The following is a 144,179-nucleotide window of genomic DNA, read 5'->3' as shown; positions in this document are numbered from 1 at the left end:
CTTTCCATTTGTAATCCCACCAGAAAGACATCTGGTGCTCTCCTAATGTTATAACCCAAGATTTTCGAGATCTCCTGTTGAATCATTATCCAAAATTGTTTCACAACATCCCTGGGTAGTTTACGCTTTCTGGCAAGCTCTGAATTGACTCTGTATGCATCATCACATAAACGCTCCATCTCCTCCGGATCTTCTTCCAAAAATTCAACTGTAATTGTGACCATATGAGTCTTCACATCCTCTTGTTCATTCTCAGGCACTCCCCTTAGCCGAATCATATTCTCCATCAACTTACAGTCTTGTAGTATTGCTTTTTCTTGCATTTACTTAATGGTGGCATCTTGATCTCTAATTTTCACTTCTGTGTCAGCAGTCTTTTTAGTTATTGCTTAGGTCATCAATTTCCGTCTTAAATTCTTTCTTTACCTCTTCAGCACTGGAGTTTATTTCCTTAGTTAATTTCTTCTCACATCCAGTTATTAAATCACTCATTGCCTTCAATATTCTTCCTTCCATAGCGTACAATTGATCATAAACTTGTTTAGACATTTTACCCTCTCTCACTAAGGCAGCTCTTAACCTTGTAATTCTTGATTCCAACTTTTACTCAGACATTACTGATTGTCCATTACAAATAATGGGTTTTTAATTGGTATCTTCACTCCCCAATCTGATAGTTGCATTTAACAGAACAGAGCATGCCCTTTTCAACAAGCCTAAAAACGCCGTCCTCGGAGCTTCCTAGCTCAAGATATTAATTTTTAAAGTTCCAAGCCTCTCTTTTTAAAAAGTTTTCCTTTTACCCTCTAGGACTTATTTTCCAATTTCAAGGACATAGTCCATGTTATTTAGCCCTTAGGGGATTGTTTATATGAATTTTGAATCCTTTTATAGTCCACTTTCAAGTTATTTAGTGAAAATATTTTGGCCTTTCTGTAATTAGCCTCCAATGTTTCTCTATGGTTACTGACTCTTGCAAATATCCAGATACTTGGATGCTCCTCTTCACTCCACACTTACTTCCTGACTCTCTAGCATTGAAGTCTCATAATGATTACAGAAAATGTCATTTCCTGTTTTGAGGAGAGAGACTGCAGCTTTGTTATGACTGGGGTTTTTTTCCGAAACCACAGGAATTCATAACAGCAAGTATTTTTCTGCACTTTTCTGCTTTCTTTTGAGTCCAAAAAAAACACTTCTACCCCCTTCCACTTCTCCTTGATTTTCCACTTTGAAAAATAGTTCTGGGTCCCAGATCTTCCCTTTTAACAAGCTTAAATTGAACCCGGAGTAGCAGATAAGGATCGTTACCTTATTTAACGACGTCTATTCTCTCATTATCCCGTCCACTTTATCTCAGATGTTGTTATAGTCCATAGGAAGTTGAAGCCTTAGTGAGTTTATGTCAATTTAATGACTCCAAGGATTCTTTGTAGGCCATAGAATGCAATTCTTCATTGGGAGAATCTTCAAAGCCGAAAAAAAACCCCTCCTGGGATCTTTCGTCAGCCAAAGTGAATCCCCCTCAAAATAAACATGCATGCCGTAGACAATTTCCTTTACTGGAAAAAGTAGACAGTAGGCTTTAAAAAGCCTTTTCTGTCCAAAAACAAAGATCCTGGTCTGCTCCACACAGGGAAACAGGACAGCTCACCAAGCTTCAACCCCGGAAGCCAAGAATTGTCTAGGGAATTGCTAAATCTAAACCAGACAAGATAGATAAAGCAGCATGGCAAGTAGCAATGGATGCTATGGAAGCAAGATTGGCAAATATAATTAGAGAAACAAAAACAGAGCTAAAAAGAGACATTGAGACAAGTGCAGAAGATGTGAAAAAAGATTTGAAAAAATATATTGAAGATCTTAGAAAAGATTCACAAGCAGCTTTGCAAAAAGTGCAAAAAGTAGAAGAAAAGGTAAAAGACCTAGATATAAGAATGGACCATGCAGATTCCACTATGCAAAAATTGCAGGAGAAAGCATATGGTGACGAGAGGAAACCGCTTTGGATCGTACCAACAGAAGTAATAAAATTGTATTCAGATATTAAAGAAGAGAAGTGACTAACATATAAACAACTTTTAAAGATCCAAGGAAAAAAGGTGGAATTAAAAACAGCTGAAGAAATACAATATAAATATAATTGGTTTCAACTGCAACAAATAAAGAGCTTGCTCAAACAGGATATTAAGAACTATGGAATTAGACAAGAACGAACAGAACTGGAGAGAATGCTATCTGGAGAAAGTGAAAAGCTGATTTCAAAGATATAAACTATTATTAAAATGGTCTACGGAAGATGAAGTAGTTAAATCACAAATGATAAAATGGACGATAAATATAAATAAAGAAATACAGATGGAGTCGTGGGAACACCTATGGAAGAACTCTGAAAATTTCTACATGTTATAACATTAAAGATAATTGCTTCAAGATGTTATACAGATGGTACATGACACCTAAGAAACTGGCAAAAATGAACAATCAATTGTTGGATAGATGCTGGAAATGTAAATGCCATGAAGAATCTTTTTACCATATGTGGTGGACTTGTGAAAAGGCGAAGCAATTCTGGCAAATGATTCAGCAGGAGATCTCAAAAGTTTTGGGATATAATATTAAGAAAGCACCAGATATTTTCCTGCTGGGATTACAAATGGAAAAATTTCAAAAGTAAGATAGAACAATAATTTGGTATATGCTTTCAGCTGTACGGACATTATATGCGCAAATGTGGAAACAAGACAAAATACCAGAAGTATGGGAATGGACTCTAAAAGTTATGCATTGGAGTGAAATGGACAAACTTACAAGAATCTTAAAAGAACAAGATTTAGAGAAATTTAAAAATGACTGGGGAAAGTTTCAAAAATACATTGAAAAACAATGGAATGTTAAAGGACATTTGGTGATCTTTGACAATGGTTAATCTTTAAAGAAACGATGTATGGATTACAGTTTAAAAGACATGATTATTGGATTATAACCTTTTTTCTTTTTTGCAGTGACTAAGAAGAAATACCATGAAGACGGATTATAACTTTTGAGTTTTTCAGAGAAAGATTTTCTAATAGACAAAGTTTATTACCTTATAACAAATTAGATTAAATAATAATACGGGGACATTTGATAAGGGGGCATGCACTGCTGGGGGTCACAAAAGGGTGGTGGTGGAGAAAATGTTATATATGTGTACTAACATTTAATGACAAATGAAGATATGTTATTACAATATATTACAATAAATTGCTTCAAAAAAAATTGCTGTCCTTAACCATATGTTTGGCAGAATATCTCTACTTTACAGACTTTGCAGAATTATAGCAGGTCTCACAGGTCACTGATGTCATTTGTCAGAGAGTTCCACCAAGTCAGAGCCAGGACCAAAAAAGCCCTGGCTCTGGTTCAGGACAGTTGGATGCTCTTTGGGCCAGGGACTCTCAGTAGATGTTGATCTCCAGAGAAACATATCAAAAGAGGTGTCCCTAGCAGCCTATGGGGGAGGCTGAGCCACCAACACAGATAAAACTGGCTGGTGGCAAGAGGTGGTCCAGTGGGAAGGGAAGGGAGTACTGTGCCTGCCTCTTCCTGTATGCTCCTAGCTTCTCCCCACCACCACATGCACCTCTTCCTGTTCCTGAGCCTGCTTCGGCAGGGAGGGCGGGATATAAATAAAATATATTATTATTAAATATATTATTCACCTGCTTCCATCAGCAGCCAGAGGAGCTGGGAGTAAATGAACAGGCACAGCCAGGAGTGAACAGGAACAGAGGTGGTGGGGCAGCAGGCACATTCCAGAATGCCAACTGGGGCTAACCACTGCTGGTGGGGTGGAAGGACATGTGGCAGGAGTAGGGTACAGCTGCAAACAGCTCCTATCAGGCTGAAGGACCAGATTCCAGATACATTGCTTTATTTCTTTGGCTTTCTGGAAGCCTAGATGTAACAATGCTGGGTGAAAGCGGGGGGGGGGGGAGAGAAGCCATACTCTTGTAGTTTTTCTTCAATAGTTCAGCCAGTTTGAACAGTAGTTATCCACAAGAATAAACGGACAGTAGTTATCCACAAGAATAATGCCTCTGAATAAATCGATGGTGCGGTCTCATTTGGAGTACTGTGTGCAGTTCTGGTCGCCGCACCTCAAAAAGGATATTATAGCATTGGAGAAAGTTCAGAAAAGGGCAACTAAAATGATTAAAGGGCTGGAACACCTTCCCTATGAAGAAAGGTTGAAACGCTTAGGGCTCTTTAGCTTGGAGAAACGTCGACTGAGGGGTGACATGATAGAAGTTTACAAGATAATGCATGGGATGGAGAAAGTAGAGAAAGAAGTACTTTTCTCCCTTTCTCACAATACAAGAACTCGTGGGCATTCGATGAAATTGCTGAGCAGACAGGTTAAAACGGATAAAAGGAAGTACTTTTTCACCCAAAGGGTGATTAACATGTGGAATTCACTGCCACAGGAGGTGGTGGCGTCCACAAGCATAGCCACCTTCAAGAAGGGGTTAGATAAAAATATGGAGCAGAGGTCCATCAGTGGCTATTAGCCACAGTGTGTGTGTGTGTGTGTGTGTGTGTGTGTGTGTATATATATATATATATATATATATATATATTTGGCCGCTGTGTGACACAGAATGTTGGACTGGATGGGCCATTGGCCTGATCTAACATGGCTTCTCTTATGTTCTTATGTTCTTAACGGAGTCACTTGCTGAGGGCTGCAGTTTAATTTTTACCAATAGATGGTAATTTGTACCCATGTGTGCCTTAAGTGGAACCATTCCGGTTTCCAGACTGAGGAAAACATATGGAATATATCAAGGGACTCCAAATACTTATTGCAGGAAACTTGGACTATGTTGCTTCCAGTGTATGAAGATGTTTATATACAGGGCTGATCTTAGGGCACATGGTGCCCCAGGCAGACTCACTGCCCACCACCCCATGCCCCTGGGGGCCCTTGGCACGCATGTACACACACCCCAGGCCAGAGAGCGCTGGAGGAGGCTTCGCTTCCCTCTCCTTTCCAGAACCAGAAGGGAGGAGAAGTGAAGCCTCCTCCAGCACTCTCTTAAGAGAGAATGCTCAGACGCCCACGTCAAACAATTAGGGCCAAGCTTAGTGACACTCCTCTGAGTACAGTTGTGGGGGAGGGTGCCACCATTTGTGGCACTGCAGAAGAGGAGGGAGGTCGCGGCGGGTGGCCCAGACTGGAGAGAGCAGACAAACTGTGGTGGCGACAGCGCTGGTGGTGGTGGCAGGGGGAGGGGAATAGGCATTTGTCTTGGATACCAGGAGGAAGGGAGAACCCAATTCGATGCCCCCATTCTGGCATCCTAATTTGCCTAGTGGGCAAGCCGGCACTGTTTATATAGGTAAAGTTGGGAGCTGTGCATTAACTGGAGAATCACCTTTACCTGAAAAACATTAACTGCTGCAGGGGTATAAGAAGCTGGTTTTGTAAAAAAGGATCTCAAGACAGATGAGTAATTTTATGGCAATTCTCAGTAATATGCACTGTTTGAGCTCTTCACAACCCAGTAGACAAGAAGACTACACCTTAAGTATTTAAAAGTTCTTACCTGTTTGATATCATGTCTCTCAATTTACCATATGTATCTTTCATGTCTTTTGGTGTCTTCCCCCAATGTAAAAGACTCTTTCATTAGTAAAATAGCCCCCATAAGTGAAAATATGAACATTTAACTTACACTGCAGGCATCATATCACTTGTCAGCCATCCCTGATACCAAACTGGATGATTCTTACATCTAGGAAGACAATCAGACAAAACCTTGGTTCATTCCTCAATGAGCAACCATGTGAAAGGGAGGCTTTTGCCATCAGCCAGGCAAATATAGGGGCTGTTCAGATGCACAGTATAATCAGTTGTCTCTGCTGTTTCACACCAGCTTAAAAGTGGCTGATCAGACAGCAACATCTGTCTCCCAGTATTAACTTGTAGTAGCCCCACCCACCCCAATCCTTCTCAGAACCAGAGTATTTTGTTACCTGCTCCTGCACGGTGTTTTTTGAGTTCTCTGGTTTCACCTTGTAGTTTTGCCGTCTGAATAGTTCTTGAGCAACTTCTGGATGTCTGAAGGTTGTCCCAGAGCAAAAGGAACCTCAGACATCCAGTTTACGGTCGCCAATTTTTTTTTACTACTTAGCAATATGCGCATAACTTCATAACCACATAATGTTTTAACCTATGTGTATGTGCGTATATGCGCATAATGCATGCATGTGCATGATGCGCATAAAAGTGGAGGGAAAAAAGAACTGCATGGTGCTGTTGTGTGGACACAGAAGACAGTTTCACCGCGGAGTGATTCGAATTGCAGTATGGCAGTCTGATCGATAATATCTGGAACAAAGATATTCGGAACAAAATTGGGTCAATTTAACACGGACCCAACACACTGTGTGAATAGGCCCATAGTAAGTTTTGCTTCAGAGCTATGAGGTACCAAAAGATACTAAGTATCTGGGGAAGACTCAGGAAACCCTGAACAATATAAAGGAACTATCCCTGCCATTAGAACCACTACTTCACAGGTATCCCCCTTAGATGATGTCAAAGTTTCATAAGAGACTGTGGAGAACCCCCTCCCCCCACACACTGAGTTTTAAAAATGAGTGGGTTTTTTCCCCTCTTTGGAAGTGGCAGGGAGCCAGTTCAATGGCCAGCTAGATTACATGTATACGTATTCTAATAGCCCTGATAGGAAAACAAAGGAATTTGGTGCTAGGAAGTCTCCAGGTGATTCCTGGAGATTTCCCAGAATGCCTTCCAGGAGGACTCCCAGAATACATCTGTGACCTGGATGGACTTGGTCAAGGCAGTGATGTAAAGTGCGGGGAGACAAGAGGCTAAGAGAACTTCCTTGCAAGAGGAAGCTGTGCTCAGAACCAGTTTAGTGTAGTGGTCAAGTGCATGGACTCTTATCTGGGAGAACCAGGTTTGATTCCCCACTCCTCCACTTGCACAGCTGTTGGAATGGCCTTGGGTCAGCCATAGCTCTTGTAGGAGTTGTCCTTGAAAGGGCAGCTGCTGTAAGAGCTTTCTCAGCCCCACCTACCTCAAAGGCTGTCTGTTGTGGGGGGGGGGGGAAGGTAAAGCAGATTGTGACCATTCTGAGATTCAGAGTATAGGGCAGGATATAAATCCAGTATCTTCTTCTACACTTTTCTTTGAGATGTTGAGCTGGACAGACCACTTGCCTGAGGATGGAAGAAGGCAGCCATGTGGTTTCCCAGGTAATGGGACACCGATAGGAACCTTGTAACTTTTAAATATTATTAGTGTCTGCCCTATTTTAACATGTTACGGTATATTTAGAAAAGGGAAAGGAGATTGTGTTTATGACCAATTTTCATTTGAAATCTGTTTGCGAATCTAGTGCTGGGTTTAAGGATGCTTGTAAATATGTTCTTTTAAATATACAGGCTTTTTTGTAGCAGGAACTCCTTTGCATATTAGGCCACACACCCCTGATGTAGCCAATCCTCCTGGAGCTTACAGTAGGTTCTATACTAATAGCCCTGTAAGCTCTTGGAGGATTGGCTACATCAGGGGTGTGTGGCCTAATATTCAAAGGAGTTCCTGCTACAAAAAAACATCCTGAATATATCTATATCATCTATATATATATATATTACTTTGGAGGTTGGTTCCTAGTCTTTGTACCATTTAGATCCTTCACTATCTTGCACATACTAGTGTAAGAGGGGCTCCTCATTGGGAGGAAAGCGGTCAATGTGCCATTGCTATTTCTTCAGGAGAGTCCCAATGTTGTAATTAGTCCCCATGGTAACTACATTGTGGGTAATGGATAACATAGAGGTGAGGCTTCCGGCTGGGTAAAGGAGCTAAGAGCCCTGTCCTTCATGGCAGGAACACACACACACACCCCGCAAAAAAAAAAATGGCCTGATTGTGGCAGCGAGTTATCCTAGTGGAAGGAAGAAGTACCCCCCTTCAGGAGTTGACAATGCCAAAGAGGGATGGGCAGATCAGGATCTGCAAGTCAAAGTAGAGACTTTTAAGTAATCCAGTAATTTTGACTGAATACTGCTACTTATCATTTGGACTTTATGCAAGTCCAAATGAAAAACAGTAGATTTCATCAGCATGATGAGATGCTCAGTTTCAGGAATGTTTGTAACAGTAAAAATCCATAAGGAGATGACAATGAAAAATGAAAACTTCAATCGTTATAAGGAGAAAGAGCTCGACCGTGGAAGAGATATGAGTTAACACCCTAGGATAAAGACAGAAGAAAAATAGCAGAAGCAATAAGTTTGAAAAACAAACACAATATGTAGACAAGAAGCATCCAATGGTGGCTTTTTGATTCCTCTATGACAAGGATACCCTGTATTGACTTTCATGAAAAAGCTATCAGTGAGTTATAGATGGATACAGCAGGTCCTGTTAATCTAAGAACTTGCTTAGAGGAAAACATAACCCCCAATTATATAGGATGCAGTAGACATCAACTTTCTTCCCCCCTTCTTTCCTTCAGCTAGACTGATCTCATCAAATCTGCAAGCTATGTAAGGTTGGCTCCATATTTGGATGAGACACCACCAAGGAAATCTAGGGTTGCTTCACAGGGGAAGGCAATGGCAATCTACTTCAGTTCATTTTTCGTTGTGACAGACTGCAAGGCTTTTAGCTAAGCAGCAAGGAATCAAGAGAGCTGCCAGGTCACATGACTAAGCTGTGATGTCAAACTGCTTCAAATTCTGAGGATTTTTTTTTAAAAAAGCAGTGAGAGAGTGAGTTGAGAGGTTCATTCAGAGCGTTCAGACCTAGAGAGAGCAGATCTGGGAAGAAGCAACCAGTTTGAGGGGAAACTGTTGCTAGAGACTGAATTCTGCTGATTACCTCTAGAGAGAGAGGGTAGTTAAATAAAAGGAGCCTCAAACAGGAAAGCTCCTTGGTATTGATTGAGAAAAGACTAGGAGTCTGGAAAGACTTGCCAAAGGGCCTGGGTAGAGACAAGGACAGTTTCAAAGGTCAGGTGAAATTGATGAGCAGGAGAAGTGGAATAACTTTGTGTGTTCTCATAGCCACCAACAAAGTAACTGCATAAGCTATACCAGTATAACATCTGCCTAGAGTAAATAAAAGTGAAGCATCTTGAACTAAAACAAAAGATTGTCCTGTGTAAATATCCCAACCTCACCTGTGTTTGTGTGAATAAAGATCTGTTTGCTATTCAAAAGCTATGGTGCCTGAAGTTTTGAAGAGAATTTCTGAACCAAAGACATCAAACCCCCTGAAATAGTGTCAGTCCAAAAAGGGTATAAGCCAACCTGAAAGAGTGCACATTGCCAACAGGCTTTAAAATAAAGTTTTGTTTTATTTTGGCAGTGAGCTACCACAAATATATTTTGTTTTGTTTATTTCAGCAGCAGTTCAGCTGAAGGAAAGGGGGGGGGGAGTGGATGTCACTGTAAAAAGATAGTCAGAAAAACAAAGATTGACCAAGTCTAGTCATGAAATTGTTAATGTCATTCTTGTCTTGAAACTATTAGTAGTAGGAATAAGTTTCAGCTAGATCACAGAAAATATTAGCTGATAGAGCGCTAGGTTGAGTGGGTGGGAGGAGCAGGATACATTGATGTGCATACTGTTGATGATCTGAGACTCTGTGAAGACCATCAGCAAGAGATGTCTGGTCAGGGGATTCCAGTGCTCCTGGGGAGGAGAAAGTAAAGTAGTGGAAGCAGGCAAAGTTGGATTGGAAGGAGACTGAGACACAGGAAGGCTTGCTCCCCTTCCAGCCTGCGTCCCATCCCAAGGATAGCAGGCATGGAGGCCAAGTGGAAATACTCGCCTCCATCCCTGGTATTGTGCAATGCAAGGTCCATAAATAATAAAACCTAAGTCCTGCAGGATTTCTTAATTAGGCAGGACATGGACCTGGCTTGCGTGATGGAGACCTGGGTGCAGGATGGGGAGACGGTAGTTCTCTCCCATGTAGCCTCGCCTGGGTTCTTCGTTCTTCACTAGGCACGGACTAGCAGGTGGGGGGGGGGTGGCCTTTTTCATATGAGAGGATTGCTCCTTCAGGGCGCTTCTGCCTCCAAAGATCATGGGCATAGAGTGTGCTGGCCTGATGTGGGATGTTGGGGAGAGTTTGGCAATCTGGCTGATTTACCGTCTGCCTAACGCACCAGCCAGTGCCTTACCGTTCCTGATGGAGGCTGTAGCAGGTTGGGCATTGGAGCATCCTTGGCTTATAGTCCTGGGTGACTTCAATGTCCATGCTGAGGACGTGGCTTCCACTCAGGCAACAGACCTAGTGTCTTCCATGGCAGCACTGGGACTCTCCCAATTTATAACAACATTCATGCATTGGGCTGGACACATGTTGGACCTGATCTTTGCGGCGGGAGTTGTAGTGGATCAGATTTCTGCTGAGGCAGTGCCATGGTCTGACCACTATGCCCTGAAGGCCTGTGTGGATACTCCACCCCATCCTGTTTAGGCAGTAAGCAAGTTTTGGCTTGCCCACGAAGCCAGATGGACCCTTTGCAGTTTCAAATGGCTTTACGGGATCCCTGGCCCTCTGGTGACTTGTTGGATGAGCTTGTGGAGATCTGGAATAGCCAGCTCTCTACAGCCATTGCTCCCCAATGTCCTCTTCATCCTCATTCATGATTCTCTCCGTGGTATACCCGGGAGCTGCGATCGATAAAACGGTGATTAAGACGACTAGAGAGACAATGGCAATGCATTCGTGACGAAGCTACGAGAACATCTTATAGATCATTTATGCGCACCTATGAGATGGCAGTCTGGGCCACAAAGAAGACTTACTTTGCATCTGCGACCTTGCACCCAGCACAATTATTTAGTATAATTTGCTCACTAACAACCTCACCACAAGGTAAACCAAACGTTAGATCATTGGAAATCGGCTGTGAGGCTTTTGCGAGTTTTTTCGCACATAAGGTCTCGTTGCTCCAACACAATCTTCCCACAATAGTTGATACAGTGAAAGAACTTGAGACACCAAGCATGTCTTCTGGTCCATTTCTAGATTATTTCATTCCATTCAGCCTGGAGGAGTTGATAGGATCCTTTTTGCTGTACACCCTACGACTTGTGGGTTGAATCCATGCCCATCCTGGCTTATAAAAGCTAGCCAGGCATTGCTACGTGAGCCACTACAGGCTATTGTCAACAGATCTCTCATTGAAGGGATCTTTCCCACACCTCTTAAAGAGGCTGTGGTCTGTTCTCTCTTGTAAAAAACTATCTACAGACTCCACCGTATTGGCAAATTATCAGCCGGTGTCAAACCTTTCCTTCTTGGGTAACATTATAGAGCAAGCGGTGGTAACTCAGCTACAGAGATTCCTGGATGACACTTCCGCACTGGATCCATTCCAGTCTGGCTTTTGACCAGGTCACGAGATGGAGATGGTTCTGGTCGCCCTCATAGATGACCTCATATGAACATATGAAGCTGCCTTATACTGAATCAGACCCTGGGTCCATCAAAGTCAGTATTGTCTTCTCAGACTGGCAGCGGCTCTCCAGGGTCTCAAGCTGAGGTTTTTCACACCTATTTGCCTGGACCCTTTTTTGAAGATGCCGGGGATTGAACCTGGGACCTTCTGCTTCCCAAGAAGATGCTCTATCACTGAGCCACCATCCCTCCCCTCATGAGACATCTGGATTGGGGTGGCTCAGCGGTGCTGTTATTATTAGATCTGTCAGTAGCATTTGATACAGTTGACCATCAGCTACTGACTAGCTACCTTGCCAATGTGGGGATTCAGGGGTCCACCTTACAGTGGTTGACCTCCTTTCTCCAAGGTCGGGGACAAAGGGTGGTGATAGGGGAGGAATCATCCCAAATGATAGGGGAGGAATCACTTATATGCGGCCTGCCACAGGGTGTGGTTCTGTCTCCAATGTTATTTAACATCTATATGTGCCCCCTTGCCCATATTTTCAGGAGGTATGGGTTGGGATGTCACCAATATGCAGATGACACCCAGTGGGTGGCCAGTCTGACTGTACCCCAGAAAATCTAGACCTAGCTCTTCAAGCTGTAGCATCTTGGCTCAGTTGGTTGAAGATGAATCTGACGAAGATGGAGGTTCTCTATCAGAGTTGGGGTGGGGGGGGGGAGATCCCTCTGCCTGCTCTTGACGGGGTGCCACTAATACTGGCCCCTAAGGTCAAGAGCTTGGGTGTGCTCCTGGAGTCCTCTCTTACAATGGAGGCCCAGGTAGCAGCCACTACCAGATCTGCCTTTTCTCATCTTTGGTGGGTGCGGCAGTTGGCCCCTTTCCTGGAACATGACAACTTAGCAATGGTGATCCACGCTATGGTCACCTCGAGAATAGATCACTGTAATGCTCTCTACATGGGGCTACTCTTGATCCTGACTTGGAAACTACAGCTAGTGCAGAATGCTATGGCATGGCTGTTAATGGGGCTCCCTCGATGGGAGCATATACAGCCAGTGCTGAAAGAGCTGCACTGGCTACCTATTGTGTTCTGACTCCATTTCAAGGTGTTGGTATTGACCTTTTAAAGCCCTTTATGGTCAGGGACCTGTCTATCTACGGGACCACCTTTCTCTACATGTTCCCCAAAGAGCACTGTGTTCAGGGACACGAAATCTACTATCCATCCCTGAACCAAAGGAGGCTAGGCTATGCTCTACATGAGCTAGGACATTCTCTGTGGCAGCATCAGAAATGTGGAATGCTCTCCCAGAGGTCATAAGGGCCCTGCGGGATCTCTCTACTTTCCGCAGGGCCTACAAAACTGAATTGTTCCAACAGGTTTTTAATATCTAACCAGGAAAGGACTGTCACCCCACATAATTATAGAGCTACAATACTATGTGATCAACATCAGAAAAGAAGAAGTCGTTTATATTGAAGTGGTACAGCATCACATAATGGTTTTGAATTGTAACTGTATTTTATTGGTTTTTAAATTGTAAATATAAATGTTGTTCACCGGCCTGAGTCTGCTTGCAGAGAGGACAGGATAGAAATTTAAGGTAAATAAATAAATAAGTCCTACAGAATCACCGTAAGTTGGCTAGATTGTGACTGCACTTTCAGCCACTAGAATTCTGCTTCATTTGGTTCCATGTCAGGAACCTTGGCTCCTGATTAGGACAGTTTCATTTCTGGAGCAGGCTGTTCTCAGGGTTCTGGGTCCAGTTAGAAATACATGAAAATTAGGCAGAGGGTGTTTTGGGTCATCCCCATCCATGAGCTCTATACTTCTGTCCCCACAACTGTCACCCCAGAAATGCTGTGTTTATAGGCAGGCAGGAAGGAAAAATTAATATCTCTGTTTCTCCATTCTTGCTTCAAATGCTATTTTTATAACCCCAAAGTGTTTGACTTCCTAGGGAGTACATTTGCTAGCACCTCATACACTGCTGAGAAAGGAGGACAAGGAAAAGGATGGAAGAGATGTGGGAAAGTTCATTTCCAATAGAAATACCACCCTTTGGGGTACTGTGATTATTCTAAAAGAATATGCTTTTATACATCAACACTAATTATGCCCAAAGTAGATTTATTATTGTGTTTTACCTAAGGGTACTCCCCAAAGAGCTGTTGTTTATGCAATATAAAAGGCTTCTTAATAGTCTTGGAGCTATCATAATTGGAGTCACTGTGGGAGTCCTTGAAAATAACTGTCTACAACTAAACATTGCTTCTTAAATGCATGGTAAATATGGTAACATCCCCCCCCCCAAGATTATGATAATTTGGGCACTGTCCTTGTTATAGTTTCCAGTTCCCTTTGTGGTAATTTATGTACCAAACACATGGCGCTCCCAAAATATTTTATTCGAATTTCAATTATATTACTTTCAGGTAGAAAGCAATTTGACTAATATATTGACATGAAATTAGATGCATTTTATCTTTAATGTACTATGTAGCTTCTGGTCAAAGAGTACAAATATCAGATCAGATAAACCAAATTGTTGTTCCCAAGAAATGCCATTCAAGACTCTGAAGTGTGGCTTTTGTATGTTCCTCAACTATTCAAGTCCACAGGCATAAACACGTAACAGAAATGAGAGTAGATTCTGCTGACATCAACCAGAATATTGTGTGGACCTTTGCTTTGTTGGCAGGTGGAATGTAGATGGTGTCTAAGAGAATAACCTATCACAGTCATAAGCAGTGTACCCTCTAAACTAGCTCACAGCGGGTTTTTTGCTTCTGGCTCACACATTTCTGTATTAACACAGGAAAAATGGCCCCAGAGCAAACAAATTTATGCAGTAACTCACAAGTTCAATGACAGTAGCTCATGAAGTAGAATTTTTGCTCACAAGATTCCACAGCTTAGAGATAGTATTGCTCATTAGTACATTTGCACTGGCTCCTGCTTCTTGGTCTTTTCCTCACAGACTTTCCAAAAGAGATCTCATCTAGTTGTACCCACTTTTGCTGATGTCCTGCCCTTGCCAGCTTTTTGCTTTGTCAAAATGGCCTCCATCCAGATACCATTGTGTTTTCTACACCACCAAGTACAAGGATTTTCTTCAGTCCATTCTCTAAACTTCTCATATGCCAGTACACTTCTGCCCCAGCCAGACTGTATGTTCTGTTCACCATCTCAAGGGTGCCAACATCATTCCAGATAAGCTGGCTGAACATCTTCACAGTAAACTGCAAAGCCAGATGATAAGAAGTCTGTACTGTCTGTGTTTTGCATCCTCCTCTTTATCCTTACTCTACCCACCCCCACCCCCAATTTTACTGCATAGGGTGAATGCAGCCACAAATTTCACCTTTAAGATCTTCTTTCTTACCTTTTGAGATTGATGGACACAGGGATCATTTTGTAAAAAAAAGAGGTTCCAGAGCTCATTAGCACAACTTATTTGCATATGCCACACACCCCTGACATCACCAGAAGGTGTACTAAATTATATCATTTCAGCATCTACCTTAAAATGCTTCTTGAATTATAATTGTCATAATAAAACCTTACTCCCATCATACCTTTAAAATTACTTTCTCCTGTGTGGCCACAGAGGCATGATGATTCCCATCTGTCTTCTTTGTATGGCCGAGGACCTGTCTACCTTAGGGACCGCCTCTCTCCATATATTCCCCAGAGAGCACTGAGATCTAGCTCCCAAAATCTTTTAAAAATCCCTGGACCTAGGAAGGCCAAATTGAAAACAACCCGAGAGCAGGCCTTCTCAGTAACGGCTCCTCACTGGTGGAGGTTCGAGCCCTGCGGGACTATAATCAGTTCCACAGGGCCTGCAAAACCATCCTCTTTCAAATGGCCTTCAAGACTGAATCCTGAAATAACATCCAGCCATCTGATATATATCTGATATGTTTTGCATTATAGCATCTTAATTGTAATGGTTTTAATTAATTTAATGTATTTTATTGTATAATGTATTGCTGTAATCATGGCACTTTCCATGTCTGTGAGCCGCCCTGAGCCTGCCTTGGCGGAGAGGGCGGGATATAAATAAAAATTATTATTTTTCCATTTATTTATTTATTTATTTATTTTCCATTTATATCCTGCCCCTCCCCCACGAGCATGGGAAAAAATATTAGAAAGTTTGTCAAATCTTAAGAGTTCAGCAAAATTGAACAATGGAGCCCAGAAGTAAGTATTTGGAGGGTGGGGGGAGAGAAAGAAAGAAAGAAAGAAAGAAAGAAAGAAAGAAAGAAAGAAAGAAAGAAAGAAAGAAAGAAAGAAAGAAAGAAAGAAAGAAAGAAAGAAAGAAAGAAAGAAAGAGCACAACAAAATTTAGAAGTTCCAGAGCTCTGCTCCTGTGAGATCCTTCCCAAAATGAGGCCTGGATGGTCACTAGCAAGATGATCAGTGTCTGATACAGTGGCTAAATCCACAGATATTTCCATATCCTTTAACTGCTAGTTACCCTCATCATTTTGGTGATGGACAAAATTACTGATCCTGATACTTGAGGGACAACTTAGAAATTCTTGGTACACCATGTTTCTTTGAGGCTCTTCTAAATAATGTGTAGTAAAGCACATGCAATGGCATTTTTTCTGCGTTTCCTTCTCTCCTCACTTCATCACATGACAGAATGGTGGCAGTGGGAGTGGGAAAATGCATGGGTTGAAGGTGTCATCTCATACATTGTGTTATATCACCTGTTACCAAAAATAATAGAATAAGAAACTCAGAATGCTGGCAATTCCATATTTGTTATAACCAGGGCTGGCTTTCTTTCTTTCTTTCTTTCTTTCTTTCTTTCTTTCTTTCTTTCTTTCTTTCTTTCTTTCTTTCTTTCTTTCTTTCTTTCTTTCTTTCTTTCTTTCTTTCTTTCTTTCAACAGGAACTCCTTTGCATTTTAGGCCACACACCCTTCATGTAGCTTCATCTTCCAAGAGCTTACAGTAGGCCCCGTATTAAGAGCTTTGTAAGCTCTTGGAGGATTGGCTACATCAGGGGTGTGTGGCATAATATGCAAAGGAGTTTCTGCTACAATAAAAAATGTCCTGGTTATAACATGCAGCTTTTCTATAAGAAAAAGCAAGTGTGTTTAGAATTTGGGGAAGAAGCATCAATGCTTCAAGACCTATCACATAATAGGAACATTTTTAAAAATAATTTCATGTTCCCGTTACTAGTCTTGATAGGGCACAAGGTTTCAGACTTGAACTTGTCACAGGTGCAGAAGTAAATATGCTTGTTCTGGGATGCAAGCCAGTGTAAATTTCATGTTAGGTGGAAAGTAAAGAAAACATTTGGTTAGGTTCTTGTTTGTTTATTCATTTGATTAAATGGCGAGAGTCCTGAGTTTCTTGGGTAGTTGCTATCATTGGAATAAATTCCAGAAGAGTTGAATTGAAGCTGTCTGTGATGCATTTTGGACAGTTGGAATTAGTCTTTTGTAGTTAACAAGTGAAGATTGAGTCTGATGACGTGTATATGCACACAAAAGATTACACCCATAATTAATTTTTTTTTTTGTTTTAAAGGTGGCACTAGACTCAAACTTTGCTCTACTGGTTCTGACAAACATGACTACCCACCTGAACCTAATTGCAGTTACAATTCTGCAAACAGGATCTGAGGTCATTGGTATGAATGGTAATCCAAGATGTGTTAAGGTCTATATAAAGCAACATTCATCTTGAAGTTGAGAGTTCAGGAGTCAAGCCCTATCTATTACATGTTCTATCACCAATAGCATTGGCCAAAATAAGGAATTTCAGCAATATCAGCTAAGTGGTATGGACCAATTATTTATCTGCTCTCTATTCATCCACCTACTATCACTTGAATTCCTACTTCTGTATATTCCTTTCCTTGTCTAGTTCTACTTCATATGGATTCCTCACTTGACACAACTTCTTTTCTTGACAGTAACTACTACCTCTTAAAACTGGTTTGACTTTCCATTTACCCTGTTATTTTGAAAATTTAGTTACCAGTAAGATTGCCAGGAAAAAACATTAACAACCTCAGATATACAGATGACCACTCTAATGGCAGAAAGGACCTAAAGAACCTCTTGTTGAGGGTGAAAGAGGAGAGCACAAAAGTAGACTTGAAACTCAACATAAAAAAACCCTAAGATCATGGCATCCGGCCCCATCACACCTTGGCAAATAGAAGGGGAAGATATGGAAGTAGTGACAGACTTCACATTTCTGGGGTCCAAGATCACTGCAGATGGTGACTGTAGCCATGAAATTAAAAGACGTTTGCTCCTTGGGAGGACAGCTATGGCAAACTTGGGCAGTATAATAAAAAGTAGAGACATCAGCCTTCCAACAAAAGTCCGTGTAACCAAAGCGATGGTATTCCCAGTAGTAAAGTATGACTGAGAGCTGGACCATAAGGAAGGCCGAGCGCAGAAGAATAGATGCTTTTGAGCTGTGGTGCTGGAGAAGTATCTTGAGAGTCCCTTGGACTGCAAGACAATCAAATCAGTCAGTCCTAAGGGAAATCAACCCAGACTGTTCACTGGGAAGTCAGATGCTGAAGATGAAGCTCAAATACTTTGGCCACCAAATGAGAAGGGAGCACTCAGTGGAGAATATCCTGATGCTGGGAAAGACAGAAGACAAAAGAAGAAGGGGACGGCAAAAGATGAGATGGCTGGACAGCGTTACTGATGTAACAAACATGAATTTGAGCAGACTTTGGAGGATGGTGGAAGACAGGAGGGCCTGGCGTGACCTTGTCCATGGGGCCACAAAGAGTCAGACTTAACTGTGCGACTGAGCAACAAGTTACACTGTTGAAATGCAATCCTGAGCATAATATCTTTCTATAGCCATAGAAGTCAATGACTTGAAAAGGTGTAGTCAGGGCTTTATATGCAGAAAAGGCCCAGCAGGAACTCATTTGCACATTAGGCCACACCCCCTGACACCACCATTGTTTCACACAGGGCTCTTTTTGCAGAAAAAGCCCAGTAGAAAGTCATTTGCATATTAGGTCACATCCCCTTAACACCAAACCAGCCAGAACTGTGTTCCTGTGCATTCCTGCTAAAAAAAAGCCCTGTGTGTAGTTATTTAGAGTTGTACTGTAATGCATCTAACAGTGATCTAAGCCAAAACTAAAGCCAAAAAGAAGGGAAATGTCCTCAAAGGCTGTGATCAAACATGCTAAATAATCCACTTTTAATCCATTTTTAAAACACTTTTCAACTGAATTTTATTTTATCAACTGGCAAAATCCAGTTTGAAAGTACACTGGAAGTGAATTAAAACTACATTATTTAGCATGTATGATTACAGCCAAAGACAAAACAACAGAGGCAAAGCCAAGATCTCATAGATATAAAACATGTGATAATGATCAACCATTTCTGGAATATATGGTTCAATTTAAATAATAGAAGACAGAACAATGATGAGATCCTGGGTATATATTCCTTTCAATATTCTCACAGTATCTTCAGATTACAGAAAGAATGTATATAGGCAATACAAAAACATTCCTAAATTGCAAGACTTTGTATTCTCGTGATAATTCAAGAATGTAGAGAGAGTTATAGCAAAAAGTCAAAGTAATGTTAGATGGGCAAGGGCTATATCTTCATAACAACATAAAATATCAATATAACAATATTTTAAAATATATATTATTTATTATAATAATAACTGTATATGAAGGCATTCAGTTCCTTTACCTTTACAATAATATTTAAGATGTAAAAATGTCAACACAGGTTGCTTCTTCCCACTATGAATTCACTCTGTCATACAAAAAGACGACAATAAAACTATTGTGTGTCTATCTTACCCCTTAAATAATTTGTGCAGTCCAAAATTTTATTGAAGTCTAAAACCCAGCTTTGTACTATAGAACTCTAAACAAAGAAGACTGCAGTTTTATACCCCACCCTTCTCTCTGAATGAGAGACTCAGAGTGGCTTACAATCTCCTATATCTTCTCCCCCACAACAGACACCCTGTGAGGTGGGTGGGGCTGAGAGGGCTCTCACAATGACTACTCTTTCAAGGACATCTTCTGTGATAGCTATGGCTAACTCAAGACCGTTCCAGCAGCTGCAAGTGGAGGAGTGGAGAATCAAATGCGGTTCTCCCAGATTACAGTTCGCGCACTTAACCACTACACCAAACTGGCTCTCAAATTGTCATATACTACATAAACAACTACATCATGTAATAATCTAAGATACTCAAGTTATTAAAAAAAAGGTAAAGGTAGTCCCCTGTGCAAGCACAGATATTTTCGACTTTGGGGTGATTATTTATTTATTTATTTATTTATTTATATTAAGATTTATACCCCGCCCTTCTCACCTAGGTGTCTCAGGGCGGCTTACAACACAATAATTAAAACAATTTCAGTTTAAACAATTAAAATACCATTAAACCATAATTTAGTAAAAAACAAAATAGAGTAAAAACCGGCGGCCTATAGATACATTTTTTCATCCAGGATATTTTACATTGTCAGTTAATATCATAGGCCTGCCGGAAGAGGACTGTCTTACAGGCCCTGCGGAATTGCCCTAGATCCCGCAGGGCCCGCACCTCTTCTGGCAGCTGGTTCCACCAATAAGGTGCCGTTATTGAGTAGGCCCGATCCCTGGTGGATTTTAGGCGGGCCTCCTTTGGCCCGGGGACTACCAACAGGTTTTGTGAACCTGAACGTAGTACTCTCTGGGGAACGTGTGGGAAGAGACGGTCCCTAAGGTAGGCAGGTCCTAGGCCATATAGGGCTTTAAAGGTCATAACCAACACCTTGTACCGGACTCGGAATATTACTGGCAGCCAGTGCAGACCCTGGAGCCCCGGTCGAATGTGCTCCCATCTTGGGAGCCCTAATAACAGCCGGGCAGCAGCGTTCTGCACCAACTGCAGTTTCCGGGTTCAGCACAGGGGTAGCCCCATGTAGAGGGCATTACAGTAGTCCAGCCTCGAGGTGACCGTAGCATGAATCACTGTTGCCAGGTCGTCACGTTCCAGGAAGGGGGCCAACTGCCTCGCCCGCCTAAGATGAAAAAAAGCGGACTTGGCAGTGGCTGCTATCTGAGCCTCCATCGTCAATGAAGGCTCCAACAGCACCCCCAGGCTCTTAACCCTGCCCGACGCTGTTAATGGAGCGCCGTCAAAAACTGGCAGGGGGAGTTCCCTTCCCGGGCCGCAGCGACCTAAGCAAAGGACCTCTGTCTTCGCCGGGTTCAGCTTCAGCCCACTCAGCCTAAGCCACCTAGCCACTGCCTGTAACGCCCGGTCCAGATTTTCTGGGGCGCAGGTGGGCCGGCCGTCCATAAGCAGATAGAGCTGGGTGTCATCAGCATACTGATGGCAACCCAGCCCATACCCTCGGGCCATCTGGGCAAGGGGGCGCATATAGATGTTAAATAACATCGGGGAAAGCACCGCCCCTTGAGGCACCCCGCACTCAAGCGTGTGTCTCCGGGACAGTTCCTCCCCAATCGCCACCCTTTGTCCCCGACCGTCAAGGAAAGAGGAAAGCCATTGCAAGGCCAACCCCTGAATCCCTGCGTCGGCAAGGCGGCACGCCAGGAGCCGATGGTCGACCATATCGAACGCTGCCGATAGGTCCTTTTACGTGATGTTGCTTTTACGTTTTCATGGCAGACTTTTTACAGGGTGGTTTGCCATTGCCTTCCCCAGTCATCTACACTTTCCCCCCAGCAAGCTGGGTACTCATTTTACCGACCTCGGAAGGATGGAAGGCTGAGTCAACCTCGAGCCAGCTACCTGAAAACCCAGCTTCCACCAGGGATCGAACTCAGAGGGCTCCAACTGCAGTACTGCAGCTTTACCACTCTGAACCACAGGGCTCTTCAAGTTATAAAGCGCACCTCAAATCTGAGTTGAGGAAAGGTATGATTATAATACTTTTTCTGTCTCAACAAGAAATGTGGAACATAGTGTAAAGAAGAGAAGCTATATGGTAAGGCTACAGATAAGAAATAAGGCATAGCTTGCTTGTCTTGGAGAACAAATTTTAAGAGACTGACCTAAAGAGACATGTTATAATTGTATTCAGAGTAAATGATGACATTGTTATTTTGTCAGTTAATCTGAATAAATTATGAAAGATTCAGCTTGTCGTTGATATCCCAAGGCAATATTGTTTTAAAGGTGCAAATCCAAAAATCATCCTTTCTCAACAGAGTCCATTCTATAGGTATAGGACTGCATGAAGAAGATTGTATCATTTGTAAAGCTAAGAACATATAAGATCTGATGTGCTGTGGGCACACAAATGTCAGTTAAAGGAGCCTCCAAAGTAGATGTACTCATTTTATTTTTGTATTGAGAAATTTTGACTCTCAAAACTCTTAAATTTTCAAGGAGACATTGTAATAACTACCATTAGTGAACAAGTTTGATCAATATGTGCTTTGAGCCAAAGGACTAATAAATTCTTTAATATTTAACCATTATGGTGAACCAAGAACACTGATAAGAATATTTGGGATGACCCACAGCACCTCTAGATACAATATTCCACATTTAGGGTATCAGAATGGACTCATATGTCAATGAGATTAGATGTTCTGTGAAAGCCAGTGAATATATTATTTTGACTAGGGATTAGGGATGTGCATTCGGTTCGGCCAAACCATATTTACAGCCGAATCACCACTGATTCGGCTGTATACGGAATAGGCTGCAGCCGATCCCCATAGGCGCCCATTATACGGCAGCCGAATACGGCTCGCCGTATACTTACGAATAGCTGTCAATTCAAAAGGCGGGAAGTAGCTTCTGCAGCCTCAAAGGAGCTGCTTGCCTACGTTCCCACCTTTAGTTGCCTTTTCCATAGCCTCCCTGGGATCAGGGATCAGGGAGGGGGGAAGGGGAAGAGGAGCCCCAGCAGCCAATCTAAAGCATGCATTTGCAAAATACAGTGCAAATGCATGCTTTGCAGGGCTTTTTAAGGAGTCTTCCTGGCTGGACTGACTCCTCCATTCCTGCTGTGTTGGGTGGTGTGAGAGACTGTGCTGTGCTGCTGCTGGCTGGCCCTTGGCTTCAGCTGCTGCCTGCTGCTCTCAGTCTCAATCAGCCTTACCAACTTCCCTGGACTAGAGAAGACAAGGTAAGACAGTATGGGGTTCTTGTTTTTATTTATTGTTGGTAAAAGGACTTTTTAAGACTCAGAGTTCAGGAGTATACGGGGATTCCGAATTCTCCCCCCCCCCCCGTATACTTCCGAATCCGTGTCAATCCGAATTTTTTTTTTTTTTGCACGTCCCTACTAGGGATGGGCACAAACCAGGAAAATGCAGTTTGGTCTGTGATTTGTGGTGTGTGCAGTTCACAAACCTTAGACCATCAAAATCTTTTTGATACTTATAATATAGTGGGTTCAACGCAATAAAGAGGTGAGGCGGTAGTGATCATAGCTCTTTTTGTTAAACCCAGCATACTATAGGGCTGCATTCTAAGACTGAAAACTGAGCCAATAGGCCCAACTATATATACACACAAGGTTCCTGCACTAGCATGCTATTGGACCATTCAAATCAGCAGGGGGCTCATGATTGGAGCAGGACAGCAGGAATTTGGATCCTACTGTCCATTGTTCCCAAGTCCCCAAGCTCAGTCCTACAGCCTCCAATGAGCCAGGCAAGAACACCATACATCATATCCATTTCAGATCACATATGCAACAATACTAGATGAGTCAGTTTAATGCATGAAGTCCATGATGCGGTGGAACAGCCCCACTCAGTGAGCTAGAGATACCAAACTTGCAGGGGATTTCCAGATGACTGTCTTATACATGCCCTCCAAGTTTGGTGATTATTGGATTTACAGAGTCCAATTTACAGCCCCAAAGAAGGTGCCCTCAGGAAAGCACTTTCTAGGGAAATGACAGGTGCAGGTTCAAGAGTGTATAGAACAGCTCCTGTGCAAGCTAGAGAGACCGAACTCACAGGGGATTTACAGCACACTCTCATCTATCAGACCTCCATGTTTGGAGAGGATTATATTAATGATGTCCAAGTTATGGCCCACAATGAAGGTAACTCAATTTTCCATTTTTTCCTCTAGACAAAAAAATAGTAAAAAGAGTAAGGGCAATAGAAGCCCCACATAACAGAATCAAAGACCATGAGAATCTCTGCAGTAGAAACTGAAGGGGAGCACTTTTGCAAGCACAGCAGAACCAGTGCAATGTGCTCAGCAGCAGTGGCACTGTGGCAGTCAACAGGATTAAGGTCAACCTAAGAAAGTGGTTTCTGGGAAACATCAGGCACAGGTTCAAAAGTGTATAGAATGGATCCCCTGCAAGCTACACACAGCAAATATACAGGAAATCTAACCCTGCCACCCAATCTACTACAATATCTCCAAATTGGAGCTGGATTACATTTCTGTGGTCCTGGTTGCAGACCCCTTAAAAAGGGTCTCCCCAGTGCTCTCTCTGGAAAAGGCAGCTGCGGTTCCAGCCAAGAGTCTATAGAATAGCTCAGGAACAAGCCAGACTCACACGGAAATGTCACCTAGGCAGTGACATGTCACTGTCATGTCACCTAGGCACTGAAATGTCACTCCCCCCCCCCGCCCCAGTCAGACACTTGAAGCAAGGCAACCATTCCCCCTAAATTTGCAGCTCCCCCAAGTCTCCAAAGGCAGGTTCTGAAAGACAGACATCCTCATAGTTTCAACAGGGACTCCTCAAAGTTACCTTATGACAGCCTGGTGGGCACCTCAGCCCCACCAGACAAGCAAGGGAAGCATATCACACACACACACAGCCCTCATACAAATACAATGCCATAGACTCCATTCTCCTAGGGAACCACTGTTGCCAATTTCCAGGTGAGGGCTGGAGATCACTCAGAAGTACAACTGCTCTCCAGATGACAGACATCAGCTCTCCTGGAGGTGGAGGGGAGTGGAAAGACAGCAATGGTGGGGGACACTCACTTGGGTGGGTGAGAAGAAAGTAAGGGTGGGGGGCCCTCAACCAGAGCATCTTTCTAGATATATATATTTCTGATCCCAAAGAGCAGAATGGGAACTCTGTTATTGGCAGCCAGCAGTGCCTGTTAAGTTTTGGAGGCTTCTATTGATGTGAGCTTCTGTGTTCATGCACACTTCCTCAGATATAGATATATATAGGCAGAGGTTAATATTCTCATGCTTTGAATAAAACTTTTTGGTCTTAAAGATGCCACTGGATTCAAACTTCGTTCTACAAATCTAGCTTGTTTGTTTGGAGGTTGCTTGATTATTTAGTTGAGTTGTTGATTGGTTTGTTCATGACTGCCTCAAAGTGTGTGGAGGAGGAAAAATCAACCGCTCCTAAAATAAGTATATTTAAATCCCACGTAACTATTCTCCATATTTCAAATATAAACTTTGATAAACTCAGTTTGCAATAGCTGGATTTTATGGGACTTGCCATTTGGCATGCATATAATAAACTGCCATGCAGTTTGGAGCATGAATACTGAGACAATTACTATTGTTTGACAGAGAAGGCAAATGGCAGCAAATGTGATGAAGAAGTCAAGGTATTTCGTTAAGCTAGATGTGTCTGCTTTTTATAGTATTGTAATATAAATAGAAAAGAGAAAGAAACTCTTTCAGAATCATCCCATAAAGCTTGTTTCTTTTGAATATTGCTTCTTCTGAATTCTCTTGTTATGGTAAATCAAAACAATAAACAAATAAATAAAATGAATACCCTCTAATTTTCTCACCCCCATCCAAATATCCATTTATTTATTTATGGATTTATATCCATCCCTCCTCACAAGTGGGCTCAGAGCGAGTAACAACAAGGATTAATAAGCACTACAAACAGTTAACATATAAATCTAAAAACCAATTAAACAATTTAAAACTGGTAATCAGCCCTTACCTGTCCGTGCTGCTTACAGCTGAGGGCAGGGGCCACACTTTGCCTCCCCGGAAGGAAGGGAGATTTATGTGGCCTTCCCAGCCATCCAGAGATAGCTGGTGGGCGAGGCGTTAGGCTATAAAAGGCCCAGCCCTGCCCTGAAGCACGCAGTTGTTTTTGACTCTCGGCCTAAAGGGAGGGCTTGTTTCTGTTCCCTTTGTATAGGCCGAGAGCAGTGTTGAGGGAGGCCGCGGTTTTGGTGGTGAGGTAGTGCGGCAGTGTGGCTCTTTCCCTTGGCCCCTGCAGTGATGCTCTGTGGTGGCCGGGATAGGGGTGAGGAGTCCACAGGTAGCAGCAGGTACCGCTTTTAGTCCTCACCCCCCCCATTGCAGAGCAACGTAGCGGTATTCAGGGGGCCGGGAAGGAGTCTGGCGGCAGCGCCATAGTGGCCGCTTTCAGGCTTCACTCTCCTGTGGCCCTGCCCCTGTAGTGGCAGCGGTAGGGAGTGCAGGGAGGCAGCTGGAGGCAGCAACAGGAGTAGCAGCGACGGGAGTGGCAGTGACCAACTTGGCAGCATAGCAGTTGCTTGCAGGCTTCACCCCCCCAACACCTTTGGGCAGCTGATAGCACCCCTTACAGGGTTAGAATGGTCCCCCCTCCGGAATTGTGTTTAGTGCTGGGCCCTCGGGGGTAGTTTTGCCACACGGCTAGGGGTGGCATTGCCTCATTCTCCAGTGTTATGGGGCCCAAAGAAGGGAATGGTCCTTCCAAAGGGAAACACCCCTTAAGAAGTCACTGAAGAATAGACATCCAGGTAGCCCCACCCTGGGGGAGGTGGATCAGGCCAGCACCAGACTGGCAATTTTAGAGCAGTTAAAACTACTCAAACAAGAAAAGGGCATTGAAGCTGGGCCCTCCAGTCAGCTGTTGGGCCATAAAACCAAAAATGTCATTTGAGGAGGAGGTTCTGGCTTGACTTTCTGCTTTGCAGGACTTTCAGGACTTGGATGCAGGTGGCAAAGAGCCGGAGCCAGATTCGGATGATCTGGATGATGCTGAACAGGAGGGTGGCACCAGTCTGCAAGCTTCCGGGAGCAGGTTGGGCAGGCCAAGTGATGCCAACCTGGTAACGGTTGCAGTGACTCCAGGAGTTGTGGAAAGTAAGCTTTGCCCACCCCAGGTGCACATGACATGGCTATGGGGGCACTGGATGCACCCAGCGGCTCAGAACACAGCAGCCACGGGGTTTTCTCTAGCCATGTATGGGCAGATTATGCCAGGAGCCCAGTTTAGCCAACCAACTACCTCTGGGACGCAAGTGCCAGAAGTGCAGAGCCTGGGCTATGCATCGGGCCCCATGCAGCTGCCAGCAACCATGGTGACTCAAACATGGGTGCACTACACCACAGGTGTCTATGGGATCCCTGCCTTGGGGTCAGCAGTCCCATATGCAAGTGCCCTCTGGGTGGCCTTTACACCCGTGGGGTACAAGGGGAGGTGCCCTGAGCACCTATGGAACAGTACCATTTCAGTGCAGCCCCTTTCGGGATACGGCTATGCCGTTAAGGAATGATCTTACTGTGGCCACAAGGGAGAAGATCCTGAGAGGCGAATATGTAGATGTCTTTAGCCTTCTTTACATGGAGTTAGAAAAGAAGGATAAAGAAGAGATGGACGACAAAGAGAAAGTGAAGTGTAGGAAGGTTGAAAGGACCTGGGCCAATTGGCTACCAGGCGTCTTGATCTACACGGGTGTTATAGCGCATGCACAGTCTTTACAGGTGGCACCACTTTTTCAATATTGTGACATAGTATATAAAGTGTATGCGGACTTCGCTGGGGCTGCCTGGCTCCAGTACGATGAAGAATTGAGAATGAGGGCAGCACTTAATCCTGCTATCCCATGGGATCAAATCAACCAGCAGCTCTGGTTGCAGTTGATATCCCTAGCCAAACCCAATGTGGATGATAGATCCAATAGCGGCCACTTAATGAACAAACTGGCAAACATTGTGGGACCCCGCCCGGCCGCGGGGCAGTCGGTTCAACCCCGACTGCTTTGCTGGGAATACACATCCCAGGGGGGTTGCGCTTGGAAGGCTTGCAAGTACAAGACCGAGTGTCTGTTGTGTGTGTCTGCGGGGTTTGCACACCTTTTCAGCTTGCAACAGGTCCAAGCGGAGAGGGGGCAGCAAGCACCCCGGGACCGGAGGTACAGCCCGAAGTACACCCCTGCTAAAGAAACCAACCACATCAACCTCAGGATACTTGAGGAGCTCTTAAAGGATTACCCAATGCAGTCGATAGGGCCTATCTTCTCCGAGGTTTTACTCTGGGTTTTCAGATCTTGTTTCAGGGCCCTTGGGGCCCTGCGACGGCATCCAATTTACATTCAGTCTGGGGTATGGAGGATATTGTTAGGGAGAAGATACTGAAAGAGTATTTGGAGGGCAGGGTACCTGGCCCTTTCACAACATCCCCCCCAGTACCTAACTTGAGGATATCCCTACTGGGAGTGGTGCCCAAGAAGGCGGCAGACAAATTCCACCTCATAAATCAGCTTTCATACCCTTGGGGTGGTTCAGGGAATGATTCCATTCCTGACCACCTTTATACAGTGCGTTATACATCATTTGATCAAGCAGTCAAGGTGGTGCGTCGCAGTGGGGTGGGTGGAGAGATGGCTAAATGTGACATTAAGTTGGCATTTCGTCTTCTCCCTGTCCACCCAAAGGACTTTGAGCTGTTGGGCTTTGCATTTAAATGCAAATTCTACAACGATAGGGCCTTGCCCATGGGGTGTTCCGTTTCATGTGCAGCCTTCGAGCACTTTAGTACCTTTCTGGAATGGGCCCTTAGGGCCCGGGCTGGTGCCGCTGACATGGTGCATTACCTGGATGATTTTTTGTTCATGGGCCCCACGGGGTCCAGGCAGTGTGCCCACCATCTGGAATCCTTTGTTGCGTTAGCCAAGGAACTTGGTGTTCCTTTGGCTCATGAGAACACTGAGGGCTCTTCTTCGGTGCTGACATTCCTGGGTATCGAGATGAATACCACAAGGCAAGCTTCACAGCTGCCTGCAGAGAAAGTAGAGGGCCTTAAGCAAAGATTGGATGTGTTTAAGGTTAAAAGGAAACTTTCACTTTGGGAGTTGCAACAGTTGGTGGGTCACCTCAACTTTGCTTGCAAAGTGGTGGGCCCGGGTACATCCTTTCTGTGGCGCCTATGTGATGCCATTGGGGCCCTGTGGCTGTCACGTCACAGGATTAACGTTACCTGGGGTATCTGTTTGGACCTGGAAGTGTGGAAGCAATTTTTGCAGTCTTTTAACGGCATTTCCTTCTGGAGGGAGGACTTGAGGATTGAGGCCGAACTCCAGGTCACTACAGATGCCGCTGGATCCCTGGGCTTTGGTGTATACTTCAGAGGGCATTGGTGTGCTTAGGAATGGCCCCGTGAGTGGCCTGCCAGCGGCCTCTGCCATAATTTCACATTTTTAGAGTTTTTACCTACAGTTGTTGCAGTCCAGCTGTGGGGGGGAAGAGCTCGCCAACCACGTGGTCCATTTTTGGTGTGATAACCTGGCAGTTGTCCATGTTATTAATACCCTCTCATCACCCTAGTAATGACCCTGGTAAGGGAGTTTACACTGCAATGCTTACATCTCAATGTTTTGTTTTTGGATAAGCACGTTCTGGAAGAAAGTACTGGCGTGGCGGACGCTCTGTCTCGCCGACAGATGGAGAGGTTCTGCCAGCTCACCCTGGAAGCCAACCTTCAGCTGGCCCTGATGCTCCTGGACATGTGGCAGCTTGGAAAACTGAGGCTCACAGGGCAATGCAATTAGCCTTGTCCCCAAACACCCAGAGGGTGTATCGATTGTGCAGCCACCCAGTTTCGTTCCTTTAGGCAGAAGTTAGGGTTGCCCTACTGTTGACCCATTCCAGTTACCCATCTGATGCAGTTCAGCATTCATCTGAAAGGTAAGGGTTTGGTGGTTAAGTCTATTTGTTCCCAGCTGACAGCTTTAGCTTTCACCAGCAAGATCCAGGGATTCACCGATGCCACGAGTGACTTCCGGCTGAGGAAGATGTTGGAGGACTGGGCATGTGAGTGAGGTCCCTGTGCCGACACAAGGCAGCCCATTTCACCTTCAGTACTCAAGGGGCTGCGTCAGGTCTGGTCGGTGGTATGCTTATCTAGTTATGAGGTCACCTTATTTCATGCAGCTGCACTGACGGCATTTTGGGGGGCCTACAGAGTAAGCGAGCTAGTTGTGCAGTCTCGCAGGGACGAATTGGACAGGGCTTTGCAGGCCGCCGACATTCGTCGGGGAACAGGTTGCTGTGTCTATATGGTGTTTTAGGAATGATCAGCACCAGAGGGGCACGGTGCTTACCTTAGGCCCTTGTTCTGAACAGAATCTGTGCCTGGTCCTGGCCCTGCGACAGTACATCATGGCATGTGGAGATGGCTCTGGAGCCTTATTTCACCATTGTGATGGTGCCCCTGTGATGAAGTACCAATTTTGGGCCATCACCTCCAGGGCCTTAGAAAAGCTCGGATTGGGTGGGGTTAAGTTTGTCACACACTCCTTCCAGATTGGCGCTGCCTCTACCACTGCAGCCATGGGCTACCTGGGCCCTGCAATTCAGCGGGTGGGTCACTGGCAGTCAGCAGCGTACTGCTCGTATGTGCACTGCTGTATGGTATATAATGAATGTTATGGTTTTATTAATTCGTTCCTGTTGAGTTAATGTTATTGTTTCCCTGTTTTCAGGTGCTGTTGCTCGTCAGGAGAGATGGAGGATTCTCTTCTGCGGGCACATCATGGTGTTCTGGGCTGCCCATCAAGTCCAGTGGATGCCAATTGGGTCCCAGCTGGGGCTCAGTGAATGGGTGACTGTTGAGTGGCACAGGCGCCGCGGCCTGAGATGGTCTGGGTTCCTGCCACTACTGTTCCAAGGGAGGAAGGGTCCTCTGCCCCACTTGTTGGTAGTCCACCTTGGTGAAAATGATTTGGGCCTAATGAAGGGGAAGGCCCTTTCTCTGCAGGCCATTGAGGACCTTCGGGTCAGGTCGCCGGGAGTGTTAATTTTGTGGTCTGCCATCCTTCCCTGAAGGGTTTGGCAAGCTGCTCTGGATTCTGGATAGAGCAGGCTAGACATAAAGCCAACAGGGCCTTGCAGAAGGCCATGGGCAAAGGTTTGGGTATCTACCTAAGGCACCCGGCAATACGGGTCGAGCAGGCAGACCCATACTGTGCTGACGGGATGCACCTATCGGTGGAAGGCAACAGGGCTTTTTTGGAAAATATCTGGCTGGGGCTTCGGGCAGCTCTAGGCCACCTGGTGGGCCCAAGTGCCTAAGCTGAGACTTGGCATTTGGGTGGCAGGAGGGAGTTTAGGCTATTAGAAATGGTGAGCACCTGTGCTGCATCCCTGTTTGGGGGTAAGTGGCGGGATGAATTGGCAGCTGAGCTGCTGTGAACGCCGGCCACAGGTGCCCTACCCTCACAGGGCAACCTTGGTATAGGGGACACCCGGGTGGGGGGTGGGCAACCCAGGCATGCCGGCCTGTCATGAGCCCTTATCCATCCATGCTGCTCATGGCTGAGGGTGGGGGCCACACTTTGCTTTCCTGGAAGGAAGGGAGGGTTATGTTGCATTCCCAGCCATCCGTGGATTGCTGGTGGGTGGGGTGCTAGTCTATAAAAGACCCGGCCCCACCCCAAAGCATGCAGCTGTTTTTGGCTTTCAGCCCACCCACTCGCCCAGCAGTAGTGCAGGTTTCACCAATCACCCTTTTTTGAGGGGCCAGGTAGGATTTTTTTCACCCTCAGCTGATTGGCCCTGATTGGGGTGTTTTTCGCCTACCTTGCACTACCAGCTGTGAGTGGAGTAAGTTTGGATGTTTGGTAAGTTGGTTACTTGGCAGGAGGGAGTTTAGGCTATTAGAAATGGTGAGCATCCATGCTGCATCCCTGTTTGGGGGTAAGTAGCGGGATGGATCGCAGCTGGGCTGTATGGCTCTGTGCTGTGAATGCCGGCCACAGGGTGCACTACCCTCTCTGGGCTCTTTTGGCACAGGGGACTCCCGGGCAGAGGGCAGACAATCCAGGCATGCTGGCCTGGCATGAGCCACTGTTAGAGGGCTCATAGTGGGGGGTTGGGGCTCGCCCATTTACAGTACAAGGAAGGGTATGAGTACCTTTGGCTTGTCCTGTTAGTTCTATTAGCCTCATGCCAGTTTACAGTATTAATAAAATGGCCCTGTTTAATTTCCAAATCCTGTGTATGCCTCATTATTTCCAACTGGGTGTGTGTGTGTGTGTGTGTGTGTGTGCAAAAGATGGCAAAACTTGGATAACATTAAAGTATAACCCCATAAGCTGGAACAGATAATGATGGAGTTACAATGCAACTGATATAATATCAGAACATCACATGGGAATTTTGTAGCCGGAAGGCCAAATAGTTGAATATCCACTGTCTCAGCTGAAAATTTGGTGGAACAGTTCTATTCTAAAGGCCCTGATGAATTGCAATAAGCTCTGCAGGACCCTGATCTCAGGTGGGAACATGTTCTACCATGTGGGGGCTAGGATCAAAAAAACCTTGGCCCTGGTTGGGACTAAGTGGATGTTCTTTGGGTTAGGGATAACCAGTAGATGTTGGTCATTGGAGTGCAAAGCTTTTCAGGGGGTATTTGGGAAGAGGTGAACCTTTAGATATGCCAGTCCCAGGCTACTAAGGGCTGTGAAGGTTAATGTCATCACCTTGAAGCAGATCCGGTACTTGATAGGTAGTCAGTGCAATTGGTAGAACATCAGCTGAACACATGCCTGCAAGGGCCTTATGGTCAGCAGACATGCCACCACATTTTGTACCAGGAGGGGTTTCCAGGTCAGGTTCAAGGATAAGCCCAAGCAGGGTGAGTTACAGTAATCTAATCTGGAAGTGTGCATTGCATGGGTCACTGTGGCTAAATCCTGGACTGAGAGATAAGGAACCAGTTGCCTGACCTGCTTTAGGTGATAAAAGGCAGACCTGGCAATGGTGGTGACCTGGTCCTCCATAGAACTCAAGGATCACCCTAAGGCTCCTAACCCTCAGCACAGGCACCAATGGCTTGATTCCTAAACCAGTCCTGCCTGATTCTTAAACCAGCCCTAACCTGGCTCCGACACAGGACCTCTGTCTTCAATGGATTAAGTTTCAGTCAGCTCTGTTGCAACCACCTAGCCACTGTCTCCAAAGCCCAGCCCAGATTTTCTGGGGTGGAGTCTGGGCAGCCATCAATCAACAGATAGAGTTGGGTGTCATCAGCATACTGGTGACAACCCAGCCCATACCTCCATACCAACTAGGCAAGGGGGTGCATGTAGTTGCTAAACAACACTGGTAAGAGGATTGTCCCTTGCAGTACTTCACATTCCAATGGGTACTGCTGGGAGCACTCATTGAGTGCTACCCTCTGTCCCCAGTCCTGGAGAAAGGAGAAAAACCATTGTAAAGCAACCCCCCCCCCCAAAAAAAAACAACAACTCCTATTTCAGCAAGGCAGTGTGTCAATGTAATTGACCATATCAAATGTGTCAAGATCGACTGATTCTGACTAAAGACTGGGGGATCTTGGCCTAAGTATCAGGCCTGGTGAAAATCATAATGGATCCACTGCTGCTAATGTTCTACCCTTAGCTACTTCCCTTCCCCCTTTCTTATTTTGATTTGCAACTGGTGTGAAAGAAATAGTCGGTGCCTTCTCAGGGCCTGAGGTGGGAGGAAGCCTTGCATGATAATACAAGGACAACTGGCTAGCTATTGCCTGAGAAAGTATCTGGTAGTTATGTGTGAATGTTTCCTCCTGGAACCCCCCCCCCCCGTAGGAATGTTTTTGAAGTGTAACTTAAAACCCATGTATCAATGTATTGGTTTCATTCTTAGCAAGCTAGAGGCTTGCGCCAGAGTACCGGTTATCAATAAATGTAGTCTTAGTATCAACTTTGACTCATTCTTGAATCCGTCAACTTGACAAAATGCTGCTGTCAGATCTAAAAGCAACAACAGTGCTGCCCTGCCCCAATCTAGATTTCTCCAGAGATCATCTATAAGGGTGACCAGCACTGTCTCCATCCCATAACTAGGGCAGAACTTGGACTGGAATGGGTCCAGAATAGATGCTTCATCCAGGAAGACCTGGACTTGCTTGGCTGCTGCCCTCTCAACTACCTTACTCTGGAATGGCAAATTTGACACTGGGAAGCAGTTGGCTAGGACCACAGGGTCCCATGATGGCTTTTATAGGATCAGAATACCACAGTCTCCTTCAACACCAATGGAAAGATCCCTGACAAGATGGATAGGTTGATAATCTCTTCCAAAGGGGTCTGAGCCTCACCACTGCCAGCCTTGAAAAGTCAAGATGGGCATGGATCAAGGAGGCAAGTGGTAGGCCTCACAGCTGCCAGGATCCCAGAATCATAGAATAATAGAGTTGGAAGGGACCTGCAGGGTCATCTAGTCCAACCCCCATACATCTTTCAGGGAGAGCCAGCTAAAGGGGTTCCAGGGCTGGCCCTAGCCTATCTGATGTCCTAGGCAAGCCTAACTTCTGGAGCGCCCCCCCCCCCCCACACACACACACACTGGTAACCAAATTCACCCCCAAAACCGAGCACCTCCCATGTCAATATCGGAACACAGAATCACAACAGTTGGAAGGGACCTCCACGGTAAAGTAGTCCAACCACCTGCATAATGTAGGAAATTCAAAAATACCTTCCTCTAAGTTTCACAGGATCTTCCTATTTCCCTCCTACACTTCCAAATGTCTCTGCATAAGGGGCCTCCAGGGTAATCAAGTCCAACCCCCAGCACAATTTAGGAACTTCATACTTCCCTCTAAGTTGCACATGATCAGGTTTGCCTATTTCCCTCCTACACTGCTAAATGTCTCTTCAGAAGAGACCTCCAGGGTAATGTTTTCCAACTCCTAGCACAACACAGGAACTTATTATCTCCCTCTAAGTTGCACAGGATCAGGTCTTCCTATCTTCCTCCCACACTGCAGAAAGGTAGCAGGCAAGTGAAAAAGGCAACAGGCTAGCAGGAAAGGTGGCAGGTGAGGGAGAAAGGTGACAGGCAAGTGGGAAAAGCAGGTGAGCTGAAAAGGTGACACAGCAAAAAAGGCAACACAGGTAAGGGAGAAAGGCAACAGGTGATCAGGAAAGATGGTAGGCAAAGGAGAAAGGTCAAGCGGAAAGGTGGCAGGTGAGGGAGAAAGGCAACAGGTGAGGGAGAAAGGTGGCAGGTGAGGGAGAAAGGCAGCAGGTGAGCAGGAAAGGTGGCAGGTGAGTGGGAAACGCAGCAGGTGAGCAGAGAAGCTGACATGAGAGAAGATGGCACCCTAGGCAAATGCCTAATTTACCTAGTGGAAGGGCCAGCCTTGAGTGGTCCAAACAAGGACCAGGAAATGGACAAGGGGGTTCCCTGTTCTTTTACTGTTTTAACTGTGACTGGAAGGTCCTGGCGGAGCCAACATGACATCTGTGAAATAGCTTGCAAATGCTTCACATTAGCCAATTCCTTACTATTATGTTTGCCTTGTGGTAAAGTAGTTAATGATTGAATAGTCCTAAACAGCTGGGCTGGGCGACAGCTTGCAGATGCAATGGAGACAACATAGAAAGCTTTCTTCACAGTCTTCACTGTGATCTCATTGGCCTTCATAAATGTCCTATGAGATTTTCTTGCCGCTTCATTATGAGTATGCTGTCACCTTCTCTCTAACCATCTCAGCTCTTGTTTCATCCTCTGTAGAATGGATTTGACATGTAGTATTTGACATTATATTTTGACATAGAGCTGATATTAACCATATGATGAGCATTTAAATTTTATATTACTTCAAAGGCAATTACATTTTTCACTTGCATAATAGGCACAGGGAAGACATAGTTTGAAAGTCAGTGATTTTTTTTCCTCAGGGGGAGGAATAAGTGAGATATGTTTCCATCAACTCCAGTCTTTGGCAATAATCACACTAAAACATTTGAACCAGCTGAAGTTTTTGTTTATCCTAAAGGAAACCCATTATAGTGTGTGATACTGTAATCTATCCTCGAGGATTGTAAAAGGATATATTCACACTGTCAGGTCAACTGAGAAAGGAATAATGAACCAAATGCACTAAATTGCTTTGCAAATAGCAATGCTGAGACCATAAGCAACCACAAGCTTTTACCTGTTCTGTAAATGCCTGCTCCACTCCATCCACTACAATTAGATCCAGACCTTTGAAACCATCTTTGAAACTATAAATAAACAAGCAAATAATATATGTCTGTGTTCAGCTTCAGTTTCTTCTCCTCTGGTCACTTAATCATGGGCTCAAAGAAACAGACCTGGGATGGATGCATCTGGAGGCTTAGCTAATAAAATATGGAGCTTAGCATCATCTTCATATTGATGGCATCGAGCCCCGTGATCTGGATCTCATTCATTGGCCACACACATATATAGAAGATAATAGGTGATAGAAAGAACCCTAAGATATGTTAGATCAAACCACTACCAACGGATAAGTATGAAGCAGTCTAACTCTACCAACAGGAATAATTGAACCCTGTACAACTGCAAAAAAAGACTGTTCAGCAGTGTGTCTGAAGCCCTCTTGGCTTGGAACCTAGGCCTGAAACAAGACTGAAATGTCAAGGACAAATATATTAGCCAGGAAGTTCTAGGGCTTCCAATCAATTATTTGGGTTTATATGATCTTGTATTCTCTGTCTCTATGATCTTGTATGATCTTGTATTCTCTGTCTCTAGTTGTTTTTCTTACTGGCTTATTATTATGACCTGCACTCTATACTATTTTGCAATTTACCTGTCCATGTTAATTTCTGCACCCATAAACTACCCAATCCAGAACCCACATTTGACCATACTAGGAATTACTTTTCAACCCTGACTTTCCTCAACATGTCAACCCAACTGATATAACTTATATACTTTTTATTCAACACACACACACACACTTTTTTATTGTGTGAACAATAAAAATAGAACATATAATGAGGGTATGACGTTCCAACCTAGGATCAGCATAGGAGTAATACATAAACACCTAGTTTCTTTAAATGAAACTAAGTCCTCAGGGCCAGATGAACTGCACCCAAGAGTTCTAAAAGAGATTGCAGATGTAATTTCTGAGCCTCTGGCTATTACTTTTGAGAATTCTTGGAGAACAGGTGCCGGAAGATTGGAGGTGGGCGAATGTTGTCCCCATCTTCAAGAAGGGGGAAAAGGAGGATCCTGGTAACTACTGACCCATCAGCTTGACATCTATATGTGGAAGGCTTTTAGAACAAATCATCAAACAGTCAGTCCTGGAACATTTAGAAAGAATGGATGTGATTACTAAGAGCCAGCAAGGATTTCTCAAGAACAAGTCATATCAGACTATCCTGATCTCTTTTTTTGAGAAAGTGACTACCATGCTGGATTGGGGGAATGCTGTAGACATCATTTATCTTGATTTCAGTAAGGCTTTTGATAAATTTCCACATACTATCCTTGTTGACAAGTTGGTAAAATGTGGTTTGGATCCTTTTACCATTAGGTGGATCTGTAACTGGTTGACAGATCGCATCCAAAGAGTGCTTGTGAATGGTTCCTCATACTCTTGGAAAGGAGTGACAAATGAAGTGCCTCAAGGATCTGTCCTGGGGCCTGTTTTGTTCAACATCTTTATAAATGATTTGGATAAAGGAATAGAGGGAATGCTTATTAAATTTGCAGATGATACTAAATTGGGAGGGGTTGCAAATACAGTAGAAGACAGAAACAGGATACAGGATGACCTTGACAGGCTGGAAAACTGGGCTAAAACCAATAAAATGAATTTTAACAGGGATAAATGTAAAGTTCTGCATTTGGGTAGGAAAAATCCAAGGCATGCTTGTAGGATGGGGGAGGCTTGTCTTAGCAGTAGTATGTGCGAAAAGGATCTAGGGTTCTTAGTGGATCACACGCTGAACATGAGTCAGCAGTATGACGTGGAAAACTCTTTGCCTTAGAGTCCACAAGAATGTACAGTTAACACCAAAGGAGCTTCCTGGTTGTCTTGGTCTATTTCTGCTATTTAGATGTAGTTTGCATTTGGTTTGCTAAATTTCCCCCCATAGTTAATATTTAATTGAGAGTTCATGTACCCACACTACAGAGTTCCCACACTACTTCATTCTGCTATCAGATTCCAACTCAGCAAAGCCTTTGATGTTGATTTGTATTTTGGTTTTCATTTCACATTAGATAATTCTGCTTGCTCCTTTGTGGTCATTATCAGGGAAATGTTCCAACCAGTCAGCAAGGAAGGTAATCAGAGCTTTAGTTATTCACATCTTAAAATTTTGTTTAGATAATATCTTAAAGCATTTGCTGCTACTTAATGTTCCAATGTATTTTCTTCTTGCCCCCCCAGTCGGAAAGAAGAGGCAGACACAGTTGTTGGGTTTAAAACCGGGCCGCTTTATTAACATTAACAAAATAACTGGCAGGGGGAAGGAAACAGACCAGACAAGCCCTGGGGTCAACACCTGGACCCCGCCTTGTCCAAAGGGCGAGCCACCCTGCCCCCAGCACAAACCCGCCGTGATCGGGTTGTAACTGAGCGGCCAGGCCTCCAGCCCTCACCAACCGGGCTGGAACAATCCCCATGGAAAGATCCACCCAGGTGAGGCTCCCTGTGTTCTGCATCACCGTACTGAGCCGTTTAGCCCATCTACGGTTCCTGCAGACACCGCACCAAAGGTGCTAGGCCATAGGTGCTCCCCTGGAAAACCCTGTGGCCAAACCTAATCCAGCCTGCGACCAAACTAGAACACAACAAAAGCTAACCTAATAGGCAGTACAAGGTAGGCGAAAAACACCCCAGCAAATGCCAATTGTGCGGGAGTGAAAAAATTCCTACCTGGCCCCAAAAGGCGACCGGTATACACCTGTACTGCCAATGGGAAGGGTGGGCGGGCAGAGAGCCGAAATCAAACTGCGTGTTAGGGCGGGAGCCGGGGCTTATATAGCCCCGCCTCCACGCCCGGCCAAACACCCGGATGTCGGGTGATTCTTCTGCCCCTCCCTCCTTCCGGAGGGGCAAAGACGGCCCCCAGCCTATGGCCTGCAAGCAGGCTTGGCTGGGAAGGGGCCGAACCTTGCCCCCCCAGTCGGAAAGAAGAGGCAGACACAGTTGTTGGGTTTAAAACCGGGCCGCTTTATTAACATTAACAAAATAACTGGCAGGGGGAAGGAAACAGACCAGACAAGCCCTGGGGTCAACACCTGGACCCCGCCTTGTCCAAAGGGCGAGCCACCCTGCCCCCAGCACAAACCCGCCGTGATCGGGTTGTAACTGAGCGGCCAGGCCTCCAGCCCTCACCAACCGGGCTGGAACAATCCCCATGGAAAGATCCACCCAGGTGAGGCTCCCTGTGTTCTCCATCACCGTACTGAGCCGTTTAGCCCATCTACGGTTCCTGCAGACACCGCACCAAAGGTGCTAGGCCATAGGTGCTCCCCTGGAAAACCCTGTGGCCAAACCTAATCCAGCCACCGCCAATGCCAAGCCTCTGCTTAGGCATTAGCGCCCCACCGGGAGGCCCAGAGCCAACCGCACCCCCTGCCGGATTTCATCCAAAAAGGCCCGGTTACCCAAATTAGATAAGTGAACGCCATCCGGCCGATACAGGTCAACTTGATCGACCCGTATGGCCGGATGAGGGAGGAATATTCCTAGTCCCTCCTCCATGGCCTTCTGAATGGCCCTATTGGCCTTACGTCTGGCCCGCTCGATTCCCCCCGGGGAAATGGCGTACCTCCACACCCTGCGCGGCAAAATTGCCGACCATACCAATACGACCCCAGGCCACCTGCGACGAATTTCGCGGAGGTCAGCCAACGCCTGCTGGGACAGAGCCTTCCCCTGCAGCAGGCCCAAGTCGTTCCCACCCAGGTGAACGACAAGAATGTGTGGAGGTAATGCCTTCCGCTCCAGGAACAAGAGGGGCATGATGCCAGGCCAGCGCAGCCCCCGACGACCCAGCCATTCGACAGTGGCCCATTCACTGAGACCCAGCTGGGTGCCCACAGGAGACCGCCTGGAGAAATGGGCAGCCCAAAAAACCATGCTGTGCCCGCAGATGAGAACCCGCCGTCTCTCACCCCGAGCCACAGCACCTGAAAAAACAAACAACAGTCAGAAAAGCCAACAGTTAACCAACCCCCCCCACCTACCTGTTAGGCGACCAGGGGGCGTACATAAGACCTATAAGCCGCCGAGCGCCAACGACCGATACGCTGAATGGCCGAGGGCGTGTAGCCCATAGCAGCAGCTGTGGAAGCCGCCCCAATCCGGAAGGAATGCGTCCCAAATTTGACGCCAGTGAGACCCAATCGAACCAGGGCCTTACTTGTGACAGACCAAAACTGATATTTGGTAAGAGGAGAACCGTCATCATGCCTGAGAAAAGGACCCTGGGCCTCGCCCCTGAGTTGAGCGTAACGGCGAACGGCCCTGACCGGGCATAATTCCTGCAAAGCACACATGCCGATCGTGATGACGGTTCCCCTCTGCCTCTGATCAGTCTTGGACCTGCGGATCGTCAGAACCAGCTGACTATTGGTGATTTTTACATCTCCGGATTGGAGCGCCCTACCAGACGTGTCAGCTTTTGACTGCACTACGAGCTCACTTACGCGCAGGGCCCCAAAGAAGGCCAACAACGAGGCAGCGTGGAATAACGCGGACTCGAATGGGGAGGAACAGACCTTGGACCAACCCCCAAACAATCCGCAGAGGACTGACGGGGATATGGGCTGTCTGTCATCTACCTGACGCACCCGCTCTCGGGCCCACCCTTCAAGCATCTTCCTAACCCTAAAATCTCCGGTGGGCTCCGTGAGGCCCCGAGCCTTACTTACAAAGGCCAACGCTGCCAATTGTCCCTTAATGGTTTTTAGCCCCAGGCCTCTTTCCCTTTGATGCACGCAAAATTGCATGATGTGCTCAACTGGGATCGGCCAGGAATCCGGGAGTGCAACAGCCCCCCTAAACTCACCAAATTGGGCAGTCGCTCTGGCATATGCCCTCCTCGTACTAGGTGCTAGCGCCAACTGAATGGCCCTACCGGCTTCTTGTTCCCAAGCCTCCAGAGTTCCGCGGGCATTTCCGCCGGACATGAATCTGCCTCTGGGGCCAACAGCCGGAAACGCTCCATCTGTTGGCGAGACAGAGCATCCGCCACACCATTGCACACCCCCGGTACGTGCCTAGCCAGGAATAATACATTCAACCGGAGGCAACGCAGGGTAAAAAACCTAACCAGGTTCATGACCGCAGCCGATTTTGAAGTCAAGGAGTTGATAACATGTACTACAGCCATGTTATCACACCAAAACAGAACTGAATGGTTGGCAAGCTGCTCTCCCCACAGGCAAACGGCCACCAAGATGGGGAAAAATTCCAGAAACGTGAGGTCTCTACAGAGCCCGCTTTCCAACCATTCAGCAGGCCATTGCTCGGCACACCAATGGCCCCTGAAGTATACCCCAAAACCACTAGCACCGGAAGCATCCGAAGAAATTTGAAGCTCAGCCTCAATCTTAAGATCCTCCCTCCAAAAGGAAACCCCATTGAAGGAGTCAAGGAACTCCTCCCAAACCTCCAAATCCGCTCTCATTCCGGCATTAACACGGACCCTGTGATGAGGGAGGCGCAGCCGGCCCATGGCGTCACAAAAGCGTCGCAAAAAGGCCCTGCCTGGGGCCACCACTTTGCAAGCAAAGTTAAGGTGGCCCACCAACTGCTGTAATTCTAAAAGGGAAACCTTCCGCTGCCCCTTCAAGGCGGCCAACCGATTTCTAAGGTCGGAGACCTTATTCTCCGGTAAACGGGAGGTCTGCTGGAGAGTATCCAGCTCAATACCTAGAAAAGTAAGAACCGTGCTGGGGCCCTCGGTTTTTTCGTGAGCCAGCGGCACACCAAGCTCGAGGGCCAACCCCTGAAAGGAGCGTAACAACCTGTCGCATTGACCCGATCCTGCGGGACCTACAAAAAGGTAATCGTCAAGGTAATGCGCAGTGTCGTTAACCCCCGTCCTAACCCTGAGCGCCCATTCCAAAAAGGAACTGAATCGCTCGAACGCTGCACAGGAGATGGAACATCCCATCGGCAAAGCCCGGTCCATGTAGAATTTCCCTTCAAAGGAAAAACCCAATAACTCAAAATCATCGGGGTGCACCGGCAAGAGGCGAAATGCAGACTTAATGTCGCATTTTGCCAACTCCGCCCCCACCCCGCATCCGCGAACTACTTTGACCGCCTGGTCAAAGGAAGTATAACGGACTGAACAAAGTTCCTCAGGGATAGCATCGTTCACCGAAGCTCCCCTGGGATAAGACAAATGGTGTATAATCCTATACTCACCGGGTGCCTTCTTGGGAACCACCCCCAAAGGGGATACCCGCAATGTGGGCACAGGCGGTACATCAAAGGGTCCAAGGACCCTGCCTTCCTGGCATTCTTTAGCAATTTTTTCCCGAACCACATGTTCGAGTCCAACCACCGATTTAAGGTTGGGAGCTACAAAGGGGGCCCTACGCCCCCTGTACGGGATCCGAAACCCCAGCGTGAAACCGTCCAGTAAATACCTGGCATCGGCCCTACAGGGATATGCGACCAGTAACCTACTGAGAGCCGGAAGGCGGATGGGGCTGGGCCCCTTTTCCAGGTGGCGGCGCTCCGCCACCGCCGCCTCCGGGACGCTTCCCGCCCGCTCCAGGCTTGGATCTACTACAGGCCGACAATGCGTGGGGCCCACTGCACAGGGGACATTCGTGACGGAATTTACAGGGCTTCCTGGGACAAGCCCCCTTGGAAGCGAATTCCCAGCACACCAACCGGGTTTGAACCGGCTGGCCCGCGGAAGCGCGGGCAGCTGGGGAGGCCTGCTGTTGCTGTGATCTCTGCACCAGGTGGCCGCTGTCGGACCTATCCCCAGCATTTGGTTTTGCTGGAGCCATCAGCTGCAACCACAGCTGCTGGTTTATTTGGTCCCACGGCATAGCCGGATTAACGGCAGCCCGCATCCGGAAGGCTTCGTCGTACTGAAGCCAAGCTGCCCCGGCAAAGTCTGTATATGCCTTATAGATTATGTCCACGTATTGAAAGAGGGCGGCCGCCCTAGCCGGCTGCGCTCTTGCAATGACCCCAGCGTAAATCAAAAAACCGGGCAACCAATTTGCCCAAGACCTATCGATCTTCCTACGCTTTAGTTTTTCTTTGTCCCTGTCGTCCAGCTCGTCCTTGCTTTTTCTCTCGAGCTCTCTAAACAGGAGACCAAAAACATCCACGTACTCCCCGCGGAGAATTTTCTCCCGCGTGGCCGACGTCAGATGATCCCCCAACGGCAACGAAGTGTCGCCGTAGGGAAAAGCGTGAAAGGGGATGCTAGCATAGGGATCTGGGGGGTAAAACCACCCGCCCACTTGAGCCGCGGGCCATGGCCCCCGCAACTGCGCCCCCTGCAGGCCACCCCAAGGCAAAAAGCCAGGTGTGGGCAGTGAGGTGGAGGCTGCATGCGGTACCCCAGCGCCCACCTGTTGGCCCATAGAGGCAGGAACTGCGCTTGACGACAAACTGGGGGTATGTGGCCCCCAAGCCCATGGCTGAGCGGATCCCACCTGCTCACTGGCGCCTAGCCACCCGGGTCCCCATCCCAACCCACTCGGCCCCGGCAAATGAGGGGTCGGCTGGGCGAGGCCCCAAGGCCACCCAGGAACAGGCAGAGGAATAGGCTTACCACCATCACCAGGAAAGGCGCCCAGACCTCCAGAAGGCTGCGGTCCACCACTGCCCGATGCCCCTGCACCCGATGGCGCACCTGAAGGGCCTTCGCCAGGGTCCTCCTCTTGATCAGGTTCCAGCGGCGCATCGGGCTCCGACTGCCCCTCCTGTAAAGCAGACAGCCTTGCCAGTAATTCAGTTTCAAAAGTTAGCCGGGCCGACCTTCCAGTGGCACGGCGACGGCCCTCCCAGATGGGTGCACCTCTGGCCACACGCTCCTGTTCCAGAGCTTCCAGTTGACTGATAATGGCGAGACGAACTCGCTCATTCTGATCCTGATCCTCAACTGGGGCACCTTGCTGGCCCCTCCCCCGAGGTGGGCGGGCGGGCTGCTTGCCCTTAGACTTGCCCTGTCCCTTTTTAGGAGCCATCCCTAACAAGTGACAAGCAGTGAAGCAAAGCTGGGGCTAACTGGCCAGTCAGGGGGCCCTTTCCACACCACCCCCCTCCCAGTAGGAGGAGATGAATGCCCCCAGCAAAAGGTAGCCCAACTACCCCTCCCCAGCCCCACACAACACCAAACTTATCAAACGGCCGTGGCAGGAAAGGAAAATCTGGTGTCTTCCAGCAGGCAAAACGGAGACAGTTACACCGCCCCTAGGACCCTCCAACCCACACCGGACAGGAAGGAATGAGAAGCGAAGAAGCCACCCAAGGCACCAGTTCCCGCCCTCCAGGCCAGTTAAAAGGAAACAGAGGGAGGGGGGGGGGTGTATTCCAGCGACGGGAAACCCAGCCCACCCCCTTGGGAAGAAAACCCCAGGAGAAGGCCACCACCAATATGCAGCCAGCAGAACCCGGCTGCTTTTACTGGGGCCGTTCCACGCCGCCCTCTGGCCTCCCCCCAGACCCTCCGATAAACGTGCTGTTCGCCACGCTACTCAGCCGCCGCAAGCGCGTCCCCGTGGCAACGCCTCCCAGCCGCCAAACAGCTGATTCCTAAAGCGCCGCCTGTAAATCGCCGCCGCAAGCGCGCCTCGCCGCGCCTAGAGCCCGCCGACCAGCTGATCCTAGAAGCTCGCCGCGCTTCCAACGACGACCGCCGCAAGCGCTCGTCTCACAAGCTGCCCAGGCCTAGCCCTGCAGCAGCCGACCGACGTGGCTCTCTCACAGAGAGCCGAAATCAAACTGCGTGTTAGGGCGGGAGCCGGGGCTTATATAGCCCCGCCTCCACGCCCGGCCAAACACCCGGATGTCGGGTGATTCTTCTGCCCCTCCCTCCTTCCGGAGGGGCAAAGACGGCCCCCAGCCTATGGCCTGCAAGCAGGCTTGGCTGGGAAGGGGCCGAACCTTATGGTTTCATATGGTAAGCATTTACTTAGTGTTCATATAAATACTGTGTGTTCTTGCTCTCTTGCTGGACTCTTTGGGTACAATGTTAATGGCAGCTATTTGTTTGGACTTGCAAATATTCACACATGCACAGTTTTGTAGACCTCAATGGAAACTGTAGTTTTCCATCTCTTGGCATCATTTAATTAATTTAACCCAGCATCCATGATCCTGTAGGGAAACGGATTTCACCTGATGCATATGTGCAAAAGTGGCCTCAGGACTGAAGAAAATGAAATGCTATTACCACTGTGATTGCAAAGCCATTTGGCATGCTGCTTGGGTTGGACAGCTGCAAAATTAGGATGTATCACTCAGTTCATGTGTGATGGTAGCTGACAAACATGCTGAGCTCATCTGTTAAACAAGTTCTCCTAACCCAAATTATATTGTTATCATTATAAGATTCTACTTCACAAAAGGGGCCTCCTTTATCCCTGAAGCAATCATGGTTTTCCAAGGAAAAGTTGTCACCCAGCAATTGTGAGGTTCCCAGCTATGTATTTATAAAGAAAGGCACCTACTGGAAGTGGTACAATCAAATTCCTTTGGAGTCTCACAATGTATTACAAGTGCCCTTCTCTGATTCGAGACTGGGATAGTCTCCTTGGAGGCCCCACAATTGTCCCGGGATATATGGATGCTGTTTTGTCCAGGATTTTCTTGCAAGGTAAATGAACATGAATCGAACTCAGAGAAAACCCAGGTGGAGGTCCAAGTGCAGAAAGGGCCTCTGTCTTTCAAATATTCCCTATGCAAGTGCCTTTCCTTCCAATTGTCATAGTGAGTTTTAGTTGCAACCTTTCTGTAATCCTCTTTGGTTTCTGTACTCTTAAATAATTCTGTCTTGTACACTTCAACTAGAAACTTCTCTTTACTTTTCTTGGCGTAGTCATTCAGTGCTCATTTTCCCTTTTCATTTGCTTGCTTAATTTTCAGGAGAACTCTTCTACCTAATTTTCTCTGTCTCAGCTGCATGAGCCTGGATGGTTCCCAGCCAGAGGAAAATGGCCAACGAGGAAGCAGCATAGCTATGGAGGCTGCAAGAGAGTGATGACAGTGAAGCAACAGAGGAGCTGGACCTAATGTGAACCCACAAAAACCAGATAAGCAAAAGAAAGGTGACTTGAGGTGGCATAACACCTTAAATGACTGCATTGGCCATGCCTGCCTCCTAGCTCCCAGTGGCTTCTCCAATAAGTCCAATGGAGGCCAGGGTGGGCTTCAGTTTCCTGTGCTTGATGTGGTCCACTCCTTCTGAGCCAGAGACAGTCATTGCCTTCTCAGCCTATCCACTCACCCCCTGTGGGCTGCAAATGGGATCCGTAGTGAGTCTGGGCCCTGGCTTCTCTTTGCTTTTCTTGGTGCAGGAATTCAGTGCTAATTTTCCATCTCCAACTGTTTGCTTAACTTTCAAAAGAACCTAATTTTCTTGGTAAGTAAAGAAAATCAGCATCACTTCTAGGGTGCAGTGAGTGATGCATTGTCGTGTACATTTTACAATCTATTGTTTTTAATTCTGCTTATTACCAACTGATAATGACAGCTGTATATCTTAGAACTGGGGCTTCCCAAGTGTTAATTGCCTTCATTTAATTTTTGTTCACAATATCCTTTAAACTTTTTGGTTGTACTCTTGGTTGTATTTTTCTTAACAAGGGTATGCTTGATGTTGTCAGCTTCCAAAATTTCAAGATATTAGTAGTTTTCTTCAAAGCCCAGTGTCTTGACATTTTTGCTGTCTGGCATCTTGATTTCTTCTTGTTCAACAATCTTTCCTCTGTTCAATGCTAATGCTGCACATTTGTCAAGTTCAAATTCCATTGCTATATTTTTGCTGAATATTCAAACTGTATTTAGTAAAGAATAGATCTCTGAGGATAATCTTCCATACATTTTCAAGTAATCCGTATACAAGAAGTATGAAATCTTTCATCCTAGGCCTGTGTTGTTGGGAATGATTGTGAGTGGTATTAGGGAAACAGAGCAGTGATAATAAGTCTCCTTGGAAAAATCCTCATTTGATATTAACTGTTTTCAGTTTCTTCTCCATTCATTATCAGCCTGTTGTTCCATTTATTGAGGGCATTTTGATCAATGTTATTAAAGTTTTGCTGAGGCCTACCATTTCTAATGTTTTCAGGATCTGTGTATAAGGGAGTGAATAAAATGCCTACTTTTAACCAATTAAAGCAATGTTTAGGTTGTTTTCCCACCTTTTACAATTTTATCAGATATTTTTTTTCCATCATTGGGTGTGATCAGAATGGTAGGTTGCCATGGCCGTATGAGTTTGAGGCAGATTATATTGATTAGACAGCACCCCTAAGCTGACATCATAGTGCTGCAGACTTTTGGTTGGTTGTCCACATAGCTAACACACTGCAACCACAGACCCACGGATGGTTTGGGTGGTTTTTTTTTTACAAATTCCCACTGTGCAGTGCACAGAAGCAGATAGGTGCACACACACTCCTAGATGGTTATATGGGGATGCTGAAGCACATGTAGGAGTGAGGCTGGTGGGTGGGGTAGGATGCACCAGAAATGGAATGGAATGATACCATGTTTCCATGGCACACCAGGGTGATCAGATGACCAGAAACCCACCATGGAAGCACATTTCTGGGGAAGCCACCAGAATTTTCTGGTGGTTATTTCATCCATGTGGAAGTCATTTTAGTGTGAGGTAAGAACATGTGGGGCATGGGAGCCAGATGTGAGTGTGTGATTGCACCCATTTAATTTGGAGGGGAGGAGTGGCCATGTGGGCTCAAACTGCTTGTGTGATTGTGCCCAGTAACTGATCTTTAGAGTCTCAGGATTTGTTTGTTTTTTTAATTCCTTTTTGTTCCTAGGGTAAAATTGAAGTAAGTTATATTTTTGAATTGAATCAAATTGAATTGTTGAGAGGCAGGTTGTTGTTGCTGTTTTTGTTGTTGTTGGGTTCCCAGTGAGAACCTAAAGTGGCTTATGTTATTCTCTTTTTTTTTGTGGTGAATTTAGTCCATTTATATTCCAAGATAGTAATTTGTAATCCATTATGGTGCAAAGTCTTTATTTTCTTCAAAAAAGCTACACATCTCCTGTTCATTCCTTATTGTAATCCTTCTTCAACGTAGCTTGAAGCCCAAACCTTCAGGTATTATCCATCTGTATCTCATTACCTCAGCACGTAGCTTCTCTGTCAATCTCTTATATTTCTTCCTGTCATTTATCACTTGCCTTAGCAGCTCTTTCATTATTTTGACTCTGCTCCCTTCCACTATCAAAGCCTTTTGAAAGTTTTTATTCAGAATTTTCCCTGCCATGTCTTTTGTTCTAACTTTATAACTATGTCTCTTGGTAGGCCTTTATCTTTTGCATATGATGAATTAACTCTGTACATACTGTCAAACATGTTTCTAGACCTTTCAGGGTCTTCCTCTAAAAAGTCAGCAATTATTTTCACCATATATTCCATTGAATCAGTTTCCTCCCCTTCAGGTACTCTTCTCAGATGCACTTGGGTTTCCATTAATCTGCAGTCGTGTACTGTTACCTTCTCTTGTAGCTTTAATAAGGTGGAAGCATGTACATTAACTTTCTCTTCAACATCCTTGACTCTGTTTGTCACTACAACCACCTCATTTTTGAATTCTTGTTTAAGATCTCCAATGTCTTTCTTAAGTTCTTTTTTACAAGCTGTTAACATCTTTTCCACACCCTTCATAATCCTAGCCTCCATAGCATTAAACTGACTGCATTTTATCCAAAGAGTGGGCTCTTGAACGAGTTTGTCTTTCTTCTGACATAAAAAAACCCTTCCAAAATTCTAATGTCTCCAATTCTAAAGTCCAACACCAAATCTAATAGCTTAGAAAATGAGACTAAATTTAAAATGAGACCAATTTCGCCATTCTCCGACCTTCCTGAGCTTAAATATTGATTTTTAACAGTTTTTGACAATTTTCTTTCCTTCAAAATGGTGCTCGTAATTTCTCTATGGTTAAAATTCCTAGCGTAGGCCTTCTTCTTGCTCCTCTCATCTTGTCTGTTAGTCCCGTTTCACTTTTTACTTTTTGGTTCACTAGGCCCCAGTTCACATTCTCCAATTCTCCCGATCTTTGGAGAGCTTGTTATGTTGATTGCAAGTGCAGAGCTATGACACCGATGCAGACGTCAGCCATCACAGGTATTCAGAACAAATCCTTTCTTTCACAGTTTCTATCAAAGTCCTTAATTTAACAGAGTCCAAGTTTTAAGTTTCCTTTTCCTCAGCTCCCATTCTTTGTAATTTGATCTTTCCCACCTTCCAATGTTATTTAGATTAGCTTAAAAAGCCTCAGAGCGAGAGATTGTAATCAAGTACCTCGTTAACGGCTATGCAGTTTCAACTTCGGTCTTCTCAGTTTTCAGATGTTTATCAGTTCCGAAAGAGAATGAGATCCCGACAGGCTTATGCCAATTAAATGGCTCTATAATCCTCTGTAGATGCTGAAAACGTCACTCTTCTTTGACGGACCTCAAAACCTCAAAAAGAACTCCTCCGAGAACTAATTTTAGCCAAGGTTACCCGTCTCAAAGTTGCTGTACGTATCCTGGTCAAATCTCTATCTGAGAAATGTGAGCAGAAAGCCAAAATGAAGGCTTTTTCCTACTCTGAACAGAGAATTAAGTTTCCCCTTATTCAGGGGACAGCAGCACAGCTGGAATCTCAGACCGGAAGCCCGCTTATGTCATTCTCTTTTCAATTCAGTCCTTAGAATAATCATGTGGAATAGGTCAGGGTAACTAATTCATGCAGATATGAATCCTGCTCATATATACGGAATCTTATATGTTCAGGCAAGTTTGAAGATAATTTTATATTATATTAATCCCAGAAATGGATAAGGGCAATACATTGTATATCTCAGGTACATCCAACAGGTAGATCATGATCTACCAGAAGAATGCGGAGGGCTCAGAAGTAGATCACCAGCCCCACTTGGTGTCATGGTTTGCTGGACAGGTGTTTGGTTTTTTTAAATTATTGTTTGGTGTGGTGGTATTTGATGCCAGTATGATGTATTCTTATTTTTACTTTTAGAACTCCATGTGTGGTTTGGCATCATCCAGAGGTCTTCAATCTTCAGTTCCTGTTGATCTTTAATACTTTGGGACAGTGGCAGTTTTGGACCAGATTCAGCCGGTGTTAACTTAGCACCCCAGCCACCCCAGTATAACGAAGATGAGTGTTCCAAAGAAGAGCAAAACCTACCACTTTCATGATGAATGGGAAATGGACTACTTCATGATTTGCTGAATGAAATAAGAAGGTTTTTGAAGGAGAGGAGAGATGACAAAGCAGAGCTGGAAAATGAGGAGTGGTTATGTGATGTGGCATTTCTTGCTGACTTTACAGGCGAACTAAGTGATATGAACATTGAAGTACAAGGTAAAAACAAATGCATTGGTGAGATGATGAGTACAGTTTCATCCTACAAGTGCAAATTTGAGCTTTTGATCATTTTCCTAATATGCAGGATCATCTGGAACAATATCCAAATCTTGTTTTTCAGGATGAGAAGTATGTGACAGAAATGTGCTCTGTTATACAGGAATTCAAAAAAAGATTCTGTGACTTCCAAAGAATTGAAAAAGTTGTGGAGTACTTGTCATACCCATTCAAAGCAGATATGGACATTAAGGAAACTGCAGCTGCTATCGGTAAAAATTACTCATTGAACAAGGCATCTCTTGAAAACGAAATAGTAACCCTTAAAAATGACATTTTTCTCAAGACCCGTGCTGAGCAAGAATCATTTTGGAAGCTAATGCCTAGAGACAAATTTCCCAACTTGAGATGATGCAGTGAAGCTGTACACTCCTGTTTCGGTTCAACTTATTTGTGTAAATCTGCATTTTCCCATCTGAAAATGACAAAGAGTACACAGCATTCCAACATGACAGATGAACATCTCCAGGATTCCCTGAGACTGGCCCTCACGCAATATTCACCCAACTTCAAAAAGCTGGTGGATGAAATGCAGGTTCAGACATCTCACTAATTAGCAAGAGCGAAGATTTAAAGATTGCGCAAGATCAGCCTGGATCAATACTTGACCTATATTTAACACAAATTACTCAATAAAAGTTAAAGAAAGTTATAACAATAAAAATTTAAGAAAAACTGTTCGCAGTTCTTTCTGGATTGTCTCCCTGTTTTGTTTTTGCTTATTTTGCTTACCAGTAAATGACAGAAGGTGCATTGTAAATGGGGGTGGGGGCAGTGGAACCCAACTTTGGTGGGTTAAAATCTAATTCAAAACTAATTTGAAGTTTACGGTAATTTTCATGGTGGTATATCACCAGCACTTTTGTCCAGAAAAAATAGATCACAACCTGTTCGAAGTTGGACATTCCTGGTATATCTGTTTAAATCTATCATCTCATAGGAAACCTTTTAAAATTTTAAAATTCCTTGAATGTTTTACCCTCTCGGTGTATCTTAGTGTTCGATTCATATAACATCTTTTTTTTTTGGGGGGGGGGGATTTTTTCCCTGTGTGAAATTGTGCTGTTCTGATTTTAATTCTACAGTTTCCTCTCAAATCTCCCAGATAGGTTGCTAAGGCAGAAATGCCTGTATTCATCAAATTTTATTTTAAGTTTTATTAATTGACAGCTCTGGATAAGATCCCCAGGGCACAGAGTGTTAAAGCTGCAGTACTGCAGTCCTAAGCTCTGCTCACGACCTGAGTTCGATCCCCAGTGGAAGCTGGGTTTTCAGGTAGCCGGCTCAAGGTTGACTCAGCCTTCCATCCTTCCGAGGTCGGTAAAATGAGTGCCCAGCTTGCCTGGGGGGAAAGCGTAGATGACTGGGGAAGACAATGGCAAACCACCCCGTAAAAAGTCTGCCATGAAAACATTGTGAAAGCAACATCACCCCAGAGTCGGAAACAACTGGTGCTTGCACATGGGACCTTTCCTTTTCTGGATAATGAGATAACATTATTGTTTAATGGAAGCAGAGAAGCGGAATGTTTAGGTGGATAAAACAGAATGTCACCTTAGCTGGATGGTACAGTTAGTCACCTGTTGCTTTTACTAAACACAAACAGAAAATGTTCCTTTTCCATCTCTCTATATGTGCAAAGGCAGCTGCTTTTCAAGGGGTTCCAATCACTAAAAAGATCCATCCAGCAGTTCAAATTATGTACATGCAGCTTCACATTATCTATAATGGAAGAGACAAGGTAGATGGCATTGAGCTCACCTCCCTGTTCTCCCTTACCATCTCACAAAAAGAGGAGTGCTGCTGTTGTTGAAAAACAGAACAAGCTTATGCATAGATAGGCTAGATTCTAGATAAGACTTTTTTGTTCTTTTTTTAAATAGCACCCATTTTCATACTTCCTGAGCATCATGTAGATACATCCAGAGGTACACTTGTAGCTCAGTAAACCTTCTTTTTTTGGTGTGTGTGTGTGTGCATGTGTGCCAGAGTTGCTGGCAGGTTACGGTAAATAACTAGTGGGTTTAGTGGACCACAAGTTGTGCTGGTCTGCACAATATATCCATGACTGAGGTCTGATTATGTTTCTTTGGCCATGGATGATATTTTCTTTCATGAAAAACTGTTTCTTATTCATTATGCTGAAATCCAACATACAACCCTGCTAAAATGCTGAAACCTATCACAAAATTTAATAATTAGTGGGCAACTTATTCCATGTTGTGTGTCTTTTCTTTCATCAACCTTTATTCTGTTTAGGGCAACTTTAATTCTACTGAAGACCATTGAAGTATCCATTAAAATCAACATCCAGTATTTCAACTTAGGTTTTTTCTATTCATAAAATTCCTCATTTTACCTTTAATCAGTAGCAATTCTTCAAAAGAACACGTAATCTTCAGCCCCCAGCAGCTACTGCTTATGGAGTACAGGGCTCCAGTGTCTACGAAGGGTATGTCTCTGTGTCATATTCACACTAGAATCCTTCACTTTTTTTTATTCTGTAAATTACCATAATTGTATGTCTTAGAGTTGTAATATTTTCATGCTAATGTTGTAATTTTCTCTTTCCTGCTTTGGTTAGTTAACTGAATTGGCTTTAAGGTCTTTTGAAGCCTTCCCTTTTAAGTATGCTTGGGATTTTTTCCCCTTTAGGTGCTGAAAGCAGGTGGCAGTTAAAGCACTTTTCATGACAAATCTCTGTACAGTTGTCACACCTGGTAGCTGCTATAAGTGGAAACCTAAAGTTTAAAGGCCACTCAGTGGTAAGAATAAGCGATTAAGACTTTCCAATTTATACATCTAAGGTAAGCTGTTTCTCCACAAAATCCACAATTAATACAAATGTAGCTCTCAATTTTATTGACTTTTTAGCTATAGCTTAAGGGAATTTATTTAGTGGATTTTGTCAAAATCATGTTCTAAGATGAAGCTTCTTGCATGAAACGTGAGGTAAATTAATGATGCTGAATTAATCTTAGTAAGTGAAATGCAGCAATAGTTTCTGATTTCTAAAAGAAGTACTGTGGAAATGTTTTCATTTAGAATCCAACTGCTTAGAGGAATTATGAGACTCAAATTAAACTATGCTAAATCTCTTGGCATCATGCCTTACTTAATAGGATTATACCTTTGATGGCAATTGGATGGCAGAGTTGGTAGTATATTCTGTACTCCAGGTTTAAAATATGAACTTAGGTCAAAAAAACTGTACCAACTTTGGTAGTCCCAACATGATTCTAAATGGATGTTTGTTTATATTGTCAGTACAATTTGGCATGGTGTTATGTAGCTGGCAACATGTGCAGCAAAGGTCTGGATTCAGTTAACAATTTTGGATGGAGACGCATTGGCACAGCTGTTGGGAGAACCTGATATAGCACATGTTAGCAGAAGTCCTCTGGGTTCCAGTGGCCAACAATGTACTTTCTCATTTGTTTTCTCATTATAATGTTTTCCACTGCAAGCTTTGGTAAGGGGGATGGGGCAAATGGGACCACCAATAAGCAGCATCTCAGAGTTTCTATCCTGTACTATACAGAAGAGAAACTTACATTAGTTTACAAGTGCTTGAAGTCAGAAACTGACATGTTAAACGAGAGAACTTTGAAACTTATTTATTCTTCTCACAATAGAATTTATGATGTTTTGTATGCTGTTAAGTGATATGTAATTTTCTGTGAAAAACTGATTCAGAATACAATTGTTTTATTTTGAGATATATTTAGATACACCAGTGTTATTAAAATAATCTTCTGCCATGACAGTGACCTAATTTTTCAAATATTTCTCCCCCCCCCAGTGCTTTTCTGAATCACCATTAAAGGGTGTAATGAGAGATACGTAACAAATTCTTAAGACTGCTTCTCCCCATATAAACTTGTTCACCAAAAAGTAATCACTGTAACAGTTAACTATGACCATTGTTCAGACAGTTAAATATCTTTAGTGCATCTCCTGGATCTTTTCTCTAATGGTCCCAATCCTGTGGAATATATTGCCTAAGGACATACAGAAGGCACTTTTTATATCACATGAATAACAGAAATTGGTCATACTATTACACAAAAGACATTGCAGGGCTGGAAAAGGTACAAAACATGGCAACCAAGATGATAAAGGAGTTTGAGCACCATTGATGAAGGGCTGAAGAGTCTGGAATTTTCAGTCTAGAAAAAAAAAAGATGGCTAAAGTTTATAATATCATGCATGGGGTGAAGAAAGTGGATAGAGGGAACTATAATACTAGAATTTCCTGTAATACTAGAACTCAGAAGCAATAGGCTCAAGACAAAAAAGGAATATATATACATATTTACTCAATGAGTAAATAAATTGTTGGATTCACTGCCAATGGTCACAATGATGGCCATAAGCTTAGATGGCTCTAAAAGGGGGTTAGATTTATGGTGAATAAGTCCATCAGCAGTTACTAGCCATGAGAACCTTCATATACAGAGGTAGCAAACTTATAATACCAATCCTTGAAGGAAACACATAGAGCCTATGGCCTCTGTACTTCGTTTTTTGGAAACTGGTTGGTTGTTATGCTGGATTAGATGAGTTTCTGGTCTGATCCAGCAAAGTTTTTCATATGTTCTTAGACAAGAAGCTCCTGCACCAGGATAAAGCTCCTTGTACTAAAGGAAAGTAGTTGGGTCTGTGGAAGATTGAATTGGGTTGGTAAATTTAGTAGATTAAATCTTTGGGATAAAACTCCTTTCAAAAGTAATTTGAGATATTGTATTTGTTTGTAAACTACCTTGAACCTATTTTTAAAACAAAAAATGAATAAAAAATGACAGATACAATGATAGACAAAAAAAAATCTGAGGAAAATCCATCAAATGGGGTTCAATCCATCTTTAGTCAGAGTTACAATTTTTTCTGTTTGTTTGTTTTCTGTATACTTACTTCTGTGTGCCATCTCAATCTGTTTCACGAACAAATCCTCATTTTGTTATTTCTTGAATACTACAACTTGTTCATACTTTCTGTTTACATCACAATCATCTGGGTGTTCTGAGACAGTTGATTAGATCTGGTCTCTGGGAACCACTGAAAAAATTTGCATTTGTATTTTGAATCACTATTCAGCATTCCCTAACTTTTTTTTTAGTGGGGAAAGCTGTTTAATTACATAAGCATTAGTCACTCTTGCTGACAGGATTTCCCCCACAATTTAAATTTTCTTTCTGCTATCTTGTCCCTTGGCTTAAATTTGGAGTACTTTACTGTCTCCAACAATTCTGGAATTAAGTCTTTCCTCTGGCAAAGACCTCACTGCTTACCACCTGCTCTCTTAACTGGCCACAGCTGCTAACCACCTGCTTTTACAATCATATTGTGTCTCTATGGCAACCAAGCAAAAGCACCTATTGCTTAACAAAGAAGCCTCCACCCCACCATTTCTGGGACTGGTAATGCAATCACTTCCATTCTTCACTTTTGGAACATACAATAGATATGTTAGATATTGTTGGGTTAGTTCTGCAACAAAGGTATCCCTGTATGAATCAATTTTTGCAGAAAACATAACTACATTTCTATAAATGTGTATGTACTCTTTATGTTCTACCTTGGTAGTCCTCATGTTTTAGGTATCTTCAATCCACAACTAGCATGCTAGTAAAACATCCCCAGGAGATGTTAGGGTTGGTCTTTATGTTATCTATAAGTGTGGCTGTCAGTCCAACTTACTTAGGTTTCAAAGCACTGTGAAACATTTAAATGGCAACCATGAGAAAGACATGGATTATTACTTATTCTAGGAATAAGACCTATTGTGAGGGCAATAGAAAGAGGCTGTGGGCAAGTGCCCCTGAATAGGGGTGTGCAAAAAACAAAACAAAAACGGAATTACACGGATTCGGAAATACACAGGGCCAAAAAGATACGGAATACCGTGTATTTCCTATTACCGTACTTGGAATAGCTGCATATACAGTAGATGCGTGACTATTTCCGAATATACGGCCCCATTATATGCTATGGCCATTGAAATCAATGGCAAAATAGGGTATATTGGAAGCCGCCTGGAGGGGAGGGGGTTTGAAGGAGAGCCCCCAAATTTGCAGAAGGCCTTCAAGGGATTCTCCCCTACAAACTCTCCAAGTCTAAAAAAGTTTGGGCCAGGGAGTCCCATTCCAGGGGCACCCAAAGAGGGTGCCCCTATCCCACCATTATACCCTATGGGCCATTGAAATCAATGGCAACATAGGGCACAAATAGAGGCTACTGGGGGGCAGGGGGTTTGAGGGGGAGCCCCAAAAACTGCAGAGAACTTGCAGGGAACTCTCCTCTATAAAACCCCCAAGTCCCAAAAAGATTGGGCCAGGGGGTCCCTGTCTTTGAGCTCACCAAAAGGCCCATTGCCACCAATGATGGTGAAAGCCCAATTAGCCACTTCCTCCACTATAATTGCTGTGGGGAAAGTGGCTCTGGCCAGAGGAGGGTTTGAGAGAGAGGCCCCAAAACTGCAGGGCAGCTTCAGGGGACTCCCCAGCATGAAAACCCCCTGGGTCAAAAAGACTGCACCCATCAGTGGGCACCCCAAAAAGAACACTGCTCCCAATGGTGAGAAAAAACCAATTAGAGCCTCTTCCTCACTGTAATTGTCGTGGGAAAAGTGGCTCTGGGGAGCAGGAGGTTTTGAGTAGAGCCCCCCAAACTGCTGTGCAGCTTCAGGGCCACACAAAATCCACAAGGCCCCCCCAAAAATTGGACCAGGGGGTCCAATTCCTGTGGCACCCAAAGCCAAACCTAACTTCACACCAGAGAATCTCTATAGGACCCAAATGCACTACATCCCTCTATCTACTCTATGAACCCTGCAGGCCTGGAACCAATATAAACCCAGTTGCCAACGTCACTGCCACACAAAACACAATCTGCTCAAGGTCTGCTCTGCAGACCTGGCTGCAGCAAACCCAGATGCCAGCTCTCCAGCCCTGCCCCAAACAACATGAGAAGAGCTGGCCAAGCACAACAAGCCTGCTGGTTCTGGGTCTCTCACCCAGGTGCCAGCTTCCCCCCCCCCCCAAACCAGAACCAGGAAAAGGGACAACAAGAGAAGGCCAAGAAACTCAACTGTTAAAAAAGTGGCCTTTTAAACAATGAAAATTAGGCCAAAAAGCCCCCCCCCAAGAACCCAAAGAGAAAAGGAACAATAGCAGCACAACACAGCAGCAACAAATCAAACACAGAATCCTTTTAAAACAGTAAAAAACTTAACTTTTAACCACACAGGAACTTTACCTACCCCCCCCCAAAAAAAAACCCCTTCACTCTAACCCCAAGAAATCCAAGCCACCCAAATAAAAAAAAAAAGTAAAAGGACACTGTGTCACGGCTGGGGCCAGGTCAGGCAAAGTCCAGGGGCAGCCCAAGGTCTGTAGCCAGTAAGCAGGAGGGTCCAAGGCGCCGAATCCGAATCACTGTACAAGTATCGCAGGTCCGAGGTCCAGAAGCCGAGGTCAGGGAGTCCAGAAGTCACAAGCCAAAGTCAGGGAGTCCAGAAGCCAAAGTCAAGGCGGAGTGGATGCTAGAACGTCAGGGAGATGACTAGTTGCTTCCACAATCTCCTCCCAAAGCCTACAGCTATATAGCCCTCTGCTGGCTGTTGCCCATTTGGGCTAATTGCTGGCTCAGAGAGGCAGCCAGGATCCTGTTACAACTCAAGCATCCTTGCTCTTAGAAGGGCCAGAATCCTCTCAAAACTCAGGGCTCAGGGAGCGTCTTGCTTGTGAGCGTGCCGCCCTCCTCCGATCCCTGAGGTCCTGACGGAGGCGGTCACGCACACGCGCCACCCGAGAGGGCGAGACAGGGGGGCTGGGATCTTCTCCAGCAGGAGGCAGGGGCACTGGTGCAGGTGGCAGGGGCACAGTTTCTTCTGCAGGCTCAACTTCCTCTGCAGGGTCCCCAGCACCCATGACACTATCCCCCCCCTCAGGGCCCCCCTCCGTTGAGGGGCCTGGGAGGTCGGAGTGGTCATTGTGGAACCATTGCACCAAGTCCGGGGCATGAAGATTGCCCACGGGCTCCCAAGACCGGTCTTCTGGGCCGTATCCCTCTCAGTCCACAAGGTACTGGAGGCCTCCACGATGGTACCGGGAGTCCAGGATCTGGCGCACCTCGTATTCCTCTTCATCATCCACCAACACCGGTGGTGGCGGCGGTGGGCAAAAAGGCCGCGCTGGGTCAGGGGGTGCAGCTGGAACAAGGAGGGAGCGATGGAACACGGGGTGAATGCGGAGGTGGGGTGGCAACTGGAGCCTGAAGGCGACGGGGTTTATTTGTTCTATGATGGGGTAGGGTCCAATGAACCGCGCATCCAGCTTGTGAGACCAACCAGGCCGGCGCAGGTAGTAAGTTGAGAGCCACACCTGATTTCCCGGCTGGATTGGGGGGCCTTCCTGCCTCTTCCGGTCCGCAGCCAGTTTATAGGCTTCTTTGGCCCGCTGTAGCTGCTCTCAGAGCAAGTCTTGGCTGGCGCGGAGTTCTTGCAGGTAGGCCTCGACGGCGGGGACATTCGTGGGTGGCAGGATTGCCGGGAAGAACCGAGGGTGATACCCGTAGGTTGCAGCAAACGGGGTCATTTGGGTGGAGGAATGGACCACGTTGTTGTATGCAAACTCCGCTAGAGGCAACAGAGTGGTCCAGTCATCCTGCTGGTAGCAGCGGAGATATTGCTCTAGCGTGGCATTGGTGCGCTCTGTCTGACCATCTGTCTGTGGGTGGTAGGCTGAGGACAGGTGCACTCGAGTCCCCAGGCTGGAATGGAAGGCTTGCCAGAACCGAGAGGAGAACTGGGGCCCCCGGTCTGAGATCAGGTGGGCTGGGAGTCCATGCAGACGAAAGATGTGTTGCAGGTAGAGCTGGGCTGTCTCCTGAGCTGTGGGAAGTTTCGGGCACGGAATGAAGTGGGCCATCTTGGTAAATAGGTCGACGACCACCAAGATGCAAGTCTGACCCTTGGATCGTGGAAGTTCCGTGATGAAGTCCATCGAGATGGTATCCCAGGGTCCTGAGGGTGTGGGCAAGGGCTGTAACAACCCTGAGGGTTTGGCCGGGACGTCTTTGGCCCGTCGGCAGACGTCATAGGAGCTGACATAACGGGCCACATCGGAGCGAACTCGTGGCCACCAGAATTCTCGCGTCAGCAAGTGGGTGGTCTTATGCTGTCCAAAGTGCCGGGCAGGTAACGAGTCGTGGGTTAGGTGTAGCACATCTGCCCGCAAGGGCCCGGGCGGCACATAGAGGCGTTCGCGGTGTAGCAAGAGGCCGCCCCGAGTCGTGAACTCGCCTGCTGAGTCATCTTGGAGCGCCTGGACATAAGAACATAAGAACATAAGAGAAGCCATGTTGGATCAGGCCAACAGCCCATCAAGTCCAACACTCTGTGTCACACAGTGGCAAAAAATTTTATATACACACATACACTGTGGCTAATAGCCACTGATGGACCTGTGCTCCATATTTTTATCTAAACCCTTCTTGAAGGTGGCTATACTTGTGGCCGCCACCACCTCCTGTGGCAGTGAATTCCACATGTTAATCACCCTTTGGGTGAAGAAGTACTTCCTTTTATCCGTTTTAACCTGTCTGCTCAGCAATTTCATCGAATGCCCATGAGTTCTTGTATTGTGAGAAAGGGAGAAAAGTACTTCTTTCTCTACTTTCTCCATCCCATGCATTATCTTATAAACCTCTATCATGTCACCCCGCAGTCGATGTTTCTCCAAGCTAAAGAGTCCCAAGCGTTTCAACCTTTCTTCATAGGGAAAGTGCTCCAGCCCTTTAATCATTCTAGTTACATGGCTCTTTTTTGTAAGCTCTTGGAGGATTGGCTACATCAGGTGTGTGTGGCCTAATATACAAAGGAGCTCCTGCTAGAATTCCACCGCTGCACAAGACCCAATGAAAACATCAGTTTTTGACTATTGCAGAAATTAGATGAGTAAGAGTGAATTTTTGAAACAATTACAACAATAAAGTCAAATGAGATATAGTGTCATGATGATACAAAATAAACAGAATTAGTTTTTTTTACTGATTTGGAGTTATCAAAAAATGTCCAGTTCTACACAGATGGCATTTAGCTATAAAAGAGATTAATATTTTGTAATATCCTACTGAGACTAAAAGAAAGAGATTTTTTTTCCCTCAGACACTTCAAAACATGGTATTGAAAATGTTTCTTTTGTTTGGAGTCAAAATGTATTATTTTCATTTTGCCAAATAGGATACAAACATAACTATCAAGGGATGTGCTGCTCTGACAGGCTTTGAGGTGGAAGATTAGTTTTGAATGAGTAAAACTTCAAGTAATTTGCTAGTTCTTTCAATCAAAAGTGGGACAGATGTTTTATAAATAGCATGCTCCATAGCATAATAAGTTATCTTTAAGGTTTGCAATAAGGTCAAATCAAACCCCATTCCAGTGGCAACTGGCAGGTGGCAACAATTAAAGTATAAATTAATCCCCAAGTTATTGTTTTTTTCAAGACAAAGACAGCTCTGATTTAAATTTAGTTGATGAATGGACTAACTCACAATGGCTGCTTGGTTACAAAAAGAAGCAAGTACAAGTTCTCATCAAAGGCAAAAGCAACATGAATTTTCATCCTTTTATTCTGCTCCTGGTGACTGACAAAATACACTTCAATGACTTGTTAACAGGTATTAGTGTAGAAAAAGCAAAGTACAATATGATGTACAAGATTTATTTATAATATCTACATGCCCAAGTTTTTCTTTAGTTTTATCCAGTGGTGACCTACAGATCCCCATGTGATTTCCTATGTTGTTCAGTTTTTACATGAACCCCTTGGGTGAGATTGTCCTTTGGGTTTAGATATCCTTGATGCATTTTTAAAATCAATGTCAAAAATGGGTGCAGCCAGCATAGTCTCTGTTATAGGGCAGTCTGTTACATGGAGACTCAGAAAGCATGGAGGTAGCAGGAGAGCCTGGGCATGGGACCAGTGGTTATCTAGACCCAAGTGGTTTAAGGCAGGTTATGATAATGGAGAACAGGAGCTAGCTAAGAACAGGCCCGTAGCCAACCCCCCGCCCCAGACCTTTATGGAAAGGAGATTGTAAAATGCTCTGAGACTTCTTTGAGTAGTAAAGAGTAGGCTATAAACCCAATCTCTTCTTCTTAATCATCCAATCACTCTTGAGAAGGGGGATGGAATGTTGGAGGGAAACACAGCAGCAGTTCTTTTCAGTTCTGCATCAGGGAGAGAGCAGTAAAAGCTCAGGAAAAGTGCAGAGTGAAGGGTAGTTCTCCTTAGTGGTATGGTTCTACTTCTGACCAGAGCTGCTTTTGTAGGATAAGTCCAGCAAGAACTCATTTTCATATTAGGCCACACCCCTGACACCAAGCCATCTGGAACTGCATTCCTGTGCATTCCTACTCAAAAAAACCTAACAACAACAAAACCCTGCTTCTGACAGAGAATAGAGTACCCAGTTGTTAGACCTGTCTCTGGCAACAAGGAGACCTTGGGCCATTTAGCCTGACTCTTGGGAAAGGGCAGGCTTGTGTGGGTGGAATCTTGTGTGTGTGTTAGGATCCAACCTAGTGGCTAATTGGTAAAAGCATATTTATGTTTGAAAGTATTAAAGAAAATTAAAATGACTCTAAATTTCTCTTTTGTCTATCTGGAGACCTGTGCTACTGATCTGTTCCTTGAACCCAATATAAATAAATACAGGGCTTTTTTTGAGCAGGAACACACAGGAATGCAGTTCCGGATGGCTTGATGTCATAGGATGTAGCTTAATATGCAAAAAAGCCCTGTGTGAAACAATGGTGATTTCAGCGGGTGTGGCCAAATATGCAAATAATTTCCTACTGGGCTTTTTCTACAAAAAAAGCCCTGAATAAATAAGTCTTATTTGTTGTTAACATATAATCCCTGCCTCAGTGACCTCCATATTCAACTTGTGGACCACAAAACTTACCTCACAGCAATTAACCCAAAGCCTAGACACTCACTACCTTAGAACATATGGTATCTGAGGGGGGGAAGTTGTAGTTTAAAATAACCCTGGTTCCCCCCAAATCATAGAAGGCTGTGTGGGTCCCCTCAGCTGATGGAAATGGCCTGTAACAGAATTTTGATCATGGTTTCCTGCATGAAGAAGAGCTTAAATTAAGATAACAATTCAGCATCAGTACTGAAGAAAAAGAATAATTTAGCTGCTAAAGATGCCTTCTTCCCTCTCTGTCTAGGATGGCTCCTTACCTTGACCTGGATGATTTGTATATGTTGATCCACAAGAACTTCAAGGCTAAACTCTTGTAAACACATTGTACCTGAGACTGTCCTTGAAGACAATATGGGAACTTCATCTGGTTTAAAATGTGATGTCTTTGGGTAAAAGAGCATGGGGGGAAGTGGGGGTCTGCCATGGGGAATTGGTGGAAATTTCTGCAAAAAGAATATGCTGTTTCCTCAGAGGAATTATCTGGCTGGATGCATGCCAGGGGTTATCCCATTCTCTTCTGTGTTAGAAAGTGTTCTCATGTGCACTACAAAGCTGCATGGGAAGCTGGCATTTGCATATTAGGCCACACCCTTCTTGTGTAGCCAATCCTCCAAGAGGGGGCTCTTAGTGAAGGCCTACTGTAAGCTCCAGGAGGATTGGCTACATCAGGGGTGTGTGTCCTAATATGCAAAGGAGTTCTTGCTAAAAAGAAAAAAGCCCTGATGAGAAACATTTCATAACTTTGAAGAGATGATGATACACTTAACTATGGAAACCCTGGGGAACTTTAGACTCAGAGTTTACAAAAAATCTGCACATTAAAACTCCTACAAGGGCAAGCCAATTTAAGTATTTTTATTGGTTTCAATGGTGGAGTTAAACACATGCTTGACTCTTTTTCACTGAAATCAATGAAACTGAAAAATGATTAATTTTAGCTGGTTTGTTTAGATTGTGTGGGTTTCACACTGAGTACTATTAACAGGCATGAACATTCAATAAAGGCAATATGAATGTCTGTAGGATTGTGAAATCCCTCAGGCTATGCTGCTGCAACTGTAGTTCATGCTATATTGTCACTCCAGCTGAGTGCCACATCTAAACAGTAAGGCCCTGGTTCAGCAACTACAAATACTCTAATTCACTCTTGAAACTCTCAAGTGCAAACAGTAGGAGAGGATAAAACAATAAAAATGGGGTGGGAAAAGTGAAAACACTCAATGGGATAAAACAATACTGAGAGAAAATGAATACAAGCATAAAGTGAAGGATCAAAAAGGAAAATGGAAATATGATTGACAGAAAGGTACAAAAAGCAGAGAACAAAGAAGCACAATAAGAGGAGCAAATAAATATGGAAATAAACCAAAAAGTGGATTGAAATATGTATTTTTGAAATATAACAAAGGTACAACCAAGAAAATAAATCCACTGTGGTATAATAATGTTGTGTCAATTTTATTTAGAATACCATTACTCCTAAGCAAGGCTATAATGAGGGCCAAGGAAGTAAAACACATGCCTTGGGCACATAAAGCTTAGGGACTTAGAAATTTATATAAAATATGCATCTACTATCCCAAGCCCCCATGTCATTAGGAAAGGGCACAGTTCTATAAATTCAATCAAACCAACCAAGCAGGGGCAGCAGGTTAGGGCAAAACAGGCAGTGCCATGTGAAGCTCAGTATCTTGCTGATTGATCTCTTACCAAACTTAGGTGTCAAAACCCTTAGGTGTGCAAAAAGAGAATTTGAGGAATGGATTACTCATCAAGGAGCAGAAAGCCTGTCAGAGAAGCAGTGGGCCTTTGGATGAAAAAGTAATAAAGGGATTGCTAATGGAAGATAGCAGTGAAGCTCATTGAATCCTTTCCATATGTGATGGATGACTGTGGAAAGTGTGGGCATGTATCCATGCCACAGCCACTATTTTCAGGCAGCGGGTCTGAAGAACTGAGTCAAATTGAGGTGACCAGAGATGAAGTTCTAGATTTATTGGGGAGATTAAAAACAAACAAGCCTTCAGGTCCTCATTACATACACCTGAGAGTTCTTAGAGAACTCAGATGTGAGATTGTTGATCTACTAACATACATACATAACATATCATTAAAATAAGCCACTGTACCAAAAGAGCAGTAAATGTTACACTGATTTAATAAAGGGATCTAGAGGGGAATAAGAAAAATATAGGCCATTTAGCCTAACATCTGTCCAAGGCAAGTTAGAAGCTGTAATCAAAGATAGAATTATAAGGTTCATAGAGGAATAAAGCCTGCTGAGAGAAAATCATCACGGCTTCTACCAAGGGAAGTACTAACTTAACCAACCTTTTAGAATTCTTTGAGGAAATGAACAAACATTTGGGGTGATTCTGCACTCATGTTGGTCTGGGGCAGGCTTCCGTTTTGGGATGGAGCAAGCTGGCAATTTTGCACCAGTTGCTCTGTGCCGGCATTTTGCATGGGGCAACCCCGCAATTTGCCCTGTTGCAGTGTACACCTGTTTTTTTCAGGTTTACATTCTCCAGCAGCCCTGGCCCCACTCAATGCACAGCAGCCAAGAAGGTCTGAGCGCCTGCTCCGGCTGCAACGCCACTGAGGATGTTCTCCACAGCTGAGAACAAAACGTCTGGAAGGAAAACTTTCTCCAGTAGAACACGGCACTTGATCCCGAAAGATTCTACAAACCCTAATGATGTTACCAGCCGTGAAAACCTGAAATCTTTTTAAGCATTCTTATTGAGAGATTATTTGGTTGATACAAAGACATTATAGCCATGCTAAAGAACTTAATTTCCTTTGCTTATTCATGAACTTAAGGGTGATTAACACTGAAGGAACTATACACATTATGTATCTTTAATAACCATTGACAGAGTTCTGTGGTCATAACAGAGGGTTCCTATCTGCTCTTCTTACAAATTCAAATCATATTGGTTCAATCAACCTTCCATTCAGAGGGCAATTTGTTCACGAATTACAAAAAGCACTGATGAAAAAATGTGTTCATCCCCCCTACCCCCCAAAAAGTGTCCAGGGCTACCCAAAGCCCTGGATCTTCCTGGGCAGCCACAGATGAAAAGCTACCTGGCGGAGCCAGTGAGCAGTCCAGGAGCAGTGGGACAGGAGGAGGTGCTGAGACACATTTGAGACACAAAGAAAATAAGCTGCCAATCAACTGGATCCCACAAGAATAAGACACTTTCTCTAAATAGGGATTTCTCTTACTGGCTGCTTTCATGTGTTTAAACATCTAAAAGTTGGCAACAACAGGCAGTGTACAGCTGCAAACCTGTTCTCTAGCTTTTTTTGAGTTGTTTGCTACCTAACCAATAAACCTGGGTAAATTCTGCTGTTAAATGTGTCCACCACAAAATGTGTGGTATTGCTACTGCTACATAGTGACTACTTTGCTAGTTGACTGCTCAAAAAAGTTCTGAACTTGACACAAAATGGACATTGTGAACAAAGTCAAATGTTGTTTTGGCATAAATAACAGCATCCCTGACCTCATGGGATATTGGCTATGAGAAAAATATCAAGGGCTATTTCATTGAAAATGTTAAATAATGTTTTGTGAAGTTTATCTTCCTGAAACTCTGATACTAAACATTTGGCCTGGTTTAGCTGTATGAAGTACTATCAAAATATCTCTGTGGTGCTTTTCTAATGGTAATACTCTGTAGTGCTTTACTAATAGTTCAGTAAGATTTTAGCAGTTCAGTAGCTGGTATATCCTAAAAGCTAAAGGTAGTCCCCTGTGCAAGCACCGGTCATTTTCAAATCGGGGGTGATGTTACTTTCACAACATTTTCACGGCAGACTTTTTACGGGGTGGTTTGCCATTGCCTTCCCTAGTCATCTACACTTCCCCCCCCCCCAGCAAGCTGGGTACTCATTTTACCGACCTTGGAAGGATGGAAGGCTGAGTCAATCTGGAGCCAGCTACCTGAACCAGCTTCTGCTGGGATCAAACTCAGGTTGTGAGCAGAGCTTTTTATATGAGTGAAATGAGTTAAATGAATTGTAGAACACTACCCTGAATCCAATACACATGTAAATGAACATGTTTATTCCACTTATAGTATGCAGTGTATCTCTAATTTCAGTTTCCTACCAAAACTTGACTCTAAGTACTTGCATTCAACCAATTACTAAGCAGTTGCTTTCTCAACTTCACACTACAATAGTGTTATTTTATTCACATTAGTTCTAAGCAAACAAACAATAAAGATTGTCAAAATGAATGCAGGAAAAAGTGTGAATTCTTTAGGTAATTATAAACAGATCTAATATTGGAAGGCTAAATGGTTAAATAGTATCTCTGTTCATACCATCCTTCAGCATCTCAGCTTTCATTGTCTGGACTTCCTAAATGGAACACTTCTGAAGAATGCCTCAGGAATGCTTGTCCTATTGCTAACAGCTGTGCTCAGGTCTTACAAACGGAGGGCTGTGATTTACCTTGATTGAGTAATGTAGATACCTTAAACTGGTGTTGTATTATGAGATTCCTTAAATTGGGATTGCCAGATGGATATGTCCTGTTAACATGCCAGTTTGGTTAGAAATTAATAAATCTATATTAGAATATTCACCAGATCTTAATCTACTTACTAAAATTGTGGGATACATTCCTTATTGTGGGATATATTCCTTATTCCTGAAACCTCTCAAAAGGACAATGTCACTGGCTCTTGGTAGTAGCTAAATGATACATTCTTATAAACTGGAAAAAAGCTAGGCCACATATTGGAATATGGACTGATGGAATGTTAGAACTTGCAGCAAAGAACTATTTGCTTTTAATAAACAAGAAACAAATATGAAATATCATAGCATTTTGTCTGAATCCATGGATTTATTTGGATACCTTGTATGTGTATTAGACTGTTTACAGTATGTTTAGCTGTTCACTCTGGGGCCAAGGAAATTTTTTTTGTGGGGAGCTCTGTGTAATTGGCCATGAGATAATCTCTTTTTCCCCCACCTGCTTCATAGCAAATCAGGTAGATTAAGTTTATTTAAGTACATGTGTCTAGATTAGGCTACAAAGATCCTAACCATACCTGCCTACAGGTATGAAGCCAGCAGTTTCTCTGGCCAAGTTCAGAACCAGGGTAGACTCATCCCAGATTTTGGTAAGCCATTTGCAGCTGGCACTGCATACCATAGTTGGGGTTGTTTAAGAATGGAAAATAAATATGTTCCTTTGATTATTTTTAAAAAGTTTTAAAAGAAATGATTTAATAGATTTTTTTTTAAATGAGATAGGCAGGAAATCTTGGTAATCACCTTGAGGCATCTATTGATGAAGGAAGTTTGCTGAAGGGCCAAAATATACAATGTTTCCAACATGAGTGAACTCATGGGAATACAACCTGACTTTCAGATAGATATGCATCAGGGGAACTAATCTTAAACCATACTCATCTGGTCAGCGCCTTGAGACAGCACTGTAAGGGGGCAGAAAGAGCTTCTAGTTTCCTGCCTGTGCCATTCAGTTAGCAGAAACAGTGTGTGGGGACACTTTTCACCCCTTTTCTCTTGCTCCACCTGCCCTAGGGAGGACACAGGAGAAAAAGCCCCCCACCCATTTCTGCAGGCTAACTGGCATGGGAAAGAAACCAATATCTCCTTTTCTCCCATCACAGTATTCCCTCACAGTGTTGAGTGATCAAGTTCATGACTGCTGTTTAAGGTGAGTTCACCTGATATGTATTGGATTGTGGGCCTGGTCTTTCACTTCTGATAGCCAAGTTGGACTTCTCATATGGAATGGGTGTTTTGTTGATGGTGGGTAGTGAATTAACCCTATCTGCTGTACAGTATGGGAGATGTTGGCAGAGCTCAGCACCTTGAAACCAGTTCTGTGCAATTCTGGGCAATAAGGTGCCACTTAAAACAGAAGGGAGGGGAAATATTACACATAACTAAAGACTGGTAAATAATCAATTTCTGTATAGGAATTTTTTGTTTTTATTATTATACCACCAATGTACATAGATTTTTGAGAAAACAACTCCCTACCCTAAGGAGTTTATGGTTTAATCTATGACTGGACCAAAACCACAGAAGGAAGGGAAGGGGATGCAAATAAGGATAAAAAGGAGAAACTATATATCCATTCTAGTTGCACATTCTTAGGTTTAGTTTCGGTAGGTAATGAGGAACTAAGAAGTTGTGCCAAAAGCTTCTCAAAAATATTTTTGAGAATGGACATGAAGTAAGTGAGAGATGTGGCATCACACAGGTGTTCAAAGAGAGTTTTAACCGAAAGGAGCAGTAATGAAGGACAGAACCATGGAAGTGATAACTGGAGCTGGAGAGCAAAAGGCATGGACAGGGATAAGTCAGGATATATGAACAAACAGATGTGAAGGAGAAGAAGATGTGGTGGTTTTTAAGAAAGAGTCTTCTTGAGCCAGAAGGAGAATTTGAGTGTATAAATATTTAAAGAGGGATACTGCATGATCTGAATGATGACAGAGGCAGCTGATTTTTAGTAGCAGAGCACCGGTAGCAGAATCAGGGATGAGACTGGGCACAGGAAAGGAACTCATTTTTGCACTTCCAAAATGGATGAAACAACATGGTTTGGCAACAATTTCAGTATGAGTGAAATAAAGAGAGGAAGAAATACAGACAATGCTTCATATTTGTTCTACAGAACTGACTGTGAATTTTTAAATTGAGAGTGTACAAGAAAGAATGAAACATGAGCCATTCACAGATGAGCAGGAAAGTTAGCAGTAAGCAAAATCAGCTGAGGGGGTGTCAGAAGCAATATATACAGATATACTCAATGGAGAGACTTAGGACTAGAGGCTGAACAGTTCATTGTGAGGTTGGGGGAAAGGATCAAGATGAATTGAAGGCATATTTCAGAGAAGAGACAAGAAAAGAGGGAGAATGCTTCTCAAAAAACCTCTATTCAATGGACTGTGGGTCATGGAAGGACAAAGAAAGTGAGGAAGCTGGACTGTCTGAAATATTGAAGGAGATGAAAGAATGGTAAAACAGGAAGTGTTTCACATTAAAGAGATTGGAGATGGCGCACTTGTTTGCAAAGAAAATAAAAGATACTGGGTACAATCAGATAAGAATTTTGCCCCACCATAGCCACCTCCCCCCACTTCCAGATTTTAAAGATGCGTTCACATGCACACATCTGCTCCCTGAGCTGCACATGTCCCTACCTCATCTTCTGATGGATCAACACTGTGTTAAATAGTTGCCAATACTTCCCAGTTGTAAAGTTTCTGGGGTGTCTGAAAGGCAGGGGTGCACCTTGCACATGCCTTGCATGTGCAGGAGCAGCCTATATGCTCCTCTAGGTGAATGTGCAGACTGTACCTGTGTTGGGCACAGTCTGATTGCTGTGGTGTGTCACTTTCTGGGATGGCTTTTTTAAAAACTGAGAGACCACCATGGCAAATTCCTAGTTTGATCCCACCCACTGTGTAAGCCCTTTTCAGATGCTGGAAATAATAAAATCACCAGTCAACAATAATAATTCACACTCTCATTGTGTGTACATGCTATTGATTTAGTGCAAATATAAAATAAAGAACAAAGAAACAATAAGGTATTTGTACTCCCCCAAATGTACACTTAAACGTTTCTACACAGGAACCAGCCTTAACCAAGTCCATAAGTAAGTGCTTTAGGGTGGAGTCCTTAAACGTCCCGCTGTGATATTGCAATAGAGAGAAAAAGGAGGGGCCGTATAGAAAGGAGTCCTCACGGTTTCGACTATCACACTTCGTCAGTCTCTTTTCTCATTTTTTTTCGGAGCTATTATAACACAAAACCATTAGAATAACACTCAGGTACCATCAACATCACACTTAAACAAAAATCCACTGCATACTCACCCACAGTAATTATGTTACAGACATGGATCAACGCACGCTCTAAACCTCTGCTGCTGGCTCTCGCCATTCTCATTCTTCAGAGTTCGTTAAATAGTCCAAGTTTAACTGTTCTTAAAGCTGTAAGTTTATGCTTACTCCTTTATATTTCAGAAAAGACATCAATGCCATATTATCATTTTTTTTCATATTATATAAATGTCTAAATGCACAATTTAACTTATAAGAAAGGCTTAAAATATGCACACCCAGCTCCGCTGTCATTCTTTCTCTCTGCTATTCCAGTCTTACTGTTACCATAATTACTCTACAAGAAGAGCAAAAAAATCTAACAACAAATTCATTCCCTTTGGTGCGACTGTCTGGAGCTTATAAATCCAATAACTTTCTTGTTGTAAAAGAGTTTTTTATACATTTTCCCTAACATAAGTTCTGGGTTATGCTGGTCTGGGCCCCTCAAAAGATGAAGATATGCATTTGGAGTTTTAATTGGGGATATAATTTTATATTTTAAAGTAGTTAATTTAAGTTTTATTATTATTCTTATGGTCAGTGAACAAATCCAACTGACAAAAACATTATCAGGTGTGTGTGGAGAACTAAAAATTGAGAACTATACACTAGATCTTGTGATGAAGTCTAAGTCAAGGCTCATAAATCCAATAACTTTCTTGTAAAAGAATTTTTTCTACATTTTCTCTAACATAAGGTCTGGGTTGATATTTAAACAGTGCAAAAAATCTCAGATGTTTAATTAGATGGCCACTCTCATTAATATGTTGAAACATCCGTGTTTCAGGCAACTTTCTTTCAAGATGTGCCTTATGTTCAGAGGACTTAACATGTGGAATTCACTGCCACAGGAGGTGGTGGCGGCCACAAGTATAGCCACCTTCAAGAGGGGTTTAGATGAAAATATGGAGCACAGGTCCATCAGTGGCTATTAGCCACAGTGTATGTGTGTATATAACATTTTTTTCCACTGTGTGACACAGAGTGTTGGACTTGATGGGCCGTTGGCCTGATCCAACATGGCTTCTCTTATGTTCTTATGTTCTTATGACTTCCAGAGTTGGATCATGGAGAATTGAGATGCTTCTCCAAGAGGAGCAGACCAGAACCTTTTGTTCTGGGCAGGGAAGGTTTCAACGCCTGCTGCCTACTTTTCTCAGTCAGGGGAAAGGCCAAGATGTGCTCTGGAAATTCCGAGGGGATTTACTTTATTTATTTATTTATTTATTTATATTTCGACTTATATCCCGGCCTTCCCACTGAAGCGGCTCAGGGCAGCTCACAACACACAAACTTACATAAGTTTATCTTAAAAACGTTTACATAATAAGGATTAAAACAGTAAATTAATAAAACATAAAACATAAAAAACATAAAAACCAGCGGTCTGTTAAATGCATTCTAATTCCATCCAGAAATTCTCAGTGTCAGTTAGTTGTTGTAGGCCAGCCGGAAGAGGACTGTCTTACAGGCCCTGTGGAACTGCCCTAGGTCCCGCAGGGCCCTCATCTCTTCCGGCAGCTGGTTCCACCAGTAAGGCGCCATTACCGAGAAGGCCCAATCCCTGGTGGATTTCAGACGGGCCTCCTTTGGCCCGGGGATTACTAGCAGATTTTGTGAGCCCCATCGTAGTACTCTCTGGGGAACGTGTGGGGAAAGACGGTCCCTAAGGTAGGCAGGTCCTAGGCCATATAGGGCTTTAAAGGTAATGACCAACACCTTGTACCGGACTCGGAATGTTATTGGCAGCCAGTGCAGATCCCAAAGCCCCGACCAAATGTGCTCCCATCTTGGGAGCCCTAGTAGCAGCTGGGCAGTGGCATTCTGCACTAACTGCAGTTTCCGGGTTCGGCACAAGGGTAGCCCCATGTAGAGGGCATTACAGTAGTCCAACCTCGAGGTGACCGTGGCATGAATCACTGTTGCTAGGTCGTCGTGCTCCCGGAAAGGGGCCAACTGCCTCGCCCGCCTAAGATGAAAAAATGCAGACTTGGCAGTGGCTGCTATCTGAGCCTCCATTGTCAATGAAGGCTCCAATAGTACCCCCAGACTTTTGACCCTGTGCGCCGCTGTCAACGGCGCCCCATCAAAAACTGGCAGGGAGATCTCCCTTCCCAGGCCACAACGACCCAAGCAAAGGACCTCTGTCTTTGCCAGATTCAGCTTTAGCCCGCTCAGCCTAAGCCACCTAGCCACTGCCTGTAATGCCCGGTCCAGATTTTCTGGGGCGCAGGCAGGCTGGCCGTCCATAAGCAGATAGAGCTGGGTGTCATCAGCATACTGATGACAACCCAACCCATACCTTCGGGCAATCTGGGCAAGGGGGCGCATATAGATGTTAAATAACATCGGGGAGAGTACCGCCCCTTGAGGCACTCCGCAATCAAGCATGTGTCTCTGGGACAGTTCGTCCCCAATCGCCACCCTTTGTCCCTGACCATCGAAGAAAGAGGAAAGCCATTGGAAGGCCAGCCCCTGAATCCCCGCATCGGCAAGACGGGAGGCCAGCAACCGATGGTCGACCGTATCGAACGCTGCCAATAGGTCTAACAGCATCAGCACCGCCGAGCCGCCTTGATCCAGATGCCGCTGAAGGTCATCCACCAGGGCAACCAGCACTGTCTCCGTCCCATGGTCCGGGCGAAAGCCAGACTGGCAGGGGTCAAGGACAGAAGCGTCCTCCAGGAAACTCTGTAGCTGCAACGTCACTGCCCTCTCAATAAGTTTGCCCAAAAAGGGCAAATTCGAGACCGGCCGGTAATGTGCCAATTCGGCCGGGTCTAACGTTTTTTTCAAGAGGGGACGGACCACCGCCTCTTTAAGCACTGATGGAAAATGCACCTCCAATAGGGATCTATTTATGATATCCCGTATAGGATATCTCAGCTCCCTCTGGCAGGTCTTAATAAGCCAGGAGGGGCACGGGTCCAATTTGCAAGTTGTTGGGCGTGCAGATAGGAGGATCCTGTCAACTTCTTCCAGGCTAAGAGCACTGAAGCCGTCCAGAACATGATCCGAAGACAGGCACGGAGCCTCAGGTTCGCTGACTGCATCTAATATGGCAGGGAAGTCAGAACGGAGCGATGCGATTTTATCTGCAAAGAAATTCGCAAAAGCCTCACAGCCAATTTCCAATTCGTTGGAATTTGGTCTGCCCTGTGGCAGTGTTGTAAGAGTCCGAATTATGTTGAACAACTGTGCCGGGCGCGAATTTGCAGATGCAATCTCGGCCGCAAAGTATGTTTTCTTAGAGGCCTTGACTGCCATCTCATAGGACTTCATAGACTCTCTATAAGATGTTCAAGTCGCTTCGTCTCGAGTACGCCACCATTGCCTCTCTAGTCGTCTGAGTCCCCGTTTCAAACGCCGCAACTCCCGGTTATACCAGGGTGTCGGCTTTGAGCGAGGGCGCAGAGGATGCCTAGGAGCAATCTCATCGATGGCCCCGGGGAGCCTATCATTCCAAGACTCCACCAGGTCATCAAGGGAATCGTTAGGGGGCCAGGGATCCCGCAGAGCCGTCAGGAACCATTCTGGGTCCATCAGGCTCCGCGGGCGAGCTAAAATAAGCTCGCTGCCTAAACGGGCTTGGGGTGGGACGTCCACACGAGCCTTGAGGGCATAGTGATCCGACCATGGCACTGCTATAGAAGCAAGATCGTTCACTAAAACTCCCGCCGCGAAGACCAAGTCTAACATGTGCCCCGCCTGGTGAGTGGGTGTCGTAACTACTTGGGAGAGTCCTAGTGTCGCCATGGAAGACACTAGGTCCATCGCCTGATTGGAGGTTACGTCATCAGCATGAACATTGAAGTCACCCCGGATCAGAAGCCTCGGGTGCTCCTTTGGCTGACAAGGAATCCCAGCGGGGTTCTTTTGAAGCTTTGAAGAATCCCCGTTGAAGGATTGCACTCCACCATCTACAGAGGGCTCCGTGGTCATTAATTTGACTTAAATTCAACATGGTCCAAGCTTTCTTGGGACTATTTCAATCTCTACCTATTTACTTCTGGAAAGGATGGTGCTGAGAAGGGTCTATTCAGTGGCAAGGTAGGAAGATTGTTATCTATCATTCCGGGACTAACATAAGCTTCATATGAAATAAGGATAAAAATTGGGACTCAAATACAATATTCTAAAGTAAAGAAAAAGAGAAGGGGGTAATTTCAAGACCTTTGGAGTTTAGGAAACAAAGTTAAGAGCAAAAAAACAATTTGTGTTTTGAATACCTGTGGTTTCTGCATAAGTCCCCATCGTCATTGAGTTGCTGGATGTGAGGACGACACAGGAAGTGACATCATCGAAACATCGCAGGATACCTTTACTATAAAGAACGAGACTTCATGGCAAGAAAAGCAGGAAGGAGCCATTGGGAGAAGGGCAAAGAATAAACCTCCTGGCCTTCTCTAGGACCATAAAACCATAGAAAAAGTTCGGCGGCCATTAAGGGGAGGTCAAAACTTTTCAAAATTAAACAGGACTATCAAAATTTGGGGAGCCAGTAGATATCATTTGGAAAAGGTGAAACCCACTGGATTATACAAGCGAAATTATTTTTTGTGGACTTGAGGTGAAAAAGGAAAACTTTTTAAAAAGGTGCCAGAAAAGCCGCGGACACCATTTTGTTGAAAATATAAACTTTAAAAATTTATATTTGGAGTTTGGCAGCTGTGAGGACAGCGATTTTAGGCTCTTTGGAAAGGGCGTGCTTCAAGCTTCAAGCTAGGAGATCCAGTTTGGTGTAGTGGTTAAGTGTGCGGACTCTTATCTGGGAGAACCGGGTTTGATTCCCCACTCCTCCACTTGCACCTGCTGGAATGGCCTTGGGTCAGCCATAGCTCTGGCAGAGGTTGTCCTTGAAAGGGCAGCTGCTGTGAGAGCCCTCTCCAGCCCCACCCACCTCACAGGGTGTCTGTTGTGGGGGAGGAAGGTAAAGGAGATTGTGAGCCGCTCTGAGACTCTTTGGAGTGGAGGGCGAGAAATTAATCCAATATCATCTTCTTCTTCTTCAAAATCCAGTGGTTAAATTGTAATTTGGTGAGATCAAGTTTAGAGCCTATTTTTGCTATGGGAGGACAGTAATGTCAGAGCATAAGGTGGGACTGAAGCTCCATCAGAGGGCCAGTACGTTGGAAGAAGTAAAGTTGGCAAGAGCAGTACAAGAACAACTTGATGGCATGGAGGCGAGGTTAGTTAAAGTGATGAAAAGTTTAACAACTGAAAATGTTAAAGAGCTAAAGAAAGACATTACAACAAGTGCAGAAGCATTAAAGATGGAAATTAAAAAAGTGATTGAGGATCTCAGAAAAGACTCATAAGCAACATTAAACAAAGTACACATTGTGGAAAATAAAGTGAAAGATCAAGATTCCATGATTAATAAGCTGCAGGAGAAAGTAGTTCTACAAGACTGTAAGTTAATGGAAAACCAGATACGTTTGAGAGGAGTGCCTGAAAATGAAGATCTGGTTTTGAAGACATACATAACAGGAATAATTGCTGAGTTTTGGGGAATGGACCCTGAACAATCTAGTCATTTTTATGATTACGTATATAGTCAATTCAATGTATGCCAAAAAAAAAAAAAAGCTACCAAGGGATGTGGTAGTCAGATTTGTGTCAAGGAATATGGTGGGAAGAATCCTAAGTGAACAATTTGAAAAAGGTTTGGAAGTGGATGAAAGCAGATTGAGAATTATAAAAGAATTGCCAAAAAAAGGTCATAAATGACAGAAGACTATACAAGAAACTGACAGATTAATTGCGAGACAGAAATGTGCGATAAAGATGGATTTTGTCAGAAGGCCTAAGTTTTGAACATGGAGGCAAAAGGATTACAATTAACAATGTTCAAGGAATGAGAAGGTTTTTTGAGGAACATAGGGATTTTGATGGTACAGAATAAAAGAAGAATCATAATGGATTACAAATTATTATCTTGGAACGTAAATGGACTAAATTCACTGCAAAAAAGAAAGGCTACATTTCATTGGATTAAGAAACAAAAATGTAACATAATTTGTCTACAAGAAGTACATATTAAACAAGTGGATTACAAATTTTTATGGAATAAACAATTGGGTAAGGAATTTTTTTCCTTGACTAAGGAGAAAAAACGGTGAGTGATTAAACAGGATTTGGATCCAAAATTGATTTTTAAGGATAGTGAAGGAAGATATTTAGCTGTGGAAGTGACAATGAAAGACAAAAAAGACATGGTTGCTGGGATTGTATGCCCCTAAAGATATTATGCAACAATTAGACCAAGTGACTTATGAACAAATAATGGTAATGGGAGATTTTAATGGAACAATTGTTAATGATCTGGATAGATCAGGGGGAAAAAATAAGGAGGGGAAGTTACCAAAGTCATTTTTTTATTTAGTAAAACAAGAAAGTTTGGAAGATATATGGAGGAAATTTAATCCTAAAGTGCGGGACTATACCTTCTTCTCAGCTAGGCATAACTCTTTCTCAAGAATTGACATGTTATGGATGACGAAGATCTAGGATTTATGACAAAAAAAAATAGAGATTCTTCCTAAAGTTGGAACTGATCACAATCCATTGATGTGGTCGGCAAAGTGTGTGAAAAAGATCGAGAAGGAGAATAAACAAAGATTTGCTACAGAAAATGGAGATAGTTGTGTCTCTTGAAAAAGAAACTAAAGTTTTCTTCCAAATAAATGAAACAGAGGACACTCAATTTCAAATTGTGTGGGATGCATACAAAGCAGTAATGAGAGATATTTTAATTACAATGAATAATAAAGATAAGAGGGCCCAGGAGAAACAAATGTTGGATATTCAAAAAGGGATTGGGAAAAAAGAAAAAGAAGTAAAAAAAAAGACCGGGGGGGAAAGAAAATAATAAGGGAAATTACAATACTGCAGAATCAACTGAGACATCTGTTAAATAAAGAAGTTGAATGGAACCTTAAGAGACTTCAACAGAAATCTTTTGAAGGAGCAAATAAGCCTGGAAAACACCTGGCTTGGCAAATGAAGAAAAAAAGGGAAAATAAATTTGTGAACAAAATTGTATCGGGAGGCAAAGAAATTGTTGATCAGGCAGGAATTAAAAGGGAATTTTATAAATATTATGCTAAGTTATTTCAAGCTCAAAAGGTGGATAAAAGTAAAATAGATGCATATTTACAGAAAATTCAAGTAAATCCCTTAACAGAAAATATGGAAAAGGTATTAAATGAACCAATTGAAAAAATTGAAGTAGAAGCAGCTATAAATTCAATGAAAATGGGAAAGGCACCGGGTCGAGATGGTTTTACAGCAAAATTCTACAAAGTCCTCTTAGAGACGTTAGTACCGAAACTTCAGAAGCTGATGAATATTATAAGGATTGACAGGATAATACCAAATACATGGAAAGAAGGAACAATTTCATTGATACTGAAAGAAGATAGAGATACCACAAATGTAAAAAATTACAGACCAATTTCATTACTTAACAATGACTATAAAATATATGCTAGGATACTAGCAGAACGACTCAAACAGCATTTGAATAATTTTATCAAAAAGGAACAAGCAGGATTTCTTCCCAGGAGACAAATTAGAGATAATATCAGAACTGTTATAGATATTGTTTAATATTATGAGAAGCATCCTGAAAAAGAAGTGGCACTATTTTTTGCAGATGCAGAGAAGGCCTTTGACAATCTGAATTGGGATTTTATGTTTGCAGTGATGGAGAAATTGGGATTAGGAGAAGATTTTATAAGAATGGTTAAGGCGATATATGCTGAACAACAAGCAAGATTCTGTATAAATGCAGATTTGATGGAGAAAATGATTGTTGGTAAAAAAACAAGGCAAGGTTGCCCACTCTCTCCATTGATATTTATAATGACATTAGAGATTTTTCTTAGGCAAATACAAGACGACAAAGAGATAGAGGGTTGAAATTGAAAGGTTTTTCTTATAAATACAGAGCATTTGCTGATGATGTAATGTTTATCAATGGAAATCCCTTATCTGTGACACCATTGCTACTTCGTAAAATACAGGCGTATGAACAACTGGCAGGCTTTTATATAAATAAAGAAAAATCGAAAATTTTGTGCAAAAATATGACAAAGAGTCAACAGGAGGAACTGCAACAGAGTGTGAGGTCACTTCAAAAGTAAAATATTTAGGTGTGGAAGTTACCATGAAAAATATAGATTTGTATAAAAATAATTATGAAAAGCTTTGGTGGAAAATTGATGAAGATTTGATAAAATGGAACAAATTTTACTTGTCTGTACTGGGCAGAATTGCTGCAATTAAAATGAATGTTCTACAAAGAATTATGTTTCTATTTCAAACAATTCCAACTGTGAAGGACAATAAGCAATTTACCAAATGGCAAAGAAGAGTTTCAGAATTTGTATGGGCTGGAAGAAAACCAAAGACCAAAATGAAAATCTTAACCGATGCAAATGAAAGGGGAGGTTTCTAATAACCGGATCTAAAAGTGTATCATGATGCAGTGTGTTTGGTATGGATTAAAGAATGGATGACACTATTAAATAAGAAATTGTTGGTTTTAGAAGGCCACGGAAATATTTTTGGTTGGCATGCAAATATGTTTTATGGGGAAAATAAGATGGATGGTTTTTTCTCACACCATTATATAAGAAGAAATCTGCTAAGTACTTGGTTAAAATATAAAAAATATGGTGATGAGAGAAAGCCTCTATGGACTGTACCAACTGAAGTAATTAAATTATCCTCAGAGACAAGTGAAGGGATGTGGTTAATGTATAACGAACTATTAAAAATACATGGAGAAAAGGTGGAACTAAAATCACCCAAAGAATTACAATTCAAATATAGTTGGTTTCAATTACAACAAATTAAGAGCTTGGTGGAACAGGACATTAAAAATGAAGGTATAAGACAGGAGCAAACAGAATTAGAAAAAATGCTGTTGGGCGAGAACGAAAAACTGATTTCAAGGACTTATAAATTATTATTGAAGTGGTCTACAGAAGATGAAGTAGTTAAATCTCAAATGATAAAATGGGCAATTAATTTTAACAAAGAAATACAAATGGAATCTTGGGAGTATCTATGGAAGAACTCTATGAAGATATCAACCTGTTATAACATCAAAGAAAACTGTTTTAAAATGTTGTATACATGGTACATGACACCTAAGAAACTGCAAAAATGAACAATCAGATGTCAGATAGATGCTGGAAATGTAAAAAACATGAAGGATCTTTCTACCATATGTGGTGGATCTGTGAAAAGGCAAAACAATTTTGGCAAATGATCCAGAAAGGAATGTCAAGAATTTTGGGCTATGACATTAAGAGGTCTCCAGACTCTTTTTTGTTGGGATTACAAATGGAAAGTTTTCCGAAACAAGATAGAACGATGGTGTGGTACCTGCTTTCAGCTGCAAGGACATTGTATGCGCAGTCATGGAAGCAAGATAAAATACCAGAGAAATGGGACTGGTTTTTAAAAGTTTTGTCATGGAGTGAGATGGACAAACTTACAAGAATCGTAAAAGATTATGATTTGGAGAAGTTTAGGAAGGACTGGGAGAAATTTCAAAACTATGTAGAAAAACAATGGAAAGTAAGGAGACACTTAGTGATTTTTGGATAAAAGTTGAATGGAATAATGGACTATAGCTTAAAAAGTCTATAAAGGAAAAACTTCTCTTTGAAAAATGAAGATGAATGTTTTTGTTTTAATTTCTTCCGTATTGCTATAAGGTTTTAAAATGGAGATTTTTGATTTGTAAAGTTACCTTGCTTTTTTTCCCCCTCTCTTAATTTTTAGTAAACACTGGCGGAAGTCAAAAAAGGAAGAGAAGAGTGGAGGGGGGGGGGGAAGCAATGTATTGTTTATATTTGGTATTATTTTTTAAAAATTAAATGATTATTGTAACAATATATTGCAATTGAATAAATTGTTTGAAACAATAAGATGTGCCTTATGTTCCAAAATTCAAACTTTAAATGCATGTGAAGTTTTACCAATGTATAATTTTCCGCATTTGCATGAAGTTGCATAGACCAGTTCTTTTGAGTTGCAACTAACAAAAATTCTTAATATAATTTCCCCCCCATCTATGGGGCTCACAAACTCTTTAACTGATAACATCATACAACATGCGACACAATTTCCACATGGGAAGTTTCCTGTGACTTTTCTTTCATTTCTTTCTTGTGTTTTTAATTCAGCTGGGATCAATTTTTTTTTTTAAAGAAGCTGGGTTTCTATATCCTATTCTTGGGGGTGCTTGACACCCTGGGAGATGTGCCACAACCTTTTGATAGATCTACTTATTTTATATGCAAAGGGTGAATTTAAAAAACCACATGCTATGCCCTGTAGTCTCTGTTTTCGTTTATCCTTTATAAGCTCTCTTCTATCTGTCTGTTCTGCTCTACTTCTTGCTTTCAAAACCACTTCTTTAGGGCTGGCTATAAACTGATTTGTAAGTTTCTCTGTTTCCTTAATGTAGCGTTCAGTTTTTGTATTGTTTCTCCTAATTCTCAGAAACTGTCCATACGGTAAATTATTGTGTATATGTTAAGGGTGGTAGGACTGGAAATGCAAATATTTATTTCTGTCCATTGGTTTATTATATAGTTTCACAAATAATGTGTTGTTATCATCTTTTACTATAGTAGTATCTAAAAATTTAATTTGTTTGTTGTTCCAACTTCCTTCAAATTTAATACTAGCATGTAGGCAATTAATCCATTTTAAAAATGTCTCTACAGTATTGTTTTTATTATCATATAATAGTAATAAATAATCAATGTATCTTTTTAATAGGAAAATGTTCTCAAAAATGGGTTAGTCTTTTAATCTAAGAAATATTTATTCTCAAAAAAATCCATATATAGATTGGCTACACTAGGAGATAAGGGGCTTCCCATAGAGACCCCTGTCTGTAGTAAATAAAAATCCTCTCCAAAACAAAAATAATTATTTTCAAATAATAATTCCAGAAACTCTAATAATACATAGGTGGGTGGACATTTTTCAGTTCTCTGGTCTAAAAGATCTTCAATAACTATTCTAGTTTTTGTATTGGTACATTTGTATATAGAGCTGAAATGTCTATAGACATCAAGACAATGTTTTCAGACACCTTCATGCCCTCTACTAAAGAAATAAAATGTTTAGTGTCTTTAAGGAAGGTTCCAATTTTGACTACAAAAGGTTATAGGAAAGAGTCTATATATTGTGCCATCGACTTGAGTGGAGAGCTAATAGCAGAAACTATTGGTCTAGCTGGTGGGGGGAACCCCTCTTTATGTATCTTCAGTAGGGCATAGAATAAAGGTGCCTTCACATGTTCTTTTATTTAAAAGTTTGTAGTGGCTTCATTTATGTGTCCTAAATTATTTGCCTCAGTCACTGATATTTGAACTATTTTTTTATCTGTTCAGTAGGATCAGACCTAAGTAGTTAATAATGTGTCTTATTTTCCAGCAACAATTCTATCATTTTTAAATAGTCACACGTGTTAAAAATTACCATTGTCCCTCCTTTGTCTGCAGGTTTTATAACAATGTAGTGGTCCTGTTTTACATTTCTGGATCGTAATAAATTCCTCATAATTCAAATTGTTCTTAGTTTTTATGTTTTCTTTCTCTATTGTGTCAATTTCTTGTAAAAGTAGCCTCTCAAATACGGTTTTGGAAGCATCAGTTACGTTAGGTACAGAAGTAGACTTGTTGGTAAATGTGCTACCTTCCTTAGCAGATTCTCCAAAAAAGGCTCACAATTTTAGCTGTCATATTAGTTTTAAGACATCTACTCTAGTTATACATTTATTATGTCTAGGTGTAGGAATATAGCTCAACCCCAAATCTAATACCTTTTGTTCCGCTGCAGTCAGTTCTCTAGTTGATAAGTTGACTGTCAGCAGCATCTCGTGCTCCGTCTGGGAGGTAGTGGGTCTTTTATCGGTGGGCGTTTCATAATTTCACTTTTGGCTAAAAAAGTTTCTTTTTTGTTCATATGCTGGAGCCTTCTCCTCCTGACTCATCGTTCTCTAAACCTTCTTACTCTGATGTAGACTGATCTGCCCAAGATATTCTTTTTCTATTTTTCAAGATGTTGGCACCATTATTATCATTAAGCGAAAAACAGACTCTTTCGTTATCATAATCTTTGATGTCTCTCTGATATTTCTTTGTTTTTGTTTCTCTAATTTTACTTTCTAATTCCTTTACTTCCTTTTCTAAGTCTAATAATTTCTTTTCAAATGTCTGCAAATCTGAGTTCTGTTGTTTTAAATCTTCTTGCAGTTGAACGTCACTATCTAAAGTTTTAATTTCTTCTGCTGCTGTTTCTATAATAAGGAGCATCAGATCTTGTGAACATTTGCTGACAACAGCTATCCAACGTTTTCTAAAATTTTCTGAATGGGTAAACAAAGCCGGTGCTTTTTGAATACCCAAGCCTCTATGTATTTTGTTAACTTTACAATATTCAACCATAGAGTTTGCATGCATGGTTAATCTCATTTTTTTCATCTCTTGTGATACCAATAGATTCCAATCTCTATTTGTTTCTGCTTCTTTATGCTTAAACATTCCTGGAAAGTTTGTTAGAATTCTATATCATTTTCTGAAAATATTAACGTTTCCATTTTAATCTAGTACAGATAATGCAATATAAATAACTGGTACCAGTGTGTAAATAGGAAATAATAAATTTACTGGTCAACAATAATAATTCACACTCTCATTGTGTGTATATGCTATTGATTTAGTGCAAATATAAGACAAAATAAAAAACAAAAGAACAATAAGATATTTGTACTCCCTCAAATGTACATTTAAACATTTCTACACAGGATCCAGCCTTAACCAAGTCCATAAGTAAGTGCTTAGGGTGAAGTCCTTAAATGTTCTGCTGTGACGTTGCAATAGAGAGAAAAAAGAGGGACCATATAGAAAGGAGTCCTCACGGTTTCAACCGTCACACTTCATCAGCCTCTTTTCTCGGTGTTTTTCAGAGCTATTATAACACAAAACCATTAGAATAATGCTCATAGATACCATTAACATCACACTTAAACAAAAATCCACTGCACACTCACCCACAGTAATTATGTTACAGACATGGATCAATGCACGCTCTAAACCTTTGCTGCCAGCTCTCGTCATTCTCATTCTTCAGGGTTTGTTAAGTAGTCCAAGTTTAACTGTTCTTAAAGCTGTAAGTTCATGCTTATTCCTTTATATTTCAGAGAAGACATCACTGCCATATTAAGTTATCATTATTTCATATTACATAAATGTCTAAATGCACAATTTAACATGTAAGAAAGGCTTAAAACACACACACAGCTCTGCTGTTATTCTCTCTCCCTGCTATCCCATTCTTACTCTTACCGTAATTACTCTACAAGAAGGGCGAAAAATCTAACAACAAATTCATTGCCTTTGGTGCAACTGTCTGGAGCTTATAAATCCAATAACTTTCTTGTTGTAAAAGAGTTTTTTATATATTTTCTCTAACATAAGTTCTGGGTTATGTTGGTCTGGGCCCCTCAAAAGATGAAGATATGCATTTGGAGTTTTAATTTGGGATATTATTTTATATTTTAAAGTAGTTACTTTAAGTTTTATTATTATTATGGTCAGTGAACAAATCCAACTGGCAAAAATATTATCAGGTGTGTGTGGAGAACTAAAAATTGAGAACTATACACTAGATCTTGTGATGAAGTCTAAGTCAAGGCTCAAAAGGGCAGGACTGCAATTTATTGTGCACTTTGGTCATCTGTGCACAGAATCTGTCAGTTGGCTTGGTAATAACTGAGATCTCATCAGTTAGTAATTTATCTAAGCATATGTAGTCCACCTCTTCCACAGGACTCTCAAAAATGGAAATAATTGTCCTATCTCACATTTGTTTAGAGGGGGCAGCAGAAAAAGACATGTTCCATTGTTTCCATCTCTGCTTAAGGGTAGGGGCAAATCTTCTTGGAGTGTGCAATCGTCTTATATTTCCCTTTCAAAATCATGGATGGCATCACATCTGGTCAATGTAAAAGCCCTCCTGCAAGGGGGGAAATCTAAGGTTTTAAGATATTGGGCCATTGCCATGATGCATTTCATCTTCTCAGGGGCCCTAAAACCAGGAGACTTCATTAAAGTCTTGCTGGCATTTCATATCACAAATCCTTTGCTTAACTGGGAATTTGGCCTGATCAATGGACTATGACAAAAGAGCACCAGTTGAAAGGCCCATTCTTTCAAAGCTTCCCTCACCTGTGTGAAGCCAGCTTGGTTGGTAAGAAACTTGCATTACAAGGGGGAGGAAGTCTTTTTGGATTAGCATGTATTTTAAGCCATTGGAAAGCAGGTGCCAACAGAATCCTCACCTCAATCCTCATTAGACCCATTTCTAGATGGAGAAGAGAGTTAGGAACAGCTGGAGGGGCCTGTAAAATGTCATGAAGAAATTTTAAAGTAGCTAATTTAATAATCAGATCAGTTGGTTGGATTTTTTTATTCTGCATGAGGGATGCCCAATCAACAGGTGGATAGCATAGTCTGAAATGTTGTGCCCATACTTAGAGTGAGTTACTGCTTTGTTTGCTTCTCCAGCACAAAGATTTCTTCCAAGAGGCACATTGATTTGCTTTCACTTGACTTCTTACATAACCTCCCATCTGATTTTTTGCCATTCTTCTCTGCCTATCCTGATTTCACTCCAGGTTCTCTCTCACATCTGTATGGACTGGTTGTTTTTAAGTATCTCTTTCTCTCCTTTGTTTCCATACATGACTAGGGATACTCAAACACCAGCCAGTTAGATTTGCATCCTGTTTGCCAGCTATGGCCTGATTTTTCAATAATCATTTGATAGTTCATGTATCTGTTCAGAGGGGTTTGACAGGTTGTTTCACTGTATTCCTTACTAACTGCACAACACAATACAATTGGCTTTTTGTGCACATGCGATCTCACACAGCCCAGTTGAGTTCTACTACCTCCCATCTTTGCTGTGTTACTGCTCCACTCCTCAGGAAATTATTTATTATATCCTGTCTTTCTACCAAAATGCTCAAGATAACTAACAGAAGTTAAAATATCAAAATACCAAATTAAAAGCAAACATCACAAAGCATGTAGAAGTAGCCAAATATTGGAAATCTAAAAGGGTAAAAGGAACACTTTACCACATTTGGTGGCAATGTGATAAGGCCAGGAAATATTGGGGACAGATTAATAGTTGGATTCAAAAAATACTAAAAATGAATATTCAGTATTCACCTGAACTATATTTGTTGAATATGTGTACAAGCCCCATGTCCAAAGTAACTAAGAAATTCTTATTATACGCTGTAACTGCAGCAAGGTTGGTGTATGCCAGATATTGAAAAACCCAACAGATACCAAAAAGGGAGGAATTCCTTCAAAATTGTATGAGGCTGCTGAAATAGATTTTTTAACGGTTAAGTTGAAAGAAGGTAATTTACAAGAATGTAAAGAAGCCTGGAAGCCATTATATGAGTGGATGAAGGTCATAAGTTAAAAAAGGAAAACAGACATTGAATCAAATAATAGGATATGGAAAGAAGTTGAATATAAGTACATTTGATTTAGAAATGGAAGTCCTTGAAACAGATAAGGATGGAATATGATGTATGTAATTGAGTTCGATTCCTAGGCTTCATTGTATATTGTATGTTGTGTATGTTTTGTTTTTCATTTGGTGTATATTTTTGTGTTATTTACAATAACATTTTTTAAAAAAGTATCCTAATAGAACACAAACCACCACGAACCCATGTACAATCCAGCAATGAAATTAAACAGATGAAACCACTACACAATAAAATAATAAAATTTAAACAGTAATACAAAACCCAGACTACAAAACCCAGAGCCTGGAACTGATGTCAATATGTCTGGGTTCATACAGCATGCAGTTCAAAGATGGAATACATAGTTCTTCTTGGCTCATTGTCTGTTCAAAACCATGCTGTGTAGTAAATTAAACTAAAAAGAAAAAGGCCCAAGATTACCCAATGAATTTCATCCCATGGTGGAGATTCCAGTTTGGATCTTTCAGGTAATAGTCTGACATTTTAACCACTGCACACCTAGAAGCTTGGGTTTGACTCAGTAAAGCAGTTCTTACATGCTCTGGGACAACCAGGAGTAGGTACAGTTCAAAATGCCAGCCTTTGTATATCTCAGAATCAGCAGCACTAGAACAGCCCTAGATAAATCATGTGCAATTGTCACCTCTTACTATAGGACTGAAACTGACCTGGATAATAGTACAATGGTCCTGGATCACAGGCCAGAAGGAGTATATTGCAGTTTGTTTTGTATGCCAAGAATATCTGTAGAACTGGAGTGCTTTCCTCTTTTCATAACAACTTCACTCTAAAAAATCCCTATCACACACTTTTTCTTTTAAAAGCAAGTAGTAATAAAAATAAAAGTGTAGACATCCAAGACAATATAATGAGTATAATATTAACATCTATATTTCTGGCATTCTTGATCTGTGAAAGTGACATTCCTTCCCTAGAGTTTCATAAAGACAAGAACTGAGAAAAAGTAAGACTGAAATGCTGGGACTTTGAGAAATACAGTCTGCGTAAAATTTTCCTGGTCAAGGATAAGCACTGGAAGTGACAGATACTCTACTGGAGCAGAACAAGTTTTTCTCCTGCCCTTGGCACTGATTGCTTGAATCTACAGTTTGGAGTTTCGGCAGTAATAACTCTCTAGGAAATTGGTAGCGACCAGCGGTACAAGTCTGAAGTATAGCAAAGGAGGGCCCTAGGAGATCTCTGTCGCAACAAAAGAGAGCAGGATAGCTCTGCACATAAGCTCATTTTTGTTCATTATTTGGGGTTTTTTTTTTTTTTTTTTTTGCTCAATCCAGTCACTGACTTGAAGAGCTGGATTACTGACCACCAAGCCTTTTGCTTCACCTCATATATGAGAAAAAAGCAACCTTTGTTTTAGAAGAAAATCAGAAAAATTTCCTGGGAAAAAAGTTGAAATCATGAGTACTATTCTAAAATTATTAAGTGCTAATTAAAACTTCAGTCAGAATCCTCATTTATGTTAGGAATGAATTAATCTGTAAATTTTAAATTCTTACAGGTTTTATTTATGTCTGAGAAGTCTGTATTTTTAACATCCATTTTATTTTTCCTCTTATTTGGTGCTTTCTTTTGAAGTTGTTTCAGTTTCTCTTTTTACGAATATAGATCCAGGTGAATAGCCATGTTGGTCTGAAGCGACAGAACAAAGAAGAGTCCAATGGCACCTTCAAGACCAATAAAGTTGTATTCAGGGTGTGAGCTTGTGTGCACACACACTTCGTCAGTCAAACATTCTATCTGAGGAAGGGTGCATGCACACAAAAGGTCACTCCCTGAATAAAACATTGCTGGTTTTAATGGTGCCATTGGACTCTAACTTTGTTTTTTTTAAAAAATTAGAGCAAGTTACAGTAGTCCAGCTTGGAAGTGACTGTTGCATGGATCACTGTAGCTAAGCCCAGGGGAGTCAGATAGGGCACTAGCTGTTTGACCTGCTGAAGAAAGTAAAAGGCAGATCATGCAACTGCTGTGGCCTGGGCCTCCATGGAAAGGGAGTCATCCAGTATCACTCCCAGACTCCCCACCTTCTGAGCTGGTACAAGAGGAGCACCATCCAGGTGGGGAGTTGGACATCTGATCTTAACCCTCCCCCCCCCCACTCAGGTACAGGACCTCCGTCTTAGTTGGATTAAGCTTCAGCCGGCTTAGTTGCAACCATCCAGCTACATCTTCTAGTCCTCTGGTCAGATAGTCTGGGGCGGTATCTGAATGGTCATCCATCAACAGATAGAGCTGGGTGTCATCTGCATACTGGTGACAACCAGGGGCAGCGCTGATGTTTTTGCTGCCACAGGCCACCTGCACAGCTGCGCCCCTCATGTGAAGTCTGAGTTAGGCTGCATTTCCTTTCGTCTGCCCAGCTGCTGGGTGAGGGGAAAAGCCCCGGGACAGCTCTGCCTTGCTGAGGCTGTTTCCCCTGAGGGGAGAGCTTTAGAGTGATGCCATGCCGCCGCCTCCCTCTCTCTGGCTGCGGGGAGGGGGAGGGGCCATGGGATTGCCTGCCTTGCTCTGAGGCTGTCTCCCTGTTGTGTCTTGCATTTCAGTCCCGAAATTACAACACAGTGGACACTACGGAGGTGACCAGTGGAAGTTCGCTCTTAAACCAAAAATAGAAGCGGAGCTGGACCGCCTCACGGCCCAGGGAGTGCTAGAACCGGTATCCTATGCTGCATGGGAAACACCCATAGTCACTCCAGTGAAGCCGAATGGAGATGTGAGCATATGCACTGATTACAAGTGCACCATAAATAAGGCACTTGAGGACAACCCATACCCCGTTCCGGTGGTCAGCCATGTACTGGCAGCCCTAGCAGGTTCTAAGGTTTTGGGGAAACAGGACTTGGCCCAGGCGTACCAGCAACTCCCGGTGGACGTCGAGACAGCAGAAGTCCAGACCATTGTGACTCACAAGGGAGCTTTTCGGGTGCGGCAGTTGCAATTTGGGGTTAGTGTGGCTCCTGGAGTGCAACTGTTTTTTGATGATGTTTTGATCGCCTTCCTGGACACTGAGGAGTTCAGCAGCTGTCTGTGTTAGGCACTCCGCCGTTTCCAGGTGGCGGGACTTAAAGTAAAGCGGGAGAAGTGTTCCCTTGGGTTGTCGAGGGTAGAGTTCTTGGGGTTTGCAGTAGACGCTGCAGGAATCCACTTGACGGCCGACAAGACCAGGTCTATTGTCCACACCTCGGCCCCCATGTGCAAGATAGAGTTACAAAGTTTCTTGGGATTATTAAATTTTTACCATTCATTTTTGCCCCACAAAGTGGCCATCGCAGAACCTCTTCATAGGCTCCTCGATAAAAACAGCATGTGGGTCTGGGAAAAGAAGCAGGCCGCCGCTTTCCAGGCAGTCAAGGACCTCCTAGTTTCCAATGATGTGTTCTACCATTTTGACGAATCCTTACCAGTGATTCTGGCTTGCAATGCTTTCCCGTATGGGGTGGGCGCCGTTCTGGGGCACCAACTCCCGGATGGGAGGAAGGTTCCCGTGGCCTATTATTTGATGACCCTAAGCCCCACAAAGTGCAACTATGCCCAAATAGACAAGGAGGCCTTGGCAATAGTGGTGGGTGTGCATAAATTCAATGATTACCTCTATGGTAGGTGTTTCATGATCACCATGGACCATAAGCCGCTACTGGACCTCCTCGCCCCAGACTGCCAGACTCCACAAATTCTGTCACAGAATTTGTGGTGGAATCAGTTCCTCAACTCATACACATATGCCCTGGTCCACTGCCCCAGCAAAGCTATGGGACACACGGACGCCCTCAGACGCTTCTGCTGCCCTCTATGGACCCGGATCCTGCCCCTGCCCACCATGTGATGCTTATAGAGACTATACCAAAGAGGCCCCTCCATGCCGCCAAGGTAGCTTGGGTCAAGGGTAGAGACCACATCCTCGCACGCATTTTAGACTGGGTGGGAAGGGGGGTGGCCCACGGGCAAACTGGACGCAGAATTCAGGGCATTCGCATCACACAGAGAAGAACTGTCCATGCACAAGGGGTGCCTTCTCTGGGGTAGCAGGGTGGTGAAACACATCCGGGGATAGTGCGCATGAAGGCCCTTGCACATAGCTATGTATGGTGGCCGGGAATGGATGAGGAGATAGAAGGGTGGGTTCAAAGGTGCCAACCCTGCCAAGAGTGCCGACCTGATCTGCCCAGTGCCCCTGTCCACCACTGGGAGTCCAACAGAAGGCCGTGGTCCCAGTTACACCTAGACTTTGCAGGGCCATACCAGGGCCAAATATTCTTCATCTTAGTCGATGCATACACCAAGTGATTGGAAGTGATTCCCATAGCTTCAACCTCTACCGCGGCGGCAGTCAGAGCCTTGCAAAGGGTCTTTTGCACTCATGGGATTCCTTAGACCCTCGTCACGGACAATGGGACCACTTTCACCTCCCGGGAATTCCAGGAGTTCTTGAATCGGTACCTCATCCAGCACATTTGTTCTGACCCTTTCCATCCAGCCACCAACGGCCAAGCAGAGCGCATGGTGCGCTCCACTAAAGAGGCCCTGGGTCGCATTGTACAGGGAGTTTGGGAACACCACCTGGCAGCCTTCCTATTTGATAACAGAATCACCCCCAACCCCGTCACCGGATTAAGCCCTGACGAGTTACTAATAGGGAGGAAGTTGATCATGAGGCTAGACAGGTTGCATCCTGACCAGCCTGCAGACCTCCTCAGTTCCCCCGACACCAGAGAAGCCACTAGGGGATTCCTTCCAGGGGGTCCGGTATATGCAAAGAACTTTGCAAGCAGGCCGGAGTGGTTAGCTGCCCAGGTGCTGCGGGTCCCCGGGCCCCACTCCTACGAGGTCTCGTCGGAGGGGGGCCAGATCCTAAGGAGGCATATTGACCAGCTGCACCGTCATACATTGCCGGAAAAACTGACAGCGATCAGGGGAGCGGGAATCAGGGGAGTACTAACAGCAACATCACCGGAAGCTGCCCAGCCTATGCTGGCTGCACCGACTATGCAGGTGGAAGAGCATCACAGCGGAGGGAGCACCCCCCCAGAGGAGATTCCAGAACAGCAACAGGCGACAGACAGCCCTTTTCTGGTGTCACCCACCACAAGGAACCAGCCACCCCACCAGCCATGGCAGCCGCTCCAACTCCCCAAATAATCCTGAGGAGGTTGACCCGGGAATGCAGGGCACCAGCCTACTTAGTAGTAGTAGTACTTTTATTCACGGTCATCCGACCAGCTTAATACAAACAGAAACAAAATCATAAAAACAAACCCATCACCTCTTACACAGAGTTCCTCATGCCAACTATTACACATATTGTTAAAACTCATAGCCAAGATTTACGTTCTCAATTTCCCTCCTTTCCAACTGAGCAACATAACAGAAACGGGCAATCTTAGTTGAAACATCAGAGTGAGTGTCAGACAGGAGGAAGGCAATCTGCTCATCCTCCGGCCTGCCCGCCAAGGACCCGAGAATTGGAGAGATTAATCTTGCCCTCAAGTCATTGTAAATTGGGCACCGCAAAACGATGTGGAGAGTTGTTTCGACCTCATTGCAATTACAGGGGCACAATCTTTCCAGATATGGGTACCCAGCGTAACGTCCCAAAAGCACCGAAGAGAAAAGTGCGTTGAGTCGAGCTTTTGAGAAAGCTATCCGATATTTTGGGATAGTGATGTTGAAAAGATACCTGGCTGGGGACAGTACTTCAGCTTGCTTCCCTAAGAAAATGTGCGCAGAAAGACTAGCTCTAGCAGATCTCAGTTCCAGCTCAACCAACCTCAGGCGCAAAAGTTCTTTCGCATCCCTCAGTTCCATCATTGCTAGGGACTCAGGGGAGAGATCACAGAGTCTAAAATGATCTAAACACCTTTTCTCCCAAGTTCCCACAAAAGAGTCGAAAAAAATCAGATGGGGAAGGCCACCTGGCTTTGAGAGAACCCTCAAAAAGTAACAAAGGGTGTTTAACCACATAGACGTCTCAATGCTTGGGACGCCAGATTCCAACCTGATGGCAGTGTTTGGCACACAACTGGGAACAGACAGAAGCTTGCGCAAGAGTTTGGTTTGTACTATCTCCAACGGCTTGGTGGTTGAATAAGGGCCAATTTCAGCGCCATAGAGCAACTGGACCCTGGTCTTTGCAGTATGCAGCCTTAGTGCTGCAGGCAAGAGTTTGGCCCCTTTAGAGATATAAAAACGGTAGATGGCATCAGCTGTTCTTTGCGCAGATTGTGCAACATAGTTCTTATGTGCCAAACGCTTTCCCTGATAATGAAAAATCACCCCCAGGTATTTAATAATTTTTACTTGCTCAATGGGTTTACCATTTAGAAACCAGCAATGAGCCTTGAAACGTTTGGTGAAAACTAAAACCTTGGTTTTATCTAGATTAATTTCCAACTTTTCCTGCAGACTGGTCTGGGTTAGATGGCGAAGGGCCCTCCGCATACCAATCTGCGTCCTGGATAGTATAAGCACGTCGTCAGCATACGCTAGAACTGGAATATGCCGATCGGCGAGCTTGGGAGGATGTAAAGCCAAATCATTAAAGGAGGTTAGAAGTGAATTTATGTAGAAATTGAAAAGCAAGGGGGCGAGCACACAACCCTGTCTGACACCCTTGTTCACTAAAATTGGTTGGGTTAGATGGCCTTGAGATGAGCATCTTATCCTGATGCCCGAGTTGCTATAAAGGCTAACCATTAGCAACAACAGCCGTCTGTCAATAGACGAAGCTGCAAGCTTGTCCCATAACCTGGATCTGGGTATCAGATCAAAGGCAGCCTTAAAGTCGACAAAGGCTGCAAAGAGTCTGGAGCCCTTTATGGCCAAATATTTATCAACCAGAAATTGCAGCACCAAAGTCTGGTCAAGGTGGGATCTTCCAGGGCAGAAGGCAGCCTGAACATCGGCAATAATGCCTTGAGAATCCATCCAGGCCGTAAGTTTGTCCCTCAGATGTCCCTCAGATGTAAGGCATACAGTTTGCTAATAGCACTTAGCAAACTAATTGGCCTATAGTTCGAGGGGAGTTCATGACCCCCTCTTTTGTAAATGGGCACAATAATCGCCCAGCCCCAATCGGCTGGCATGTTTGCTGTCTTGTCGATATATGAGAAAAGGGAAGCCAACGTTGGAGCCCACCAATCCCGATGCTCTTTAAGCAGGTCAGACCTAATGTACTTGAAAGACTTCGTGTCTTGAACTAGGGGAGGGAGGAGTGTTGTGTCTTGCATTTCAGTCCTGAATTTACAACACAGCAGACGCTATGAAGGTGACCAGTGGAAGTCCACTGGTCCCCGGATGTAGCCCCGCAAATACGCTCCGCCAATCAAGATCTGTGGCGGGAAGTTTAACTGGCCAGGATTGGACCTGGCCAGACTGAGGGTTGTTCCAGGGTATGTATATAATTGGGACCTGGCCCGCATTGTCTTGCCTTGTGATGTACTCGCTAATAAAGCATGTTGCCTTCAACACATCTCGTCAATCAGTACATTACACTCCCTTTGAGGGCAGAGCTTCAGAGGAACACCGCACCTCCTTCTCCCTCCACCTGGCTTCCGGGCAGGAAGAAGGGCCCCAGGACCACCCTGCCTCACTCTGAGGCCATTTCCCCTTGCAGGGGAGAGCTTCAGAGCAACATGGTGCAAGGAAAAGGGCCCCAGGAATGCCCTGCCTCACTCTGAAGCCATTTCCCCTTGCAGGGGAGAGCTTCAAAAGAAGACTGAAGAAGAATTGCAGATTTATACCCCACCCTTCTCTCTGAATCAGAGACTCAGAGAGACTTACAATCTCCTTTATCTTCCTCCCCCCAACAGACACCCTGTGAAGTGGGTGGGGCTGAGAGGGCTCTCACAGCAGCTGTCCTTTTAAGGACAACCTCTGCAATAGCTATGACTGACCCAAGGCCACTCCAGCAGCTGCAAGTGGAGGAGTGCGGAATCAAACCACTACACCAAACTGGCTGTGCCTCCTCCACCCAGCTGCCGGGAAGGGAAAAGGGCCACAGGACTGTCATGCCTTGCTCTGAGGTTACCTCCCTTTGCAGGGGAGGCAGCTTCAGAGTGAGGCTGCTCTCCTCCAATTCCGGTTAGGAAGCCAGGCTTGGAGGAGAGCACAAACTGAGGCACAGTTCCACCGCTATCAGCTTCCAGGGTCTTCAACCAGGAAAGTTGAGAGCAGTGGTGCAATGGGAGAGGGCACCTTCAGTTGAGCAGTGGGAGAGGGAGGCCTGAGGCCACCGCCTACCTTGCCAACTCCCACGCACCGGCTCTGGTGACAACCCAGCCCAAAACCTCAGGCAATCTTGGCAAGGGGGGGGAGCATGTAGATGTTAAAGATCATTGTTGAGAATAGCTCCCTGTGGTACAACACATTCAAGTAAGTGCTGCAGGGAAGTCTGCTCGCCAATTGCCACCCTTTGTTCCCGATTGCGGAGAAAAAAGAACCACTGTAAGGCTACCCCCTGAACTCCAATGTTGGCAATGCGGTGGGTCATTAGATCATAATTGACCATGTCAAACACTGCTGAAAGATCTAACAACAGTAGCACAGGTCATCTGTGAAGGCAACCAAAGCAGTCTCCATCCTGTGGCCAGGTATTTTAGCTATGCTTATTGCTCAGTTAATTATGCATCTTGTCTCTAACTACTCCCTCCTGGTGGCAACAAACCCTCTACCCTCTCTCTACCCATAGTTAAGGTTTAAGGAAGTCTGTTTCAATGTATCTAAAGAAGTGTGGATGCACACAAAAGCTTATACCAATTAAGCTTTGTTGGTCTCAAAGGTGCCACTGGACTCATAATTTCTTCTCTTGTTTCAGACCAACACAGCTACCCATCTGAATCTTTCTGTAATGTTTTCTATTTGCTCACTATTCAGCTCTAAATCATGTTGTGTTTGCCAGGCACAGGATAAACATTTTGCTTTCATGTTATAGACAAACTATGTTGATTGGATTTAGGACTCAGTTGCATTTTGTTATATGTTTTATTGTGATTTTAACTGAATTTTACAGTTACAGTTAGCCACCTTGAGGTTTGCTAAAAGGGATCAAAATATAATGATTGAAGCCAGAAGGGCATACTGGAAAAATTATCTTTCAACTCTTTCCATGATTCATAGAGACCAAGCCTAATTATTTATTTAAATACACCAGCATAAAGGCTGGGAACATTGTAGACCTGGCTTCTTGGCTGAAAGTTCAAATATGTCAGAGGGAGTGACTCAGCAGATATATAAGCTATAGGAATGTTTCCCGGTTATCAGAGTACTTGCCTCCCTGATGATAGTATCTTCTATGCCATCTTAATGTGTTGATCTGCAGTCAATTGCAGACAGATGAACAGACAAGGTGGGGGGGAATCAAGCAAGATATGAAGATCAGTAATGATTATGGGTCTGAAATCTTTCAACATTTTTAAATTCATTGAACTGCAAATGTGCTGTTTCCTCAAAAGAAATCCCTGACAGATGTTATTAGACCTGGGAATAAATTTAAACAAACCACACACAGCAGCAGCATCCATTCATATATAAATTCAGCAGATATGGATTGTCTGTTTGCCCCAGGCACTCCTTCAATGAAGACACAAGACAACAGTTTGGGTTGAATTAGTTAATTTAATTAATTGAACTGATCTATGTCATATTTAAACATGTTAACATATCTAAATGGGCGGGCTGTGCTAGGCAGCCTGTCCATGGCTGCTTTTTTTATCAGACTACCCTTGACTCCAAACACAGCCAGCATCTTCTGCTGATTTAGGAGAACTACCAAAATTCCTGCTTGGTCCCATCAGCAACTGGCTAATCTCATGATAACTAAAGGGAGGGCGGGTGGTTAGCAGTCAGCAGCAAAAGCCTGTTCAAGGCACAACTAGAAGGTCCGGCCCCCTCCCAGCCGAGCCAGCTCGCTGGCGATAGGCTGGGGGCCGACGTTTGCTTCCCCGGAAGGAGGGAGGGGCAGCAGAATCACCCGACATACGGGTGTTCTCACAAGGCGCGAAGCCGGGGCTATATAAGCCCCGGCTTTCGCCTTCCTACGCAGTTTGGTTTCGGCTCTCTGAGGAGAGCCACGGTCGTTGGTCCACTGCAGGATCGGGCCTGCAGAGCACAGGAGCAGCTGAAGGCGCAGGCGGCCGGTGCTTTGCGCGACGAGGCGCGCTTGCGGCGGCTGTGGGGAGGCTTTCAGCTGATCAGCTGTTAGGCGCGCTTGCGGCGGCTGCTTCCGAATAGTGCGGAGCTTCGTGGGATCAGCTGTTTGGCGGCGAGACGCGCTTGCGGCGGCTGTTCATTGCTGGCCAGTGGTACCTGGGGATCAGAGGGTGTTGGGAGGGGTCTTTGGGGGGCCATTCCACCCCATTTGGTTGTTTTACAAGCCAGCGCGCGGCGGCTTTGGTAAAGGGAGCGTGCTGGGAGCGGGGCTTTTCTTGGCGGCCCTCCCCCCCCCCCTTTTTTCTTCTTTTGTGATTTCCCTCCTTGTGTGAGTCGTTGTAGCTACAGGTGCTTCCATTACTCACCCGGATTCTTTTATAAGGGTGTAAGTGCTGTCCTTGTCTGGGGGCCTGGCATTTCTAACCCACCCACCCCCCACCCACCCTCTTTCCCCCCTTTACCCCCTTTCCTTACCCTTGGGTGGGAACCCCTTTGGGGCCTGGGTCGGGTGGTGATTGGTTGGTGGCCACCTCCTTTTTTAGGGAGCCTTTATTCTTTCTGAGTCAGGTGGGGCGAGGCTGATAGCAGGCCCTGAGTCATTTGGGAGTCTCGGCCTGTATTGCAATAAAAGGATGGCACCAAAAAAGGGGCAAGGCAAGTCGAAGGGCAAGCAGCCCGCTCGTCCACACAGGGGGCGGGGGCAGCAAGGAGCCCCTGCTGATGATCAGGATCAGAGTGAAAGGGTGCGCCTCGCCATCATGAGCCAACTGGATGCCCTTGAGCAGGAACGGGTGGCCAGGGGTGCACCCATCTGGGAGGGCCGTCGTCGTGCTACTGGGCGGTCAGCACGGCTTACTTTTGAAGCTGAATTGCTCGCAAGGTTGTCTGCTTTGCAGGGTGGGCAGTTGGAGCCTGAAGCACCGCTGGACCCGGACCAAGAGGAAGATCCTGGCGAGGGCCCATCGGGTGTATCATCCGGCGAAGTAGTTCCTGGAAGTGGTGTGGTGCAACCTCCTGGAGGTTCGGGTGTCCTTCCGAGTGATTGTGGTAAGCCCATTACTCTGCCTGTGCAAGGTTGGCCTTGGGGCCCCGCCCAGCCAACCCCCCATTTGCCGGGGGTGAGCGGGGGGGTATGGGGGCCTGGGTTGTTAGGTACCAGTGAGCAGTTTGGCCCCGTGCAGCCTTGGGCTTGGGGTTTGCATACGCCCGGTTCGCTGTCTGGTGCAGCCCTTCCCCCTATTGGTCAGCAGGTGGGCGCTTTGGCGCCCCCCACGGCCCCTCCCTCGCTGCCCACCCCAGGCTTCCTGCCTTGGGGTGGCCAGCAGGGGGCACAATTGCAAGGGGCATGGCCTGCTCCTCAAATGGGAGGGTGGTTCTATCCCCCGAACCCCTATTCATCTATCCCTTTTCACGCTCTCCCTTATGGGGATACTTCTCTGCCTCTGGGGGATCACCTTACGGCAGCCACGCGCGAGAAAATACTCCGTGGGGAGTATGTTGACGTTTTTGGTCTCCTGTTTAGAGAGCTCGAGAAGAAGAGTAAGGATGAGCTCGACGACAGGGACAAAGAGAAGTTAAAGCGCAGAAAGATTGACAGGGCCTGGGCAAATTGGTTGCCGGGCTTCCTGATCTACGCTGGGGTCGTTGCGAGGGCTCAGCCGGCCAGGGCGGCCGCCCTCTTTCAATACATCGACATAATTTACAGGGCTTACACGGACTTCGTCGGGGCAGCTTGGCTGCAGTACGACGAGGCCTTCCGGATGCGGGCTGCGGTCAATCCCGGAATGCCGTGGGACCAAATAAACCAACAGCTGTGGCTGCAGCTGATGGCCCCGGCAAAGCCCAACGCCGGGGATAGGTCCGACAGTGGACATTTAGTGCAGAGAGCACAGCAACAGCAGACTACCCCAGCTGCCCGCGTTTCCGCGGGCCAGCCGGTTCAAACCCGGTTGTTGTGCTGGGAGTTCGCTTCCAAGGGGGTTTGTCCCCGGAAGCCCTGCAAATTCCGTCACGAATGTCCGTTGTGTAGCGGGCCCCATGCTCTGTCAGCCTGCAGTAGATCAAAGCCTGGGGCGGGCGGCAAGCGCCCCGGGGGCGGCGGCGGCCCGCAGCCGCCTGGAAAAGGGTCCCAGCCCCATCCGCCTCCTGGCTCTCAGTAAGTTACTGGCTACATACCCGGGCAAGGCTGATGCTGCTTATTTGTGGGATGGTTTTACTCTGGGGTTTCGAATTCCGTACAGGGGGCCCAGGGCCCCCTTTTCGGCACCCAACCTGAGATCGGTTGTTGGTCTTGAGCAGGTTGTACGAGAAAAAATAGCCAAGGAATGTCAGGAAGGTAGGGTCCTCGGCCCTTTCGATACACCGCCGGTGCCCACTTTGAGGGTATCCCCGTTGGGGGTGGTGCCCAAGAAGGTGGCGGGTGAGTATCGGATTATCCACCACCTGTCTTATCCTAGGGGGGCGTCGGTGAATGACGCCATCCCTGAAGAGCTTTGCTCAGTGCGCTATACTTCCTTTGACCAGGCGGTCAAAGTAGTTCGCGGCTGCGGGGTGGGGGCGGAGCTGGCGAAATGCGACATTAAGTCTGCATTTCGTCTTTTGCCCGTCCACCCTGATGACTTTGAGTTATTGGGTTTCTCCTTTGAAGGGAAATTTTTTATGGATCGGGCATTGCCGATGGGATGTTCCATTTCATGTGCAGCGTTTGAGCGATTCAGTTCCTTTTTGGAATGGGCGCTCAGGGTTAGGACGGGGGTTAGCGACACGGCGCATTACCTTGACGATTACCTTTTTGTGGGTCCAGCGGGGTCCGGGCAGTGCGCCAGGTTGTTACTCGCCTTTCAGGAGTTAGCCCTCGAACTCGGGGTGCCTTTGGCACACGAGAAAACCGAGGGCCCCAGCACGGTCCTTACTTTTTTGGGCATTGAGCTGGATACTCTCCAGCAGACTTCCCGTTTACCGGAGAATAAGGTCTCCGACCTTAGGAGCCGGTTGGCTGCCTTGAAGGGGCAGCGTAAAGTCTCCCTGTTAGAATTGCAGCAGCTGGTGGGGCACCTTAACTTTGCTTGCAAGGTGGTGGCCCCTGGTAGGGCTTTTTTGCGACGCTTTTGCGACGCCATGGGCCGGCTGCGCCTCCCCCATCACCGGGTCCGGGTCAACGCTGGAATGAGGGCTGACCTTGAGGTTTGGGAGGAGTTTTTGGAATCCTTTAATGGGGTTTCCTTTTGGAGGGAAGACCTGAGAATTGAAGCTGAGCTTCAGATTTCTTCAGATGCTTCCGGTGCCAGTGGTTTTGGCGTATATTTTAGGGGCCATTGGTGTGCCGCGCTATGGCCTGCTGAATGGTTGGATAGCGGGCTCTGTAGGGATCTCACGTTTTTGGAATTTTTTCCCATCATTGTGGCCGTTTGCCTCTGGGGTGAGCAGCTTGCCAACCATTCAGTTCTGTTTTGGTGCGATAACATGGCTGTAGTACATGTTATCAATTCCTTGACTTCTAAATCGGTTGCGGTCATGAACCTAGTTAGGTTTTTTACCTTACGTTGCCTCCGGTTGAATGTTTTATTCCTGGCCAGGCACGTACCAGGCGTATGTAACGGTGTGGCGGATGCTCTGTCTCGCCAACAGATGGAGCGTTTCCGGCAGTTGGCCCCAGAGGCGGATTCTTGTCCGGCGGAAATGCCCGCGGAGCTCTGGAGGCTTGGGAAAAAGAAGCCGGTAGGGCCATTCACTTGGCATTAGCCCCTAGCACAAGGAGGGCGTATGCTAGAGCGGCCGCTCAGTTTGGTGAGTTCCGGAGGGCGGTCGCCCTCCCGGATTGTTGGCCGATCCCCGTGGCGCACATTATGCAGTTTTGCGTGCACCAGAAGGAGCGGGGTTTGGGGTTAAAGACCATAAGGGGGCATTTGGCAGCATTGGCTTTCGTTAGCAAGGCCCGTGGCCTCTCTGAGGCCACAGGGGACTTTCGGATTAGGAAGATGCTGGAGGGCTGGGCACGGGAGCGGGCCCGGCCGGTAGACCAAAGACAGCCCATATCCCCGTCAGTCCTCCACGGTTTGTTCGGGGGTTGGAGTGAGGTCTGCTCTTCCCCATTCGAGTCCGCATTGTTCCATGCTGCCTCGCTGTTGGCCTTCTTTGGCGCCCTGCGCGTGGGCGAACTGGTGGTACAGTCAAAGGCTGACTCCTCTGGGAGGGCGCTCCAATACGGGGATGTAAAAATTAATAATAGTCAGCTGGTTCTGACCATTCGCCGGTCCAAGACTGATCAGCGGCAGAGGGGAGCCATCATCACGATCGGCATGTGTGATTTGCAGGAATTGTGTCCGGTCAGGGCTGTCCGGCGCTACGCCCAACTTAGAGGCGAGGCCCACGGTCCTTTTCTTAGGCATGAGGATGGCTCCCCCCTTACCAAATATCAGTTTTGGTCGGTCACAAGCAAGGCCCTGGTTCGCCTAGGGCTTACTGGCGTCAAATTTGGGACGCATTCCTTTCGTATTGGGGCGGCCTCCACAGCTGCTGCTATGGGCTATACGCCCTCTGCCATACAGCACATTGGCCGATGGCGGTCGGCGGCTTATAAGTCCTATGTTCGCCCCCTGGTCACCTAGTTTGTAGGTGGGGGGTCATTTAATCTTGGTTATGTTTCTGACTGTTGTTTGTTTTTTCAGGTGCTGTGGCTCGGGGTGAGAGAAGGCGGGTTCTCATCTGCGGGCACAGCATGATTTTCTGGGCTGCCCATTTCGCCAGACGATCACCGGTGGGCACCCAGCTCGGCCTCAGCGCATGGGCCACCGTGGAATGGCTGGGTCGTCGGGGGCTGCGCTGGCCCGGTATCATGCCTCTGTTGTTTAGGGAGCGTAGGGCGTTGCCTCCTCACATTCTGGTCGTCCACTTGGGTGGGAACGACCTGGGGTTGCTGCGTGGGAAGGCTCTTTCCCAGCAGGCGTTGGCTGACCTCCGCGAAATTCGTCGCAGGTGGCCTGGGGTTACACTGGTGTGGTCGGCAATTTTGCCGCGCCTGTTGTGGAGGCACGCCATTTCGCCCGGGGGCATCGAGCGGGCCAGACGCAAGGCCAATAGGGCCATTCAAAAAGCCATGGAGGAGGGTTTGGGTATTTTCCTCCCTCATCCGGCCATACGGGTCAATCAAGGTGACCTGTATCGACCGGATGGTGTTCATTTATCCGAGTTGGGCAACCGGGCCTTCCTAGACGAGATTCGGCAGGGGGTGCGGTTGGCTCTGGGCCACCCGGGGGGCGCTAATGCCTAAGCAGAGGCTTGGCATTGGCGGTGGCTGGATGAGGTTTGGCCACTGGGTTTTCCAGGGGAGCACCTATGGCCTAGCACCTTCGGTGCGGTGGTTGGCAGGAACCGTAGATGGGCTAAACGGCTCAGTACGGTGATGCAGATCACAGGGAGCCTCACCTGGGTGGATCTTTCCATGGGGATCGATCCAGCCCAGTTGGTGATGGCTGGAGGCCTGGCCGCTCAGTACAACCCGATTACGGCGGGTTTGTGCTGGGGGCAGGGTGGCTCGCCCTTTGGACAAGGCGGGGTCCAGGTGTTGACCCCAGGGCTTGTCTGGTCCGGTTTTCCCCCCTGCCAGTTATATGTTTGTTAATTCAATAAAGCGGCCCGGTTTAAACCCAATAATGTGTCTGCCTCTTCATTCCGACTGGGGGGGCAAGGTCCGGCCCCCTCCCAGCCGAGCCAGCTCGCTGGCGATAGGCTGGGGGCCGACGTTTGCTTCCCCGGAAGGAGGGAGGGGCAGCAGAATCACCCGACATACGGGTGTTCTCACAAGGCGCGAAGCCGGGGCTATATAAGCCCCGGCTTTCGCCTTCCTACGCAGTTTGGTTTCGGCTCTCTGCCCGCCCGCCCTTTCCCATTGGCAGTACAGGTTTGTGCCGGTCGCCTTTTGGGGCCAGGTAGGAATTTTTTCACTCCCGCACAATTGGCCCGTGTGGGGGTGTTTTTCGCCTACCTTGTACTGCCTGGTTAGGTTAGGTTTTGTGTGTGGTTGTGCGGTCGCAGGCTGGATGAGGTTTGGCCACTGGGTTTTCCAGGGGAGCACCTATGGCCTAGCACCTTCGGTGCGGTGGTTGGCAGGAACCGTAGATGGGCTAAACGGCTCAGTACGGTGATGCAGATCACAGGGAGCCTCACCTGGGTGGATCTTTCCATGGGGATCGATCCAGCCCAGTTGGTGATGGCTGGAGGCCTGGCCGCTCAGTACAACCCGATTACGGCGGGTTTGTGCTGGGGGCAGGGTGGCTCGCCCTTTGGACAAGGCGGGGTCCAGGTGTTGACCCCAGGGCTTGTCTGGTCCGGTTTTCCCCCCTGCCAGTTATATGTTTGTTAATTCAATAAAGCGGCCCGGTTTAAACCCAATAATGTGTCTGCCTCTTCATTCCGACTGGGGGGGCAATATAACCTGAATATAACCTGAATAGCTGCTGATCTTTTAGTACCCAGTGGGGCTTTGTGCTTTCCTTGAATGTTACTGGGCTGAAGCAAACTGCTCCCCTGCATTAATGCCAGGAATTCTGTTTTAAGCAACAGAAATAAATGAGTGAGGGAACTCTGCACCTTCTTTGTCTTACATTGATATACTCCATTTCTTTCAGTACTGAAGCTTACAGGAGAAAAAAATATGCTTCACAACAGTGAGACCTGGAAATGGTTTAGCACCCATACTTCCAAAGAAGACTCCTCCATCCTCCACTTTCTTTACATGTGAACTGGCAGTATTGACTCTCCGTTTTCTTCTATTGCTAACAGCAGCTGGAGGAGAATATGTATCATGGAAAAACTAGAGCAACTTAAAGCTTGTACATGAAATTCCTCACATCAGCAGTCAATTTTCATGGTAAACGATGATCTGATTCTTAGTGTTCCTTTACATCTTGGCTAGTTTGGTGTTAATTAATTTACTGTTGGGAGAAGGGACAAGCTCTGGCCACTGTGTTTATCCCTTCCCATTTAGTCTGAAAGTGGAGATATTCTGTATTTCCTACTGGTCTCTGTAGTCCAACCTGTCTTCCAGGCAGTGGAAGTGAAAGCAGTTCTCTCTGGCCCATACTGGGTATACGAACTTCCTAGAGCTGACTATTTCTTGTAGCTTCTGCACCAACGTTCCTAAACCAAATTCTCTTCTGACTCTAAACGAACAACAATATAATGAGAATTCCAGATCAACTGAGAAACATTATGTGAAATAGGGGGAAAGGAAGGGCTTTTTTGTAGTAGGAACTCCTTTGCATATTAGGCCACACACCCCTGATGTAGCCAAACCTCCAAAAGGATTACAGGGTTCTTCTCACAGCGCCTACTGTAATCTCTTGGAGGATTGGCTACATCAAGAGGATGTGGCCTAATATGCAAAGGAGTTCCTGCTACAAAAAAACCCCTAGTCTTAACTGGTAATGATAGGCTGCCTAAAGCTTCCCAGACATCAAGAAAAATAACATGTGGATGCATATATGAAATGTTCTCCTGTAGGTTTCTTGGAACTACACATGAAAAGGTGTTGCATGCAATCTCTGGATGTTACTTTTATTTTGGCTGTCTTGATGGTTCTTGCACTTGGGAGTTTAGGAGTCCTGACATATCACAAGTAAAGTGTACTGGTTTTTAAGTTCACTTGTCATACTACGTCCAGGAGAATAATTCTGCTTTGTGCTGAAACTTGCTAAATAATATACTATAATATAAACTGAGTGAAGAATTCTGCATGCAAACTCACAAGTGAAATGAATAGTTTGCTTTGCCTTCAGGTGACATTACTTATTGGTTTTATTTAACATTTTCCCTCCTGGAAATAACCTTCTAAGATGCACATCTCATTTTCTTGAGGCTTCTCAGAAAACAAGCACTCACACAATGTCACAAATATATTACAACCAAATAGACAGTGCTTTATCTATAGTATACAATACAGGTGGGTTGAAATTCTTAAGGATGCAGTAGGAAAGAAAATACAAGTGAGGCATGCACTCTCTAACTGTGCTTGTAATGTAACATTTGAAAAGTAACTTGCACAGGGAAATCACACTGTCTACTTCACAAGTTCTTATATCTTCTATGCAATGTTCTTTCTTGAATGCAGCATTAAAAGCCTGGTCATCATTATCATTATACAGTTATTTAAAATGGGTGTAGTATATATTATCTGGGAATGTAAAAACTAACGAACGTAAGAAAATCTGGATCAGACAAATATTCCATCTAGTCCATCTGTCTCACACTGTTTTCTCAACTAAAAATTCCCAGTTCCTCTAGGTGGCCAACAATAAGGCATAGAGACTGAGGCCTTCCCTTCATATTGCTTCCTGGCCTGGGATTCAGAACAGGCCTCATTTTGGGCAGGAGCTCACAGGAGCAGAGCTCCAGAACCTCTGAATTTTATTGTGTTCTTTCTTTCTTGCCCCCTTATATTTTCTTCTGGATTCCTTTGTTTAAACCCCCTGTGAGAATTTTGCTGAACTGTAAGAGTTGACAAACTTTCATATTTTCCCCCCACAAAAATGAAAAAATAACCAAAACATAAAGCAGACAAATGGAAATCTTCATCATGCCACTGTGATCACATAGGAAAAATTAATTTTAAAAGTTTGATGGGTGTAAGGTTTTAGTATGACAATTATAATTCAAGAAGCATTTTAAGGTAGATGCTGAGGTGATATAATTTTGTATACCTTCTGGTGATGTCAGGGGTGTGTGGCATATGCAAATAAGATATGCAAATCAGTTGTGCTAATGAGCTTGGCACCTCTTTTTCTACTAACACCTGATTCAGAGGATTAAGGCCTGTGAATGTGGAGGTTCCCCTCAGTCACCATGGCTATTAATCACTGATAGACTTATCCTCCATGAATAAAACTTTTATTTGTGTAGCCATCACTACATCCTCTGTCTGTGAATTCCACATTTTAATCACTCTCTGTGTAAGTCAGTACTTCCTTTTGTCCATCCAGAACCAACTGACTATCAGCCTCATTGGATGCCCTTGAGTTCTAGTATTTTGGGAGAGAGAGAAAAATTTATCTTTGTCAATTCTCTTCACCCCATGTATAATTTAATAAACCTCTATTATGTCCCTCCTTAACTGTCTCTTTTCTCAACTGAAAATGCCCAGATTCTTGAACCTTTCCTTATAGGGAATGTGATCCAATCCCCTAATCATCTTGGTTGCCCTCTGTTACTGAGAGGCGCTGTCTGATAAAATGGAGTACCCTAGTGCCTAGAGAGAGAGTGTGGGTCTCCTATTCCAGGCAACAAAATGGAGTCGGACCAGAAAACAGGCCAAGAAAACATCTAAAGTGGAGCGGACCCCATCTAAAGTGAAGCTTGTTCTGGTTGGCGCCTGAATTCTGTCTCTCAGTGTAGTCTTGGGGCAGGTGTTAATTAAGGATCAAAATAAAATTGGCTACAGTCTCACCTATTCCCCCCCACCCCAACATCTCCACTCAAACAGGATGCATAATAACATGGGAACTGCTGGTAAGTATTGTTCACACTCTAATCCTCAGCTACTGATCAATCAGCCATCTCCTTGGCTCTTTCTGGGATTCAGTTTCTCTTTGTCTACTACTATGGTAATGCCTGACATCTGGGCAGATTCTTTGTTTTCTATGCTTGCATCTCCCCAGGGGTATCTTTGCTGAACCGGCCAAACCATTAAAGCATATCCTGACCTTTTGTAACCTGTTGGGAGGACATTACTAAATCAGCCCCACTATTGTTACCTGAAGATCCATCCAGGTGACCAGAGTCTGCTCTACTCATTAGCTTAAGGTGGGCACCCAATCAGATACCCAGAATAGACTAACCACTGCCCACCACACAAGCCAGCCCCTTTTCTGGGTTGGTCTCACCCCCTCCAAAGATTACATACAGGACTGCAAGCCATGGTTGCTCTCTCTCTCTCTCTCTGCCTGGACACCATGTAACCTGATTGTTCCCCCTCCATTTCCCCCTCCATTACCCAAGCATTGCCGGTAAAGAAGAGGTAATACCTCTTCTTTACTTCCCCTACCCCACAATGTCCTTTTTGAGATATGGTGACAAGAACTAGGCACAGTATTTCAAATGGGGTCTCACCATGGATCTATACTGGGGCATTACAATATTGGCTGTTTTATTCTCAGTCCCTTCCCTGATAATCCCTAACACAGAGTTTGTCTTTTTCACAACTGCAGCACACTGGATTGATACTTTCATTGAGCTATCCACTGTGATCCCAAGATCCCCATCAAAGTAAGTAAGCTCAAGAGTCATGGGATAAAAGAACAAGTCCATTTGTGGATCAAAAACTGGCTAATTAATAGGAAACAGACGTGAGTATAAATGGGCAATTTTCGCAGCAGAGGGTGGTAAGCAGTGGGGTACCACAGGGCTCAGTACTGGTTCCAATGCTTTTTAACTTGTACATTAATGATTTGGAGGTGGGAGTAAGCAGTGAAGTGGCTACGTTTGTGGATGACACTAAATTGTTCAGGGGGGTGAGAACAAGAGAGGATTGTGAGGCACTCCAAAGGGTCAATGCTGAGTGAGTGGGTGTCAATGTGGCAAATGAGGTTCAATGTGGCCAAGTGCAAAGTAATGCACATTGGGTCTAAAAATCCTAACTATAAATACAAGTTGATGGGGTGTGAACTGGCAGAGACTGACCAAGAGAGAGTTACTTCCTCTCTTTTTCTTCAGTTGCCAGGCCAAATACTTTCCAGGTTTATTCGCTCCCTTAAACGACTTCTGTTGTAATTTTTTTCAAATTCCATTCTAATTCCTTATTTAACAAATGTCTCATTTGTGCTTGTAGTATTGTAATCTCCCTTTATCATATCTTCATCCATTTTACGCCATAGCTTTTCGTAGTTTTTTTTGAACAGGTCAATATTCTTCATTGTTATTTCCACACCCAAATTTTTTACTTTAGAGATAACTTCACATCCTGTTAGTCTCTGCAACTCCTTTTGTTTATTTACTTGCATATTTTTACATAAAAATACAAGAATATGGAGAACTGGCGGGATTTTATGTTAATAAAGAAAAATCAAAATTTCCTATGCATATCTTGGACTAATCTCTCACTGAGAAAAGTAGGCAGAAGGCCAAAATTTGCTTTTTACTACCCCGAACAGAAGCTCCAGTCTGCCCCTTTTAGAGAGGCAGCTCAGCATTCTCCAAATCCCGGAAGTCATAAATGTAACACATTCAAATGTAAAACATACATGTAGTTAATGTGAGTTCAGTACAGAATATGTGTAAATACTGCTGCTCAAACACATTTATTTGAAAACATGGAGAATGAACAGAAATGATAGAAAGAAGTGATCTGATCAGCTTTCAAGGGAGAATGCATACAAATGTATGATGTTGACTAAGAAGTTTGTGTATGTATTTTTCTACATGGGAACTTTTCATATTGGTTGCATAATTTATGTGGACATTATGGGCATTTTTTTATCAACTGACTTTGTCTAACATTTGTTGATGGCCAGGTAATCTCCTGTTGAAACTGTCATTTTGTGCAAATTTTCCAACTCATCATATTAATATGCTCAGTCGCTGATGGTTACACACATTCACAAGCCAACTTGCATTAATTCCAACATTTCCATAGTGAGAACAGATAAAGAATTATTTCTTAAAAATGACACCTAGGGTTGAATGAATGTCACTCATATTCCATATTAGTTTGGTAGGCCTGCTGTTCTGTAGAACTGCAATAATCCTTTGCAGATTTCTATGAACTTCATTTGTCCGTTTAACATTTGTTCATTTAATCCTGAAAGTGTTTTATATGAATTAAATATCCACATTACCACAGTACTCCCATGGTAATAAATAACAAGTTCAATGGATCCTATATATAAAAAAGCCTAGCCATATTGGGGATGACTGAGCCACATCTCACTCAAAGAACAACCCACCCTCCAGCCCCAGGACAGATTAGGATTGTACCACTGGGGAAGCTGCTAAGCAGTGGTTGTATCTAGGCAACCAACCTTGGTTCTGTCAAAAGTGAGGGAGAAGGCCCTTTCCAGGTTTCTTTTGGTCTTTGAGGGAGAACTCATTAAGGCCAGTCCTGACCAATACTCCCTCTAAACTATGATGTGTTGTGAGCAAAAATTCTACTTCATGAGCTACTGGCAATAAAATTGTGAGTTACTACATAAATTAGTTTGCTTTGGAGGCATTTTTCTTGAGCTAAAACAAAATGTGAGCTAGAGGCTAAGGAACTGTGAGCTAGCTCACACTAACTCAGCTTGGAGGGATCATTGACCCTGACTAGGGCTTCTAGGTCCAAGTTGATGAGAAATTCCTGGAGATTTTGTGGTGGAGTCTACAGAAGCCAGAGTTTGGGGAGGGGAGGCCTCAGCTGCATATATTGCCATACATACACACTCCAAAGCACTCATTTATTTCAGGGGAGAGAGATCTGTTGTCTGGAGTTCAGTTGTGATACCAGGAGATCTTCAGGCTCCACCTGGAGGTTGTCCACCTTTTCCCAAGCAGCACCCTCTGGGTGACTTGAAGCCACCTGACTGCCATGACTTAACTAGGACTAGTGCACTCACCTAGAGCCTCTTTCCAGAGCCCATTGTATTTGTTCTCACAGTGTGCCTTATTTCTTGTGTGTGTGTATACACAGAGAGACCACAGAATCAAAAGTGTATTCCAGAAAGAATTTCTATCAGAGAAAAATCCAAAAGCATGATGCCTTTTCCAATAGGAACAGGATGAAGGGATAACTGCTTCACATAGACTGTCTGGGTCAAATGTATACTTCTGTAAGCTTTATCATATTCCAAATGTACAGGAGCTACAGCTAGGATGAACATATACATTTTCAAAGGAAAAGTTGGATAAAGAAGATTAGAGATTAGTGGCCAGTGTAGTTCCAGAATCAAGATATTATGAACACTTGCAGATTTCTCTTTTCAGTTCTGATGTTTAGGGTGGTGGAAATACTTCTAATGCTCAGTTAAATAGAATGCTATTATTTGAAGATTTCTTTGTATAGTACTTGGATTAAAATCACAGGGCATTTCAGACCTGCTACTATGTTCAAAGGAGTAACTGTGAAAGGATTTATGAAAGATATTTCTGCTGAGAAGTAAATATAGCAGGCATTCTACTGACTGGATTTGAAATGATTTTGCAATTTATTTATTTTTTTTGCTTAGCCAGAAATCTCATCTGCTAAAACAGAGAAGGTGGTACTTATTAGCTCTACTATAAATTGCTAAGTTTATGGTATATTTATATGGTAGCTGCGGAATTATGTCTATCTACAGTAAAAGTACAATGGAATTCATATAATGAACTAGTGAAAAAAATTATAATTTTTCACATCTAAACCCCACAGCATTCACTTTAATGCCAACATTAATAACTTCGAGTACTATTGTCTATTATAGTTTCCCCCCACAAGTCTGAAAAAGATTATAAAGCATTTTTAAGAAGAAAGAGTAGTCTTTTAAAACAAAGCAGAAGGAAATGAGATGTTTTTACAGTGCTTCATCTACCCAACAAATGGACTAACATATCAAATCAATCAAATGTAAATGAGTGTTCAGGGAAATATGTCAAAGTGTATGAAAAGTGGCAGGATACTTTGATGATACTTTCTCAGATGCATGCACACACACACTCAGACTGGTCCCTCATATGTCATATGTATTTTTAAATGTGACAGATGTCTCTAAAAGGTGCCATTATCACAAGTATAAATTACACTTCATCAACTTTGTTTTGAACCAAGGAAGGTTATTCTTGTGTTATAGAGAAATTATTCCACAATTATATGACCACTAATTTTACAACCATGATTTCTGAAAAATCGCAGTTAATAGTCTGATATACAGAAGTTGTCTTTTCTGCTTTTTGTTATTGTGCCAGCAAAAGTCTTGTCATATTGTGTATGATATTCTTCTGCTAATGTCACAAAAGGCCAGAAAAAAGGTGTTACTTTTTTTTCCAAGACAGGCATCCTTCTATTTTTGGGAACATATTCATAGTCTAGCTGTATTGTTTCAGATATAATATCTGCCTTTTCTGAGATGACACTACTGTTTCATTTACTTCTCTGTTTGTAAAATGAAACCCTCTGTGTGTTTTCCTAAGCTTAAGAGATCAATTTTTTTAAAAAAAATCCAACTTTTGGTTGACTATAACCCATGATTTCTTTTCTTATCTATCATGTACAGCTGCTGAGTCCTCTAGAAGTATCAAATATTGTACTCCTTAAATAATTTTAGGCATGTTCTAAAAAGTAGCATTCAATTTTTTAACCTGTTTCATAGTAATCTTGCCCACATTTCATAATCCTCATTTTTTCTTCCTATTAAATAAAACTCTCTCTCTCTGTGTTATTTCCCAAGGTTACAATAATTCCAAATATTAAATGGAACTGATTCTAAGGAATTTTAGATAGTCAAAGATTTAGGAGACAAGGGTGACCGTATAAATGTTATTTACCTAGACTTTCAGAAAACATTTGATAAAGTTTCTCATCAAAGGGTCTTAAGTGAGCTCACCAGTCATGGGATAAGAGGACAAATCATCTTGTGTGTACAAATCACCTTGTGTGTTAAACACTGGTTAACTATCAGGAAACAGAGAGGATGTTTCAGGACAGCCATTTTTGGGTAGCCAAATCACTAGCCCCCTTAATGACCAGCTTAGAAAATACCTGATAAATACAGATAAATTATTTTTCAAGTATTTCTGTGGCCTGGTTTCTACCAAACACACACCCCTACTTTAGACCATGTAAATGGTCTATTATGAGGTAGAACAATGAGATTTTTGAAATGTTGAAAATATGAGATCATGGGGGAGAGACAAATGGGAAAATCATAAAAAGGGAAGGATAATTTCAAAAAGACATTACCTCATCCTCTAAGAAGATGCTGTGAGAAATGAACAAGGAATGAGGTAGTGAATCAGACCAGTAGTGAATCAGACCCATGGTGATCAAGGGAATCATCCCAGTTTTCCTCAGCAATAGTAGTTGTAGACAGAAATGGTCTTTTTAGAACAGCATTTGTCTAGTTGCATCAGAACTAGCAGAACAACTAGCAGAACAACTAGCAGAAAACTAGCAGAACAAAAGCACCAGTATAAATTGATGTATAAAAGAAAACTTCTTGCTGAACAAAATGGAATAACCTGTGCAAGAGACAGGTAAAGATAAGTTCTGTAATTTACAAACTGTTAACTTTGGTATGTAAGGAAATGATTGTAGTATCAGTCTACAATCAGTCTTCCTCCAAGGCAAAGTAAGAGTGTATGTGGATATGGAGGAGGTAAATAAGTGGGCTGGAATAGAAATGGGAAATACATTTGAAACCTCCAAATCAGATATCTGCTCAGAGGTTATTTGGAGCAAGGGCAAGGCAGGTGAGGAAAAGGTTAGGTGTCTTTTCATCATTTGCACTTATCTCTGTCTCCAAACCCTCTCTTTTTTTTTGGATGGGGGGTAGTTAGATATTTACATTTTTTATCCATGGTTGAGATGACCATTTTTGTACTGCCTATTTGGGGAGGGGGCAAATTTAGTACCATTTATAGGCCATTTATAATACATGATATGTTATGCCTTTCATGATATTTTTGTGCAACTATTGCAGAAATAAAGGCATACACTAACAGAAACCTTTCCATTGAAATTCCATTATGATCAAGAAAAAGGATGATGGGAGCATACAGAAACCTTCAAAGAATTTGAATTTCTGAACAACAATTGTCAGGGAATTGGATACACCTTTGGCTTCACTGTGCTTAGCTGAAATGTTATGAGCATGTGAGGATAATGTGTAGCCAATCCCCAATGAAGATTATTCCAGGCAAGATAACTCATTCTTTGCATTAGTAAAAATACTTCCTCTGGTCTACAAGAATGGTTGATTGTATCCACCAGCCACCAGGATACTGCCAATTCACAGCAGAAGCATCTAATCAGTTTCTCAGCCTTTTGATAAGAATGTAACCAAAGTGAGCAGCAGCTACTTACACATTAAAAAGTTGAACTCCAGGATACCTTTTCTTGCATTAGGCAAACAAAATCCCCTGTTTCTGATCTCTGTTGTGATTTAGCTAATTGGTGACATATTGGCTGGAAAACAATGGTACTTTTTATAAAATGAAAAAGTGTTGGTTAATTTGTTCTAAGACAGAAGCTGAGAATTCTTGTGAATAGATTTCCTTTGACCTTGAGTAGCATAATCAACCATATTTCCAGATCTATATTAAAATATTAGGTTTCCTCCAAAAGTTTTGAAGATTACCATCCTTGAGGTGGGGATTTAAAAATAGGCGACAATCTGTAATAAAAATGTAATCAAGTTGAATATGGCGGTGCTGTGACATAGAGGCAACATATTTGTCATACAAATCAGTTTATTGAAAAAAGAAAAGAGAAAAAAGAAAAAGAAAAAAAGGGAGGGAGGGAGGGAGGGAGAAAAATAAAAAGGTATCAGTTTATTACATCTGAGATACTGGATGACAGCAAGTGATAGTGAGATCTATGATGATCCAAGTTTGCCATGAAAACATTTAAAACCTAATGGAACCTTCTTGCAACTGTCCATTTTCTTATTGTATGATTGCCGTGTTGACTTACAATTTGAAATTAGCAGCATTTTGTTGGTTTTGTGTCTGTAAGTGGGGGCATTCACAATGACTGGGTTTATGTTCATAATGCCTACTGAGTTTCTGTATGCACCAGTGTCATGATCTGAGGCCTAGTGCAGGCTAGAGGGCAGGGAGAAGCCTGCCTAGAACCTACATCTCCCAGGATCCCTTCTGTCCCTCTGACTGGATAGCTGAGTTTTAGAGGGAAAACTAGCCCAGAGGGGGTGGGACCTGGGGGGAAAGCATAAATAGGCTTGACTGGAAAGGGAAGTTGTTTTCTCTAGAGAGGCTACAGATGGAGGAGGAGTGCTCTCTGGAACAGCTGCAGCAGGAGGGTTTCCTTACTCAAGGGGGTGACTCTTTAGTATTAGAGGAAGGGAAATGTATAGTCGTTAGGGCTGCTTATTTATTTGCACCAACCTTTATTGTTTCTTGTTCCACTGTTGTACTAATGTTTTACTATTCACTTATATTACTAGAAGAAGAAGATATTGGATTTATATCCCGCCCTCCATTCCGAAGAGACTCAGAGCAGCTCACAATCTCCTTTACCTTCCTCCCCCACAACAGACACCCTGTGAGGTGGGTGGGGCTGGAGAGGGCTCTCACAGCAGCTGCCCTTTCAAGGACACCTCTGCCAGAGCTATGGCTGACCCAAGGCCATGCTAGCATGTGCAAGTGGAGGAGTGGGGAATCAAACCCGGTTCTCCCAGATAAGAGTCCACACGCTTGACCACTACACCAAACTGGCTCTTATATTAAAATTATTGTTGCTAAACTGCCTGGGTCCTCACAGCTCTTCAGCCACAGTTAAAAAGTTCTTGTTAATAAAGAAAACTCAAGGGCTGGGTGGGTGCTGTGGGGTCTCCCAAACAGACCCTTACCAGAGTGGTGGAAGCCAGCAGAAGGCCCTTCCTGGTCCCCTCTTGTGTGACAACAAGAATCATCATGAGCATATCATTTAAAGCCAGCTATATTCTGACTGTATGGACTGATTTTCTGCTTGCATAGTTAAAAGCATTCACCATGTTGGTTCATATTCAGAGCCTAATTAGATCAAGGTACAGTTTTCAAGCAGCGACAAGAGGGTGTGTGAACTGTTAAGTAATCCATTTAGAACATTCAGTGAATATGAGCATGTGCCATTTTTATCTCCACCTCCCCAATATACACACTCTATAAGGATCAAGACAGTCAACAAATGTACTTCTTTGGCAAGTTAATTTTGCCCCCCCCCCCAGTCGGAATAAAGAGACAGATGCAAGTTTGCGGAGTAATGAACAGGGCCACTTTATTGAACTTAATTAACCAGCATGGGGCTTGAACTTAAACCGGACAAGCATAGGGAAAGTGACCCTACATTGTCCGGCATTTGGGCGAGCCACCCAGCCCCAGGCATGAGCCATCCAAGTATGGCTCCGGCCTGGCCAGCATGGGTGATAATTGCCCTCCCTGCCAGGCCTCACCTACCCAGAAGGAGCCTTTCCAGGGGAGGGCGATCAGTGCATGGGACCCCCCCCCAGCAGAGAGCTGTAAAGCCCAGCTGCCAGCCAGGCCCACCACCAACCCCAAAACGGGGCTGGACCCCGGGTGCTCACCAAATATTAGCATATCCCCTATAACTCTTGCCAAGTGACCAAATTAATAGGAACCACCCTATAACTTCCTCACCTCAAGCGAGCAGTGCAAGGTAGGCAAAAAATACCCCCATCCAAGCCAATAGGATGGGAGCGAAAAAATTCCTACCTGGCCCCATAAAACAGGGGACCAGCTAAACCTGCACTGCCACAGGATGGGAAGGTGAGCCAAGAGCTCCGAGCGACTGCGAGGTCACTGGGCGGGGCTGGGGCTTATAAAGCCATGGCACTCCACCCCTCCCTCAACCCTCCCTTCTTCCGGGGGGGGGGGAATGGCCCCTGGCCTTAGCTGCGAAAGCAGCGCAGCCGGGAAGGGGCCAAATTGCCCCCCCCAGTCAGAATAAAGAGGCATATGCAAGTTTGTGGGGTAATAAATAGGGCCACTTTATTGAACTTAATTAACTGGCATAGGGCTTGAACTAAAACTGGACAAGCCTAGGGAAAGCGACCCTACCTTGACCGGCATTTGGGCAAGCCACCCAACCCCAGGCATGAGCCATCCAAGTATGGCTCTGGCCTGGCCAGCATGGGTCATAATTGCCCTCCCCCCCAGCCCTTGCTTATCCAGAAGGAGCCTTTTCAGGAGAGGGTGATCAGTGTGTGGGACTCCCCCCCCAGCAAAGAGCTGTAAAGCCCAGCTGCCGGCCAGGCCCGCCACCAACCCCAAAACTAGGGTGGACCATGGGTGCTCGCCAAATATTAGTGTATCCCCTATAACTCCTGCCAATGGTAGTGCCAAGTCTCAGCTTATGCACTAGCGCCCACCGGGTGGCCCAGAGCCGCCCGAAGCCCCAGCCGCAGATCTCAAGAAAGGCCTTGTTACCCACTAGAGACAGGTGGACACCATCCACTCTATATTAATCTGCCCGCTGTACCCATATACCGGAATGCGGCAGAAATGTGCCCAGCCCATTCTCCATGGATTTCTGCATGGCCCTATTGGCCTTGCGCCTAGCCCTCTCCAGTCTCGCCAGGTCCCAGGCAGCCTGCCAGACCCGGAGAGGAAGAATGGCTGACCAGATGATGCAAACTCCTGACCGCCTGTCGTGAACAACCTTTAAGTCGTGGATCACCTGCAGTGAAAGGCCCTTTCATAAAGCCCAGGTCATTCCCACCAAGGTGTATCACTAAGATGTGCGGCGGAGGGCTGTCCCTCCCCTGAAATAGGAGGGGCAGCAACCTGGGCCACCGCAGGCCACGGTGGCCCTGCCACTTCACCACTGCCCACTCACTGAGCCCAAACTGTGAGCCAATCGGGGTCCTCCGGGCCTGATGGGCAGCCCAGAATATCATACTGTGCCCGGTAATGAGGATGCGCCATCTCTCTGGCCGAGCCACAGCACCTGAAAGGAGAAAACAGTCAAAACATGTAACAAAATGGCCCAATGGTGCAACAGTACCAAAAATGCCCAGAAAACTCATGGGTCATTTAAGTGGCGCACATAGGACCTGTACGCTGAGGAGCGCCAGTGACCGACCCGCTGAATAACCGGGCCCGGGTAGCCCATGACCGCCGCTGTGGAAGCTGCGCAAATCCAGAAAGAGTGGGTGCCAAATTTGACCCCACTTAATCCCAGTCTAAGTAGCACTCTGGTGGTGATTGCCCAGAATTGATACTTAGTCAGGGATGAGCCGTTGTTATGACGGAAAAACACCCCAGGCTCATCACCCCTGGCCGCCACATACTGCCTAAGAGCCTGAACCGGGCATAGGTTGTGCTGGTCACAGGGGCCCAATGTAACTGCAGAACCCAAATCCCTCTGGTCGGTCTTAGATTGGTGAATCCAAACTGTAACTTGCCTCCCTTCAAACCTGACCTCAAGGTCCTGGAGGACTGGTCGTTCCAAGATTGAACAACCAGTTCGCTAACTCACAGGGCACCAAAAAATGCAGTCAGGGGAGCAGTGTGAAATAAGAGGGCCATGAAGCTGGAACTGCACACGTCATGCCAAACTCAGTGTAGACCCTTTAGAATAGCTGGGGAGATAGGTTGCCTGGTGTCAGCCCAAGGGCCTTACTCACGCCTCCACCCCTCCAACATCTTGTGCAGCTGAAAATCACCCAAATTGTCAGGGAAACCTCAAGCCCTGCTAATAAATGCCAGGGAAGCCAAATGACCCCGAATCGACTTCACCTGCAAGCCCTGAGCTCTCAACTGCACAGAATATTGCATGAGCTGTGGCGCATGTATGGGCCCTGTCTCATGTAACTGCTTGGTCCGCAGAAAACCGAAAAACTGAGCTGCAGCCCGGCCATACGCATGCCAAGTGCTAGGGGCCAGGGCTAACTGAATTGCCTATCAGCCTTGGTTCACCAAGCTGCCATAGCTCTGGGGGCATTCTTATCGGCAGGGTGTCGGCTTCCATGGCAAGTTGTCGGCCTTCAGGGCAAGTTGTCGGAACTTCTCCATCTGTCGATGAGATAGAGCATCTGCCACCCCATTATTTACCCCTGGCACATGCTTCTCCAGGAAAATCAAGTTTAAACACAAACATTGCAGTGTGAACGCCCTGACCAGGTGCATCACTGGCTTGGATTTGGAGGAGAGGGTATTAATCACATGAACAACAGCCATATTGTCGCTCCAAAAATGTATGGAGTGGTTGGCCAGCTCATCTCCCCAAATTTGCACTGTAACTACAATGAGAAAAAACTCTAAAAAGGCCAAGTTCCAGCAAATGCCGCTGTCCAACCATTCCTGGGGCCACTTCTCCGCGCACCAGTGTCCGCGAAAGTAAACCCTGAAGCTGATTGATCCCACAGTCGGAAGTGACCTGAAGCTCGGCTTCAATCCTCATATCTTCCCTCCAAAACAAAACGCCGTTAAATGATGCGAAAATTTCCCCCCAGACCTTCAGGTCATTGTGCATGCCCCGAGACATCTGAATTCTGTGGTGGGGGAGCCTGAGTGTGCCTATGGCATCACAAAGTCGCCTAAGAATTGCCCTGCCTGGAGCCACCACTTTGCATCCAAAGTTAAGGTGACTGATAAGCTGCTGCAGCTCAAGCAGGGACACCTTCCGCTTGGCCATCAAACTAGATAACCTGGCTCTAAGGTCCAGAACCTGCATCGGCAGCCATGAAGTCTGCTGTAGCGTGTCTGACTCAATACTGAGGAAGGTTAGGACAGAGGAGGGGCCCTCAGTCTTTTCATGGGCTAGCGGGACACCAAGTTCCCCTGCCAAGCAGACAAATGCTACCAAAATGTTGGTGCACTGTCCTGTCCCCGGTTGGCCAACGAATAAGAAGTCATCCAGATAATGAACTGTGTCCACTGACCCCACCCTAGACCTAAGGGCCCACTCCAAAAAACATGCTAAAACGCTCAACGGTGGAACAGGATACAGAACATCTCATCGAGAGGACCTGGTCCATATAAAGCTTGCCTTCAAACGTAAACCCCAGCAGCTTGAAATCGTCGGGATGCACCGGAAGAAGGTGAAATGTCGACTTGATGTCGCATTTTGCCATTTCAGCTCCAACTCCGCAACGATGCACTACCTTGACCGCTTGGTCAAATGAGGTATACCGTACCGTACACAGGTAGTCAGAAATAGCGTCATTCACGGAACCACCCTGAGGGTATGACAGGTAATGGATAAGGCGAAATTCACCCGCCACCTTCTTTGGCACCACCCCCAATGGGGATACCCTAAAATTTGGAACTGGCAGAAACACGAAGGGGCCAAGTACACAGCCCTCTGCACACTCCTTAGCAATCTTGTCCCTAACTACGTGTTCCATACCAGATACGGAACATAAATTGGAGGGCATAACTGGGCCCCTTGGACCCTGGAAAGGTATTTGAAAACCAGCCGTAAAGCCCTCCAATAAATACATCCTGTCAGCCGGTCTTGGGTATCCTGACAGAAGCTCCCTAAGTTCCCTCCATCGAATGGGACTGGGTCCCTTTTGCAGTGTACTGGTTTGCCCCACCTGGCCTCTTAGCTGCACCCTTTGGCTTTGATTTGTTACCCGTGGAGAAAGCATGGGCTCCACCACACAGTGGACACTTGTGCTTGCACTTGCATGCCTTCCTTGCACAAACACCCTGGGAAGTATACTCCCAGCTCAGCAGTTGGGGTTGAACTGACTGACCCACTGTCTGGCGGGATCCAGGGACATTTGACTGCTTGCTGACCAGATGACTGCTATCTGACAGGTCCCCTGCATTGGTCTTTGCTGGGGACATCAATTGCAGCCACAGCTGCTGGTTAATCTGATCGCAGGGAATACTCGGGTTGAGAGCTGCCCTCATGCGGAACTCCTCATACTGCAGCCAAGCAGCACTCAAGAAATCTGTGTAAGGCTTGTACTGAAACAGCAGAGCAGCCCGTAAAGTTGCAGTACTGAAACAGCAGGGCAGCCCATAAAGGCTGAGCCCATGCTATTACGCCTGAATATATGAGAAAACCTGGCAGCCAGTTGGTTCAGGTCCTCTCAACCTTCCTGCGCTTTAGTTTCTTCTTATCTTTATCATCCAGCTTCTCCTTCTCCTTCTTTTCCAGCTCACGATAAAGAAGGCTAAACACGTCCACATATTCGCCCCTCAGAATTTTTTCCCCTAGTGTTGGTAGTAAGATGATCGCCAAGTGGCACAGCCATGTCACCAAAGGGGCGATGTGGAAAGGGTATGACTCCATACGAGCCCAGGGCCCCCACTGTTGGTAAGGCCATCTTTGCCTTTATAACATGGAGCATGCTGCCCCAAGGCAATGCACCCCCAGTGACCTGCTGTGGAGAGGAAACCTGCTGTGCCCCAGGGGAAACAGCTGCTACAGAACCCTGCCAGGAGCCCCAAGCTCCAAAGCTACTGAGGACTGGTGGTGAAACCACCCCAGACCCAGACAGCTTGGTTGACCTCACCCTTATGCTGCTCTGCCCTTGCAGCCCCATAACAAACCCAGTCGGGGCTGACGGGTCTGCGAAAACCGGGGCCCAGGGGCCCCAGGGTCAATACCCACTGTGTCAGACTTATCCACCCCTTCAGAAGATGACACCGCCACCACCACTGGGGCACCTCCCTGAGCTCTGCTAGGACTAGGCCCCGAGGCTGGAGCGCTATCCCCCTCCTCCATTACCGAGGTGTCATCTTCCACTGGGTTGGTGACATCATTCTCTTCTGTGTCTCCAGCCGCCAGCCATCCCTGAAAAGCAGAAAGCTGCACTAGCACCTCCTTTCCAAAGGCCCGAGTGGATGTCCGAGCAACCTTCGTGATCTTAGCCATGCTGGATGAACCAGCCCCCAACCCACTATCCTTCTCCAAGGCCATCAGTTTATCAATAATGGCCTTCCTAGTGAGCGCCTCCTCTTCCTTCCCTGGGGCACTCCCCCTCTGAAGGTCACTTGCTGGGCTGCTGTAGAGGCTGTTTCCCCTTAGAGGCACTGTGATCCTTCTTTGGGCCCATATCGAAATCACTTCTGATCCGCCCCCAATGCCCAACTACTGCCCTCAGCAACAAAGGGAAGGGAAACCCACCCCACACAGCCTGAGGAATTACCACCCACAAAAAGGGGGGGTTGGGGCGGAGCAGGGAAGGAGGCCCGACTGAGGCGGGGGGGGGAGGTGGCCTGCCACACCTCCAACTGAACCAGCAAAGCCATTCCACTGGGCTATCAAGCTGCCCACAGCCCCAGAGCTGTGCCGAAAAGGAGGGGGAGGGGTGCACCGCCGAACTGCCCCCTGGACTGGTCAAAGCCCCGCAATGGGGCGATCACATGCTGTGCCACCACACCAAACCGCTGCTGGAAGACCTCCACTGGCTCTTCAAAGCTGGCCAGCAGCACCAGTCGCATCATCCAAAGCTCCTTGTGCTGGCTGGCACCGCCGCTCTCCCTGCCGGGGCTGATAGGCCCGATGACGCAGCTCTCGTCCACAGGGAGGGATCGCAGACATGCGTCCTCTCCCTCCGAGAGCTCTGAGTGACTGCAAGGTCGCTGGGCAGGGCTGGGGCTTATAAAGCCCCAGCGCTTCATCACCACTCAACCCCTGGATGGCCAGGAAGGCTCATCAAGCCTCCCTCCTTCGGGGGGGGGGGGAATGGCCCCCGGCCTTAGCCACGGAAGTGGCGCAGCAGGGGAGGGGCCAAATTCCTTCCAGGTCAGGTCACAAGAGGGTTGGGCAGATAGACAATTGAATAGGGGACAGGAACAGCCGTGGGAAAGAACATATGAAAAGTGCTTGATAAGTGCTTGACAAGAAACCTTGCCTTTGTAAATGTTCAAAGATGCTTTTCAAAAATTGTGATTCATGCAGCGAAGTGTTTGCCCATCACTGGTGAGATCAGTTAATATTTTCAGTGAAATGTTGCTAAGCCTAGCCAGGATTATGCTTTCAAAACAATAACTTTAAGACTTTAAAAAATACATTTCCAGTTTCTTCTTCAGCCCTCTGTCCTCCCTACTCCTAACCTAGAATAAAACCTAGTTGACTTAGTAGATGACTTAACATCTAGTAGGAAAGATTGCTCCCAATGGGCAGGGACATTTTGCAAACTCCCCTGACATGATGGATAATGTGTCCTGAACAGGCCATCAAATGCCATAACATGGTGTGTGCTTGGAAGGTGTGCCCTTGATGCAGAGCAACATCATTGCAAACCTAGCAGGGCCTTAAGACACATGGGGGGGGGGGGATGAGGCTTGGTGCTTCTTGACATATAGTACCTGTGCAGGTGATGATAAACAAGGTTGGCAGGAGTACTTTCCAAATCTGGAGCCAGAGCTGACCTACCAATAAAAGTCTGCCTAGCACAGCCTGCCCTTGAATACAGTAGCATATTTTAATAAGTAATGACATAGATCAGCCATTTTAATAAATAAAGTAGTTGAACTTATGCAGTTGTTTTTTTGTCCTCTTTTGGGGATGCCAGGGCAAATATCTGATTTGACAGAAGAAATACCCAGATCATTCCCTAGAATCCATAATAGGTTCTCCTTTCTAAATGAACAACCAATTGAAAAGAGACCCAGCAATAAATCCACAGCTGACAGATCTGAACATATCCACAACCAAGTTTTTCTGCCTTTTCATGCCAGAGTGGGCTATCACTGGGTGGGACCACATCACATGAAGGAAAGTGTCTCTTTTCTTAGTACAGTGCCAACAGCAGTCCTGTGACAGGAGTCCAATATACTCAGATGGCAAATTTGTATTGTATCAACTGTAGGTGGAGATCCAGAGATATTTGTGTATTATTTTCCAGTATTTGATTCCACTATGAAGGGCTACAATCAATCTCTGTATTCATTCCCTAAGCTTCATGGGTGTTTAGGAGCTTAGAGCTTAATTCTGAAAATATGAATACAGAGCTTGTGGTGACCACCAGTAGGGTGATGACCAACCAGGGGTTCTCAGTACTCCTGGGGAGGGGAAGGTATGACAGTGGGAACAGGCATAAATTTAAGGGAAGGAGGCTGAGATATAAAGAAGCTTGGCCCCCTTCCAGCATGCATCTCATCCCAACGGTAGCAGGTACTGTGGCCAGGTTGAATTATCTCCATCATTGGTATTATGCAATGCCAGGTCCATAAATAATAAGACCTCAGTCCTTCGGGACTTCCTGCTTGAGCAGGATATGGACCTGGCCTGTGTGAGTGAGACCTGGGTGCGAGATGGGGAGATAGTAGCTCTCTCCCAAGTAGCTCCCCTGGGGTACTTGGTCTTTCACCAATCATGGACTAGAACAACCTATAAAGAGTTTATGAAGTCCTATGAAATGGCAATCTAAGCTGCAAAGAAAACTTACCGTACTTTGCGGCTAAGATTGCATCTGCGAACTTGTGCACAGCACAATTGTTTAGTATGATTTGGTCTCTTACAACCCTGCCACAAGGCAGATCAAATGTTAGGGAATTGGATATAGACTGTGAGCCTTTTGTGGCTTTTTTTGTAGATAAGATTTGAAACAGTATGTGGACTCAAGACTCTGCCCATCTTCTGGTTCAGTTTTGGATCTTTACAACACTCAGCCTGGAGGAAGTTGATAGAATTCTCTCCACTGTGCACCCAACGACATGTGATCTGGACCCTTGTGCCCACCCTGGCTGATTAAAGTTTGTTGGATGGAGCTACAACATCCTTTATGGTTTATCATAAATAGAGCCCTCTCTGAAGGGCTTTTTCCAATGTCTCTTAAAGAAGCAGTGGTCTGCCCTTTCTTGAAAAAAATATCACTGGACCCGGCCAAACTACCGGCTGGTCTCAAACTTACCCTTTTTGGGTAAGATCATTGAGAGGGCAGTAGCTCTACAGTTGCAGAGCTTTCTGGAGGAGACTTCCATATTAGATTTCCATCAGTCCGGCTTCTGCCCAGGCCATGGGATAGAGACAATAATGGCTGCCCTTGTGGATGATCTTCAGCGGCATCTGGATTGGGGCGGTTCAGCAGTGCTTTTGTTGTTAGACCTGTTGGCTGCATTTGACACAGTTGACCATCAGCTACTGACCCACCGCCTCACCAACACAGGGATTCACGAGTTAACCTTACAATGGCCCTCTTTCCTTCATGGTCAGGGACAAAGGGTGGTGATTGGGGGAGTCATCCCAGAGATACCTGCTTAATTGCAGTGTGCCCCAAGGGACGGTGCTTTCCCTTATGTTTTTTAACATCTACATGCACCCCCTTGTCCAGATTGCCCAGAGTTACGGGCTGGGGTGCCATCAGTATGTGGATGACAACCAGCTCTATCTACTGATGGACAGCCAGTCTGACTGTGCCCTGGAAAATCTGGACCTGGCATGGCAAGCCGTGCTGGGATGGCTTAGGTTGAGTTGCCTGAAGCTGAACCAGATGAAGATGGAGGTCCTTTGTCTGAGCTGCAACAGTCCTGGCAAGGAAATTCCTACTGGCGTTTGATGGTGCAGCACTTATGAAGGTACCCAAGGTCAGAAGCCTAGGGGTGCTACTGAAGCCTTTGCTAACAATGGAGGCTCAGATAGCAGCCACTGCCAAATTTGCCCTTTACCATCATAGACGGGTAAGGCAGTTGGTTCCCTTCCTCGAGTGCAGCGACTTGGCAAGTGTAATCCATGCTAAGGTCACCTTGAGATTGGACTACTATAATGCCCTCTACATGGGGCTGCCCTTGTCCTGAATCCAGAAACTGCAGCTAGTGCAGAATGCAGCAGCCAGGCTACTCCTGGGGCTTTCCATGCAGGAGCACATACAGCCTCGGTTGCAGATGCTACACTCACTGCCAGGGGTATACTAGATTTGCTACAAGATGCTGGTTATTACCTTTAAAGCCCTATATCAATGATGGCAAACCTTTTAGAGACCGAGTGCCCAAACTGCAACCCAAAACCCACTTATTTATCGCAAAGTACCAACACAGCAATTTAACCTGAATACTGAGGTTTTAGTTTAGAAAAAACAACTCATAGTGAAATTAACAAACTGAAAGAACATTTGGTCTGGATAGCATTTGTTTAGGAAACCAACAAAATAGTAACATCTCAGAATGAGAGAATGATGGTGAGAGTGTCATAAGCTTGTGCCCCCTCCCCCACATCTTGTTGGTCTCTAAGGTGCTCCTGGGCTTGAATCTAGTTGTTCTACTATTGACCAGCGCGGCTACCCTTGGAAACTTCAAGGATAGTCTGAATTGTATTAACTAGAAAGTCTGATGTGAGAAAGGAGGGTCAGTTTGGTGTAGAGGTTAAGTGCATGGACTCTTATCTGGGAGAACCAGGTTTGATTCCTCACTTCTCCACTTTCAGCTTCTGGGAGAGCTTCTCTCAGCCCCACCTACCTCACAGGGTGTCTGTTGTGGGGAAGGAAGATAAAGGAGAGCTGCTCTGAGACCCTAAGATTCAAAGTGAAGGGCAGGATATAAATCCAATATCTTCTTCTTTCTTTAAACTAAAACTGCAATCCCGTGCATATGTAGAGAGTAGGTGCCACAGTGCTCACTGTAGATTACTTCCGAGTAACCATGGAGAGCAAGCCCAATGAGGAAAGGCTAAGGGACTTGGAGATATTCAGTCTGGAGAAGAGGAGGTTGAGGGGGGAGACATGATTGCTCTTTTGAAGTATTAGAAGGGCTGTCACTTAGAGGAGGGCAGGGAGCTGTTCCTGCTGGCAGCAGAGGAGAGGACTGGCATAGGGAAAACTTTTTAACAGTAAGAGTTGTTCAACAGTACAATCAACCCCCTCACTGGTAGTCTTTAAGCAGTGGCTGGACAAACACTTGTCAAGAATGCTCTGAAAAACCAGAACAGCAGTGCAACAGTTCAAAAACAGCTTATCAACAATTTGCTTTATGGTCCCTGTAGCTTGAGAAGGCTCTGCTCAGATACTGCTATCAGAAGCATTGTATTTGAAAGCAAGGAGGCCAGCAGTTCTTCCCTTTCCACTTCTAAACCAGAGGTGATCCCGGACGCTGTTTCTGCCAGATTAGTGGGATCCAACATTTCTTGTAATAAACCGATATCTCTTTAAAAAAATGTACTTGATTCAAGATCCTGATCTCTCCTTCCTTATACCCAGCTGCCTTATACCTATCTCTCGTGCAGGGGTGGCCAAACTTTCACATACATTGTGTGGCTCTTGAAGCCCCCAGCATAGAAGGCATTTGTCTCTTTAAACCACTTCTTCAAGCCAAGCCAGCCAGTGGCTTGGAGAATGCATTTAAAGTTCAAGTTGCTTTCTTTCCACCTCTCTCTCCCTGCTCCCTCCCACCATCTATTTTCCTTCCTTCCTTCCTTCCTTCCTTCCTTCCTTCCTTCCTTCCTTCCTTCCTTCCTTCCTTCCTTCCTTCCTTCCTTCCTTCCTTCCTTCCTTCCTTCCTTCCTTCCTTCCTCCCTCCCTCCCTCCCTCCCTCCCTCCTTCCTTCCTTCCTTCCTTCCTTCCTTCCTTCCTTCCTTCCTTCCTTCCTTCCTTCCTTCTCTCAGACAGCTGACATTTGTGTCTGGTGGCTCTCACACATCTGACATTTATTCTATGTGGCTCTTATGTTAAGTAAGTTTGGCCACCCCTGCCCTAGTGGGTCCCATCTAACCCCCTTTCTAAAACTTCAGGAACACCTGCAAGGAATTTTCCTGTGCGTTGTGCTTGGGGGCTGCATTGTGGTTGCACTCCCCCCCCCCCCCACATCAAAATTCCAAAGGTGCCCATGAGCTCAAAAAGGTTGGAGTGCCCTGTTGTCTCTCTGAAGGAGGCCCAGTTAAGGTTGGGAAATACCTGGAGATTTGGGGGAAGGAGCTTGAGTTTGGGGAGAGGAGGAGCTTCAATGAGTTATGACTACAGAGCTTCGTGCATGGGGGGGGTGGCACAAGGGAGCATGCATGCATGCCCACAGAGAGGGCTCTGAGTGCCGCCTCTGGCACCCATGCCATAGGTTCACCACCACTGCCCTATATGGCCAAGGACCTACCTACCTTAGGGACCGTCTCTCCCCACATGTTTCCCAGAGAGTACTTAGGTCAGGAACTCAAAACTTACTATTGATCCCCAGGCTGAGGGAGACAAGACTCAAAACAACTCAAGGAAGAGCCTTCTCAATTGCTGCTCCTTATTGGTGGAACCAACTCCCAGAGGGTGTCAGAGCCTTGCAGGATCTTGCCCAGTTCCACATGGCCTGCCAGACTATGCTATTTCAGCTAGCATTTAACTGGACCATCGCCAAGGTATTAGATCTGAATGAATGTTTTAAGAATATTGAATGCCATCTTTAAATTTTACTGAAATTAGCACCAAATTGTTTTAATTTAATATTTTAACTTAAATGTTTTTAATGTTGTTTTATTATGAATTATGAGCTGCCGTGATCCTGCATCAGCTGGAAGGGTGGGATATAAATCAAATAAACCTAAACCTAATATTCTAATGCAGGGGTAGCCAACGGTAGCTCTCCAGATGTTTTTTGCTTACAACTCCTATCAGCCCCCACCAGCATGGCCAACAGCTGGGGCTGATGGGAATTGTAGGCAAAAAACATCTGGAGAGCTACCGTTGGCCACCTCTGTTCTAATGAATGTAGAAACATGAAAATCTCATATGTTTCAGAGGCCATTAATGCTGCTAGGCAAACCTTTATTGTACCTTATGCCTCAGTTATAGGCATTCCCAATGTGCAAATTTAGGTGGGAGAAACTGTCGCATATCAAAGGGTTGCTATTATCTCTTCTTAACTGGGGACTTTTCAACCAACCCCCCCCCTCCCATTGGTTCTGGCCACATGCTGCTTCAGTTTATCCCCTGATTTCTGCATGCATTTTGTACCTTTAGTTTTCACTTCACTTCCCCACCCAAGGGTGCCCACTTTTAAACAAATCTTTTTCAGAAAGTCAATTTTGAGTAGCCTTTTTCCTTTTACATTATATTTATGTTGGTTTTCTTTTTTATTATTGAACAGCTATGGTCAAACGGTTCATTCTCTCTCCCCTACCCTAAAAACTAGTGATTTATTTTTCTTTTTAAAAGTATTAAAATATTGATCTAACATTAGCACCATCCTCTATATGACAGTCTTTCAAATACTTGAAGATGGTGATCATATCACTTCTCAGTCCTCTCCTGTCTAGGTTAAACAACCCAACTCCTTCAAACTTTCCTCATAGGACTTGGTCTCCTACATTGATATACCCATAGTTTAGTGCCTTTAAAAAAAAAAAAAAAAAAAGGTGGGGTACTATGATGCCATCAACAGCAACAACAGAGGCATCTTATCTTAGACTTTTTGATTTTTAATCAAACTGAGATTGTATTATCTATAGGGTGATTAATTTTTTTGCAGTACAGATAAATACCACACTAATTTGGCATATAGTTTATTTTTCTTTTAAATATCAATTCAAGAGCAAATATTTCCTATAGGTAACTTATGTAGTATTTTGCTCTGTTAAAGGTCAATTCTTAACCATATACAGTTGAAGAATCTCAGTTCCTCCTCCCAAACATATTTATATGCAATGCATGTTAAATTTAAACTCAAGGGTCAACATTTGCTTTCACTAAATAAAAAGTACATTTGTCTTTGGTAGTATTGTTTGCAGAGTAAAGGTTTTTATGCAGTTGCTCATATGATAATTTTGCTATCTATAGATTTGTAACTGCTGTAATATAGGACACTTTCTTTTAAAATACAAGCCGTTGTCTATTTGCCCTTCCCATCTTCATTTTCTCCCAAACAGCAACAGACCAACAGTTTAATTGAATACCTGGGCGATTTAATGAGAATAGTTACGTGCTGACAAGCTGGTTAATAAGAGTGGGCAGTCAAAATTGAATATGTTTAGAGAACAAATAGTAGTTCTAACCCTGCCTGTTCAATTCCAAATTCCAGGCTAGTCCCCTCTGAGTAGCCTTCTCCAATCAACTGGGATAGAATCCAATAACATATGTGAAATCATTCCCTTCCATTTAACACTGTTTACCCATCCCATTACCTGCCTATTCAATAAGGCTAATATATATATATATATATATATATATATATATATATATATATATATATATATTAGCCTTATCCTATCTGTATTTCACACTATCACTTTTCTGAGCTACTGATCTGCCCCTCTCATTCTTCCACAGCACTGAATCTTCTACATTCTTGTCTATTCTGTGTCTCTGTGAAGGTCATTTCCCCCCTGCAGCAGTCTTTGTATGGTTATGTGTACTTGAAAGTTTTTCTTTCTTGTAGTTCCCCATCCCCAGACCACTCAATAATTTTTCATGACTGTGTTCTGTATAAAAAAAAGAAAGAAGAAGCACCCACCCTTATATATTCTGGAAATAATCTAGGTAAGGGTCATCAAAATGAGTAATATTCATACCTCCATAGTCAGAGAACATGACTTAATTTTAACTCTTGGGTGTAACTGAAAAGATACCTGTAGTATTTCTAGTACACATCAGTAGGAAACAAAGAAAACATTCACAGGAAGACATCTCGGCAATTCATACAGATAAAACTATAGATATAAACATATAGCTTCTTATTGCCTTCATGATCTTAGTGCAAAACTAAGCCACAATTTGACAGTGCCTCATTTGACTAGTAAGTAAAGCATCTAATTCATCCAGTCAGTGAGCATGTGGGCCATTTCTCTGTCAAGTAAATTTGAGATAAGTGTAGAAGACAGAATATATAGATAGAAATCTATAAAGTAACCCAAAAAAGAGAGACAGACGGGAATGCTGAGCTGGTGACACCTGGTCTCTAAGGTCATAAAAGACCTATTTATAATATGTACAGGTTCTCCTTTCAAATATAAAATGCTGACAGATGTAAAACATCAGATAGAGTTGTTTGTCATCTATCAAATACTGTGATATAACAGCTGCCTATTTTCAAATACTACTGACAGTCAACTATCAAAAATGGCCAAATATAAACTAATGGTTGTCAAATAACAGATTGTCAAATATAAAGTATCAACTAACTGTCAGATATCAAATACTAACATTGAATGCTATCTTATTGTTTTCTAACCATGAAATCTACAGCAAAGCATATTTTGAGGTATAAACTAATTTCATCTCAATAGTTTTAAAATCATGTACAATTAAGGAAATTTTGATATTAACTTTGAAAACATATCTTTCATTTTCAAAATTATGTGCAGTGTTTTATGTTTTAAGAATCCTAAATAATAATGGTTTATCAGTTGAACTCAAGGGAATCACAGGAACTATTTTGTTATAGTAGATGAAACCTTCTAATAGCATATATCTATGAAATGAATACAATCTTTATTATTTTTATATTTCTTTCAAGCTTCTAACTGTCATGGCTATGGCCATCACAGGGAAAGGATTGTAAGTAGACATGCTTCATTATGCCTAGATCCAGGTCCAGTTGATGATCCCCTCCTTTCTACCTGTAGATTTCCAAATTCTGCTTTGGACAATCCTGGAGTTCTGGGGACTTCCAGTAGAGATGCAATGACAGGTTGACACCTTCATGGGGACATGAAAAGACAATACAGCTAATTACCAACTAGGAGGGCTCTCCAGTCAGCAAAATCTCCCTGGTTTAAAAGGGAAGATCTAAGTGATAATCCACACGTATATTTATTAGGTTACTCTCTGGGTGTTTTCTACAGAAGTGGATGCTTTGCAGACACCTCCTGAGTCTTGGAATTTACAACTTGCTCACAGCTGCATTTAAAATCCTAACCGCTGCTGCCCCTTGAATATAAAAACGCCAGCCTGATAGTAGTTTCATTGCAGCTGCTGCCAGCGAGGAATGGCTGGCTCAGGGATTCCGGTGCTCCTGGGGAGGGGGAGGTATGGCGGTGGGAGCAGATATTATAAGGGAGGCGGACAGAGACAAGTCGGTGCTCGGCCCCCCTCCAGTCTGCGGCCCATCCCAAGGGTGACAGGTAGCAGGACCAGGAGTAACCCGCCTCCGTCATTGGTGTTATGCAACGCCAGGTCCATCAATAATAAGACCTCAACTCTCCGAGAGTTCATGCTCGAGCAGAATATGGACCTGGCTTGCGTGACCGAGACCTGGATCCGGGAGGGTGATACAGTGGCCCTCTCGCAAACAGCTCCCCCAGGTTACTCGGTCTTCCACCAATCGCGGACTAGCGGGCGGGGGGGAGGAGTGGCATTATTTGCACGGGAGGCTTACTCCTTTAGGGCGCTCCCGGCCCCAAAGATTGAGGGCATTGAATGTGCCGGGCTGGCGTGGGGGGATGAAGAGGGGTTGGCGATTTGGCTGGTGTACCGTACGCCTAACGCACCGGCCAACGCCTTACCGTCCCTGCTTGAGGCGGCGACAGGCTGGGCGCTGGAGCACCCAAGGCTGATAATCCTGGGTGACTTCAACGTCCATGCCGATGACCCGTCCTCCAGTCAGGCGACGGACCTAGTGTCTTCCATGGCGACACTGGGACTCTCTCAATTCGTTGCGACCCCCACCCACCAGGCCGGACACATGTTAGACCTGATCTTTGCGGCCGGGATTGTAGTGAGCGATATAACCACAGAGGTTGTGCCATGGTCGGATCACTTCGCCCTCAAGGCCCGTGTGAATATGCCCCCCCCGAACCTGTTTAGGCGAGGAGCCGATTATGGCTCGCCCACGGAGTCAAATGGACCCGGAACGGTTCCAGATGGCTCTGCGGGACTCCTGGCCCTCTGGCGGCTCCCTTGATGGCCTGATTGAGACCTGGAATAGCCGGCTCTCTAGGGCCATCGAGGAGATCGCACCTCGGCGCCCTCTGCGACCTCGGATTAAGCTGGCTCCGTGGTATACCCCGGAATTACGCCAGCTGAAACAAGGCCTTAGACGGCTAGAGAGGCAATGGCGACGCACTCGTGACGAGGCGACTAGAACATCTTATAGGAAGCTTATGAAGTCCTATGAGATGGCAATCAAGGCCGCAAAGAAAACATACTTTGCGGCTAGGATTGCATCCGCAAATTCGCGCCCAGCCCAATTATTTAGAATAATTCGGAATCTGACTACATTGCCTCAGGGCAATTCTAAAGCTAAGGAATTGGAAATTGGCTGTGAGGCCTTCGCGAAATTCTTTGCGGATAAGGTCCAATCGCTCCGCCAGGACTGCCCCGCCAATTTGGAGGCAGTAAGTGGACTCGAAGCCCAATGCGTGTCTTCTGATTCAACTCTGGATTGCTTCGACCCGCTCAGCTTGGAGGAAGTCGACAGAATTCTTGCCACTGCACGTTCCACGACTTGCGATCTGGACCCTTGCCCCTCCTGGCTAATTAAGGCCTGCCAGGAGGAACTAAGATATCCTATACGGGATATTATAAATCGATCCCTTTCAGAAGGTGTTTTTCCAACACCTCTGAAAGAGGCACTGGTCCGCCCTCTCCTGAAAAAACCGTCATCAGACCCGGCCGAATTGGCACATTACCGGCCGGTCTCAAACTTGCCCTTTTTAGGCAAAATTATCGAGAGGGCCGTGGCGGTGCAGTTACAGGAATTTCTGGAGGACGCTTCCGTCCTAGACCCATGCCAGTCCGGCTTTCGCCCGGGCCATGGGACAGAAACAGTCCTGGTCGCCCTCATGGATGACCTCCGACGGCAACTGGATCGAGGCGGCTCGGCAGTACTGCTGTTGTTAGACCTATCGGCGGCGTTCGATATGGTTGACCACCGGCTGCTGACCCGCCGCCTCGCCGACGCAGGAATTCGGGGGCTAGCCTTACAGTGGCTCTCCTCCTTTCTTGAGGGTCGGGGACAAAGGGTGGCAATCGGGGGGGAACTGTCTCAGAGGTATCCACTCCATTGCAGGGTGCCTCAGGGGGCAGTCCTCTCCCCGATGCTGTTTAACATCTTTATGCGCCCCCTTGCCCAGATTGCACGGAGGTATGGGCTGGGTTGCCATCAATATGCAGATGACACCCAGCTCTATCTATTGATGGACGGCCGGGCTGGTGATGTCCCAGCAAATTTGGACCGGGCACTACAAGCCGTGGCTGACTGGCTCAGGCTGAGCGGGCTGAAGTTGAATCCGGCGAAGACTGAGGTCCTTTGCGTGGGCCGTGGCGGACCGGGAGGGGAGACTACTTTACCGGCCTTTGACGGTGTGCCACTGGTACCGGTGCGCAAAGTCAAGAGCCTGGGGGTGCTACTGGAGTCCTCCCTATCAATGGAGGCCCAAGTAGCTGCCACTGCTAGATCCGCCTTCTTCTATCTCAAGAGGGCGAGGCAGTTGGCCCCCTTCCTGGAACGCGCCGACCTGGCAACTGTGATCCACGCAACGGTCACTTCGAGGTTAGACTACTGCAATGCCCTCTACATGGGGCTGCCCTTGTACCGAACACGGAGACTCCAGGTAGTCCAGAACGCGGCGGCCAGGCTGCTGGAGGGACTACCACGGTGGGAGCCTGCACGGCCTGGGCTGCGCAATCTGCACTGGCTGCCGGTTGTCTACCGTGTTCGCTATAAGGTGCTGGTTATTACCTTTAAAGCCCTATATGGCCGAGGACCTGCCTACCTAAAGGACCGCCTCTCCCCATATGTACCCCGGAGATCACTGAGGTCTGGTTCTCAGAACTTATTAACAATCCCTGGGCCAAGAGAAGTTAGGTTGAAGGCCACTAGGGAGCAGGCCTTCTCGGTGATAGCCCCTCGCTGGTGGAATGATCTCCCAGAGATGGTGCGAGCCCTGCGGGACCTGAACCAATTCCGCAGGGCTTGCAAAACATTTCTTTTTCAGTTAGCATTTGAGTCACCATGTGGTAACTAAGACAGAACCTGATTAATGAATGAATAGACACTTAGCCATCTTAAATACATCATTTTAGCACCTATTTTTATATCTTATATGTTTATATGTTTTTATGTATTTTAAATAATTTATTGTAATTAATGTTTAAATTGTTATGTTTTATGAATCACGGGACTCCCATGTCTATTATTGTTTAATGTGAATCATGAGACTCCCGTGTCTGTTAGCCGCCCTGAGCCCGCCTAGCGGGGAGGGCGGGATATAAAAATAAAATATTATTATTATTATTATTATTATTATTATTAAAAAGGTAAAGGTGCAAGCACCAGTCGTTTCCGACTCTGGGGTGATGTTGCTTTCACAATGTTTTCACAGCAGACTTTTTACAGGGTGGCTTACCATTGCCTTCCCCAGTCATCTACACTTTCCCCCCAGCAAGCTGGGTACTCAATTTACCAACCTTGGAAGGATGGAAGACTGAGTCAACCTGGAACTGGTTACCTGAACTAGCTTCCACTGGGATCAAACTCAGGTTGTGAGCAGAGGGCTCCGAAAGATACAATTATTGACAGTCAAAGAGAGATTTTCTTGAAGACAAATGAGGCATCTCCCTGCTAAAGTAATCTCTCTTTTGGGACTGTAATTGCTATCATAACCTTTTTCATGGAATTATAAAAATATCTAATGAATACCTAAAAATAATAAATTGAACAAAAAATATAACTAAGAAACTACAAAAGATAAATGGATGATGGATTAATTACTTTCCCCATTTCCGATTTTTAACTTCTATTTTTTTTTTCTGATAAAATTATGCATGCATGGATTTTTTTTTCCTCCTGACTTCGAAGATGAATCTGCCATGAGATCATTTCAATATTTACTGTAGTGGGCTAGATAGAAGACTCTGAGACATGCTGGGATTTTGACCTTGGTTACCATGATGTAAAAATATAAACTGCAACATATCTGCTCTGGGCTGTTTTTAAAATATTGTTACTATGGTGAAAAGACACAGACCTGAAAGCGAAAGTATTTGATTTGAAATCATTCTCTGTTCTCTACATCTTAGACTCTACATCAGAATATATAACAGGAAAGTTTCTTCAGACAAGCTTGTCACATTAGATATGAGGCAAAAATTACTTGAACAAATGGGATGAAGAACAGAGAGTAAAATAGAAGATCTTGGAAGCAGGATTGAAGCCACTGAGAAAATAATGGTTGAAAGTTTTGAGAAATCTAACAAGAAAGCAAAGCTGAGGAGAAAAAGACTGATGGAAGAAGAAGAACAACAACAACAACAAGCCATTCTACAGAAGGAGTTAAGCAATGGTTCTGTGGATAATGTATCAAACGAAATTGGCAAGGAACTCAAGAGGTATTCGGATTTATTTATGAGACTTTATGGACTTTATGGACATGAGAGAAATGCAATTGCCTAAGACTGAGAATTACCCAAGAAGAAACTGATGAAGACATCAGAGAAAGGATCACACTACTTTTAGCAAACTTTCTACAAGGAGAGGAGGTGGATATTGAATTTGTAGAAGATTCTAAAGACTAAATTACAGCTGAAATCAGTCTACTATGTTAGATTTAATAAACAATCACCTGGAAAAAATATTATTTGACCACAGCAATGGAAATGATCCATACAAAGACAATAGTTATAGAGGAAGATGGCTGGAGAAGTTGTGGGACTTCATAATTATGGTCAGGACTTTTTTTGTAGCAGGAACTCTTTTGCATATTAGGCCACACACCCCTGATGTAGCCAATCCTCCAAGAGCTTACAGGGCTCTTAGTACAGGGCCTACTGTAAACTCTAGGAGGATTGGCTACATTAGGGGTGTGTGGCCTAATATGCAAAGCAGTTCCTTCTACAAAAAAAGCCCTAATTATGGTTAAACATATACTTAGGAAAAACAGAATTACTTCATTTATTGGAGAGCAGAAACTCAATTTATTAGAGATTAGACCCTTTGCGTGGAAAAGTTAAGGATGATTTTGATTTGGCTATGATTTTAAGCTTTTTTAAAATAAGAAATTTGTTTAGGGGGGAAAAAAGGTTAGAGAGAATTCTTGATTTTATATATAAGCAAGAAAAACTTTGTAATCAAAATTATATTTGTTGAAAATTGGAAGTCTTTTATGTTCCCCCTCCTTCTTCCCTTTCCTTTTTATTTTTCTCTTTTTCTCTTTTTCTTTTTTCTCTTTTTTTTCTTTCAGTGCATTTTTCAAAGTTTTTTTTTATATGCTTCCTGCCTTTAATTATTTTAATAAAACTAAAATTCAGAGTTATAAAAGACAATCCTGGAGTTCTGGGGGGGTGGGCTAACACCTGGGATGGTTGGATTTGAGAGGCAGTTCAGCAGGGATCTAATATAGTAGAGCCTGCCTTTTTCTCCATGGGAACACATTTGTGCAGTCTGGAGAATGGTTAGAAGTCTAGGAGAACTCTAGGCCCTGTCTCAAGGTTGGTATCCCATCCACCTTTCAAATGAAACTGCTGATGCCACCAGAAAGAATGGAGGAAGCGGTCTCCTTCCTCTTTATCATGCCTACAAAGGAAAAAGTTCTAGTCCCAAGGAGACTGGACCTCTGAGTGTAAGGTTAGCATCGATTAATAAAGTGTGGGTGGTATTTTTACCTGCAATCACAACCCTTCGAATAAGGCCAAAGTAGATATTGTAGGAAGTCAAGATGAAACTGAAACTAGTTTTGTGCATGTGTGTTGCTAATATCATTGCATTTGGGGTAGATTTTGTGAGCCATCTTGTGGTTTATACAACAGGGTAGAAAGGCAGGTTTAAAATATTTTAAATAAATTAAAAATTGTTTTCAGTGAGTTTTACAGCAGTCTATATTTTAGTACTTATCTTTCTTAACAGAAAAAAGTGAAAAATGTAAACAGGGAACTAAAGAAACAAAAAGTTGAAAAGCTGATGTTTGTTTGTTTACATTTTTTACTGCCCTTCCTGATAACTGGGCTTGGGGTGGTTCACAACAGTCACAATTGAAAACAAGATAAAAAGCAGTTTTAAACAGTAAAACATTTCAGTAAAACTAAAACATTTCAGTTCCCTAAAGTGAGATGGCATAGAGTCCAGGTGGTACTGCTATCTTGCTGAAGGAATGAAAGTAAAAGTGGGAGTGCCAGATGTAAACCGTAGCTGTCCTCAACCAGATACCTGGTGGAACATCTTTGCCTTGCAGGCCCAGTGGAATGGAAATAATTTCTGCAGAGCCCAGATGGAAGCTGGCAGAGAGTTCCACCAGGTTGAGGCCAGGGCAGAAAAGGCCCTGGCCCTGGTCAAGGACAGCTGATTATCTCTCAGGCTGCGGACCAGCAGCAGATGTTGGTCACTGGAGCACAAGGTTCTCTCTCTTGAGGGTATACCAGAAGAGGTTGTCCTGGAGGGGTATGCTCGGAGAAGTGGTCCTGATGGTATGGGGGCCTTAAAGGTTAACACCAAAATCTTGAACTTAATCTGGGACTCTGCTGAAAGCCAATGCAGCTTCCACAGCACAAGAGAGATGTAAGCTGCATGTGGGGTCCCCATGAGGATTGCTGGATTGCTGCATTCTGCACCAGGTGGAGTTTCCAAGTCAGCCTCAAGGGTAGATTTGGGTGAGCAAATTACAGTAGTCCAGCCTGCAGGTGGCCATTTGCATGGATTACAGCAGTTAGATCAGCGCAAGACAACTAGTGTTATTTGATGCAACAAAGTCACAACAAAGTAGAATATGCTGAGAAAATTCTGCAGTCATAATTGTGCCATTTTAACACAAGAAAGATGTGTTTTGATGACTAAGTGGTTCTACAAAGATTCCAACTGAGTGATTTTCTCAGAAAGTTAAAATGATTTTAGTGTCTTTAATATGCATAGAAAGTATTTCACTTAATAATGGTACAGATTAACAAAAGTAGGATAATGTGAACAAATTACACTCCATTGCAATGAAGATATTGTGAGAAATGGATCAGAATACACAAAGAAATCTCAAGTAAAAAAAATTTATTGGCTCTTGATGAACATTGAAAACTCTTTTGAAGACAAGATGAGTATTTTGACTGTGGCAGGGTGGGGGGGGGGGGGGAGAGGATGTAATTCCAAATGTTTTCCAAAACAAAGAAAACAGCCTGTTGGCTTAATTTCCCAGTTCACCTGACAACAGAACTCAAGCATTTGGTATTTTCAGTGATCTCTCTTTTGAAATTTGCTTTGGTTCCCACTTCCTTGATACCTCTAGCTATTGTGTTAGCAGTGAATTCTGTTTTTTTCTCCAGCATTTATCTATTTCACTACTGTTTCTCTTGAGACAAGCCCTAGCAAAAAGCAATTTAAGTGGGAGTAACATAAGCAGACTTTTTTTTTTTGCGGGGGTGGGGTGGGGGAGTTGGATCCAGGCTAATGTTTTCACAAACATAAGGATTTAAGCCCACAGAGTGTGAATTCTCTCGCTCACATCTCCCACAGAAGCTCCAAATGCTCCCTGAAATCCTGTTTTTTGGGGTAGAAAGGATCCCCAGGAATTAGATTTTGGGGTTCTGTGTGCAGAAATCCTTGTGTCCATAGGTATACCTTGTCTAGATTTCTGCCAATTTTTAAAGACCTTAATAGATTGCAAGACAACCTGCAAATTAAGGATCTTCCTACAGGCAAAGTATACTCATGTGGAAAATGAATGGGACTTTAATTCCTGCCTTCCTATGGGACTGGTAGATACTTCTGCCTGTGGATCTCAGGCACCTAAAGAAGGGGAGGAAGAGATGGGGAGATCTTAGTTAATACTCTGATTTCTCCACCCATCTGATGCTGTCTTCCTCAGTAAACCCAGCTTCTGCACTCCCTACTTATCCTGTCCAAAGGACACAAAGTGTGGGGCTGAATGCTTAGCATTGCCTCTGTCATGATGGTTTCAGGGTGGCATACTCCTGAGAGTGACTGTACAGAACTCTTTTATTTTCCTACTCCACTGCTATGCATGTAATCTCAGGTTGGGACTGCTGCTGCTGCACTTCAGGGTCCTTGTCTACTTCCATGGAGTACTTTTCAGCCCCCCCCCCCATGTACTTAAACTTCCCAAGGCTGTCAAAATGCCTGCACCTACTCTGTAATACTATAATGTAAGTTTCATCAGATTTATCTTCCCCTGTTTTAAAAGGCTAAGGCGTGTGGGTAGAGCATGTTATAGTGGATGGGCTAAGTCAAAGGGGAGCAGGCGACTCTTTAGACATGTCAATCTGAAGACATTTAGGGCTTTAAAGGTCACAATCAGCACCTTTGATTTTAGCCCAGAAGCAAAACAGCTGCCAAAGTAGTTCATTTAGTACTGACAAGATATATTTCCTATAATTTGTACCTGCCAGCGATCTCACAGCTGCATTATGTGCCAACTGAAGCTTCTGAACTGTCTTCAAAGTCAGACCCCATGAACAGGATATTGCTCTGATCTGCATTTGATCAGATTATCAATGAACATGGCAAAATCATGCTCCTCAAATGCTTCAGCTGGTAATAGCAGCCCCTTGAGTCTCCTCCTATTTCATTCATTCATTCATTCATTCATTCATTCATTCATTCATGTTGATTTATATTCTGCCCTCCCTGCAAGTGGGCTCAGGGTAGATTACATCAAATAAAAATACATAATGTGTTAAAAACAGTTAAAATACGAGCACAGCTCTAACAGCACCTTCAAATAACAATCTGATGACTCCTTAATTACCAATGATAAGATTGACAATCTTATAGGATGTGTACTTTCATTTATTAGTCCCAGTCCATTATTTTCTTCAGATAGTCATTCAAAACCTTTAATATATCCCGTAGGAAAATGCAGATGGGTAGCTGTGTTGGTCTGAAGCAATAAAACAAAGCAGTAGACAAGTGCACCTTTAAGACCAACGACATTTTATTCAGAATGTAAGCCTTCGTATGCTCTAAGCAGACTTCATCAGACAAAAATGGAATGGCAAGCAGATTGCTATATCCACCTGAAACTGCTTGCCATTTCATTTTTGTCTGATGAAGTCTGCTTAGAGCATACGAAGGCTTACATTCTGAACAAAATTTTGTTGATCTTAAAGGCGCACTTGTCTACTGCTTTGTTCTAAAGTTTTATTCCCTCCTCAGTTGGAATAAGGAGGTTTGGATTAATTAAGGGCCACTTTATTGATTATTTACAGCTACCGTGGCAAGGACATAACCTGGATGCAGACTTCAGACAAGGCAAGTGTCAGCCCTTTGACCACCCCCTTCTCTCATTCTAGGTAAGCACCCCTGCCATGCCACCTGGCTTAGCCCTGGTCAGCAAAGCTAACTATAAGCCACCCCATAAGGGGTGCCTCCTTGGTCTGCAAAGCCCACTGAAGGGAGATATCCTGCCAGAGCAGCTCCAAAGGCAGCCCCCATTCCCTGCCCCTGGCCACGAAACCTGTGGAGCCTGATGGACTCCTTTCCCCCAAACAGGGTAGATGTTTTATGGTGCCTACTGTATCCACATTACTTCTTTCTAAACCAATCTGCCACCTGGTTCTAACGTGACTGACCTCAGTAATGGCTCCACTAGCTCTGTAAGAGTGTTCTGCTGCAAGTAGTTCAAAGCAGGCAAAAAAACCCCAAACCCACCCCACACCTGCCAGGCCAACTGCAGGAGAGTGCAAAAATTCACCCAGCCCCTCTAACAATGACCAGCACAGCCTACACTGTGTATAGGGTGGGAGAATAGAGTGTTTGTTTGTCTGTATTTTCACCATATATACTCCTGCTGGCTTCTTCGCTCCATTTAGCGACCTGATACTGGGACACTTGCTACATCCTACATCCTCCCTCCCAGGTGAGGCAAAGGTGGCCCCCACCCAAAGGTGCCAGTTGGCTCCACATGTAGGGGAGCAGTGTTATGGGTATAAGCAGGGCTTTTTGGTAAAAAAAAAAAGCCCAGCAGGAACTCATTTGCATATTAGGCCACACCCCCTGATGTTAGCATTGTTTCACATAGGGCTTTTTGTAGAAAATGCCCAGCAGGAATTCATTTGCATATTAGGCCGCATCCCCTGGCGCCAAGCCAGCCAGGACTGTGTTCCTGCTCAAAAAAAAAAGCCCTGGGTATAAGCTTTTGTGTGCATACTTCCGAAGAAGTATGCATGCACATGAAAGCTTATACCTAGAATAAAACTTTACTGGTCTTAAAGGTACCACTGGACTCAAAGTTTGTTTTTTCTTCTCTTGGAAATAGAGAGAGACAGAGATGAGTCTCCTCAGCATACCACAGTCACCTCAGGCGATCAGACGGGCATTTTGGGGTGGATAGGAGGCATCCCAAATTGAGAAGGCTCAAAAAGAGCTGTCCTGAAGCTTCCACATGCTCCCCCACAAGCCATCCCCATTCCGTCCATGAGGCAACATGGGTGTGTTCAGATGGCTGTTACACACCATTCTCATCACTCAGTTTCCCAATACATTTTCAGTAGCCATGCACATATGTGCACGCTGAACAGTTTTTGTTTTAAAAAGCCGGATGCAACTTGGGGCAGCTTGGCAGTTTCACACTGTCAAGGTGCCTCACTTGCACCCTTTCGCTTCCAGATGCCAAGGAGGTGACTGGCGTGCAGCTCAAAAGTTTGCTGCCACTTTGGAAGTGGTAGCTTTTTGAGTTGCATTGCAGAGGCTGGAGGAAAAGGTGAATATGGGACAAAGATGGGCAGCAGATGTTTGTGTGTGGGAGGATTTTTTGGGTCGATTTCAGAGGCGTCTCTGAGTCGGTCCAAAGTGCCGGTCTGTAATCAACCCTCTAGTCTATATCTTCTATATTCTTCCCATTCTTTTCATAAATAGCTCTGGGATATAAGATGGAACCCTGCAGAATCAAGCAGGGCATGTGACATAGATTCTACCTTGCCCTCCTACCACCTGATCATTAAGACAGGAATAGAACCTGCAGAATACCTGTCTCAGTCAGGATTGCAAAGATACCATGGGTGAAGATATCAAAGTAAGGATAATATGAAGTGAATAACATTCCAGCATTCCTTACAATGATTTCAGTGCTACATTCCATTTTGTCAGGTGAGTGGAATAGTTTTATAAGATATCTCCAAGCTGCAGTGTCAGATAGTTGTATTTTCTATCCACTTCTCAGAAACAATACTTGGTTGTTTATTTTACAAAGGGTGAAATGAGAGGGGTGTGTGGATTTTGTAGTTTTTCATTGTGTCTTTTTTCTATGAGCACTTACAGATTTTTATTGAACTGCATACAATGTGTCCTGCTGTTTCACAGAATCATTGCTCACTCCTTAGCTAATGACATCATGTACTTTAGCAAGCAAATGCTATTAAATTTATTTTGGAATTGCCATCAACTTCAGTAGCATTTTAAGATCGTCTTCTCATCAAAGAATCTCCTCACTTTGTTTGTAATTATTGCACTGTTTCCAAATGCATGATTAAAAATCTTAATTACTATCCAGAAGGAAAGCAGCTTCTGTGGCTTCTGGCCAAGGAAGACTCTGCACTTTTTCCAGTTATGCTTCTACTAAAGCAATCAGGAGTGGGCATAATGTGGTGACACTTGGTGGGCCTGTAAAATGGTACATTGATGAGACAATTCTTTAGTTTCCTCTCTCCTCCACCAGCTCTTGTGAAAATTTATTTACGTATCAGACACCACACACACAAACTCCCCCACTCCCAATGTTGTGGAATTACTGCAGTTTACTTCTGGCCCTAGCATTGTGTTAAACTTTAGTATTCGATGAAAACAGGATATCAGGGATTCCTCTTTACAAGTCTGTTAGTAATGTAAGCCAAAATGCGCTCAAAAGAGGTTGGGGAATTGTTAGATGGGCACCCTTGGCTTAATAAGGATCTAGAATCTTTGTATACAGGATTCCACCTCCAGAAATTATTGCTTAAATTTACCAAGGACACTAACTAAGAGAAACCATCAAAACTTTATTACAGAAAAAATGTAGAACACACACATACAAGGTCATGGATTTATACAACACACATACAGTCCTAATAAAAACAGAGAGAAAAATATAGAGGTAACATAGGGATGTACAAACAGGGTGATAATTACCGGTCGTAGTCTCCAAGGAAGGCTCCAATGGTGAAAAATGAGGACTAGGGGGAGGGGACCCTCAACTGATCAGAAATCGGGGGTGGATCTAAACAGCAGAAATGGGGTATTGCTAGATGCACATGTGTAAAAAGTTGGGTCAGAGGTTATAAAGCTTCCCCTGAGCCCTTAGGGGATGGGAGGTACAGGGGCGGATGACAGGTGGTCAGCTGGTGCATGACCTCAGAAAAAGGGGAGGCTCCACAGTGAACATAAAGGCTGGACTTGTGCGGTAGCCAGTGGCCAGCTTGGAGGGGGCAGCTGATTGGATGCCTGTTCCTGGCCAATGAGAGGACTTGGCCCTGGTTACCTGATTGGACCTCCAGGTAACAATGGGCCAAGGGGGAGGCTCCAGGATGACCATTAATGGAAAGAATGGGGGGGAAACTCCTGGCGTGAGGGTGATTGAAAGCTGTTAAACATATCTAAGTGACAATGGATGGCCAATTGCTACCTAAGGTGACACCCAATCTACACAAAGATACTTGGCTCTAGGTGAAGACGTTACTCCTCTACTGGCACCATCCTTTGTTTTGGGTTCCGTGAGACAAAAGTTTAGGCAGTCTGATAGGGTCCCCTCCTGGGGTGAGCTTGATTGCCTTATGCACAGGTGACATCTGTTGAGTACGTGAGCCTCCCGCTTCGCTGTTATGGAGTCTGGCGCTGCAGAAAGATAGTTGCTGGCGCTGTTAGCCTTTCCCTAGAGATTCTGTGGCCCAGGCTGAAAACTGCTTGCTTGGACAGCTCCTGGAGGCATAACTTCTTCCGCTGCACCGGCTGAGATGGTGATTGCATGGAGCAACTGGAAACTCATCTTTTCCTCCTGGTTAGCACTCTTCCCAAGACACTGAGTGCTGCTGCAACGTTATGGCTGTTAGTACTCACATAAGTCCCTTACATTCTGATAGACAACCCCCAAACTTTCTGGCAGATGTGTGCGAGCCAAAACTCCAGGCACCCTGGCAACCATACTGGTGATCACGATGTCCATGTGTATGAAAAGTAAGGGGCTTTTTCTTACAGTAAGCACTTATATCTTCCCAGGACAGCAACTTCATTCCAGCATGAGCTTTTCTAGTGATCACCATGTACATTTTTGGTGAATCAGTATTAGCATCAAAAGTAGATTTTTCTCTATGTATGCTGCATTTGCTGTTACAAAATACACTGTCACTCTTTCATGAGGAGTTTAAAGGAGAAAGGATTTTGGCTAGCTGGACTGATGCAGCTGGACTCAATCAGGACTGTTCTCAGGACTAAATCACTTGAAGGTGGGATGGGAACTGATTGTAAAGGTCCTTACCACATATAATGGGATTCCCAAAGAAAAAGGGAGCAGATTCCATGGGAAATACCCACACAATTAGCCATGACCACATGGCTAGGCAATAATTAAAGGGCCACATTTTATCATTTGCTAAGCTTTTCTTGACTCCCTGTTTATGTTTTCTGCTCTTAATAAAATCTGTGAAAGAATGCAGCATGTATGCCATAATTAAATCTACAGCTGGCATGAAAAACAAGAAAGCTATACCAGACTGTTATGCAAGAAAGCAATTAGCACTGGGGAATAAAGGTCCTTATTAACTAACTATTCCAGATACGTACAGGGCATATGGCAAAATATTTGTTGCTAATTATTCTGTTTGCTCTAAAAGGTCAAAAATACATTAAAACGTTATTTGAAATACAAATAAATATGGCCCTTGGTTGCTAACAAACGTAAGCAATGACAATAAACATGAAAGAAAAGGAAAATAAATAAGTCACATTAGATAATTGCTGTCTAATACTAATGTGGTTGTTAAATAACTATACTACAGAGGAAAGGAAGGAGGAAATAAGGTCAGTTAGAGAGCAATCCTAACCAAGTCTACTCAGATTTCTACATCATCTATTTAATGATGCTTACTCACAGGAAAGTGTTGTTAGTGCACAATTACTTGTATTCTAAGTAATCTGCAAAATCATATCATAGACCACATGTAGACACCCTAAACCCTAAAAGACCTCCACAGTTTCACCAGAAAGACAGCCTTGGCACTAAAGGTGAACCTCCTAAGAGCCAATACTGTTCCTGAGAGAGAAACAGGTGCAAGAGAGAGCACTATTTGCCACATTCCTCTGTGTAAACCCTTCACCCCCATCTCCTCCTCTCCCCGTGGAACAATGGATAAGCAATTGCTATAATCCAACAGTCCCAGCTTCCAACGTGCTAACAGACTGGCAATTGTTTGACAGAAAATATTGACAAAGGATCATGCCTCTAGCCCACCTCTGTTGATATGCATAGATTATGACTGATACTCTGTCTCCTATTGTCAACACTATGACATTCCACGTTCAGCAGAATATCTCCCCTTCAACTAATCATATCTTTCCTGAAAGCTATTCTTCTAGTTGGTAGTCTTCCATCTGCATTTCCTCTCCTCCGCACCAGACTATCAAGAATACAATTAACTTCCCCGTTTTTACCAAATACCCATTTCCTGGCCCCATTCTCTAAGCAAAACATAGACATTACACTTTTGTGTCTAGCACCTGGGAAAGCATTCAACTCACCCTCACTACCCAATGGGAATCCCATCTTGCATTGTTCTAAGGAACATCCTGACCACCTATGCCTCAGGATACATTTTTGCCTACTTAAGGAGGCACTGTGGACATGCTCAGTGTTGTGTGTTTCTGGATCCAACCACACATGGGGTTGGGAAGGGAGGGGCCTCAGCCAGATAAAATGCCATAGAGTCCACCCTCTAAAGCAGCTAGGGCACCAAGGGCTCCCACCGGTGGTGGGGGATCCCCAGGTGTGGAAAGCCCCAACCCACCAGCAGGGAGAAGGCTGCTGGAGGATCCTCAACCCTGAAGAGCCCCATCACAACACACCATCCCTGGTGTGATTAT

The sequence above is a fragment of the Heteronotia binoei genome, chromosome 3 (genome assembly GCF_032191835.1).
Source record: "Heteronotia binoei isolate CCM8104 ecotype False Entrance Well chromosome 3, APGP_CSIRO_Hbin_v1, whole genome shotgun sequence".
Lineage (NCBI taxonomy): Eukaryota > Metazoa > Chordata > Lepidosauria > Squamata > Gekkonidae > Heteronotia > Heteronotia binoei.
The sequence above is the reverse complement of the archived record's forward strand: the minus strand, read 5'-3'. Positions refer to the sequence as shown.